This window comes from Mesoplodon bidens (genome assembly GCF_964165515.1).
Source record: "Mesoplodon bidens genome assembly, chromosome: 11".
NCBI lineage: Eukaryota > Metazoa > Chordata > Mammalia > Artiodactyla > Ziphiidae > Mesoplodon > Mesoplodon bidens.
The window spans coordinates 77,247,028-77,354,990 of NC_138167.1; the positions used below are offsets into that span (position 1 = coordinate 77,247,028).

Below are 107,963 nucleotides of genomic sequence, written 5' to 3' on the forward strand. Positions count from 1 at the left end.
CGACTCTCTCCAACCCCCACCCGCAGGCTCTGGAGCCAGGATTTTATTGTACTTCCTCGCATTACTTGATTCATTTGCCTCAGAACATTCGTTGGCTCTTGCATCTAGTTCAATTTTCATTCAATAAGTTTTATTCCCATTCTATTTGCACATTCTGCAAGGGCCAGTGGAGGACACAAAAGATTTGAAAAGTCTAGACCCTAGGCTTGTCTTGGAGATGCTCAAGGTCTTGTTGAGGAGATAAGACCTACATCCTTGAACCAACATAAGGACACAATAGAGAAATGCAAATAAGTGTATTGTGAAACAAACTTTGCAGTGAAGGATCATTTGGGACTTGATCCTTCTTGACTAGGGCTAATCAAGATTTCTTAGATATGAGACTCTGAGCCAGAAATGGAAGATTTAGGGTAAAGAAAACAGCACAAAGAGAAATGCATACCAGAGGCAAGAAAGAGTAAATTGTGTGCTGGCAATTGTCAAGAGCCCACCTGGCAGACTGAGGCTGAGGGCCCTGCTTGGGAATAATATGAGATAAGTTTGAAGCATTCCACCGTTTTGTACAAATCCCTGTCATCTTTCTAAAATCACGTCTTAGTCTGCTGAGGCTGCCATAACAAAATACCATAGACTGGGTGGCTTAAACAAAAAAATTTATTCTCACAGTTCTAGAAGCTGGGAAGCCCAAGATCAAGGTAGAAGCCAATTTGGATTCTGGTGAGGGCTGCTTCCTGACTTGTAGACAGCCACGTTTGGGCTGTGTCCTCACATGGGGGAGAGAGAGAGAGTAAGCTCTCTGGTGTCTCTTCTTATAAGGACACTAATCCCATCATGAAGTGCCCACCCTCATGACCTCATCTAACTCTAATTACCTCCCCAAAGCCCCATCTCCAAATACCATCACATTGGAGGTTAGACATATGAATTTGGCAAGGGTAGGGGGTTGTGGATGGGGACCCAACATTCGGTCCAAAACAGGTCATATGAATGTAAATCCCTGCATCTTTTTATTTTTTTATTTTTTTATTTTTTTTGGCTGCATTGGGTCTTCGTTGCTGCATGCGAGCTTTCTCTAGTTGTGGCGAGCAGGGGCTACTCTTCATTGCAGTGCGCGGGCTTCCATTGTGGTGGCTTCTCTTGTTGCAGAGCATGGGCTCTAGGCACGCAGGCTCAGTAGTTGTGGCCCATGGGGCTTAGTTGCTCCGCGGCACATGGGATCTTCCCAGACCAGGGATCGAACCCGTGTCCCCTGCATTGGCAGGCAGATTCTTAACCACTGCACCACCAGGGAAGTCCCCCTGCATCTTTTGAAAAGCTCAAAAAATGAAGTTTGATATACAGATTGGTATTTGTCTTCAATCATGTCATTTTACTTGAGAGTTTACATAACAGCTAGTTGCAAGCTACAAAACTGACTTGGTTTGCTTTCTCTACATTCATTTTCCAAAAAAAACAAAGAAGAAAGAAAACCGGAAATGTAAAGTTCTCCTTTGGTTAGAAGCTCTGGAAGTATTCTACTTTTAGAAGACATCATCCAGTGTATCTGAAGCTTTGGATGATGGTTAACAGATTCATGAGTAATTGCATATAAACACAAACAATGGGCTGAAACTTTCTACAGCTTGTTAACTGGTAAAGACTGGAGATTTATCAGCCTGTTAAAACGAGGTTCTGATAACTGTGCTTTTACCTTTCTCACTAGACTATAAACTCTGGGAGGATGGGGTACGTGTTTTCCCCAGCATCTAGACCATCACCTACCACAGAAATGGGACTTAGTGTTAAGTGAAAAACTAAATAAATGATTGGATGCAAGACAAATTAATTTGTTAACATTTGACTAAAGTAAACATATATTTCTCAGAATTAACTTAGCCTGAATTGGCTGAGATGCTTATGACTGGTGGATTATGCCTATTTAACAAATTAAAAGCAAACCACAAAATCAAGGATTTTAAACTAATTTTTTCCCAGACATGTTTGTTGTAAATCCAATACACGTACTCTGTTGAACTGGCTGCTTTGTGTAATTGAGAGCCAATTTCAACGTTCACATGACAATGAAAACCTCAAGCTTAAATTTATTAATACGTTGCCTTGGCAGAACACCAGGCCTCTTAATAGCAAACTATGGAGAGAAAGGATATTAGTCTCCAAAGACTTGAGTTTGATTTTGAAAATAAACTGATGTTGTTCTTTAAAGATCATTCATAAGGAGACATAACTGTGGACATGTGGACTATAAAGAAATTTAAATGAAAAATAATTCAAAGTATAGGGAATCAGAGTTTCAGCATGGTATTTGGTTGGAAGGCCCAGGGATCAAAATATTTAAGTGTTTTAGGTCCCACCTTAGCAATTCAAATTCTGAATAGTTGCTAATGCATCGATCTGATAACTCCTAATCTAGACATACTTAACAAATAATTTGCCAAACACACTAGGATATGGAACAGAAGAACTACATGTTCAACCAGATGGATCCCAGAAAAGGAGACTTCATCATTTCTAATAACCATGGTTGTCATTTATTTAACACATACCAGGTATCTGTCTAGCACTATGTCAAGTGACATACCGACTTATCTAATCCTTACAAAACCCCCATTGAGCAGATGAGGAAACTAAGGCTTAAAATATGTTAAATAAATTACCCCTTAATTGATTACCCCAAATCAACAAGCCTGTAAATGGCAAAGGCACGATTTTAGCCTTTGCTATTGACTACTCTGTTTTGTTCCACTACTCCTCAAAAGATGGTCCTTGAACTGGCAACATGAACATCACCTGGGAACTTGCTGGAAATCAGTCCCGAACTCCACACAGGCTTACTGAATCAGAATCACTGGCTGTGGGACCTAGGAATCTGTTTTAACCAGCTCTCCAGGAGATTCTAATGCACACTGAATTTTGAGAAGTACATCTCTATTCTACTCTATTTCTCCAAACTTTAGCAAATATTTATATTTCACTTTTCCAGTGCAGTTTCTTACAAAACCCAGAAAATTAATATCACATTCCTTTCTTTGTTTGAATTATGTGAACAATAGTCACTAGACTAGAAACCTTAATTCCTACAAATAGAATATATAAAATGAGCCCCAAGGAAAACAACCCAATGGCATTATTATCCATCTAAAATATGAACAAGGGCTACAGTGATTGGAATTCTTTCAAGACCTGACTACACATATTGGTTTAGGATTAAAACAGTAATCACTTAGCTCATTCTAAGCTTTAACAGATAAAATAGATTTTTAATATAAGCTCAGAAAGAGTATCTTGCCAAGAGGGCAAGAGTAACCATCCGGTGTGCTGTGACAAAAGTGAAATATAATATATGTAAAGGGCAATCAGAATTCCAATCTATTGCTATGAATGATTGTCTTGCCAGGTAATGAAATGTATTGACATTACTGCTGAGCTGTCATTGGCATGTTATACAGACATTGAGATTTTCTAAGCAAAGTTACTGGAAGTCATTCAAATATTTATAATGGTGTAATGGGTGAAATGGAGACTTTCTCTTTCAAAAAAAATTTTGTTCCAAATTCCTTGATGAGAAAATATTTGGAATAAAGCACAATAGATTTATATACAGACTTATATGGCTGAAATTGATTTTTGTTTCCCTGGGAATTTAAGAATCTTTTTAATAGTTGAGAGCTGGTGTACAGCTGCAAGAGGTTGGCTTAATACGGAGCCAATATTTATGCTTTCTTGATAGAACAAATGAGAGTTCTTGCTCTGTTTTCTATCTTACTTTTGTTGAAAGCCTGGCAACACTGGGATATAATACTTGCTTCTTCAAAATGTTTCTAAATTGTTCACTGTTTTGTATTTAATCTTGAAGCTGCTTTATTTATAATATTATTAAACCTCAAAGAAACACATATGGTGGAAGAGAATGGAGAAATTCTGTGATTTCACTGTTTTATTCTTCTTTAATAGAATTTATATGAAACCGAAAATCATTCAAGTTTGTGTTTTTATTTTCAAGGAGTGTGTCCATGCCTTGCAACAGGATGCCTTAAACAGATGAGTAAATCACAGCACACAATAAATTTTATGTGTGAAGAAATTATTTCTGCAGAAATCTCCCTGTAACAGGTGAGTGAAGATTTATGTAGATATTTGTTATCTCTATATTTAAATAAAGCGAGCACAGTCTTGAAAAAATACAAACATATTTTTGTCCAAATGCAGATCCAGCACAATTGCAGGCAGTACCCTCTACTTCTTAATAATTTCTAGGTTTTCTCTAGCCTTCATATTTATTCCTACTGCTTACTATTTGCCTACTATATTGAGGATCTACTAAAGGCCAGTATTATGCTTGCGTTTTACCTGGATATCATATGTACAGGTGTAGTACTCTGACATATGGTAAGCACTCAAGCAAATATTATTATCTACATACAACTGCTGAAAACAAAATTTGCCTGTAGACAAAGTAATTTATGCTTCTTGGATCCTAGGTCTCACTAGCAGAGTTTTGACATCAGATATACCATCTTTCAGCATGCATAGCAGGAATCCAACTGGTCAGTGTAATGTAGTGATTAAAATCATGGACACTGGCACCAGACAACCTTGGTTCCAGTCCGTGTTCTACTGCTTATTACCTATGTGACCTTGAACCAGACGTTCAGCTTCCTATGCCCCTGTTTCTTATCTCATAGAGCTGTTGTACAGATTAACTCAGAGAGTGCTTGGAAAAGTGTTTGGTGTGGGGTAGGTGGACAATATATGGTAGCCATCATTGTTATTCTCTGGGTCCATTTCATCACCTGTAAATGGATGCAATAAACAAGCAGACCTTATGGAATTTCTGTTATGCGGAAGTCTAGAGGTTCCATAAGGTCAAGAACCATGTATGTCTTTTCACTATTGGATCCTAGCACATAGCATAGATTCCTGGCATACAAATAAAAATTTAAGTGAATGAATAAATGAAATATATATATATATATATAAAGCAATTGGCACAGTGCCTGACACATAGCAAGTGTTCAATAAATGAGGGCTGTTTTAAGTATGCTTAACTATCTTGTGGACTCCCTTAATACAGTTTAGTTCAAGCCAGACCTCTGTCCATAATACTGGGAAGTTTTCAGTGGGAAGTCTTCACTCCCTGGAACTAAGACCTCCAGGAAGCTCTACCCAGTGGTGTTATGGAATAGCTCCTTATGCCTTGACTAGAAAGGAGTTAGTGGTAAGGGCATTGGGCCAGAAATCCAGGTCAAGCCCTGGCTTGACGATTTCATAGTTGTGTGGCCTTCACCAAGTCATTTCACCTATTTGAGTCTGTTTCCTCAATTGTAAGATAAATGGTTTGGATTGAAAGATCCTCTTCTAATTCTGGATCTCTGTAATTTCAGAAATTATATCATAACTCTTTGTTCCTGAATATGTGAACAGTTTTTATGACTTATCTCTCATGTATGTAGCATGCCTATTATACACACACATGCACACACACACAAATGTGTATATATGAGTCAGCAATGCCTGCTGTGAATTTTTCATCCAATACAGGAACTTCTTTTCTGGAACAATGAATTCCTCTCTCCATTTGTACCTTTCTTGGTGATGCCTGGTTGTGAATTATACATTTAGATTTGGCATCCATATTAGATTAGAACTGAGAAATGTTCTAAAAGGAAGCCTTGATTAAGAAAAATTAATGACTTATTTTGTCCATTCCAGCCCAATGTAATTTTCCTCCTCCATACTTATCCAGTTTTTCTTGTTTGTGCCAATTATATGCCAGATTTTGAACCTGAGTCTCTCTCATAAGAGTCAGTGAACTTTCTACTCTACACTGTCTTTCAAACAGCTGCTTGCCTTGTCAAATCCCATCAGTCTAAACATCTCCCTGGAAGCAGATCTGTTTATTATGTTTATTTGAATTCCACCCTTCCAAACACACACACACACAGTTGTGAACATAATAGGTGCCCAGTAAATGTATGTTGAGTAAATGCAAGATAAAAAGAACACACTGGGCCTTCTTCAGTTTTGTGGCCTCATTTCTCTCCTAGAATTCTTTTTTTGGATCAAAACAGGAAGTGGTAAGGTTGTCACATGAATACAAATCACTGAGTTGTGACAAGTGCCAAACTGGCTCTAAGGCATCAAGGAAGTCAAAGCTTAGTCCTCTCTGTTTCTTTCCCAGCATTCACAGGCCTGAACATCAATAACCCCATCCTATGCAGCCTCTGTAGACAGCAGCCTGGTTAGCCTGGCCCTAACCAGGCCCAGGGATCCCTGAACTTTTCGTGTTCTACACCAAAGAGTTTTTGCTGGGCTTATTAAAGTATATTTTGGGAGAGGTTGATCAGCTCTTTGGTTTTGTTACCACTTATATATATTTCGAAGACTGCAAAAATAAAAGATTGAACAAGCCATTATTTCTGATCATGGAGATGAGAGAGCTCATACTTAAACGAGAATAATAAATGCAATTTTGGAATCTACTGGATACTCTTTTGAAAAGTAGGTAGTCATGATCAATCTCGGAAGGTTGCATTAAACTTAGCACTTGAATTAGGCAAGTTCAAACTGACAACTATAATAAGCAGTCTTCAACTTCCAGGAGCTTTACATAATAAAAGTTTATTGCTGACTCATGCAATAGTGTAATGCAAGTATTCTTGGTTAGCCAGTGATGCCCCAAATAGTATCTCAGGGACCCACGTTCTTTCATTTTTGTAGTGCCACCTCTTCTAGATCTTCAGAGTCTTCTCCATTAAACTGCAGGAGGAAAAGGGAGAGATTGGAAGGGTGGAATATTAAGCAGAAAGTTTTTGTAGACCAGGCTTAGATACATATCACTTCCCGCCCAATTTTATTGGCCAGAATTCAGTCATATGGTCACACCTAACTGCAGGGAAGGCTAGGAAAAGCAGTCTAGCTGAGTGCCCAGTAAGAAAAGGAACTGGGGTAAAGTGAACTCACAGCAGTCTCTGCCACAGCTCTACATGTGTACTTCCCATCCAGCATCATCATGTTAGCAGTGTTCCATGTAAAGGGCCAATAAATGGTTGCTCTTTTTATAACTAGTACATCTGATAAAATCTAATAACAATTATCCGAGAATATATGGAGCAAAGCCAAGTGTTAATTGTGGGCTATGATAAATAAGACATGATCTTGGCCCCTAAGAATTTTGTACTAAAATAGAACTCTCAACCAACTCTTTTTTTGGCTCTGCTACGTGGCTTGTGGGATCTTAATCCCTGGACCAGGAATTGAACCGGGGGCCCCGACAGTGAGAATGCTGAGTCCTAACCACTGGACCACCAGGGAATTCCCTTTTTTTCTTTTTTTTCCTTTTTTTTTTCAACCAACTCTAAAATGGAGAAGAATAAGGTAAGGATAGAGGTGAAAGTCTTTTGTAGCATACATCTTATTATATGTCTGTCTACCATAACTTTAAGCCACTCAAGACAGACCTGATAACACACCTTTGTGTTTATGGTCTTTATTCATTGCCTGGCATACAGCAGGTATTATAGAAGTGATTTTTTTTTAACACAAATTATTTATTTATTTATTTTTGGCTCCATTGGGTCTTCGTTGCTGCGCACGGGCTTTCTCTAGTTGCAGCGAGCAGGGGCTACTCTTCATTGCGGTGCACGGGCTTCTCATTGTGGTGTCTTCCCTTGTTGCAGAGTACGGGCTCTAGGCACACAGGCTTCAGTAGTAGTGGCTCACGGGCTGAATAGTTGTGGCTCATGGCCTCTAGAGCACGGGCTCAGTAGTTGTGGCCCACGGGCTTAGTTGCTCCACAGCATGTGGGACCTTCCTGGACCAGGGCTCGAAGCCATGTCCCATGCATTGACAGGCGGATTCTTAACTACTACACCACCAGGGAAGTCCTAGGGCAATAGTTCTTAACAGGGTTGTGTGTATGCATGGGAAGAGGGGGCTCCGTCTGATTTACCTATTATTGAGTAACAACTACCCCCAAACTTAATGGTTTAACACAATCATTTATTTTGCTGATGATTTTGTAGGTCAGGAATCTGGGAAGGACTAGGCTAGATAGTTTTCTTCCACATGGTTTTATCTGTAGTGGCTCGGCCTAGAGGATCCACTTTCAAGATGGTTCCTTATATATGCATAGTGCCTCAGTGTCCTACACATGGGGTCTTATACTTTGAGCTGCTCCATATAGCTTGGGTTTCTCCTGTCATGGTGGTCTCAGGATATCTAATCACATTTCTTACAAGAGGCAGGAGTTAAAGCTACCAGGTCAGTAAAGGGCCATGCCCAGAACTGGCAGTGTCACTTCTATTATACTTTACAGGACCTAACCACATTCAAGAGATTGAGAATTAGATTCTACCTCTTGATGGGGAAAATGGCACAGTCACACTGTGGAAGGGCATGTCGGATGGGAAATATTGGGGATCATCTTTGGAAAATACTAACTGCTACAGGAATGTCCACCCAAGTCACCTGAGGAGCTTTTTCAAATTATGGCCATTATGCTTCCAAGTTTTAAATAGGTTCCACAGGGAATTCTGATACCTATCCCCAGCTCAGACCCAGTAGTGTAGAACAGAAAGAAAAAGTGGCTCAGGACTGAAATGTAAAAAGAACAACTCTGAATAGGGAGTTCCTGCTGATAGACCAGAGATGAAATAAATGAGCTAGAGGCATGATGGGAGCCAAAGGAGGAGATGATTTCAAGGAGAGTGTGGTCAGAAGCACCAAATGCTGTAGAGACGGTGAGAATGAGGAGAAATAGGCAGAGGCTGACAAATATGGCTTTGAAATCTCTCCAAGCGTCTCTGAACTCTGTTTCAGTTGGGGTTGGAATCCAGAATCAGAAGCTTACAAACTGAGTCTGTAACCAGAATAGGTTCCATTTTGTCCCCCAGTAGTTTGGCTATCCTCATGAAACCCTATTTGTAGGGACTGAAATAGCAGTTATCTGACAGCAATACACAATCTGCAAATGAGAAAAATTGTGACAGACTTTACAGGTAGTTAAAGTGTGAACTTCAAGAAAATGGAGACATTTCCCTTCTGCTCCACCCTTTTGTCTTTGCAAGTAAGTTCTTTGGCAGTTAGTTTGGTGCTTTTCTTTGTTTGGGATATCAAGTCAGAATCAGTGTATCAGCTAGCTCTTGCTATATAACAAATCACCCCAAAGTCAGTGGCTTATAATCAGGGGTCTGCAAACTACAATCTGTGGGCCACATGCCTGTCTTTGTAAATATAGTTTTATTTAGACATAGCTGTGTCTGTTCATTTACATATTATCTGCCTTATGTGTTTATCTGTTTTTTGTACTACAGTAAACAGAGGAGAGGTACCACAGAGCATATGCCTCATGAACTTATAATATTCACTATCTAGCCCTTTAAAAAAAAAGGTTTGCTCAATTCTGCTTAAAAAATAAGTATGTATTATTGCTAATGAGTCAGCTGGGTAGTTTTTCTGGTCTCAGCTAGGCTCATTCATGATCAGCTGTGAGCTCTGATGCTTAGACTAGGTTCTGGTTGACTGGTTGTTGGCTAGTCTGACTTTAGCTGGAGTAACTGGGATCTTCCCCTGTGACTTTCCATTCTCTAATAGGCTAGTCTAGGCTTGTCCTTACGGTGATAATAAGATTCCAATAGAATAAGTGGAAACATGTAAGAACTCTTGAGACCAAGGTTCCAAAGTGGCACACCATCACTTCCACCACATCCTACCATTCCACTACATGTGATATTGACCAAAGCAAGTAACAAGGGCAGCCCAGATTCCAGAGGCGATGAGAGAACCTGCTAAGTTATAATTGCAGAGATGTCGATACAGGGAGGCATGACGTATCTGGGCCATCTTTGCAACCAATCTACCACATAGAGTATAGAAGGCACACCGGGCTGGACTTGAGAGAACTGAGGTCAGATCCTGACTTGGCTGTAAACTCACTCTGTGACCTTACACAAGTCACTCAGTCTCTCTGGGCCTTAGACTCCTTAGCTCTGAATTCTACATTCATATTAAAAAGTGCCATATCCTCTTCTTGTTTGCATTCAACAAATGTTTATTTTCTTGAAATATTTTTTAACGAGACTCGAAAATACTCTCTGTTTTCTAATGTGGTATTACTTGGGGCCAGCATAAGCGAAAAACATCTGCTTTTATTTCATTTCTTTGACAGGGATTCTAAATATTTGTAATTTACATGAAAAAAATTACAAAGGTCATACTGGGTTTCTTTCAAATATGAAGAGAAAAGGTTTTGCAAATGCAAGTGATAGAAGCCACCTTAGCAGGAAAATAATCTGAAGATGGTGTTTGCTCAGAATGACTCAAAATCCCCAAGTCCTTGCCTTTACCAGGAAGTCCTGATAGATAGGTAATATAAGAGAGATTTAGGTTAATAAACTCTCTGGAAAGTGCTATAAGAAGGGTTATGATGACTGGGTTTGCTTTATGCCTGTCAATCCCTTTCCAAATGAAACTAGCAAGAGTGGTGTAAGCCCAGATATTCCTGGATCAGCCATTGGGAAGATCCTCAAGCAGTATCCTTCCTACCCAGCTCCCAACAGGGCTCTCCAGGCATCTGCCTTCAGCAAGGCCAAGGCTAAAACAGAGTTTACACAGCTGGACCTGGGTTTCATGTAGATCTTCATTCTTTGTAATCTGGTTCTCAATGCTACTTTGGGATACTTCTGAAGATGGGGAGCCAATTTAGCTCCAGTCATCAAGCAGATTACTAATCAGCCCTCCCATTTCCAAATCCAGACCCTTTTACTTCAGCCTGGTCCCTTCCTCCATCTCCCTAGCTACTACTCGCTATCCATTCCCAGCTTCATGTCTTGTTCATATTTTCCCTTCCTCCTCTTTCTCCTTCTGTTCCTCTTATTCAGATCCTAATCAGAGGATTTCCCTGGTGGCACAGTGGTTAAGAATCCACCTGCCAATGCAGGGCACTTGGGTTCGATCCCTGGTCTGGGAAGATCCCACATGCCGTGGAGCAACTAAGCCCGTGTGCCACAACTACTGAACCTGTGCTCTACAGCCCGCCTGCCACAACTACTGAAGCCCGTGTGCCACAACTACTGTGCGTGCGCTCTAGAGCCTGTGAGCTACAACTACTGAGCCTGTGCTCTAGAGCCCGTGCTCCACAACAAGAGAAGCCACCTCAATGAGAAGCCCGTGCACCACAACGAAGAGTAGCCCCTGCTCACCACAACTAGAAAAAGGCCGCGTGCAGCAACGAAGACCCAACGCAGCCAAAAAAAGTCCTAATCAGAGTTCAGAGCCAGGCCAAATTCTGCTTCTCCCTGGAGCTCCCCTGCCAACTTGAGGCCTCTGTGATCTCTCCCACAAAGGCATGAGTTACCCAACAGGCAGGCTGAGTATGTGCACAGAGCAGTTGTAAGTCAGGGTTCTCACCCTCCGCCTTAACACACACACACACACACACACGCAGAAAACCTCAGATTCAGTGGATGTATCCAGAATTTTGAAATGGAAAATCTAGAAAGAATTTATTTTAGCATATGCAACCTTTGTGACATTTCAAGAAATAACATTTATTCTGCATTACGTGGGGAAGAGGGGCACAAAAAGGGGTACTTTTTTCAGTTTAGGGTCTTTAGAGTTCTTAATTTTGTACTGATCTCTCCTCTGAGATTATATTGCGCTTACTGTGTTTTCCACAGACTTTGGTGTTTAATCATATGTGTATGACCTAGTGGTTGAGTACGTGGAATCTTAACTCTATCACCCACTAGCTCTGTGCCTTTGGGCAAACTGTTTATGGCAGATAGTCTCCAATCATGGCTGTCATCAACCTCTTCCCTCCCTGCCACTCCTCCATTGAGAGGTGAAACTTGTTTCCCCTTCTCTTAAATCTTGCTGGGCCTGTAACTGCTTTGACCAACAGATCATAGCAGAAGTAACATTCTGAGACTTCTGAGGCCAGGCCTTAAGCAAACTGGAAGGTTCATTTTTTTCCTCTTGCAGTGCTCCTTCTTGGAGTCCAGCTGCCATCCCGGGAGAAGCAATGGAGGAGCATGGATGTACTCTGGTGGGCAGTCCCAGCTCTGCTCCCAGCTGACATCCAGCACCAATTGCCAGCCCTGTGAGCAAACCATTTGGATGGTCTAGCCTAGTCGAGCCTCCAGATAAATGCATATGGAAATAGGCAGACAACATCACATGGAGCAGAAGAACTGCCCAGCTGAGCCCAATCAACTCAGAATCATGAGATATAATAAAATAGTTGTTGCCTCAAGCCACTAAGTTTTGGGGTGGTTTGTTATATAACAATAGATCATTGAAATAGTATCTAACCCAAACCTAGATTTGGTTTCTTCCCCTATAAAATGGAGTCAATAATAGTACCCATTTCATAGGATTGGTTTAAGGATCAAACAAGATGAAATGTATGGTAAAGTGCTTAGTGATGTTATGCTATCTATTTATGTATGTTCTAATTACTACATTATTTTATTTATTTACTTATTTATTTGCTGCACCACGTGGCTTGCAGGATCTTAGTTCCCTGACCAAGGATGAGTCCTAACCACTGGAATGCCAGGGAATTCCCTATTTTTAAACATGCAAGGAGAGGCTCTGTCACTGGTTAAAAGATTTCAAGAATCAGAGTGCAGGAAGTAGTGGGGCAGGAGAGAAAAAGAAGATATAGAAAATAAATGGTACTAATATTTATTGGTAACCTACTATGTGCCAGGCCCCACACTAGGTTTTTACATATATGATCGCACTGGCTCGTCACAGAAACCTTGTTAGGCACATGTTTTTACCCTTTATACCGTTCAGTGGAGGTTCAGAGAGGTTAAGTAATTTACCCAAGGTCCCACAGCTGGGAGTGACCAGAGAGGAGTACAAGTGGGCTTCAAAGTGTACTGTCTGACTGGAAAGCCCATTCTTTTTTTTTTTTAACCCTCCTACAGATCTTGGACAGAGGGGCTTCCTGAGATCTTTCAAAATATAATTATTATTTTCTTTTTTTTTTTGCGGTATGCAGGCTATAATTATTATTTTCAATGAGAAATTAAACATTCAGTTAGATTCTATTCAATCCAACCAATATTCTGCTTCTGGTAGGAATATTGATGAAAATTTAAAAACAACCCCCAAAGTCCTGTACTTCCGGTAATAAATTATTACAAACCTACCATCAAGAAATCTAGATAAATCTTTCATGATACTAGTTATTTTTGCCTTATGTCATATCTCTGAGAAACAACTTCCAGGCATGTAAAATTATACTTTCTTTTATTTTTCTTTCTTTAACCCTCTAGGAAGGGCTGCCCCATTATGCCTTTATACATTAATGCTTAATATTTTTTAACATCTTTATTGGAGTATAATTGCTTTACAATGTTGTGTTAGTTTCTGCTGTATAACAAAGTGAATCAGCTATATGTATACATATATCCCCATATCGCCTCCCTCTTGCGTCTCTCTCATACCCTCCCTATCCCACCCCTCTAGGTGGTCACAAAACAGACCTGATCTCCCTGAGCTATGCAGCTGCTTCCTACTACCTATCTGTTTTACATTTGGTAGTGTATATGTGTCAGTGCTACTCTCTCACTTTGTCCCAGCTTACCCTTCCCCCTCCCCATGTCCTCTAATCCAGTCTCTACATCTGCGTCTTTATTCCTGTCCTGCCCCTAAGTTCATTAGAACCATTTTTTTTTTAGATTCCATATATGTGTGTTAGCATACAGTATTTCTTTTCTCTTTCTGACTTACTTCACTCTGTATGACAGCCTCTATGTCCATCCACCTCACTACAAATAACTCAATTTGGTTTCTTTTTATGGCTGAGTAATATTCCATTATGTATATGTGCCACATCTTCTTTATCCATTCATCTGTCGATGGACACTTAGGTTGTTTCCATGTCCTGGCTATTGTAAATAGTGCTGCAATGAACATTGTGGTACATGACTCTTTTTGAATTATGGTTTCCTCAGGGTATATGCCCAGTAGTAGGATTGCTGGCTCATGTGGTAGTTCTATTTTTAGTTTGTTTGTTTGTTTGTTTTGTATTTTTTGCGGTACGCGGGCCTCTCACTGTTGTGGCCTCTCCCGTTGCGGAGCACAGGCTCCGGACACACAGGCTCAGCGACCATGGCTCACGGGCCTAGCTGCTCCGTGGCACAAACCCATGTCCCCTGCATCGGCAGGCGGACTCTCAACCACTGCGCCACCAAGGAAGCCCTATTTTTAGTTTTTTTTTAGTTTTTTTTTTTTTTTTACACAGAATATAAACGCTTTATTAACAGCAGGTCATCCTCGTGGGCCAGGTAGTCGACCCAGACACCCAGGACCCAGTCCCAAGTTCAGCGCAGCCTCCGAGCCTCTCGCTCTGACTCCAATAGGGTGAGCACGTCGCCCTCGCTCACGGGGCCTTTCACGTTTCGGATGATGGAGCGGCTCGTGTCGTCCATGAATTCTACGCGCACCTGCGTGCACTGTCCCTGCGAACCGGTCCTGCCCAGCACCTTGGTGACCCTGGCAAGCTTGATGGGCTGCACACGGCTCGTATCCATGATGGCGGCACGGCGGCTGTCGGGCGGAGACTATTTTTAGTTTTTTAAGGAACCTCCATACTGTTCTCCATAGTGGCTGTATCAATTTACATTCCCACCAACAGTGCAAGAGGGTTCGCTTTTCTCCACACCCTCTCCAGCATTTATTGTTTGTAGATTTTTTGATGATGGCCATTCTGACTGGTGTGAGGTGATACCTCATTGTAGTTTTGATTTGCATTTCTCTAATGATTAGTGATATTGAGCATTCTTTCATGTGTTTGTTGGCAATCTGTATATCTTCTTTGGAGAAATGTCTATTTAGGTCTTCTGCCCATTTTTAGATTGGGTTGTTTGTTTTTTTGATATTGAGCTTCATAAGCTGCTTGTATATTTTGGAGATTAATCCTTTGTCAGTTGCTTCGTTTACAAATATTTTCTCCCATTCTGAGGGTTGTCTTTTCGTCTTGTTTATGGTTTCCTTTGCTGTGCAAAAGCTTTTAAGTTTCATTAGGTCCCATTTGTTTATTTTTGTTTTTATTTCCATTTTTCTAGGAGGTGGGTCAAAAAGGATCTGGCTGTGATTTATGTCATAGAGTGTTCTGCCTATGTTTTCCTCTAAGAGTTTTGTAGTGTCTGGCCTTACGTTTAGGTCTTTAATCCATTTTGAGTTTATTTTTGTGTGTGGTGTTAGGGACTGTTCTAATTTCATTCTTTTACATGTAGCTGTCCAGTTTTCCCAGCACCACTTATTGAAGAGGCTGTCTTTTCTCCATTGTATATTCTTGCCTCCTTTATCAAAGATAAGGTGACCATATGTGTGTGTGTTTATCTATGGGATTTCTATCCTGTTCAATTGATATATATTTCTATTTTTTGCCAGTACCATACTATCTTGATTACTGTAGCTTTGTAGTATAATCTGAAGTCAGGGAGCCTGATTCCTCCAGCTCTGTTTTTCTTTCTCAAGATTGCTTTGGCTATTCGGGGTCTTTTGTATTTCCATACCAACTGTGAAATTTATTGTTCTAGTTCTGTGAAAAATGCCATTGGTAGTTTGATAGGGATTGCACTGAATCTGTAGCTTGCTTTGGGTAGTAAAGTCATTTTCACAGTGTTGATTCTTCCAGTCCAATAACATGGTATATCTCTCCATCTGTTGGTATCATCTTTAATTTCTTTCATCAGTGTCTTATACTTTTCTGTATACAGGTCTTTTCTCTCCTTAGGTAGGTTTATTCCTAGGTATTATATTCTTTTTGTTGCACTGGTAAATGGGAGTGTTTCCTTAATTTCTCTTTCAGATTTTTCATCATTAGTGTATAGGAATGCAGTAGATTTCTGTGCATTAATTTTGTATCCTGCTACTTTACTGAATTCATTGATTAGCTCTAGTAGTTTTCTGGTAGCATCTTTAGGATTCTCTATGTATAGTATCATGTCATCTGCAGACAGTGACAGTTTTACTTCTTCTTTTCCGATTTGGATTCCTTTTATTTTTTTTTGTTCTCTGGTTGCTGTGGCTAAAACTTCCAAAACTATGTTGAGTAATAGTGGTGAGAGTGGGCAAACTTATCTTGTTCCTGATCTTAGAGGAAATGGTTTCAGTTTTTCACCATTGAGAATGATGTTGGCTGTGGGTTTGTCATATATGGCCTTTATTATGTTGAGGTAGGTTCCCTCTATGCCTACTTTCTAGAGAGTTTTTATCATAAATGGGTGTTGAATTTTGTTGAAAGGTTTTTCTGCATCTACTGAGATGATCATATGGTTTTTATCCTTCAGTTTGTTAATATGGTGTATCACATTGATTGATTTACGTATATTGAAGAATCCTTGCATTCCTGTGATAAACCCTACTTGATCATGGTGTATGATCCTTTTAATGTGCTGCTGGATTCTGTTTTCTAGTATTTTGTTGAGGATTTTTGCATGTATGTTCATCAGTGATATTGGGCTGTAGTTTTCTTTTTTTTGTGACATCTTTGTCTGGTTTTGGTATCAGGGTGATGGTGGCTATTGCTCCCTCTGCTATATTTTGGAAGATTTTGAGAAGGATAAGTGTTAGCTCTTTTCTAAATGTTTGATAGAATTCGCCTGTGAATCCATCTAGTGCTGGACTTTTTTTGGTAGAAGATTTTTAATCACAGTTTCAATTTCAGTGCTTATGATTGGTCTGTTTATATTTTCTATTTCTTCCTGGTTCAGTCTCAGAACGTTGTGCTTTTCTAAGAATTTGTCCATTTCTTCCCGGTTGTCCATTTTATTGGCATATAGTTGCTTGTAGTAATCTCTCATGATCCTTTGTATTTCTGCAGTGTCACTTGTTACTTCTCCTTTATCATTTTTAATTCTATTGGTTTGAGTCTTCTTTTCTTCTTGATGAGTCTGGCTAATGGTTTGTCAATTTTGTTTATCTTCTCAAAGAACCAGCTTTTAGTTTTATTGATCTTTGCTATTATTTCCTTTATTTCTTTTTCATTTATTTCTGATCTGATCTTTATCATTTCTTTCCCTCTGCTAACTTTGGGGGGTTTTTTGTTCTTCTTTCTCTAATTGCTTTTGGTGTAAGTTTAGGTTGTTTATTTGAGATGTTTCTTGTTTCTTGAGGTGGGATTGTATTGCTATAAACTTCCCTCTTAAACTGCTTTTGCTGCATCCCATAGGTTTTGGGTCATCGTGTTTTCATTGTCATTTGTTTCTAGGTATTTTTTTGGTTTCCTCATTGATTTCTTCAGTAATCTCTTGGTTTATTGTTTAGCCTCCATGTGTTCGTATTTTTTACAGTTTTTTTTCCTGTAATTGATATCTAGTCTCATAGCATTGTAGTCAGAAAAGGTACTTGATATGATTTCATTTTTCTTAAATTTACCAAGGCTTGGTTTGTGACCCAAGATATGATCTATGCCGGAGAAAGTTCCATGAGCACTTGAGAAGAAAGTGTATTCTGTTGTTTTTGGATGGAATGTCCTATAAATATCAATTAAGTCCATCTTGCTTAATGTATCATTTAAAGCTTGTGTTTCCTTATTTATTTTCATTTTGGATGATCTGTCCATTGGTGAAAGTGGCATGTTAAAGTCCCCTACTATGATTGTGTTACTGTTGATTTCCCCTTTTATGACTGTTAGCATTCACCTTATGTATTGAGGTGCTCCTATGTTGGGTGCATAAATATTTACCATTGTTATATCTTCTTCTTTGATTGATCCCTTGATCATTATGTAGTGTCCTTCTTTGTGTCTTGTTATAGTCTTTATTTTAAAGTCTATTTTGTCTGATATGAGAATTGCTGCTCCAGCTTTCTTCTGACTTCCATTTGCATGGAATATCTTTCTCCATCCCCTCACTTTCAGTCTGTATGTGTCCCTAGGTCTGAAGTGGGTCTCTTGTGTACAACATATATACGGGTCTTGTTTTTGTATCTATTTAGCCAGTCTGTGTCTTTTGGTTGGAGCATTTAATCCATTTACATTTAAGGTAATTATCAATATGTATGTTCCTATTACCATTTTCTTGTTTTGGGTTTATTTTTGTAGGTCTTTTCCTTCTACTGTTTCCTGCCTAGAGAAGTTCCTTTAGTATTTATTGTAAAGCTGGTTTGGTGGGGCTGAATTCTCTTAACTTTTGGTTGTCTGTAAAGGTTTTAATTTCTCCATTGAATCTGAATGAGATCCTGCAGCTCAGAGTAATCTTTGTTGTAGGTTTTTCCCTTTCATCACTTTAAATATGTCATGCCACTCCCTTCTGGCTTGTAGAGTTTCTGCTGAAAGACCAGCTGTTAACCTTATAGGGTTTTCCTTGTATGTTATTTGTTGCTTTTCCCTGCTGCTTTTAATATTTTTTCTTTGTATTTGATTTTTGATAGTTTGATTAATATGTGTCTTGGTGTGTTTCTCCTTGGATTTATCCTGTATGGGACTCTCTGTGCTTCCTGGACTTGATTGACTATTTCCTTTCCCATGTTAGGGAAGTTTTCAACTATAATCTCTTCAAATGTTTCCTCAAACCCTTTCTTTTTCTCTTCTTCTCTGGGACCCGTATAATTCGAATGTTGCTGCATTTAATGTTGTCTCAGAAGCCTCTGAGACTGTCCTCAATTCTTTTCATTCTTTTCTCTTTATTCTCCTCTGTGGTAGTTATTTCCACTATTTTATCTTCCAGGTCACTTACCCATTCTTCTTCCTCAGTTATTCTGCTATTGATTCCTTCTAGAGAATTTTTAATTTCATTTATTGTGTTGTTCATCATTGTTTGTTTGCTCTTAATTCTTCTAAGTCCTTGTTAAACGTTTCTTGTATTTTCTCCATTCTATTTCCAAGATTTTGGATCATCTTTACTATCATCACTCTGAATTCTTTTTCAGGTAGGCTGCCTATTTCCTCTTCACTTGTTTGGTCTGGTGGGTTTTTACCTTGCTGCTTCATCTGCTGTGTTTTTCTCTGTCTTCTCATTTTTTTAACTTACTTCGTTTGGGGTCTCCTTTTTGCAGGCTGCAGGTTCGTAGTTCCCATTGTTTTTGGTGTCTTCCCCCAGTGGATGAGGTTGGTTCAGTGGCTTATGTAGGCTTCGTGGTGGAGGGGACTGGTGCCTGTATTCTGGTGGGTGGGGCTGGATCTTGTCTTTCTGGTGGGCAGGGCTACATCCGGTGGTGTGTTTGGGGGTGTCTGTGAACTTAGTATGATTTTAGGCAGCCTCTCTGCTAATGGGTGGGGTTGTGTTCCTGTCTTGTTAGTTGTTTGGCATGGGGCGTCCAGCACTGGAGCTTGCTGGCTGTTGGGTGGAGCTGGGTCTTTGCGTTGAGACGGGGATCTCTGGGAGAGCTCTTGCTGATTGATATTATGTGGGTCTGGGAGGTCTCTGGTGGTCCAATGTCATGAACTCGGCTCTCCCACCTCAGAGGCTCAGGCCTGACACCCGGCTGGAGCACCAAGACCTGTCAGCCACACGGATGTGTTACAGGGTCTTTCTCCTCCTAGGGACTCAGCCAGGATTTCAGGCAATGGGTTCTGAGTCCAAAAATTGCCTCTATTTGGGAACTTGCCAAACACGACACAGGAGAGGCTTCAGTATTTTCTTGGAGTTGGATTTGCTCTCTTGTACTTCTCCCATTGCCACAAAAAATCTTTCCCTGAGTAGCTGCTGCTCTTTTCGCTGCTTAATTTTTAAATGAGAAGTTAACTTGTCTTTTCTCACAGAGACAATTTACTTGGTGAGGTCAGTAAAATGCTGATAAGAAAACCTATATGAGGCCCCTCAGGCCAGGCCTCTGAGATCCTGGCTGAAAGCTCACCACAGATCTGTGTCCAATAATAAAATCCTCCTCGAATCTGGGAGCACTCAGCTCATTCCTGCCTTTTCAATCTTTTAAGTGCCTCCTTCCCATGCTCCTTCTTTTCCTTCCCCCAGTCTCTCACAAAATCTTGTTCCAAAATGTCAGTCAACCATCAGCTAATGGGATCAGAAGTTGCCTCACAGTCAGAAAATCTCCTGGTCCCCGGCCCAAGTGCCCCCCATTACATCCAGTGTCCCCAGATGACCTCCCAGTCCCCATGACGTAAGGAAACATTTCAGAGCAGCTTTACAAAATGAGAAACTCATTCGTTATTTTTTTCAAGGGACCAAGAAAAGAAACTGTTATGAACAAGGAAATTGCTGGTGGGTCACTGGCCAGGACACTGAAATGTGAACATCGAACAATTAATTTAAGGATAATATAAACAGGTTTCATTATACAGAGTTTAAGAATATGATTGGAATAGTCTGTTGTTTTGAATTCTAGAATGTTCCTCTCCCTACTGCACCCCTGCCCCCACCCCGGGCCTTCTTACTATGAGTTGGCATTCTCCCTCCCCCTGGTTGTTTTCTCCATCTCCATCCACTGTTATAGCACAGATGAACTCACTCTGTGTTTGGCTTCATGTGGTTGCCTTGCCTACATTTATTCTGGTTTCCTATTGTGTTGCCGACGCACATTTTTAAGAGTTCCATTATGTGGAATGGTTTTTTTTCCTACTCTCTTCAGAAAAATTGACTTTTCAAAGGAATATTAAAAAAAATTTTTTGTTTAAAGAAATAAGGTTATTTCTAGTTCTTTGTCCTCTTTCACAATTACAGCCATGTACTCCATAAGGAATCCATTAATGTGTAAGATGCTTTGAAGCGGCTGGCTGTGTGTATGTGTGTGTGTGTGTGTGTGTGTCCACGCGCGCACACACGCGTGCACTGTTTTTTTTTCTTTTTCTCTCAGAATCTTGCCACTGCCAACCACTGATTTAGGAATGTTTAGGGGTACATGCCAACTCAATAATCAAAATCATTTTGGTACTGGGAACCCAACCACAGTCTCTGTAGACCAGTGGAATTTATTGCTTGCTCCAGTTTATTAAGTAATAGTACCAACAACATTTTGAATAAAGAAGAGTCTGATAAGATATGATAGAATGTCAGCATAATTTATTTTGACCATAAAACAATGCTTGTTTTGAATCTGAAATGCTAAAAGCATGAATAGCCTGATGGTCCACGGCTTCCTTCCCTTGACCTGATACAAGAATATGATTCCTAGCTCACTTTAGGAAAGAGTCTCAGGACAGACTGCTGGTTTTCTGCTACATCCATATCCCTGTTTTCATTCCACTAATACATATCTAGTACTGACTGTGGGCCAAGCACTGGCCTAGGCATTGGGACCACAGTGATGAACAGGATAAACGCAACTCCTGCCACATGGCACTTTCTGAAGGAAGATATCTTGGCTGCATAGATTACTGTCTGTTGAGACATTTGAGGCACATGCAAAACAGACTAATGGTGAAGCTTATGGTGTGTGTTCGGATCCAGGCTATACCACCCCAAGCTGTTTTATTTTGAACAATTTATGTGGCCTTACTAAGCTTCAGAGTCCTAAATTGCAGTGGTACTTACCTCACAGAGTTATTTTGAGGGTTAAGTGAAAAAGTCCTTGTACAGCTTTTACCATAGTGCCTGGTTAAGAGCCAAGAGTAGTGGTGGTGGTAGTATAAGTTTATTTATTTTATGTTATTTTTCTATTTTTGGCTGTGTTGGGTCTTCGCTGCTCCACGCAGGCTTTCTCTACTTGCGGTGAGTGAGGGCTACTCTTCGTTGTGGTGCATGGGCTTCTCATTGCAGTGGCTTCTCTTGTCACGGCGCATGGGCTCTAGGCACGCAGGCTTCAGTAGTTGTGGCACACGGGCTCGGTAGCTGCGGCACGTGGGCTCTAGAGCGCAGGCTCAGTAGTTGTGGCGCATGGGCTTAGTTGCTCCACAGCATGTGGGATCTTCCCAGACCAGGGCTCCAACCTGTGTCCCCTGCATTGGCAGATGGATTCTTAACCACTGTGCCACCAGGGAAGTCCCAGTGGTGGTAGTAGTAGCCGTAAGTGGACCATATTGTCCCTCAGCAGAGAAGGTCGTGGCAAGTCCATGGGTCCAACCATCACGGGGTGGGGGGGTTTACAGATCCATCCCACCCTAGGAGTCTCTTAAGTTTAAGGGAGAAAAAAAGAGGCTTGCCCAATGCTCAGAACCACATCCTCTTCCATCTCAAGCTGCAGTGCCTCCTGCTGCTCATGGAAGAAAATGCAGCTCCTTCCTCCACAGGAGTGTGTTTGCCAGCCTACTGTGGCAAGAATCCCTCACACTGAACCCTGCCATCTGTGACCCCAAAAGATGCAACCCCTCCCGTCACCCCTGAGGCCTGCCAGCAGTCACTGCAGCTGTGGGAGCCTGCCATTCTGTGGTGTGGGCTCTTCCCACGCACTGTCCCCCCTCAGAGCCCCTTCCTGCTCCATGTTGAGCCCAGAGTAGCAGGTCCGGAACTTCTGGGGATGCTGGGGCCTCAGGGCTCATAAGAAACCCATCTTTCTGATGGATCCTGGTGGGTTTTCCCCCTTCATTTATCTCCAAAGGAGCACTGAACAGTTTCCATATGGCTGCCACGTGCCCCGATGTTTTGGTCGAGACAACGTTATTGCCATACCTCACTAGACCTCTCCCAGAATGGTCACAAGGTTCTCCTGGGCATAGCAGGGGCTGCTCTGCCCAAGCTATGCTGCAGAGCAGAAAACTGTGCCGCCTAGTTGCTCTGCACCTATGCCTCTCCAGAAGCTTTGTCTTCTACCCAGCAAGAAAAAGACGTTCATTTGTTTTTCATTCTAGGAATCTAGGTGCAAAAATAACCCACTGTAGCTAATTGGCCCACTCCCTTCCCTGTGAAGTGGGCAGGCACAGAAAATCCCCGACCCTGCCCAGCTCATCATCTACCCCTAAGGGGCCTTGCCATAGCTAGCGTGTGGGAGGAGAGCAAATTTAAATGAAATCAACATGAGTTTCCTCCTAACAATAATAGTTCTATTCATTCAACGCTTACTGAGTGCTCAGTTACCTACTTGGTGCCAGAGGAGAGACAACCCCAGGCTCCCTTGCGGTAGTTTGGCAAGAGGCTGGCTGAGAGGGTCTGTGTTCACTTGAGGGAAGAACAGCCTTATGCCAGGGGCTGAGCTCTGCCTTTGAACAAGACTGCTTCGTCAACCAGGAAATGCCCAATATTACATACTACACCAGATCTTCTCTGCCATGCTTTTCCTATAAATCCGTTGAGTGGTACAGAGTGGGCTCCTTCTCCTGAAGCCCTTTCCAGTGTGCACTCAGCTTTGGTCAATCAAGCACACTTCTCTCTGTCGGATGGTGGCAGCCCAGGGTACCAATGCATTCTCCTGCCTCTCTTCATGGAGGCTTTCTCAGGAAACCATGCTTTGCTTCTTGCTGTGTGTCACCAGTAAAATGTGTGTCTGTGCCACTTTGTCATGACAGCATGCAGGAGCTCACAGCATTGTGAAAAAGAAATCAAAGGCAATAACAGATGCAATTACACTTATAGACACATAAGGCAAGAGGGGACTCTGACAGGCCGTAATTGCACCCCCACTCCAGGCAGCAGGTTACAGTCTTAGTGAAAATGTATGCTTCTGCCAGATTAACAAAGTCCTGGAGGGCTGCGTGTAGAGGGGGACCCTTATTTTCACTCTCCAGGGAAAAAAGAGTGTATCTGACAAGAACTTCCCCTAGGAACAAACCCCAAAGGAGGAGGTTTGTGGAGAATGAACTAATTTTTGTGAAGAATGAACCACACACTCTTTACTTACATTGACTCATTTAAGAAAATTAACCCAAAAATTAAGTTTTTGCTACACACACAAGGAATGTTTCAACATAAGCAAGTGGGTAGAAACATAGCTGTCAGCCCTTTGAAGTGAGATGGCAAATACTCAGGCGGGGGCTGCTGAGTTCAGGTGAGGCCTTACACAAGAGTGCAGGGCTGAGCGGGAGGATGGTGGTGAAATCTGGCCTTTACTCCTCTTTCAGTCTGTGTGGGTGCAAGTACACGAGGACGGGGTGCCATACTTTTGTTCCTCAGACAGACACTATCTACCTACAAAGCCTAGAGGAAACCACTTTTCCTAATTCATCTACCTGAAAGGGCTCCTTTTTATAATAGGTATAATTTGTATGTGTTCAACTCAAAGCCCTTCAGGACTTGATAGGTCTGAGTTGCCAGCAAGTGGGAGTACAGGGCACCTGACTACTAAATAGTTTGTAGCATCCATCCCGCATTTGGAAATGGCAACTTCATAAAGCCCTTGGACTTCCTTCAGACTCTGATCTTCCCCCAGGGGTAACCAGGGAGCTTTAGAGAATAACTGGCCCTGTTCATTAAGGTCTGGGTTTTTTTGTTTTTTGTTTTTTTGGAGATAATTGTAGATTTACATGCAGTTGTAAGAAATACAGAGAGATACAGTGTCTTCTTTACTAAAGGTTTAATTTTTTTATTTTTAAAAATTTATTTATCTGTTTGTTTGTTTTGGCTGCATTGAGTCTTTGTTGCTGCACGCGGGCTTTCTCTAGTTGCTGTGAGCGGAGGCTACTTTTCGTTGCGGTGCGTGGGCTTCTCATTGCGGTGGCTTCTTTTGTTGAGGAGCACGGGCTCTAGGGCACGTGCTCTTCAGTAGTTGTGGCTCACGGGCTCTAGAGCACAGGCTCAGTAGTTGTGGTGCAGGGGCTTAGTTGCTCCATGGCATGTGGGATCTTCCCAGACCAGAGCTCGAACCCGTGTCCCTTGCATTGGCAGGTGGATTCTAAACCACTGTGCCACCAGAGAAGCCCAAAGGCTTAATTTCTTAAACCAACATTTACTGAACACTTTTTCTGTGCCTCAGGAAAATAAAGATGCCTCAGATGAGACGTTGTCCCCTCAGCACCTTAGATTCTTGTGATAAAGACACACACAACAGATCTCTTTGAAAAAGTTCATCGTGCAAATTGCCAAGAGGCAAGTGAGCATCTTGGAGGAAGAGTCCTGTGCAGTGTCTTGGGGACTGAGTAAAAGTGGGTGTTGGAAGGGCAGTCTGGGCAGAGAACACAGCACGGGCGAAGGCTCAGAAGTATGAAATAGCATGGTGTGTGCTGGGAGCCATTCAAGTAATTCGGCATGGATGGGAACAAAAAATTCAAGGAAGGGAGTTCAGTGGCATCCCGAGAATGAGAAGGGAATGTTGTGTGATCCTGGCCTCCCACATTCTATGCTGGGGGAATGAAAAACAGATGGGAAATATGCTCCCAAACATGGCCCAAGCATGGCTCTTGGAGAAGCAGAAGCGAATCTTGCTTCAGTTCGAGGAGCCCACTGAACCCTCACTTCCAATCCTTGGGCTGTGGCCCACTTCCTTCCATGACCTTCACCCAGGGCCAAGGGCAGGAAGTCTAGCTCACATCCTTCTTTTCTGCATAAGGCCAGCAATTGGAATGAAACAGAGTCCCCCCTCTACCAATCTGGGCTGCCACATGGGACATGGCTAAGCCCAGCTGTCCCTAGCTCCCATCTGGCATGGAGATTATCAAGAAGTACCCCCCAGGGTCCAGTGAAAGACACAGAAGGTAGTCGATGGTGCTGCTGGCAAGCTCAGCGGAGGGTGACCAAAGTGGGGACTGCAGGGCAGACCACCTGAGCTGGGAATCAAATGGAAATCCCAGCCATTCTTCAAAGAGATACACAACCCCAGAGAGCTGAGATGAGGCAAATTAACTACGAGGACTCGAGGCCCTGACAAATGGAGAAACAGCAGACCTGGAGTATTCTATCACCAGCTGTCTGCAGAAGGTGCTAGAAGAGCGAGGAGTGACTAGGTACACAGGGAAATCATTCTTCAAAGACAGTGAAGATGCAAGGAGCAGCGTGGGATCCGAGTTTTCACCTGCCCACCTCCACAGCGACATAATAAGCAAACCCTTGTTACTTCCAGGCATTCTGGAGAAGACAGGGAGGGGATACTGAGATACTTAAACATGAGTTTCCTTGTGACTCAGCAGGCTGGGCTCATAAGGAAGATTATATCATTTATAGAAAACGGAGAAGGCCACACTTTCTTTGAATAAATGAGTATATTGTGTGTAAATGATCAACCCCTCTCTATGTGGCTTATGGACATCCCCGGCCAGGTTTTGGATGAAACAATTCTATTTTAATTTGGAATGATGAGGATTCAGTGCTGGCTGGTGATTTCTGAATCATGCCATACTCTCTACCAGGGCTAAAGTATTTCTTACTGAGGAAGAGATGAGCTCCCTTTTTACCTGTCCTCAGGTCCAAAGACATGACAAGCCTGGTACATCCCCAGAAAATGGGGATATAGCCGTCATAAGAGGACTGGGGTAGCCTTTGAGTCTGTGAACTAGTTTACTTCGGGACAACCTGCTTTTGTAATATTCCACCTTGTAATTGAAAGGGAGGGAGGAAGAAAGTCTGGTGTGAGAGTAAGAAGACAGCAGTATCCTTTATGGGCAGGACTTAGAATTGGGTGACTTAGGAGTCACAGGTGGCCATATTTTTAGTTATGTCTTTTAAAGTAAAACAAGGAATTTTCTTGTAAGGTTTGCTCTGTTAACAAACCCTGCACCCCAATCTCAGCGACTTATTACAACAGTGGTTTATTTCTTCCTCATGCTATCTGGAGGCTGAGGTGGGCTGTGGCTTTCACCAGGCCCTGTAGGAAAAGCTCACTCTTCCTCTTGTGTGTCTCCCCTTTACTATCATACCACAGCCACACTCAAAACACTTTTTTTTTTTTTTTTTTTTTTGCTGTACGTGGGCCTCTCACTGTTGTGGCCTCTCCCGTTGTGGAGCACAGGCTCCGGACTCGCAGGCTCAGCAGCCATGGCTCACGGGCCCAGCTGCTCCGCGGCATGTGGGATCTTCCCGGACCAGGACACGAACTCGTGTCCCCTGCATCGGCAGGCGGACTCTCAACCACTGCGCCACCAGGGAAGCCCTCAAAACACTTTTGACACCAGATGTGAGGGTCGGGGTGTTCCCACACCACTGGTTCTACAACACCAGCTGGATGTCCCACAGTTCAACTCAATTCTGACACTGTCTTCCTGGAAATAGTGTCGGATCCTATAGGTTAAGGGCTCAGTCCCGCAAAACAACCCCTTCCCCCCACCACTTTGGATGCCAGTCGAAAGTCTGGGTTGTCACCCATACTGCTGACCAATCATCCATAGATCAGGTATTCCCTCCACCCCCTCCTCGGGCTCAATTAATGTGCTAGAGCAACTCACAGAACTCAGGAAAGCAGTTCCCTTACTGTTTACCAGTTTATTATAAAAGGATATGATAAAGGATACATATGAACATCCAGATGGAAGAGATGCATAGGGCAAGGTACGGGGAAGGGGCTTGGAGCTTCAGTGCCCTCTCTGGCCACTCTCCCAGCACCTCCACGTGTTCACCAACCCAGAAGCTCTCCAAACCCTGTACTTTTAGGATTTTTATGGAGGCTTCATCACATAGGCATAATCAATGATTAACTCCATTTCCAGCTCCTCTCGCTTCTCTGGAGAGTGGAGGGGAGGGTTGAAAATCCCAAGCTTCTAATCATGACTTGGTCTTTCTAGTGATCAGACCCCCCACCAAGAGTCACCTCATTAGAGCAAAATACATTGCTATTACCCAGGAAATTCCAAGGAATTTAGGAGCTCAGTGTCAGGAACCTGGGTCAAAGACCAAATATTAGAACAAAAGATACTCCTAGTGCTTTCATCACTAAGGGAATTACAAGGGTTTTAGGAGCTCTGGGATAGGAGCTGGGAGCAGAGAAGATATATATTTTCTATTACCTTATACCCTGGGCTTGTTCTGTCTTCTGATTTCAGGACCCAGCCTCTGCATAAGACATGTCTGGGAAAGAGCAAGAGAACTGGCCAAAACTCAAGATGAGTCATAGACCTTCTGCTGCAACATGGTAAATGCCATATTTACTCACATTTCATTGGCCAAAGCATGTCACATGACCAAAACCAAATCAGACGAGGTGAGGACATAAAATCCTCCCATAGGAGGCACAGTGGATCACCTGACAATGGACAGGGAGGGGTGGGTAGTGATTGGAAAGGATAATATATTCCACCATGATAATACAAACCCATTACAGATAATTTAGAAAATGTAGAGAGGAAAGAAGAAAATCAAAATTACCCATAATCCCACTGTTAACATTCTGATATATTTCCTTCCAGGATATATGTCTGTGTGCTTGCTTGTTTTGACAAATTTAGGATTACATAACATATACAAATATACACCAGCTTTATAGGCTGCTGGTTTATATAGAATTATAATATATAATGAACTCCTTCCCATATAAATAATCATTCTTTTGAAATGTCACTTTAATGCCTGCCCAATTTTCATATTAGTTTGGATAGACCAGATTTTGTAGCAATAAAAATACCCTCAACTTTGTTGCCTGGCTTTGAATCACAAAAGTTTATTTCTTATTCAAGCCACATGTCCAATGCAGGTTGACATGGAGACTCTGTTCATCTTGATCACTCTGGAACAGAGGCAGACCGAGCAGCTACCATCTCAAATGTATCTGGCTATTGTATAGGAAGGAAAGGAGAATATAAGGTAGCATGCAATGGCTCTTAAAGCTTCTGCTCCCAAGGCTTTCACATTTTGTTAGCCAAAGCAAGTCTCATGGTGTGATATATTTTTTTTAAATGGCCACAATATTTTGCAGATCCTCCAATCAAGAATTGGGTCTGTTTCTCCACCCCTTGACTCTGGGCTTATCCATGTGACTTACTTTAGCAAATAGCACATTAGCAAATGTAACATAAGCAGAGGCTTAAAATATGCTTGTGCATTAGGGCTTGATCTCTCCTAGTGCTTTTAGTACAGCCCAAGATTGACCTAGAGGATGACAGACCATGTGGAGAGAGAGACCATGCTGTCCCAGCTATTACAGCCATCCCAGATATGTAAGCGAGGCCATTCTCAACCATCCAGCTCCAGCCAGCCCAGACCAGAACTGTTTAGCCAATCCACAGATTTCGAGTGTTGTCTTAAGCCACTAAATTTGGGGGCAGTTTGATATGCAGCAAGAGCTGGCTTATATACACATCTACATCTAATTTCATCTGGGAGGGAGCCATGATATTTTTTTTAAGTCTAAATGACTACCTCAATATTAAATCGTAAGGATGTGCCATCATTTATTTAACCATTTTCTTATTGTTAGAATCGCATTGCTACGTAATGTGTTACATCACATTTACTATAACTATAAATAACACTACCATGAATATCTTTGTGTATAAATATTTATCCAGGTTTCTGATTATTTAATTATAATCAATTGGTGGAAGAAGAATTACTGGGTCAAAATCTAAGCCTCTTAATAATTACCAAATTATGAGACAAAAGGATTGCACCAATTTATATATCTAATGAAAGTATGTAAGTGTTCCCATTTCACTGCACCCTTACTCACCATCGAGTGTGAGCTTTTAAAAGCATCTTTACTAATCTAACAGGGGAAAAAAATCTCATTTAAATTTTAATTTCTTTGCAAATTGTGGTTGACTTTTTCTTTCAAATATTGTTAACAGATAAAAATTCTTACATAACACTCAGAGTGTATATGATAGTATTTCCTTATTTTTCTATATGGAATTAAATCCAGCCTGAGTGCCCCACAGGACTAAATTGGCCGGAAGCTCGATACCAGATATCTTTCCCAGTTTCCTTTCCCTCTCTTAGATAAGTCCATCTGGGTTCCCACGGCCTTGAAGTAGTGTCCAGTTCTCACACTTAGACATGTCTTATTCAGGTCCATCTACCTCGAGGGCATTAGAGTCAGTGCAGGTCCCCTCCTGCTCAAATTTTTAACCACCTGTTGTTTGCCCAATATCATGTTCTGTCAGCACCACAGGAAGGCAAGATGCAGACCTCTAGTTCCCTTGATTTGGCAAAGTTATCATTTGAAAAAGCTTAAATGTGGCATGTGGGGGATGGGAGGGGAAGGGAGGTGGCTGGGATGACCAGAGGTTACATGTACTGCAAAATGCTTTTCCCAGTGGAATGAGCAGATGTCTCAGAAGATAAGCAGTGTAACTATTCGGAGCGTGATATAAATGTCAAGAGTCTAAGAAATCACACATGGAATTATTGAACCATAAGTCATCATACTTCTCTGTAACCAAGAAAAAAATCACATTTTTATTGAGTTAGAAAAGAAATACAAAATCAACTATGAATACTGCTTCATGAACAGACTTACTACCAAGACCCTCTGTATTCACACCTCCCAGCTCCACTGTTTTTTCATACGCTGTTCTTTGAAAAAGCTGCACTTTCTACCAAATGTCAGGGGATACAGCTTCAGTCAGTCAACTGTTCTCATCACTTGGGGTGGTGGGGTGGATCCCAAACCCAGTCACATTGCTTGCCTCTAAGGAGCGTATAGTCCTGTCTTCCAGTCTTCTTTTAGGTAAGGCAGCTGAGTGAAAAAGCCAAGTCCCTATGAAACCCACTAACGGGCTACCCACCAGCCTATGTGCCAGTGTTATAGGGGTCAGTATAAGGGCCAGCTGCCCTGCATCTAAGACAAATGGAGAACTTGCAAGAAAACACACGAAGGCTGCTAATGCCAAACACGTTACAAGGCAACATTTGCCTGTGCAATCTGTGTGTTATGTCTTCTCTAAAGGAATGCCAGTGAAGGAAGGAAATGAAAACCATTCCCAATATGGGCAACCTCCCCTCCCCCACACATGCTAGAGCTGAGGCAGTGGATACAAAAGTTGGCAAAGGAGCAGTGAGGGGGAAGGGACCCTGAGAAGGCAGATCAGAAAGGTCAGCTCCTGTGCTTTGAATTCCTGCTGGAAAAGAGAGGAGTTTTTAGATGGGACCCCCACAGAGCCGTTTTACTGTTCCAAGTCTGCTTGGGGTCCTTTTGATGTAGTTACTCTACAAAATCTCACATCTCCTTTAAGATTCAACTTCAGCTAAGGGCCCTGAAGAAACAAGGCCTCTTTTGAAAGAACAGAAGAGTCCAGAAGCTTCTGGGTTCAACAGGCCACTGTCTAAACTGACAACCTGCTCTCTAGCCTGAGGGATGATAAAACTTCACAGACTGGGAGAGAATTCCACGTCAAGAATGTCTGCTTCTGAGAGCTCACTCTGATTGCCCTCATCCCCATTAACAAAAACAGATGTGTGTTCATGAGTAAAGTAAACATTCAAGGTCAATATACGTTCCTCTCCAGCAATCTAGTTTGGCACTTCACTATGAGCAAATAGGCTATGAAGCAGAGTGGAACTTTTCTATAACATTGGTGTCGAGTGACAGGACTCACATCTGTGTATTAGGTTAACTGTTACATTAAATATCTACAGAATAGACTTTCTCTGTTTCGTGGGAAATGGTCTGAGCTACGGTAAATCTACTGACATGGAATAGTTATTCTCTATGAGAGAAACAAGAGAGTATGATATTTATGAGCCTGAGTCTGAATGCTGGTTCTGGTGCTTACTACCTGTGTAACCTTGGGCAAGTCATTTAACTTTGGTTACTGTCTCTAAATGGAGGTTTCAATAGTATGTATTTCCTACCTTGTCAGCACTGAGCATGTAAAAATGTGAGCTTATTCTAGGATTACTCCAGGACACTGGGGGGAAGTAGTATCCAAGAAGTCTCGATGCCTAAACTTGTCTTCATTCATCCTTTCATCAAATATTTATTGAGTACCTACAATGTGCCAGCTAAAGATGCAGCAGTAATGATGAAAGACACACCTGAAAGTAATCATGGAGTTTATGGTCTCCTGATTCATCTGCCACCCTCCCGAGACGTGACCCTCCGGTATCACTCAGCACCCTGAGTGTGATGTTTCTCAGAGTTACTTGAACCTAAGAATCACCTGGCACTCTTGTGAAAAAAACAGATTCTAAGATCTCATCTCATCCTACTGAATATCGCAGGGAGACTCTGACTTCCTTTCCTCATTTGCAAAATAGGGAGCCGAGCAACCCTACCACCGTCTCATTATGTGTTCCCAGAGAAACAGCATGTGGTTTCTTCAGAAACCGTGAAGTCACTTTCCAGCATGTGGCATCTAGGTTCTCTCTGGAGGATCAGAGAAGCCAGCCAAAGGCCACTCAGTGCCTATAGTCTGTCCTGGTGTCCTCCCACCCCACCTCGTCCTTCTGGACTCTGGAGACATGAATCAGAAGCCACCTATCCCCGTTTTAACCTAATGAGTTAATGGGTCTCATACAGGAACCAGCCTCAAGTCCACCACCAAGGTGAACACTTGCATTGTATTCTGGGAATGCCTATTACAAGGCTTCAGAGGTCCAGTCAATGGCCATAACTGGTGGTTTTCAAGGGACATCCCTGCCTTCCCTTGTCACCTGCTAAAATGGGAGATGAACCCAGACATTAGAGGGGTGAATTGTAGGGTCTTGGTAAGTTCTCATCACCCAGCCCCTGCCCACCTCTCCAGCTTCATCTCCCACCCCTCTTCCATACATCCACTATCCCTTGACTGCCTCTCCCCTTCTTCCCATAATCAAATCCTCCAGTTTCAACAGGTCACAAAGCCGTCCAGAATAATGATGATATTTCCTAGCCCTCTTGCTATTATGATCAATGGGTTGTAAGCAGAAATGTCATATGGCCACACCCAGGAACAGTCCACAATCAACAACTGGCATGTGTTTTATCCCTGTTCTATCCTATGCCTCCCTCCATCCTGCTGCTTGGAAAGCAGAGGTAACAACTGAAGCTCTAGCATCTGTTTTAGATGTTGGGAATGAGACAACATGTTAGGAGTTCTGGGACCCTGAGCACTGTATGGCACAGAGCCTCTGCTTTAGTCCTGAACTGCCAACCTCTATGCTTTTACATAAAAGAGAAGTACACTTCTATCTAATTTAAATCAGTGTTATTTTGAGTTTCTATTACATACTCCAAAGTGAGTCTTTACTGGTAACAGTGCTCAGGAGGATGGATTCTGGAAATACACTGCCTAAGTTCAGTCACTGATAGCTGATAGCCAGAGGTATATTGCTTCACTTCTTGGCCTCAACTATAAAAGGCAGATGCTAAAGACAGCATCTACCTTCTTGGATTGTTGTTAGGAATGAGCTAATGATATACGTGAAGCTTAAAACATGTAAGGCCTGACATAGGGTAAACACCCAGAATAAAAGTGTGTCCTAAGGGAGTAAGATTGAAGGAGGTTCTCTCAAATCAGAGGTAGGCTTTTTAGTGCAGCAGCAATACCAATAGTGCTAATACTAATATCTTTTTAAATTTTATGGATTACTTTGCAGGAATCTTTTCAACAGTTATGTATGAACTGTGCATTATGTACGTATGAGTTATGTATTATTACTTTCATTCCACAGAGAAGAGAACGCAAGGTTAGAGAGGTTAGGTTAACATGCCCCAAATCACATAGCTAGTAAGGGGCTGTGATAGGATTCACATGCAGGTTTTTCACTTCCAAATTCCATACATTTTCTGAAAACCTTCACTTGCTCCTAAATGCAAGTTGTTGTACTGCTATACATTCTCTTTTTCTAGATGCCTGACGCACATACATTTTTTGCAAAGGGACTCCCAGACTAGATTTTTCTGTTTATAAAGAATCAAAAAGGGTGCCTAAATTCCCCATGTAAGGAATTTTGTTTCCTGGTCACCGACAGCTCAAATGTGAATAGGCCATGTATTTGATCCCATAAAATGTTAGCCCTAGACTATACTTTGAAAAAAGGGATCCGATCAGGGCTCGCCTCAGGAATGGGGGTGGAAGAAAAGCCTTGATCCATCCCCATCCTGGCTGTAGTCTGGATAAAAAGCCCTGATTCTGAGTGATATTTCAGGCTTACCCTAAAAGGGGCCCAGAGTTGAGCGTCTGGGATGGGAGTAAGGCTCATGACAGTGCATGTGTTTTGAATTGACAATTCTTTTAACAGAAGCAACTTGGAACCAGGACTGGGGGACCTGCTGCTCAATGGAATGTTGTAGCCATTTTCCATGTTCCCTGAGGGCAGGGCAGGTGGCTCCCATTGCATCTGGGGGCGGTGGGGGGCACGTGGCGGGGTTAAGTTAGACACTAGGAAGAGCTTGCTTGCTATAATGATTGTGAAAGGCAGGCACAAATGTGGTTGTGGAATATAGTTATCTGTGCAAATTTGAAGCAAGTATAGGAAAAAATCTTTCACACGTAGAGGATATGGATTGAATGTCATTGTAGCAGAAAACAGGAATTGAGAACAGAAAGTAATGGTATAGGGCTTCCCTGGTGGCTCAGTGGTTAAGAATCCGCCTGCCAATGCAGGGGACATGGGTTCGAGCCCTGGTCCGGGAAGATCCCACATGCCGCGAAGCAACTAAGCCCATGCGCCACAACTACTGAGCCTGTGCTGTAGAGCCCACGTGCCACAACTACTGAAGCCCGTGCGCCTAGAGCCCGTGCTTTGCAACAAGAGAAGACACCACAATGAGAAGACTGCACGCCGCAACAAAACAGTAGCCCCTGCTCGCCGCAACTAGAGAAAGCCGGCGCACAGCAACGAAGACCCAATGCAGCCAAAAATAAAAAATAAATAAATAAATTTATATTAAAAAAAAGAACGGGATGGTCAAAAATAAGATGCTCCATGCAGTGTGTAGAATCAGGGAGGGATGTGGCTTTTGCTTGTGCACCTTGCTATCTGCAGAGATGAGTGCCTGGAACCTAAGGGCTTGGGGTCCAGCACAAGGGAATGGGAGGAAGCTCAGGCAGCGGCCAGGCTGGCACACCTCCCTGCATGGCCTGGGCATTCCGGTCCCCTCGTACACACAACCAAAGGATGAAATCAGGTGAAAGCTGAAGAGAAGACTCTCCAAGCTCCGAGTTCCTCTGAGCCAGAATGTAGAGAATTTCTATCGGTGGAAAGTGATTTCTCTGTCCTCTGTTAGTTTCTGTGGGCTACACTCCTGAATCTTATTTACACTTTCTCTTGAAGAAAAAATTGTGTAAGCCTATGGAAAGTTTCTTTCCTAAGCGGCGGGTTCTGTGTAGGGGCAGTGTGGGTGTGGGGGTGTAGTTAACAAGGAGGGAAGATGTAGGGAAACGTGACAATATCAACTTAGAAACGGTCACTCCAACCCCTTGTGTTTGACTTGGACAGGGAGGCCTGCCTGCTTTGTCCTACTTCACAGGAAAATGACAAAGAGGGGATAAGTGAGAAAAAGTTAAAAGTTATGTACATCCCTTTTGCCTCCAAGCCTCTTACAGCCTGCCATATCGTTAAAAAGGCTTATTACTGTGTAAGTCTTACACCCAAAGTTTAGAGAAAAAGAAATATTAATCGAAAAATACTTGTTATATCCTAATGAAGTTTGTTCTTTTCTTCACCTGTACAATTTTTTTTTAACTTATATAAAATGAGAGAATTGGTGAAGGAAAGAAGAATTACTTTTTCAACTCACAGACTCTACGTTTACTCCAATAAGAAATTCCACTGTCAAATGTAGTTGCCCCAAAGTGACACAACCAACCACAAGCAGTTGAAAAGAGTTGATTTATATGATTTTCTATGTATAAAGGTAAAGGGCAAATGTACAGTGTTAGCTATCCTGATTCAATCCCAATTTTTTCTCCAAAGGAGAGAGACCCAAAAGGGAGAAGAGTTGGCTCTCAGTAGCTTTCCATTCGGCTGGAAAAGGAACAGCTCTGGTTGCTACAACTATGGTTGCTGCTTCTTGCTGTTTATGGATGGGGTGGCTGTTACTGCAGTCCACTAGTGCCCCCTATTGCCCCCTTCAGGAAACTCACCGGGCAGCATGAACGGCTAAACCTGGGTAAGTCATCTTAACACCCTCGAAACTTTTCTGACAAAGAAATCTCAAAATTTTGAAACTATGCTTTCACATTTAATTCACTGAAAGACAGTTTATAGTCAAGTTACATTATTATCTCCAAGACTTAGAGAATGTTAGGAAGGATCTTTAGAAAGTATGTAGCCAATTGTTTTTTTACCTAAGTGTGGGTATTAGCTCTGAGAGATATTAGCAGTTATTATGTGAAACCAAAATGGGTTAGGAGACACTGGGTTAAATAAACATTAATTAAATATTAGATAAGCAGGTTCTTTCCTGCTGGTCTTCTCAGATCCTTTAATATGGATTGTGTGTCTCCCAAGGGGAAATGCAATTTCCCGATAACATTTGACAACAAGAACCACGTTATATATGAATTTCTTGTAGGGCTAATATTTCAGGGAACACTTTGGGAAAGTGCTAATTGAGTTCAAATGAATCATTCTACAGATTTGGAAATAGTCCCAGGGAGGTGCCAGTGGCTGGGTGGTAGTTAGTAGGGCCGCCGTGAGGATCCATCAGGAGGCTCCCAGCTCCCAGAGCTGCTTCTTCACCAGAGAGCCTACCTCCTCCCCAGAGTCAATTCTTAGTATTCCTATTTCCACAAAGCGTGTTTACCTGTGGAATGGGAAATGGCATTGCCTTCAGCCAAGGATATTGGGAAAGTGAAGTAGACCCCTTTCAAGTATGCTCCAACTCTTTGGGGAGGAGAAATTGCTTCTGGTATTTTCAATTCAATTTTGCTGTCTCTTGTGAAGAACCTCATTTTTTAATAAAAAATGTCTATTCAGCAAATACGATGTACATGGTTTTCTGGTACTTGGAAGATTCAAGATGATATAGCACATTGGGTAAGAGCAAAGGTTTGGAGGTCAGGTTCTGGTTCTGCCATGTTCTGGCTGTGTACATTTGGACAAGTTACTTATCATCTTTAAACTCAAGATATGGAAACAAGTGTCCATTGACAGATGAGCAGATTAAAAAATTGTGGTGTGTATGTATGTATAATATATATATGTATATATATATATATATATATATATATATATATATATACACACAATGAAATTTTATTCAGCTTTAAAAAAAAGAAGGAGATCTTGCCATTTGAAACAACATAGATGAGCCTGGAAGACATTATGCTAACTGAAATAAGCCAGGCACAGAAAAGAAACTGCATGATCTCACTTATGTATGGAATCTAAAAAAGTTGAATATATAGAAGTAAAGAATAGAATGATGGTTACCAGGGGTGGGAAGGTGGGGGAAATGGGGTGATGTTGGTCAAAGGATACAAAGTTGCGGTTATGGAGGATGAATAAGTCTAGAGATCTAATGTACAGCATGATGTGGTAAGAATACCATAATGATTACTGGAAATCTGCTAAGAGAGTAATTTCAGTGCTCTCACCAAAACAATAACTAAAAAAGTTAACTGTGGGAGAAGATACGTTAATTCACTTAACTGCAGTGTATGATTACTGCATACACTATGTATATGTGTATCAAATCATCTTGTTGTGGGACTTCCCCTAGCGACCAGTGGTTAAGACTCCGCACTTCTACTGCAGGGGGCACGGGTTCGATCCCTGGTCAGGGAACTAAGATCCCACATGCCTCATGGCGCGGCCAAAACAAAAAAAATCATCATGTCATACACCTAAAATATATACAATTTTTATTTTAAAAACTCAATTTGTAAAATAAGTAAAAGACTCAGAATCCCTATCTATAAAACCTGACTAATCCCTTCTCCACAGGATTGTGTTGAGGATTAAATTAGAAAACACAGTTGTCCCTTGGTATCCACGTGGGATTGGTTCCACCACCCACCCATCCCCAACAGATACCAAAATCTGCAGATGCTCAAGTTCCTTATATAAAATAAATACTCCATACCCAGGGTTCCACATCCATGCAGATTTCAGCCAACCAGGTTGAAATCCATGGTTGGTTGAATCTGCGAATGCGGAACCAGGATACAGAGGGCCGACTGTACATGGAAAATGGTTAGTACAGTGCCAGCACATATATTTAATAAATATTTGCTGCTGCTGCTGCTATTATTACTGTTTTCCTTATTATGATTATTGATATTATGATGATGATATTGTTGTTAGTTTTATTGTCCCTGCCCTCAAGGACTTAATAGTCCAGTTGGTGATAGAAGACAAGTACACTCAGAAACTTCAAATAACAATATAAGGGAATGGAACAGAGATAGCAACTAGGTCTCATGTCACTTGCCATGAGCCTTCAGTGGCTGCCTCAAGTGCTATGTGGAGAAGAATTCTGAAGTTCTTGCCAGCCTTGGAGAGAAAGCGCACCGATATCAATTGGTGATGTTTTTCATGGGAATGAGGAGCATGAATGAAGTTATACCACACATACTTAACATTCTTAAAATGAATGATGAAATGCCAGATGTGACAGAGTAGATAGAATAGTCATTTCTGGAGAAGAGAAGAGAGCTGGACCTTGGAGGGTGAGTTTGATGTGAATAGAAGGAGATGAAGTAAGGGAGGGAGAGGTATCTGGCACCAGGGATTTTGTGAACAAGTGTGCCAAATATAAAATCCATATGGCCTGTTGGTGTGGCAATAAGTAGACCAGTCTGTCCAAAGAAGGGTTTGATGCTAAAGATTAGCTCTACAAATATGGTAACCAGAGATGCGGAGCTGGTGACGCAACATCCAATAAGTTCTCCCACTGTTCCCACAAACTCCCTCTTATGCTTTGGGCCATGTACCTGGATTTGAAGTTCAGACAATGTGGATACCACTAAGTCTCTAGCACCATCCTGTCTATCATGGAGCTGTTCAAAGGCTCTTTTCCGGGACCTCCCTGGTAGTGCAGTGGTTAAGAATCCGCCTGCCAATGCAGGGGACACGGGTTTGATCCCTGGTCTGGGAAGATGCCACATGCCACGGAGCAACTAAGCCCGTGTGTCACAACTACTGAGCCTGCGCTCTAGAGCCTGCGAGCCACAACTACTGAAGCCCTCACACTGAGAGGCCGTGCTCCACAACAAGAGAAGCCACTGCAATGAGAAGCCCAGGTACTGCAAGGAAGAGTAGCCCCCGCTTGCCACAACTAGAGAAAGCTGCACACAGGAACGAAGACCCAACACAGCCAAAAAAAAAAGCTCTTTTACATCATCCTTGCTCATGAAGACCGTATCCTTTCATGTTTTCATATTTAGTCCCTAACTGCTGTTCAGAGCCCATTACTCTATGTGCACTTTAAAAAGTCCTTACAAATGTCTTCCATCACGTACAGATGGCATTGCAGCCCCAAGCATCTGATTCTCGGCAAATGCACACACAGATAAAAAGTCATTGAAAATGAAAAATGAGGAATCAACCTACCAGAAATTGCAGCTTGCATGTATACCATGTGCCTTCCCTCTAGTCAGAACTGTGCTAGCTCTGGGAGGGATATCAAAGATGGGTTTATTAAAACCACAGATAAGGATGGGAAGTTTTGAAATACCCCATTTGCAAAACTTCATAACGTGGCATAATGAGATTTTATTCATCCATTCTTTTTTATGGAGTATCTACCAAGAAGCAGGCACTTCTGTATTAGTTGGGACTTGTATGGTTACAAGTGACAGAGACCTAACTCAAGCTCGTTTAAGCAAAAGAAGGGGCTATAGTAAGGGATAATGTGACATCTGTGAAACCAAAAGACAGGAATGTGCCTGGGGCACAGGAACCACTGAAACACAGAACTCCAAGACCATCAGTTTTGTCTTTTATTCTTCTTGTCTCTGTGCCTTCATTCACTCGCTTCCTTAGTTTCATTCTTCCTTCTAGCTAGCCATCACCTTTCTCCACGTGGTGAAAAACGGGGGCCAACAGCTCTCAGATGTACCAGTATATCTACATAGCTTTGGGCACTAGAAAGAAATTATCTTAACATTTTCTCTGGTTCCAAGTTGAAAAATCCCCAGGAAGGACTCATTGAAGTAGTTCAAGTCAGATAACTCCAAAGAGTCATGAAACAACATGGCAGCTTCTTTGGGAACCGTAAAGATGGAGCAAAGAAAGAGGAAACTTACGGAAGAGGGGTGAAGTTCTGGGCCAACAAAACAAGAGGTGCCTGTTACACCTTCCCTTATGTGTTTTTTTCATGCCAGTTCAGCTACGCTATCAACAAACAATTCCATTCATTTAATAAGCACCTATTCATTTACTGAGTGTCTGCGATGTGGCAGGTACTATGCTGGATTCTAAGCATGAAACGGTGACCACGATGCCTCTTAGAGTGCTAGGCATTCAGAGATACAAAGAAATATAAACTAGACTTGGTTTAGGACCTCTGGGAACTTACCACACAACTGAAGGCAGAAGACTGTATTTGGAGAATCATCAAGGGGCAAGCTGTGTGCTATGGATAATGAAGGTAAAGGAAGGTGAGTGGGGTCAGTGAGGCCTGGAACCTTCCAGGGAAGCATCTTGGAGAGGGTGGTACTTCTGCAGGGTCTTTAAAGGGTGAGGAAGTTTTTGTTTATGACTACATGTGTTTTGGGGGGTTTTTTAAAAAGAGTATATGATTTCATTTATAAATTTATTTATTTATTTATTTTTGGCTGTGCTGGGTCTTTGTTGCTGTGCACGGGCTTTCTCTAGTTGTGGCGAGCAGGGGCTACTCTTCGTTGCAGTGCATGGGCTTCTCATTGCAGTGGCTTCTCTTGTTGCAGAGCACAGGCTCTAGGTGCACAGGCTTCAGTAGTTGTGGCCCGTGGGCTCAGTAGTTGTGGCTCACGGGCTCTAGAGCACAGGCTCAGCAGTTGTGGCACATGGGCTTAGTTGCTCCACGGCATGTAGTATCTTCCTGGACCAGGGATCAAACCCATGTCCCCTGAATTGGCAGGCAGATTCTTAACCACTGCGTCACTAGGGAAGTCCCACTACATGTGTTTAAAGTGCAGGATTTTCACAACATCACACTAAGTGAGGCCTCTGCTCCTGGCTGTCTGCATCTGGAATGCAGCCGGGGGCCAGTGGCCCTGTTCCCTTCTCAGAGACAGGACTACCACCCACAGCTCTTCTGATAGCCTTGCGTTTTATTGCCATGGCCTGTTGGATCAAAGCCTCTGAGTTTGATGCAAGTTCAGAATAATTTCCTTCAAAGATTAACTCATCTTTCTGGGCTTGGGGAGCTACACAAGCAACATCTGGGACAGCCTGCAGAGGCATTCTTCACCCAAGGAGTTTCAGATTTCAACATGTGAGCCGTCCTGCTGAGTAACATCATCAACGGGAAACAGCACTCAGAGACCTCATCTGGTGGTAACAAGAGCTCTGTGTAATGCCCCGAATTATGTTTTGCACACGACAGTAATAAATGGTGCAAACTGTAACAGGTCCTTTATCACTTTGTTTCTTGCCAAAGGGACTGAATTCCACACTGATGGGGTTCAAATCCCCTTGTGGGCATCCTCTGGGGCCATTTCATAGCCCGTGATAGCACTATTAACAGCCCCCATCCTGTGCATGGACCAGCCCATAGGCTTACATTTTAATGTAGTCACAGGGAATCTCATGGTCAGTTCCTTTTCTAAGATCCCATCTCTCACCTCCCTGTCTGCCCAGGCATCCCTGGAAAATCCTTGGTTGGGCCCATTTCCTTGCCCCTTGGTAAATCCTGGCTTTATTCTTCCATACTGTGTTTTTGATGTCCCTGGCTCTGCCCTCTGCATCCTATGGGTTAGTCCCACCACTCCTGGAGTTCTCTTCAAGGTCAAGATTTTACCATGTTCTTAAAGGTGAAACCCTATAATAGTTGGGTGTTATGTGCCAGGGATGTATTATTTATAGGGGCACTATTATCATCACCAGTAAGGAAAATGAGGCTCAGAGTTTGAGTGAATTGCCCAGGTACAAGATATGAACCCATGTCTGTCTCACTTCTAAGACTGTGATCTTTTTAAGGGATAAATAAAGGAATTCCAGAATATGGTCATGGGAGTCCCACATGGGAATCCGTACTTCCAAGTGGGGGAGGGAGAAGGAAAGAGAAATAAGGAAAACACAACCCAGAGTAGTGGCCCTGAATTCAAAGGAGGAGAATTTTGAGACACGGTGAATTGTGTCTAAGGCCACAGTTGGAGAATATGGAGACCATTGGCATGAAGAAGACTATTGGCAAGTGTTTTCAAGAAAAAGTTCAGCTGAGTAATGGGTCTGGAAGAGGTTAAGTAGTGGGTAGACTGCAAACAAGAAGAAAGGGCCACCACATAGATGATGGAATAAAGTGAAAGGCTGTTCTGTATCTACTAAACTTGAAACTTGAGGTAGAGGGGGACAGGGCGGGGACCCAAGAATTGTTTTGACAAGCCCTCCAGGTGATTCTGATACACACTAACGTTTGTGGACCACTGCTATAGTACAGTTCTCAGCCTTGGCTACACATTGGAATCACCTAGAATAATGATGCTTCTGCTCTATTCCTGAAATTCATTTAGTTGCTCCAGGCAATAGGGGTGTTTACAAAACTCTACAGGTGATTCTAATGTGCAGTTAAGAGTTGAAAACCACTGCTACCTCAAAGAGGAAGTGGAAGGGGTAAAAATAACTGTGATGCCAAGGGCTAGCTGTGCCAGGCATTGTGCCAAGGATAAGAACATGCTTTTAAAGCTTTAATGGGCATAAGGAAAACCCAGCGAGTTCCCAGGTGCTTTACGGGCATTGCTCCAGTGAATCTTCATGACAAGACTATGAGGCAGGTATGATGGTTATTCCCATTTTACAGATGAAGACACTGAGGTTCCATGAAGTTACCTGACTTGCTGGGGCATCAAAGCTGGAACTTGAAAACCAAGTCTTTGACTCCAAAGTACTGATTCCTTTTTTTAGAATTGTGATAAAATATATCACATATAAAATATATAAAAATATAAATATATATAAATATATAATATATAAATATTTATATAAATATAAAAATATATAAAATATATCACATATAAAATATATATAACATAAGAATTTGCCACTTTCACCATTTTGAAGCATACGGTTTTAGTGGCATTAAGCACATTCACAATGTTGTGTAACCACCACCACTATCTATTTCCAGAACTTTTTCATCATCTCAAAACAGATACTCTGTACCCATTAAACAGTAACTCCCCATTCTCCCCTCCCTCCAGCTCCTGGTCACTCCTATTCTACTGTCTGTCTCTATGAATTAAAGTATTCGTTCTAAATCATCATTTCCAGATGGGCTCAAAGAAGAAATGAAGGTGCTGAGGTTGATTAATTTTTTTCCTTGAATAAGGTATCTCTGACTTAGGTGAGGCTCTCACCTGAAACCCGTGTCCCCAGATACTGAAAAACTTGTAATTCCCACCAAACAGCATAAGCTCTCTTGCCTCTGTGCCACAGCACAGGTGAATCCCTTTTCCCACCTTGCCTTCATTTAGCAAACTCTTATCTTCTCCTCCAAGTCTCCCTCCAGGCATGACCATCCCTAGGGATCTGAACCAAGCTCTTCAACTAGCATGGTCCCACAGACCAGGCTTTGCAAACTAATGTTAACTCCAACCACCTAAGCGTCTTATTAAAATGCAGATTTGGATTTAGTGAGTCTGGGTTGGGGCCAAGATTCTGAGTTTCTATCAAGCTTCCAGGTCCCTGGAACACACTTTGAGCTGTGAGGTCAGAGAGGGCAGTGCTTCACCATAGCATGTTATTTGTTTTATTTTTTTTAACTCTAGTGTTTCCTTGGCTGTTTCTCCACTCCACTGTAAATACCTTGAGGGCAGAAACCCATCTTATTTATGGTTATATTCCAGAGACTAGCATGGTGCCAACCCAGAGTAACTCTCAATAAATGTTGAATGAATGAATAAATAAATGAGCTCACAGGCTGGAAGGATAAAAAGGAACCAGATCTGTGAAGAGCCTGGTAAGCCATACTAAGGAATTTGAAATTTATTCTGAAGTTATGGGGAGCCACTGAAGGATTTTAAGAGGCTGTTATATCAAATGTGTATGTGCAGTGTGTAAGATGTGTTGGAAAGGACCAAGAATGAAATTAAGGATAGTGAGCTACTGCACTAGTCCAAGCAAATAATTATAAAGGCAAATAATTATGAATAAATAAGGTAGTGATGGTGGGAATGGGGAGGAGGAAGAGGTTTCAAGGCCATGTAGATGGTTAACCACATATCCCCGTTTGCTTCAGACAGACCCAGTTTCCTTCTGGTTCACTTATTAATAATGTCCCTTTCATTCCCCAGAATGCCCTGGTTTGGATGATAATTATCTTTTAACCCAGTACATAGGAGATAAAGTTAATAGAACATGAGGTGGGGGTGGGGAGCAGAGTGTTTCTGCCCTGGGTGACCCAGGGACTGGTAACACCATTCACCAAACCAGGCAGTCCAGGAGGAGAAGCAACAGGAGAAGTTTCTTTTTAAAATAAAAATAGTTTTAAAATGAGTCATTGAAAAATATTCAGTAAATTGAAGTAAGAGGATGACAAAAATTGCAAAGGAGACACACAAATGGTTGAAATCTGGGGAGTATTGAAGGAAGTTATCATCCTCCCTCCCTGAACCTCTGAACCGAGTTAGTCTCAGAGCCATTTATTAGGAAACCTGCCCTCATCTGCCATTCACACCGCTGCAGATGGGAAGTCGAAATGGCCAATTAATTCCGGGTTTTTTCCCCTCACTTCTCACTTTCTTTTCTTGGCTGCATTGGGTCTTGGTTGCTGCGCGTGGGCTTGCTCTAGTTGTGGCAAGTGGGGGCTACTCCTTGTTGCGGTGCACGGGCTTCTCACTGCGGTGGCTTCTCTTGTTGCGGATCGCAGGCTCTAGGCACGTGAGCTTCAGTAGTTGCAGCATGCAGACTCAGTAGTTGTGGCACATGGGCCCTAGAACACATGGTGTGGACTCAGTAGTTGCGGTGCGAGAGCTGTAGGTCACACGGGCTTCAGTAGTTGTGGCTCGCGGTTTCTAGAGTGCAGGCTCAGTAATTGTGGCGCAAGGGCTTAGTTGCTGCGCAGCATGTGGGATCTTCCCGGACCAGGGCTCGAATCCGTGTCCCCTGCATTGGCAGGTGGATCCTTAACCACTGCGCCACCAGGGAAGCCCCACTTCTCATTTTCTTCTCTTCAAGTCACTGCTGCATCTGCTCCCAACAGCCAGCGACTTTTGAGTATCTTCGGCATTAATTGGATCACAGCTGACTGTGGTCTGTCAGACAGTCAAAACAACTACAGAGCACACCAAGGCCTAGTTAACTGAGTCTTCTCAAAAGAACACATCCCCCGGTTTGAGCTAAAGGTCAGGGAACACCAAAATGTTCTACCTCATTTATCAGCCCCGTGACCCAAGGTCCTCACTAATCTCTATTCATACTTGCCAGCACCTTGGCTCTTCCCTCCCCTACAGCATGTCAGCAACTGGGTAATTATTTAATAAACCTCAGAGCATACCTTTGCTTCTCTCGCCCAGAGAGACCAGGGATTTTCCTGGTTTCAGTTTCAAGGTGGTTCTGACTTCAGAGTTCCAAGTGTGGTCAAGCGGAAGAATAAATTCACCCACTTAGAGCCTTTTGAGGGAACTTTCAAACAAAACTCTGGCTTTTCAAGTATTAAGAGGAAATGACAGACTGAACTAAGCTCAGTATTCATTTTAATACGCGTGTTAAAGGTTATGTTAGCAGCTGTCAAATTGCTGGCCAGCTCTAACTACATCACTCTTCGCCCTAAATCAGATATCTTGGGTGGCACCCGGAACTTGCTTCTCTGGGCTGACCCTAAGCAACAGGATTGCTCAAGAAGGCGAATTTTGTCTTCCAGGCATTCCTATCACTTGTGCTAACATTAGCCTGATGAGCAAGAGAGCTGGAACCTGGGACCCCGAGCCCGGAGACCCTTCTGCTTCCACTGGAGGCTCAGAGAACTCTACATCCTCCAACCACATCACCTGCTGGAGGTTAGATGCCAAGCCCATCCGTCTGACAAGTGTGACCACTGAGGACTTCTGTTACTCAGCCTGGGGGAAGCCTAAGTGGTCCCTCCTCTGCACCCCACCATGACTGCCTCCTTGGCAAGTAGAGAGCAGATGTTTCCAACCCCAAGTCCATCTTGCTGCACCAATCAGAAGCAAAAGATACTAAGAGTCCAGAGTCCTAAGAAACCACACCTCACAGCCACCAGGGCCTTAATCATACTGAAAGCCCCCCAGCCCCCAGCCTCACTGCCCCATGGAATCCTTAGCCATTTCGGGGCTCCCCCTCAAGGGTCATGCATGGCTGTGGGAGAGCTGATCTCAAACTCCCACCAATGATTGGTGTGGCACAGGAGCCCTCTCTCTATCATGTTCCCACTACCTACTCCCTGCCCCCTTCTCAGAGCATCTTCGTTGTGGTTGGATGCTCAGTCAATATTAACAGGACCTGAGTAATAATGCAAGCAAGTAAAGAAATGTTCTTGGTGGTTAAACAAAAGTCCCTGAATAGCTGGTGCTGAGAAAACTTTATGCTGTCTCTCCACAGGTAGTCCCAACTTTGTCTTTTTCAAAATGACAAAAGGATTTTGTGAACAGTGAAACTATTCTGTATGATACTACAATAGCAGCTACGTGCCATTATACATTTGTCAAAACTCATGGAATGTGCACCACACCAAGAGTGAACCCTAATGGATACTACGGACTATGGTGTAATGATGTATCAAGGTAGGTGCATCAATTAAAGCCTATTATTTCTAAGTAATTTAAGTTTCTCAAAGCTGGAGAATCAATCCCTCTCCCTCCCTCTCTCTCTCTCTCTCTCTCTCTGTCTCTCGCCCCTGCATCGCTGGTGTTCCCCACTCATTGGGTCATTCCACACTGACCACCAAGCTACAAGGTCAGGGAGGACCAAAAGGCTTGTGGATTCTCCCTGGTTCTGTAATGGTTCAGTTTGCCAGAAAGAGGAAAGGGAATATTGTGGTTGATGATTGATGTCTATAAAAGCAAAATGTTCTCAGAAGATAAGGAAGTATAAGTGAAGTGGCAGCCCTTCAAAGAGATCCCAAAAGAGAAAGTGGATAGAAAAGGGATGAGATTACAAGAGGCAGAGACAAAAGTGCAAGATCACAATGAAAAACCCAAGTGAGGTGGAGACACTCTTGACCATGAAAAGGAGAGTGGGCATCAGTTGGGAGGAGGTAAAAGACAGCGGCGTGCTGCTGTCCGCAGAGAGGGGAGCAAACAGCCTCAGCCTCCCTGCCCTGGGGGCTTAAATAACAGGGAGAGTGAAGAGGGCTTTGTAGAACAGTGACACCATCAGCTGGCTTCTGTCCCACACCATGTACTGCAGAATCCACATGATGAATGAATGAGTTGCCAAGAAGAGGTGAACTTACAATCAGCATCCCCAGTTTAGATGGAAGGGTGAACTAGCTGGAAAGATTTTCCAACAAAAAACGCTCATGTGAAAAGGTTCCAAAGGCAAGAAGACAGTATTTGTCACATCACAGATGCAGTTCCCGTTGGTCCCAGCATTCCCACTTACAGGAATTTCTCCCACAGATTTCCTTGCACCCGTGTGAAATGCTGTATGTACTAGGTCACTCACTTATAATTGCAAAGCTTGGAAACCACATGATTGGTCATCAAACAGGGGACTTGTTAAATAAAGGATGGCACATAGAATACTGTACAGGTGTAAAACAGAACAAAAAAACCCAAAGAAGCTCTCTATGTGTTGATAAGGAAACATCTCTGAGATACATTGCTTAGTCAAAAAAGGCAGGCTCAAAACTGTTGGGAAGGTATGCTACATTTGGGATAGAAATTAAAAGGGAAACGTTCTTAAATGTGTGTTTCTGCTTGTATTTTTATTAAAAGGGGCTACCTGCCAGAAGAGGGGTGAGTTAAGTGTGGGTAGAGGGAAGTACAAAGGCTTTTCACAGAGTACCTTTTTATATCGTTTTGATTTTTGAATCACATCAATATATTACTGATTCGAGATTTAAAAAAAAGAAAACATGGTTCAGAGAGTAAGGGCTGTGAGTGGGAACAGTTGAATCACCTGTTATCTAGAAATTATCTTTCCACCCCAGCACAGTGAGTCCAGATAACAGTCATTTGCTATATTTGCATATTAGGAGAACTCTTGGGTATTTGTATTAAGTCAGGGCTCTTATAGGAATAAGCATGGGAAACCCAGCTCAAGTTTACCGAAGTTAAAAAGAGATTCACGTAACTCAAGAGTCCAGAGGTAGAGCCGGCTCTGGGGATGGAGGGCTTTGCTCATCACTGAGGGGCTACCTAGGCCGCAGGCTCACTAGGCATCATCTATCTCATGGCACCCTGACCCAAACCACAGTGCAGATGGCTGGGAGCCCCTTCAGCATTTTCCAAGCATCGATTTTGGAGGTCACCCCCCCCCCCCAATGTGAGTTTGGCATCCCACTGCCCTTCTTTTTAGAAGATGAATCTGCTGGGGGTGACCCAGGAGCGTCAGAAGCTTCTCCTCCAGGGCTTGAGGCTGTGGTTGCTCGCTTGTGCAACAGACAAGATGCAGATGCATGACATTCTGGCCTTGAGAATGCAGGGCATTCAGAGCCAGACCAAGAGTATGTGTGTGGGGAGACGGCTGGGCCTCCGGGCTTGCCAGAATCAAGGAATGGGAGAGAATGGAGACCACTTATCTTCCTCCCACTCCCCCTTCCTCATTCCAGGCCCAAATACCAGACCAGTGTGTCTCCAAATGAGTAAAAAATGGGAACATGGGACCATGCCACATGTAAGGGATGTTAGGAAACCCAAACACAGCACAACACTGATGTACTTAATTTGGTTTATGAAATACAATTTCTGTGGAATCCTCTGTTAATGTTTGGGGAGGGAAAAAAAAAAAAAAGATTCACTGGATTAGAAATCAAGAAAACAAGAGTCCCAGACTGGAATCTGTTGCCATCCAGTGGTAGAACCACTTACAGGTCACTGAACCTCTTTTTCTTTGCCTTAGTTTCCTCATTTGAAGCATGTGACAATTAACTGCCTGACCAATCTCACAGAGGTTAAATAAGAACACGAGAAGCTTGGAAAAGTATAAACATAACTTTGAAGTTAACTGAAGGTACATTATTACCTACCTGGCTTACATTTACTTTTTTTTTTTTTTTTTTACCTGAAAAGATTGGCAGCAGGTAAAATTTGGTTTACTCTGAATCAAGTTGGGTTGGCTTTTCTGACCTGTGGGGTCAGGGAAAACTTTAATTTCATAGTAGAATCTGCAGCTTTGTGTCTGTGCAAGATCCATTTCTCATCCCTTTCTTCTGAGAAACAACTTTCCCGCACCATCAGCCCAGTAGTTTGGGCGCTGTGGACCCCTCAATGCTCCAGAGGTGGACACGTGATGCTGGTCTGACCAATCAGAGCATCATCATGCCTCCCTGGGCTACAGGATGGGCATGTGATCCAAGGCAGCCAATCAGAGACAGTGAGTTTCAATTGGAGAGCTTTGGTTGGAACTTTTAGGAAGCCCTCTCATTCCACTGGACAGTTTGTAGCCTGGGTCTTCTAGAAGCCATCTCACTCCCACCAGGGGAAAGCCTGCCTGAGAATGATGCCAACAGAGAGAAAAGCAGAGCTGAGAAAAGGAGAGAACAGATGGAGTCCTGGTGGCACTTGTGGATCCAGCCATCCTTATAGCCAGCTCTACCCCCGGACTTCTCATTACTTGAAACAATAGATGCCCCTTTTTCCTTCAACAAATTTGAGTTGGATTTCTGGTGCAAACTTCTGATACTAGTATTCAAGAATCTCTACAAAGATGAGCCATCTTGCCCACATGCAAATCTACATGAATTAAGAACACGTAAGGTTTAAACTCTGCCTTTATAGAGTCCAAGTGGAGCTAGAATCCTTTCCCGGATAAATGTACTTCATAGTAGCACAAAGTCGACATATTGTAATTTAACAGAGACATAAATTACTAAAATAAAGAAATATTTCATTTTATTTTACTCCTTTAGCCATGAGGTCCAAGGAAATGCAAGTTCATGGAAATTAGAAGTAATACCAGAATATGGATAAGATCAGCTTTAGAGATTCCATGGAATCAGCAGAGCGTGATTGTCTGGAGTGATTTTTGGCCTTCTCAGTTTGCCAAGCCAGGTGTACCATTTTGTCTAGCCCATTTAACAATTTCTGTGGTAACTGTCCAGGATGAAGAGCGTCATCATAGAATGGAGAAGCCCAAGCAACTGAAACGTTTGCAGCACACAGAGCAAAACAGTCAATATTACAAGGTGACACAGACTATTTAGCACTTAATTAGTAAACCAGAGTAAATCTCATTATGCAGCACTACAAATATCCCTAGCCATGCCTTCATTTGCTCATTCCTTCATTCATGCATTCAGTGAGTATTTATTAAGCACCTACTGTGTACCAGGAGGCAGCCTGATAAATGCTGGAGTTACAAAGACAAAGATTAAGGCGCAGACTCTGCCCTCAAGGAGCTCCCAATCTAAATCTTGCAGAGAGATATAGAAATGAATGACAATGCATCCAGAAGGGCTGATAACAAAAGTCTGTTCCAAGGGAGACCCAGCTCTGGATTCATTCTACTGCAGGTTCCACGGTAAAGGTAAGTGGCATTCCTCCCCCTCTGCAGAACATAGCTTTAACCAGTATTTCAGTTCCAGCGTTACACAGAGAGCCACAGCATTATAACAAGTTACCACTAACCCAGCAGCGGGTCTGAGGCTCTCACCACTGAACCTTTAGGGGAAATAGAGTGTGATCTTGCAGAAGTGGCTGACTACCACTGAGTCTCACTCCCTCCTCCACAGCTATCCAGGCGGGCTGCTCTGCCCTTGGCATATGCCCTCAAGGTCTGGACCCACTTGGCCAGACATGGGTTTATGGTCTGGAGGGTCCCTGAAGAAGAGTTCCTTCTCTTCAACTTCTAAACCTAAGCCTTCATATTTCAAGGCCCACTTCTTCCTCTGGAATGACCTGCTTTTCATTTGTCATTTTTGAGTTGGGTGAAAAGTGGCGCCATGTGCAGGTCTTGCTGAGCAAAGGACCTGCTTCACATTTTGTAAAGTGTGCGAACATCCAGCCATAGGCATTAAGAGGAGCAAACAAACTCCATCACACACCCTGCTCCCCTTTCTCCTCTCTCAGACCTGCGCTCCCGTCAGCACGTTGACCGGTGTAAAATGAATGCGAGGTGTGAGTTGCAGCTTCTGAGTCAGACTGTATGTCAAGTTATGCCAGTAACAATAAAGGGTAGTTTTATAAGTGGAATCTGCAATGCTGTTTGCAGATTGGCTTTTGCAGAGGTTTAGTATTAAGCGAAAGTCTCCTTCCCATAATCCTGCCTTACTTGGATATTCCCTGAGACACACTCTCCTCTCCCCGCTCATCTGGCAAAGGCAACAGTCCGGAACCCAGTGAGTTTTTCCTGTTAGTTGTTCACCTGCATTTCACTCTGTTGTTAGAAGGCTTTTGATTTCTAAGCTGCCTTGCTAAATCAATCCCACCTGGAGTTACATCACTACGGACTGCCGGTTAGCAGCAAGGGTAGAAGCTTGGTCTCTGTGAGCAGGGAGGCCTGTGGGGGGACAGAATTTCAAAACGGTGGTCTTCCATGGTCACTGAGTTAATGTGCATAGTGGTATTAAGGCCTTTCAATAGAAGCATTTTGCTTGGTTCATCTAAAAATCATAGTCTCTTAGTGTTAGTTTATTAACGAAATCTTAATGATCATTATAAATTGAATTTTATAGATGCCCTTGAGATATAAAATTATACAGTGCATTCTCTAAAAATGAAATTTTAAAATGAATATCCCCTGATTTTACTTTTTAATGAATTCCTCCTTTAGTGTATTTCCATAAATCTCTTACATACAAAGAAACAAAACAGAATCTGTACAAAAAATAAGAGGTCTCCATTTTCTGGAACACCTTATCTTTTCTGTAATGAATTTGTTAATATAAAAAAGTGTCTACTTAGAAAATTATAAAAACATTGCTACAATGTCATAAATGCTCTACACTCCCTAGGAAAACATACCTTTGGAAATAGTACAACTATTGGGAATTCTTAAAGAAATTCAAGTCCTGGATGGGCTGCAGGTGAATTCCACGCAGGGCGGTGTTAAAACCCTGTCTGTCCTCTGCACCACTTCCATAAATTGTCTGCCACTTTCATTGAGTGAGACTGAATTCTCCTTCCTTCAAACATCACCACTGATTTCTGTGGATATCCTTAGGGTGACACTCTATTTTTAAAAAAATAAAAAAAAGGTTTAAAAGAAGGTAAACAATTCCAGTGCCAGCTCTGAAACTCCCAACAGCTTTGCACCCCCTCAGAGATGATCTCACTACGGTTTGTACTGAGCTCGAGTTGGGTCCTCCAGAGTTTTCTTGGCCTTCTCTAACCTTTTAGCTAGTAATTCACTTGTTTCAAAATGTAAGATTTTCCCTGTTGCCAAATCTGACAAGGTCCCATCTTCTCTCTGCCTTGAGAACATTTTTCAACAACACACTTTTATTTTTAAGAAAAGACATATTTCCTGTTATTTGGAACTTGTGAGACCTCTTCGAAAAAAAAATAACCAGGATCTATGACTATAAGCGTCAAATGGCAGAGGACAGATGAACGTTTTCCTTGTTTAGGAGAGCTATTCAAGATGCTTTCCTTTGGGAATACACTAAATTGCACAATACTTACATATTTTTTCAAACACATAAGGGTAAAAAGATAGTGCTCTTATGTTTCTTAAATGTAAGAAATGTTCTATGTATTTCTACTAATCCGCATCATAACTTATAACATTTGTACTGATAAATACCTACCTGGAAATCGTAGATGAATGTTAGAAAGTAGAAAATAAAACCAAAGGCCACTGTCCATTCACAGATCGCACTCACTACGTGATATACATAATCCTAAGAGCAACAACAAAAAGAGAAACAGAATTTAGCCTAAATGCATTCACTTCAGTGGACATACTGAAATAATAATGAGCAGGTCAGGCCAAAGGAAAAAGCTGTCCAGTGAGCATAAATCAACCCCCGGAGGAAACACGGTAAGCAAGGCCATGTGGATGCACATCAGGGCAACTGCCCGATAAGAATGTGAATACAATGACCCCAAAAGTTCTCTCTGGTTCTCACACACTCTGGCTTTAAGACTTGTCTGTGGAACCTCAACAGGCAGAAGGATCACAAAACGGCTGAGAATAGAAAGCAAATTTGGACTCAGCAGAAGAAAGAACTTTCCATACAAGGCATGACTTGCTTTCCCACAGCTGGGAATCCCAAAGTTGAAAGGCAGGCTTGAAAAGCACCTACCCAGTGTCCATGTGGTTATTCTAGACTTCAAGTATGCATCTAAAGGAAACTGGCTATCACCCCTGGGTTTTGTGTTTCTCTGTTACTATAGATAATGTCAGTTCAGAAAATAGGTCTGCTTGATGTTATAAGGTAAGCACAGCTACAAAGCAAATGCTAATTATGAGACTATCTTCTTGGGGGCAGGAATGAGAGAATGGAGGACAAGAAAGAGAATGGCTTTAATTCGGGGTTCCAAAGTCAGCTGCCTCTGGAGGCCAGGAAACTAATAAAAAGAAACTCACGGTTGCAAAAAGAGGGACAATGGGGAGCCCACGCCTCATCAGCTCAATTCCATTCTCACCAAGTAGGAAAGTATGACCCCAGTGTTGCTTTGAGATTAAAAAAAGAGAGAGAGAGAGACTTCCCTGGTGGTCCGGTGGTTAACACTCTGTGTTTCCAATGCAGAGGGCTCGGGTTTGATCCCTGGTCAGGGAACTAAGATCCCACGTGCCATGCGGCGCGGCCAAAAAAAAGCCCATGGATTGTGTGTATGTGTGTGTGTGTGTGTGTGTGTGTGTGATAGCTCCCCTGATTTTTAAATACTGGAAACCATTTTTAAAAAGCATTTTTAAGCACCATCTAAGTAAAAAATGCTTGTCTAAATTCTGACTTTAGCCCACATGCCAAATTAGCCTGTGGACTGTCATCAGTTCGAGCCCTCTGATTTCAAATCATAACCTATATTTTCTTCCTACTTCACTGTCTGCTCTGCCATAGGTTACAAGTGTGAACAAACAAATGTGCTAGATTACAGGTCAGTTCTTTTCTTTGATCCACCACAAAGATCTAATTGAAGCACATCAAACTCTCAGACACCACTGCTCACCCTCCCCACGGAGGGTCACATCCACCCACTGTTCTCATCCAGGCCACTCTGGGGAGAATCTGACCAGCCTACGTTACAGGGTCGAGAATGGAGGCCACTTCCTTTTCAAAGGTGACAGCACTAGGGGATCCACCCCATCTCCTATCATCTCTGGACAATGAAGATGGCTTAATCAAATAGAAGCAGAATTTGGGGGTGGGAGAGGATTTCTGTAGCATGATATTAATAACAGTGCACTGAAGGAGGGGTCCAGACTCTTCCACTACACATATATGAACGCAGGCAAAGCTCTCATCTCCTTGCTACGTAAAATGGGACAATGACATCATAATTCTTATCCTCCCTACCACATTAAGTCAATGCACAGGAATGTGCTGTGAAACCTCTGAAGCACTCCACAGTTTGGTGCAGGACCTAAATGATTATTCTGTTCCGTGAACTGATGTAAAGAGTTTCCTTTGAATTCGTGGATATTGGGGAACAGAAGGGGAGTGAATAGAAAACCAGGTACTTTTCACATTTTTAAGATAGAAAATGAAATGAAAAAAGGTTTTTCAACTGGGGAATACGCTTTGATGAATCCTTCCCAGCTGCTTTGTTTTGATTTGTGGTGGAAGGCCTCCCCCCAGTGGTTAAGAAGTAAAATACACCTAGGGCTACTCTTCTGTGGGCTCTCCTTATCAGGAAGCACTTTTTTTCTAACTTCTGCCTGGCTCGTCCTCACCGTCTTCAGTCTCTCACTTGCTTCTTGCAGGCTTCCATCACCTGCCAGAATCCCCTCTGGTGGAAAATTCTTCCTCTGACCCTGCCATTACCCCAACCAGGGATCGAACCCATGCCCCCTGCAGTGGAAGCACGGAGTCAACCAATGGACCACCAGGGAAGCCCCTGAAACTGCTTTTTTTTTTTAAACAAAGGGATTGGGATTTTTTTTTTTTTTTTTTTGGCTGCATTGGGTCTTCGTTGCTACATGTGGGCTTTCTCTAGTTGCAGTGAGCGGGGGCTACTCTTCATTGTGGGGCGCGGGCTTCTCACTGTGGTGGCTTCTCTTGTTGCAGAGCACGAGCTCTAGCCGCGCGGGCTTCAGTAGTTGTAGCATAGCGGGCTCAGTAGTTGTGGCTCACGGGCTTAGTTGCTCCGCAGCATGTGGGATCTTCCTGGACTAGGGCTCGAACCCGTGTCCCCTGGCAGGCGGATCCTTAACCACTGCACCACCAGGGAAGCCCCTGAAACTGCTCTTTGAAAAACATCAGTAACTCCACCTGCCCCTTGGGAAAAACTGCTGCTCCTCACTAACTCCCTCCTCTCTGTAGGTAACTAACGAGTTAACTAATGAGTTGATCTTAATTTGAAGCATCTGATTCCTTGTGTTCTGATGTTTGGTCTGGAAACTACCCGTCACTCTACCCTATGCTCTGATGGCTCTTGATCCTACCCCAGGTCTAGTCCCCCATGTCTAACTGGACATTTCTCCTCGGCGTTTCACTATAGCTTCAGATTGAACGATTCTGAAACCAAACCCATCCATTTCTCCCCATGAAATCATTTATTCCTGTTAAGGACCCAATCTTTTCTTCTTCTTTTTAAAAAATATTTATTTATTTGGCTGCGCCGGGTCTTAGTTGCAGCACGCAGGATCTTTTAGTTGTGGCACGTGGACCTTTAGTTGTGGCATGCAAACTCTTAGTTGCAGCATGTGGGATCTAGTTCCGTGCCAGGGATCAAATCTGGGCCCCCTGCATTGGGAGCGCTGAGTCTTAGCCACTGGACCACCAGGGAAGTCCCAAGGGACCCAATCTTATCGGTTCATGAGAACAGGTTCTTTGGTTCACCCAAGACAAAAACTTGGAAGTCATCTTCACTTCTTCACGTCCTTTCATTCTTATGCTATTTCTTCCAGTCTAGGGGAATCTTGATTTAAAATCTAAACTAGTGGAACTGCCTTCTCCCTGCCATCCTAACTCCGGTCTCTCTCCTCTTCAATACATCCCAGGTGTCTCTTCTAATTTTCTTCCAATAATATTCTTTTAATTTACTTTCCTGTTCAAAAGCCTTCAAAGGCTTATTCCGTTCACCTACATCAAGCATGAGCCTCTCTGCCCACCTCTTAAAGCCTTGCACAAACTATTCCCCCACAAACTTATCCCCGACCACATTTATTTCTCACCCTATGCTGATACAAACTATCTTCTACTCTGTTTTCATCACCTCTGCTTAACATGTGGTGCTTCCTCTGACCTCCATACACCTTCATTCACATTGTTTCCCTACCCTTAAATCTCACCTCTTTTACTAAGCCTCGATGGTTGAAGGGTTTAAGAGAGAATTAAAAATTCAAATTTTTAAAAATAATTTTGAAAATAATTCAAGGAACCAGGTTTGACAATCATATTGAAAACAGCTTATAGTTTACCTTTTCTTTTGGATTCCACTCCAGCTTGGTTATAGAAATTAATGAAGCACAGGCAATCACTAAAAAACAAAATTGTTAAGGAAACTACAGAAGAAAATAGGTCCTTTATTGTAAGACTAGGTTATTCTTCTAATAATATAACCATTACACAATGTTCACATGTTAGTACCAACATTTCTGCTATCAAACAAGTTATATCAGCTTCTTATCATCTCAAACCTTAAGTTCGATCATGGCAGGAGTTAAAATACAACACGGAAGTAGTCATTCTTTAGCAATACTTTGTCAGTTATGTATAGAAGACTTTTAATCTGTGGCTACATTTTGCTTGACCCTGTTGTCTAAATTTGGTCAAAATGACACAGCAGTCTAATATGGGTACTTTTGCAGTAGTTTCCCCTAAAATACTATTGTCCCTAAATAATAATATTGATTAAAATTCTTTTTCCTGGGCTTTCCTGGTGGCGCAGTGGTTGAGAGTCCGCCTGCCGATGCAGGGGACGCGGGTTCGTGCCCCGGTCTGGGAAGATCCCACATGTCGCGGAGCGGCTGGGCCCGTGAGCCATGGCCGCTGAGCCTGCACGTCCAGAGCCTGTGCTCTGCAACGGGAGAGACCACAACAGTGAGAGGCCCGCATACCGCAAAAAAAAAAAAAAAAAATTTTTTCCTAAAATACTATGTTCAAGGCAACAGCTTCAAGGAAAAAATTAACATTTCAAAGTATCAAAGCATCACAAAGTACCAAGGCTCATATACAAAAACAAGCTATAGAAATTTAATGTATTTTCTTTATAAAAATTAAAAAAAAAACAGATTTTTCCATTGAGTAACTGGGTGTAAGCGGCGTCCTTCCTCCCTGGCCCTAAGGGTTTACAAATCAGAGAGATACATCCTACATCTGACCTTGGGGACGAAGGACAAATCCTGAGAGGCCAGCCTAATAAGGCCAGGGACTGAGGCTACTGCCCAACGTGGACAAGACTGTCTGCACAAAGGTGGTGACAACCATTCTGATTGAACTTAGAAGGCCAAAGAGAAAGCTAGAGAGAAATGGGATGCTCTTTAAAAGCTTTTGCAAAATGTTAAGAATTCCAAGTGTTGCATCAATCAATGCCAATTTTAGCACCTCCTCTGAATTTGGAGTCAGCACCCTCTCTCCCTGCCCTCCGCCACCTCCCATATTTTGCAATGCTTAACACTTCGCAGTTTCTCAAAATAAAAGAAGTAGAGAATGGGACTTCCCTGGCAGTCCAGTGGTTAAGACTCCACGCTTCCAGTGCAGGGGGCGCGGGTTCGATCCCTGGTCGGGGAACTAAGATCCTGCATGCTGCTGGCCAAAAAATAAAAAGAAGTAGAGAACATTAAAGGTTCTCTAATCATGTCATGACCGTATGTCTGTTTCTAACAGTTTTAAAAGCCTCTTAATTCTTTCATTTAATTCTTTATCTCATCTTTAGTCCCATCAGGTCCCTTCCATGCTGGGGAGGAGGGCGGGGGGGTGGGGGAGAGGTGGACAAAACTCCGGCAAAACAGACCTGGTCTCAGCTCCCAGAAACATTACAGCCTTGTCGGACCCAGGGAATGTGCCACGTTAGAAAAGAACAGGGTGCAGTCATGACTCGGAGGGAAGATTATTAATTCGGAGTGAAATGGGGTTTGAGGTGTCAGGGAAGCTTCACTGAGTTGAGTTTAATCTAAGCTGTGAGGTTTGAGGAGCTCTCTAGGACAGCATCATCCCACAGAAATTCAGGCATATGTGTAACAATATTTTCTACTATAGTCGCCACATTGACAGAAACGAAAAAGAGCCTAATGAAATTAACCTTAACATATCTTATTTAACCCAATATATCAAACATGTTGTCATTTCAACATGTAATAATATAAAGAATTATTAATGGGATATTTTACATTTTTTTTCTCATTAAGTCTTTGAAATCCAGTGTTTTACACTTACGGCCCTTCTCTATACAGACTACCCACGTTTAAATCCTCAACAGCCTCGTGTGGCCAGTGGCTACTGTGTTGTACAGACAGTTCAGTTCTAGAAAGACAAAGTGGAGAAGGTTATCCAGGCAAGAAGAAGAGCATGGGCAAAAGCAGAGAACAGGAAACAGCCACAGTCAGGGGAGAAAGTGTAAAACGGAGGTCAGAGAAATAGGCAGCCTCAGACTGCGTCTCACACAAAGGAACGGCCTTTGCATTGTTAATGATTTTGTGAAGCCTTTTGAAAGCTGCAGAAGCTGAATGCAAAATGGATAGTTTAGTAGGAAGGGCTCAGAAGCATGATTCCAGGCCTCAGTTTCTTCAGGAGTCAAATGAGGTTTCACGGAACTAATACAGGAAAGAGAAACAAGGACATTTTAAAGATACTTTAAAATCTTTCTAAGGAAATATAAATCCATGGTAATGTTTAAGACAAAAGACTTTTTCCTATGGATGAATTTGTTCAAATTAATTGGATAAAAACATATAACCTGTTTCTGTTCAGGGATCCTACCCGTCAGCATGGCTCATACGAACTTCCTAGAAATGGGAACTATTAGTATGTGAAACTCTGGCTTGAAAAAGTAATTCTGCTAAACCTCTCTCATTTTAGTACCTAGAGATCTGTCTCCAAAGTTGGGAGCAAGGAAAGTTTTCCTATACCAAAAAACTTTGTTTTTAACTTTACAAGTGGTTCTATAAATCTTACAGTTAAAACAAGCTAAAAGGTTTGAGGAGATCCATCTCAAGAGAAAGCATGAATGTCTTCAATCCATAAATAGAACAAGGAAACAGAGAAGGAACTATCTTAGGAACCAGGGTGTGTAGTTTGTTGTTAAATTTCTCAATACTAGAATTTGGTTCCTCTGTGCTTAGAAATTTTGTAATTAAAATTTTTCTTCCCTAAATGACAAAAACAAAACCCAAAACCATCCTTAGACTTCACATTTTGTATAGCTCCAATTTTTTTTAAAAGAAATTTTATTTATTTATTTATTTTTGGTTGCGTTGGGTCTTCTTTGCTGCGCGCAGGCTTTGTCTAGTTGCAGCGAGCGGGAGCTACTCTTTATTGCAGCGCGCGGGCTTCTCATTGCGGTGGCTTCTCTTGTGGTGGAGCATGGGCTCTAGGCACATGGGCTTCAGTAGTTGTGGCACACAGGCTCAGTAGTTGTGGCACACGGGCTTAGTTGCTCCGCAGCATGTGGGATCTTCCCGGACCAGGGCTCGAACCCATGTCCCCTGCATTGGCAGGCGGATCCTTCACCACTGCGCCACCAGGGAAGTCCCTATAGCTCCAATTTTAAAAGAAAAATGCAAGGCTTAATACTTAGAAGCACATGATGACAAAATATCTTTTTACTCAAGCTTGCCCACTTTGTACCACAACCCAACTTGGATGAACAAGACCACCGCTAATAAAATAGTTCAATTTTCCTACAGTCTGACAATAATCACCAATTTTTAATGACTCTTTAGCATTTGCTATGACTGCAGATGGTATTTTGAAAGATGGGGAATTTTCCACCCTTGAAAGACCACAGCTTTTTTTTTCTTTCTTTGTTAAATACCTCTTGGGGAAAAAAAAAGGAAAAGAAAGAATGAAAAAGAAAAAAAAGGAAGGAAGCATTGTTTTTCATTTCTTCTAAATCAGAATATACAAGTATGATAAATTTATATTTTCTTTTCACATTGTTGAATTAGAAACAATAAAATTTCATTTTGAAAATGAAATCAGTGATAAAAAGAAAAGGCTAAATGTATTTAAATGACTTAGAAATAAATAGGACAGAGCTTTTTAAAACCTCTTAATATGGACCAATAGATCAAACCATCTAACCACCTATGTGTGGGGAGAAGGAAAAGTCGGGCCTCTTGGGAATTCACAGGGCTATTTAAGTACAATATCAATATTTGATGTCTTTAGCCAAGCACTACAAAGAAAAATAAATATTTTCACATGGCTCATGAAACCGACCAGGTGGAAAGAAAGTAAATAGAGACTGACGTGTTCTGACACTTTTTTTCATTTTCCTTTCTCACCATTCTTTTCCCCAAAGATTCTTTTGATTTAACCAGACAACGTTGAGATATTTTCCTTATGATTTACCCTTTTCTCCCAATCATTCTTCTGAAGCCTGTTGACACTTGGCTGTTAACCTTTGCTTTCTCCATTTTTTTTGGAGGGGAGTGGGGCGGCGAGGATGTCAAGCTTGCAAGGACACTAAAGGACAAATGTAAAAAAGGATACAGGGGATGACGGCTGCAGAGGAAACGGCAGAGATGGCCATCCGTATGCGGCATGTGGAAAGGCTGTTCCACTGGGGACACGATTTGTAAGAGATGATGGATTGCAGGAGCGTGTACACAACACCGCAGACAAACGCCAAAAGGGCACCACCATCGTGTACCACGGGGACAGCTAACTCCTAGAGAGAAAGTCACACATATGCTGTTACTCAGCGTGAGTCTGTGCACATCAAGAGCCGAACACTCACTCACTTGCTTTGGGCTCCTCAAAGCCACCAGGCATCACAGAGGCACACACCCCATCTTTGGAAAATACAGCTGCTTGCAGAAGATGACCAAGAGAAAAAAGCCTTCCCGGCACTGGAGTAAATGCCAGGAACTTGCTTGTTCCATAGCAAACGTTTGGCTTGCTGCGAGTTGGGCAAACGGGCCTGGTTCAGTAATAATCTCTCAATAAAACTGGGGGAAAAATCCCATATTAAACCAAAAAAACTATAAAACAATTAAGAAAAACAAATCCTTTTCACCCCTTGAATGTTAGGCACAGCACACTTGAGCAAGGGAAAATAAACAAAAGGCAAGGCATCTAATGCTAATGAGCTGGGGTTGTTTTAGGAATAACCTGATAGTCCTGGTACTTTCCACTCTCCATTTTCTCTCTATGCTAATAAGTAAATCAAATCCTGAATTTACATACTTTGTTTCCACCCCCCACGAGCACTGTCAGGAAACTTGCTTCCTCAACCCTGGCCAATTCAATACATCAGATCTTAATCTGCAAGCTTCAGGACACCCACATGAGCCCTGATGAAATCAGATCAAAAGGCCCTTGAATTAGCAGGAGGTGTATGTCCAGTGTGCCCTTTTCACTGTGGAACACATATTCTCTCATCAAAGATGTCTTTTAGAAGGGAAACGGCTCAGATCAGACATGAATTTTGGATAGAGCTTAAGATGAAAACCTGGTAGCTTTTTTTGAAACTCTTGTTAATTTAAAAGAGAATCAAAGTAGAGAAAACTAGACTATTGAGAGGATTCAACCTCAGGAAACTTGACTTTTCCAAAAAGGAGACTTCTTGAGGCACAGGAAAGCATTGACGGAGATTGCTCGGTGAGGAGACAACAAAAAGTAGACTTCTTGAGGCACAGGAAAGCATTGACGGAGATTGCTCGGTGAGGAGACACCAAAAAGTAGCCATCTTATCCACCAGTGCGGGAAAGAGGGCTAGCTATGAACGTCTGGTAGGTGCAGTTTCCTCCCGCTCAAGAAGAACCACCAGTCAGTGCTCTCTCCTGCCCTCACATCTCTAATTCTTCTTGAGGCAACGGCTCACGTTGGTTTGCTTATGGCACGCCGAAAATGAATTACAGGATATCAAAAAAGGAAGTTGTAAAGATATATTTATGGGAACAATGACAAGGCAAATCCTTTGCCCTCAGGAAAGTTAGAAGTTTTATTTCTGGTCTTTGTGAAGATGTAATCACTTCACAGAAACCTTAAAAGGAACCAAAAGTGTAATTATCTAACCACCTAAGCCTTCTTCCTGAAGTCTGCCCTTTATGGTTTAAACACGGATGGCAGTATCACTTGTGATGTTGAGTCATTCCGAGAATAATGTGATGGGATATCATACACTGCATACTATCCCCCCCACAGGACAATTCATACCCACACTCCACTAGACAACTTATATCCTTCCAGGTTGCCACCTTCCCTTTGAAAATAATTTTTCCAGCGTGCTTTCTGATGTTAGAACTGTGAACTGTGAATTTTTTTCCCTAATTTTATGAAAAATAATTTTTAGCATTCTTTTTTTTTAAGTTTATTTATTTTATTTTTGGCTGCACTGGGTCTTCATTGCTGAGCGCAGGTTTTTCTCTAGTTGCAGCGAGCGGGAGCTACTCTTCGTTATGGTGCGCGGGCTTCTCATTGCGGTGGCTTCCCTTTGTTGCAGAGCGTGGGCTCTAGGCACGTGGGCTTCAGTAGTGGCGGCACGCGGGCTTAGTTGCTCCGCGACATGTGGGATCTTCCCAGACCAGGGCTAGAACCCGTGTCCCCTGCATTGGCAGGCGGATTCTTAACCACTGCGCCACCTGGGAAGCCCTAGAACTGTGAATTGTGTACATGCTTTTTTCTCACGGAGATTTTCTCATTCTGGCCTTGAGGTTAACTCTTCCCCACAGGTTCTGGGCAGACTGCTTCAATCAAAGGTGACTTCTGCCTCTCATGACTCATGGGATTTGGGGAGAGTATTAACCTCTCTGGGTCTCCATTTCTCCATTGATAAATGAGGAAAATAATACTACCTATCTTCTAAGGTCATTATTAGAATTATACGAGTTAAAGCATGAAATGTTTTCATAAATGTCTGTCACCTAGAAAACTTCAGTAAGAATTCCCAGGCAGTCCAGTGGTTAGGACTCCGTGCTCTCTCTGCCAGGGCCCGGGTTCAATCCCTGGTCAGGGAACTAAGATCCCACAAGCCGTGCAGCCCGGCCAAATAAGAAAAAGAAAAAAGAAAAAAAGAAAACTTCAATAAATGTTGTTATGGAACCCAAAATGCACACAATCATAAAACGTAAGGAAATGTCATCAAGAGTCTCTACCATGTGACAAATATCATAGGCAACTAGTGGTGTTTATTTACTAATACAGAGACAATAAGAGTAGGAAAGTCAAATGAAGCCAGAAGCAAACTGAGTTCACAAGATACCCTCCTGGAAGCCCTATAGGCTTGCTTCAGGGAGTCTACAAATTTGGCTCTCACCTTTCACCAGTGTTAACAAGGAAACACTGTTAGTTGTGGATTTGTAACATCCCAGAACGAAAACTTGTTGACCACCAGACCTGGGAGAATATCCCTGCCCTAGGTTGTCCTGAAGGTTCTGTGTCATACAAGGAAGGGTGCCTCACCCCTCACAACACAGCACTGAGTTTCCCAGAGCACTTTATTATACTGTCCCCCACCAACAACAGATGGCTTCCTGCATGTGCAGGGCAGAAAAGGTGATTCTCTGAGGCCCACGTGGTGCAGGTGAGGGAGAGGGCCCTCTGACAATGGTCTGACTCATGCAGGAGCAGACACTAGAGAACAGGTGGACAGCAGACGGTACAAGTGGAGGCCTGAGGTTATCAGCCTCCCAGGTACACACCAGGAGGCAGTTCCCCTCTGGTGCGGCTTCAGTGTGCAGATGTGGACTTGAACAGCCAGCTAGCATTGAAGGCTGACACCTTTTTATAAAGTAAGCACCACAGAAGATCAACCCACTTCCGGTGGGAAAAAAGTTAAAGGAGTACCCCCAGGCAGAGCCAAAAGTCCTCCAGGAGTAACTTCCTTTCTGCGGTCACAAAGGGACAATGGTGATGACAGAGCAGGCCCTCCAGGGTGTTGGCCTATAGTGATGAACCGATGACCATGAAGACGGCTAAGTACAGACTGCTGGGCACTGTACATTATCTCATTGAATCCCAGCAATAACCCTGTGAGGCGAGTGCTCATAATTAGTACTCATTTGAAATACAACACATACTTGTAAAATATTGCCTCCATAGACAAATACCATGCCTTCCTGAAAGAGACCTCGGAATGAAAGGAATCCAAAAATTAGAATAAAACATGTAGGATTTTTACCAACACTTGACACAGTAAGAATATGTCAAGTGGACTCTGCAGTAGTTGTTATATAAGTTAATTTGCTCCAGTAAGGCCATATTTTGGCCCTGCAACTGATTAGCTGAGTAACCCTGACCAAATTATTTCACCTCCATGTCCCTAGATCCTCATCTGTGAAAGGAAGAGACCAGATGCCTCTCTTTGAATTGAACACCAGAGGCCCAAACAGTAGAATCAGTAAACATACACACACTCATACACAGAAACGTTTTCACGATGTTAATGAAATCATTACAATGACTGAAGTAGCTCTCCCAGCACATTAAACCACATCAACAAGAACACAGAACAATCCGGAGCCCACAGCATGGTCTGAAGCATGCTCTCTCAAACATGCACCCCATCTCTCCCAAGTACTAGGCTGGGCTGACTTTCAAATGACAAAGGTTTGTTGCTAAGAAGCAAACTATCCCAATATTCATACACTCATCAACTATTTGAGAGCTAAGCTAGCACAAGCGTGCCTCTGGAGCTCTTGCTTCTCTCCTCCAGATACATATACTCCATCACCCCCAATAACCAAAAAAATTTCAGTTCATACCTGGAAACTGGCTACAATGCCCATTCCGATGCATCCCACCAATCCTAGAACTAACGACACCAAGTTAAAAACAGGAGTGCTGGAATAGCTGGTTTGGTTTTGCTTCTCTACGAGTTTATATCTTGTGTACATCGTGGCTGCACCTGAAAAAGAAAGGGACTCTGATGAATTTTTATTGTTTGACTTTTTAGAAGGAAAAACACATGAACAGTTTTTATGGCTTTTAAAATAATTTGTATTTTCAGTCTCCTGATTGCAATAGTCTCCCCACTCGCTCACACCTGCCCTTCCTCACCCCATCTTACTCTCCCCTGCCATGTGATGCATACACACACACACACACTGTCTTGGCTGTTATCCTTTTCATATAAATGCTATTGTGCACGTATTGTTCTGGGACTTGCTTTTTTATTTATGTAAAAATGTTCCATGGTTGGGACTTCCCTGGTGGCACAGTGGTTAAGAATCCGCCTACCAATGCAGGGGACATGGGTTCGAGCCCTGGTCTGGGAAGATCCCACATGCCGCGGAGCAACTAAGCCCGTGCACCACAATTACTGAGCCTGCGCTCTAGAGCACACGAGCCACAACTACTGAGCCCAAGTGCTGCAACTACTGAAGCCCGTGTGCCTAGAGCCTGTGCTCCACAACAAAAGAAGCCACAGCAATGAGAAGCCCACGCACCGCAACAAAGAGTAGCCCCCGCTCGCCACAACTAGAGAAAGCCTGCGCACAGCAACAAAGACCCAATGCAGCCATAAATAAATAAATAAATAGATTTAAAATAAATAACTAAATAAATTTTAAGACTAAAGATGTTCCGTGAAGATCTTGCCGATGTCAGTACACATAGGTCTACCTCATCATGGTATACAGTGAGATGCCATATTTATTTCATCTTTCTCCTAATGATAGATTTCTACATTATATGTTTTCCCTATTACAAACAATGCTCAGTGAACATCCTTATATAGAAGGCTTTGGCGCACTTTCCGTGTTTCTGAAAGATGAATTCCTAGAAGTAGTATTACTGGGTCAAAAAACTATGCTCAATTAAAATGCCAAAAAGTAGCTCCAAACTGCTCCAAGACTGAGGCAATTTATACTCCCACAGCAGAGTTTGAAAGCAATTCTGTATGCCCTGTCCTTTTAATTATTGCCAATCTAACAAATGAAAAATGGCAACCTGTTTGTTTAATTTGCATTTCTCTGATAGTCAGTGAGATTGAGCAACTTTCAGTGTCACTGCTCATTTGCATTTCTTCTGAAAATTGCATGTTTATCATTTTTTTTATTTTTGAGTTTGTTCATTTTTAATTTGTAGTTGCTCTTTATACATCATGTACATTAGTCTATTGTCTGCTATAAATATTACAAATTTTCTTCTGGTCTGTTGTTTGTCTTTAACTTCATGAATCTTTCATCACTTAGAAGTTTCAATTTTTATCTACCCAAATCTGTCAGTTCTTCTATTTAGCTTCGGGGTTTTGTGTGTGTAAGTTTAGATAAGCTTTTCCATCCTAAGGTTTTAAAAATATTTTCCTATACTTAAATCCAAATCCTCTTTTTTTTAAGATTTAATTTTATTTATTTTTGGCTATGTTGGGTCTTCATTGCTGTGCGTGGGCTTTCTCTAGTTGCAGCGAGTGGGGCTACTCTTCTTTGCAGTTGGGCTTCTCTTTGCGGTGGCTTCTCTTGTTGCAGAGCACGGGCTGTAGGCGTGTGCGCTTCAGTCGGTGTGGAGCGTGGGCTCAGTAGTTGTGGCACACGGGCTTAGTTGCTCCATGGCATGTGGGATCTTCCTGGACCAGGGCTCGAACCCATGTCCCCTGCACTGGCAGGAGGATTCTTGTCCACTGCACCACCATAAGAGGAAGTCCCTCCTCTTATGGTTTTGTTCTTCATGTTTACTTCTTTAATTGCCATTGGCTTTTGTGAATGGTGTGAGAGCAAATTTAACTCAGCAAATTTAGCTTACAGAAAAAGTCACATAGATATGCAGAGATATGTTTAAAAGATATTCACTTTACCATTGTATATTATAAAATGAAAAATACCCTAAATGTTTAACAATAGGGGACTGAATTATAAATTATTATACGTCCATGAGATGGATATCATGCATGTGTTAGGATAAAGTAGATTTCTGTGTGTTCAATGGTGTTATGGTGGCCATAATATTTTTTGCTGAATTTTTAAAACCAGTCTAAAAGCTAATCATTTATCATAGAGCATTTTAACATTTTAAACAGAGATATTCATGTCAGATTCTCCCTTGCCTAGAAGCAAAAAGCTACATTTATCACTTGCTAGTGATAAAATAATCTTCTAAATCTGGACTCTGGGCAAGGATGGTGTAAGAGGGCACTGGGATTGACTGACTCCTATTTCTACTTCCCCTTGCTCACCTCCAAAACCTTGGGAGGAGAAGACCACAAATGAGTGATGGGGTGAAACTCCCTCTACCAAGGAGGATGAACCAATTCTGAAGATGCTAAGTCACTAGGTAGGCTTTCCAGCACCTCTGCCCCTTCCCGCCCTGCATCAGTAGAGAGGGCCAGAAAGTGCTGGTTATGTGATGGGTCCCTGGCAAACAGCTGATTGTTCTGCAGGGTTAAGGGTTTATGGAAAGAGCCCTACCTCTTCCATCCATATACCCTCATCACCCATAGAAGACTGAGTTTTTTAGTCATTACATTAATGGGCTCATGAGAGAGGGTTGTAGCCTCTCAGCTGCATCTCAGGTGCATTTGAGGAACTGAAAAATCATAGCTGAGTGAGAGACAAACTGTTCCATGCTTCACCTTTCCCTTCCTTTGTCAGTGGTTCAAAAGCTTTTGTGAGTATCCAAGTCCCTTAGAGCGCTGGTTCACAGCACATATGCTTGGGCCCCACTTCCAGAAGTTCTGATCCAGTAGATCTGCAGTGTGGCCCTGGAACAGGCCTTGGAACCAGCACCCAATAGGATTTTCTTGTAAGTTACCTTCAGAACACACTCTGAGAAACATTAGCTTCTAAACTTTAGGTGTCTTTGGCTTAACGCAAATGCATTGGATATAAATCACAATTTTAGAAATTACATTTAAAATCCATTTCAAATTCCTGTGGCAAATTACCAGATAAAGTGAATAGTTCTATAATGAGGCCATAAATAACTTTGGATTTCTAGTCACTTGAGTTTCTCAAAGTAGAGCAAAACTGTAGTTGCAAAGGTTATACTTTTTAAAAAATCACATATACCAAGCATAAACCCTAATGTAAACTATTGACTTTGGGTGATAATGATGTGGCAATGTAGGTTCATCAGCTGTAACTAATATATTACTCTGGTGGGGGGATGTTGATAATGGAGAAGGCTGTGGGGGGTGTGAGGGAGCAGGGTATATATGGGAAATCTCTACCTTTTCCTCAAGTTTTCTGTGAATCAGAAAATGTCCTAAAAAATAATGTTTGTTAAAAAATAACAATAAAAGAGGGCAGACAGCAGAAGCAAGAAGAACTACAATCATGCAGCCTGTGGAACCAAAATCACATTCACAGAAAGATAGACAAGATGAAAAGGCAGAGGGCTATGTACCAGATGAAGGAACAAGACAAAACCCCATAAAAACAACTGAATGAAGTGGAGATAGGAAACCTTCCAGAAAAAGAATTCAGAAAAATGATAGTGAAGATGATCCAGGACCTCGGAAAAAGAATGGAGGCAAGGATCGAGAAGATGCCAGAAATGTTTAGCAAAGACCTAGAAAAATTAAAGAACAAACAAACAGAGATGAACAATACAATAACTGAAATGAAAAATACACTAGAAGGAATCAAGCAGAATAACTGAGGCAGAAGAACAGATAAGTGACCTGGAAGGCAGAAGGGTGGAATTCACTGCTGCTGAACAGAATAAAGAAAAAAGATTGAAAAGAAATGAAGACAGCCTAAGGGACCTCTGGGAAAACATTAAACGCAAACAACATTCGCACTATAGGGGTCCCAGAAGGAGAATAGAGAGAGAGAAAGGACCTGAGAAAATATTTGAAGAGATTATAGTTGAAAACTTCCCTAACATGGGAAAGGAAATAGCCACCCAAGTCCAGGAAGCACAGAGAGTCCCAGGCAGGATAAACCCAAGGAGAAACACATCGAGTAATCAAATTGAATAATTAAATTAAATTTAATTAATTAATTTAATCAAATTAAAGACAAAGAAAAATTATTGAAAGCAACAAGGGAAAAACGGCAAATAACATATAAGGGGACTCCCATAAGGTTAACAGCTGATTTCTCAGCAGAAACTCTACAAGCCAGAAGGGAGTGGCATGATATACTTAAAGTGATGAAAGGGAAGAATCTACAGCCAAGATTGCTCTACCCAGCAAGGATCTCATTCAGATTCGATGGAGAAGTCAAAAGCTTTACAGACAAGCAAAAGCTAAGAGAATTCAGCACCAACCAAACCAGCTCTACAACAAATGCTAAAGGAACTTCTCTAAGTGGGAAACACAAGAGAAGAAAAGGACCTACAAAAACAAACCCATAACAGTTAAGAAAATGGTAATAGGAACATACATATCAATAATTACCTTAAACATGAATGGATTAAATGCTCCAACCAAAAGACACAGGCTTGCTGAATGGATACGAAAACAAGACCGATATGTATGCTGTCTACAAGAGACCCACTTCAGACCTAGGGACACATACAGACTGAAAGTGAGGGGATGGAAAAAGATATTCCATGCAAATGGAAATCAAAAGGAAGCTGGAGTAGCAATACTCATATCAGATAAAACAGACTTCAAAATAAAGAATGTTACAAGAGACAAGGAAGGACACTACCTTGGATGATCAAGGGATCCAAGAAGAAGACATAACAATTATAAATATATATGCACCCAACACATAGGAGCACCTCAATACATAAGGCAACTGCTAACAGCTCTAAAAGAGGAAATCGACAGTAACAAAATAATAGTGGGGGACTTTAACACCTCACTTACACCAATGGACAGATCATCCAGACAGAAAATTAATAAGGAAACACAAGCTTTAAATGACAAAATAGACCAGATAGATTTAATTGATATTTATAGGACATTCCATCCAAAAACAGTAGATTACACTTTCTTCTCAAGTGCACAAGGAACATTCTCCAGGACAGATCATATCTTGGGTCACAAATCAAGCCTGCGTAAATTTAAGAAAATTGAAATCATATCAAGCATCTTTTCCGACCACACCACTATGAGATTAGAAATCAGCTACAGGGGAAAAAATGTAAAAAAAACCAAACACATGGAGGCTAAACAATACATTACTAAATAACCAAGAGGTCACTGAAGAAATCAAAGAGGAAATCAAAAAATACCTAGAGACAAATTACAATGAAAACACAATGATCCAAAACGTATGGGATGCAGCAAAAGCAGTCCTAAGAGGGAAGTTTATAGAAATACAAGCTTACCTCAAGAAACAAGAAAAATCTCAAATAAACAATCTAAACTTACACCTAAAGGAGCTAGAGAAAGAAGAACAAACAAAACCCAAAGTTAGTAGAAGGAAAGAAATCATAAAGATCAGAGCAAAAATAAATGAAATAGAAACAAAGAAAACAATAACAAAGATCAAAGATCAATAAAAATCAATAAATAAAAATACATAAACTGTAACATTTTACTTCACGTGAGATTGGTAATTTTTAATTTATTTATAATAATTATTGTGTACTTACCAAGAAATGCAGAGAAGTTTATCATAAATCCAAAAATACCACTCTCTGGAGGTGTTGTTCCTGTATCACTGAGAAAGAGAAGACACGTCCAAATTAATAAAAAGGAATTCAGTTCAGCCCTCTGGGCAGGCATTTAATTGGCAGGTATTATATTGTGTCCCTTCTGGGTGTTCAGCCACTTTGAATTCCAAAGATTTGACCTGATTTTGTTCTAAAGTATTTTCAATTTGGGCTCTGAAAAATTAAAAACTATTTTTTCTTTTTTCCCCAGTTTTACTGATATATAATTAACAAACAGCACTGTATAAGTTTAAGGTGTACAGCATAATGATTTGACTTACAGACATCATGAAATGATCACCACAGTAAGTTTCATGAACATCCATCATCTCATATAGATACAAATTTTTTTGAGAACTTTTTTTGTTATAATGAGAACTCTTAGGATTTACTTTCTTAACAACTTTCATATATAACATACAGCAGTGTTAATTATATTACCCATGTTGTACATTACCTCCCTAGTACTTATTTATATTCTAACTGGAAGTCTGTGCTATTTGACCACCATCATCCAATCCCCCTCTTCCTCACCCCTGGCCTCTGAGAACCACAAGTCTGGTCTCTTTTCCTATGAGTTTGTTTGTATGTTTGTTTGTTTTGAAGTATAATTGACAACACTATGTGAGGAAATATTTAAAGTGAATGGTGGTGGTGTTTTTCAGATGATCCCACCTGAAAAATCTGATGTGTGTGTTCATTCTTGATGAGGAATTGAGTGAGACTATTTTGGGGGGGGGGTCTAAAATCACTTTTGAAAAGTCTACTATTTGAATATTAAATATACATAAACACATCACTTTAATTTTTAACAATATGATTTATGCATAAGAATTTACACTGCTGAAAATATGATAGAAGGCTGAGCAATAAATATTATTGATGCCTGTCAGTACTTTATGGAAATAGGGTATCATGGGTATTACTCATGGTGATAAATTATTTTAACAAAAAAATAGCTTCTATGAGACATATTTCAGATGCAGTCTATCAATTAATTAATTCAATGAGCTGGAATGTAGCATTTGACATGTGCTGGCTTCTATTCATTAATGCCAAGGTTTACGTTTTTATACTCTCAAGCTGCTTGCATAAAGCACAGTTTCAAACTGATGGCAAAGGCGCTCCCGACATGAAACAACTCGTACTTGTCTTGAGTGTTTCCACGTTTTAAAACAGCTCTGAAATTTAAGTACTGAAAAATGGATCAAGTTGAAAAGATGCACTTCAAAGTGTTTGAAAAATTCCACAGGAAGCCTGTGTGTGCAGGAAGCAGGAGTCTTTAAGCTTTGTGAACACTTAATATTTGAAGAGTATGAAGAGGTTAATGTTCCCCCTTCCCACAAATTCCTCTAGTCCCAATTACTTCAATCTCAGTGTCACTTGTACCTGTAAGAATCTGAAGGGTTTAGAATTTAACATTACCATTTTTCCTACAAATAATCTTTTTTCTCACTAAAGGGATGTTGAGGTGAAGGCTGCCCAACGCTTGGGGTGCCCTTCTGAGCACATCGTCCTGAATGGGCGAGGAGGGGACGGGAACCAGTGATGGAAACAGCTGGTGGAAACAGCTCATGTGTGCCCTTGGGCAGCACTTTTGCCAGAAAATTCTCACAGGGAAAGGAAGCCTTCTATTCTTGACCTCAGGGTATAAAAAAGCAGCTACCGATGACTCATGCAAGAGTACTTGTTGGCACAGGTCTGAGAGGAATCTGCCATGTGCCAGGAAGATTGTTGGTTGTGGAGAAGTGAGGAGGATATTCAGCAGGGTAGGTAGGTGGGGGGACAAAGGTGCTCTAACAGGAGATGAGAAGATGACCATACTTGGGAATGATCTGTCCAGGGAGAGCAAACCAGGACATATTTCAAGGGCCCAGGTATGCAGTCCACATGGCATCGAACATGTGATTCGAAAGCTCAGAATTTCAGAGTGATATTTTATTCTTGCTTATCTGTACATTTAAAACCATACAGGCAGGGCTTCCCTGGTTGAGAGTGGTTGAGAGTCTGCCTGCTGATGCAGGGGACACGGGTTCGTGCCCCGGTCCGGGAAGATCCCACATGCCGCGGGGCGGCTGGGCCCGTGAGCCATGGCCGCTGAGCCTGCATGTCCAGAGCCTGTGCTCCACAATGGGAGAGGCCACAACAGTGAGAGGCCCGCGTACCGCAAAAACAAACAAACAAACAACAACAACAACAACAACAAAAAACATACAGGCAGAATCTGGGAATTCCCTCGCAGTCCAGTGGTTAGGACTCCATGCTTTCACTGCCATGAGCCTGGATTAGATCCCTGGTCAGGGAACAAAACAAAGAACCCACAAGCCACACAGCGAGGTCAAAAACAAAAACAAACACACAAAAAAACCCATACAGGCAGAATCAAAAGTGCTTTGCAAACAGCCTTTCCATATGCATTTGTTGAATGAATGACTATCAGTACTGGCAGTAGACACTACTTTTTGAACACTTACCATGTACCAGGCACTGCTGGGTGTTCACCCTACGTCATTTCATTTCACCCTCTCAACCCTGAGGTGGGCCTATTACCAACCCCACTTTATTAAGGAGGAAACTGGGTATTGGAGAGGTTATATAACTTGTTCCAGGTCCCAGTGCTATCAAATGGAGGGAATCTACATTCCATCCATGTGTCTGACTCTGCTTTCCTGCCTCCTCTGTGCTTTAACAGCAGGCAAGGAACGAAGCAATTAGAAGAATGACTGGGGGAGGAGAGCGAGCACAGATGTGCTGGTAAATGCTTAACAAACAGCTCTAGAGGGAACCTGATTTGTAACACAGGCCAATTTCCATGCTATAAATATTCCCAATATGTCAAAATTCAAGCTACCAAAATGCTGGTCACTGAACAAGGAGTTGGGAAAAAATGCACACAGTTGGCTCATCATGCCTTAGTTGTATACCAGGAAGGTGTAAAGTAGGTTAAGACCTCATAGCTTCTCAGATGCCATCATTTAATAATAAAACACCTTTGAAAAATGGTTCTGAAGAACCTAGGGGCAGGACAGGAATAAAGACGTAGACATAGAGAATGGACTTGAGGACACGGGGAGGTGGAAGGGTAAGCTGGGACAAAGTGAGAGTGGCATGGACATATATACACTACCAAATGTAAAATAGATAGCTAGTGGGAAGCAGCCGCATAGCACAGGGAGATCAGCTCGGTGCTTTGCGACCACCTAGAGGGGTGGGGTAGGGAGGGTGGGAGGGAGACGCAAGAGGGAGGAGATATGGGGATGTACGTATATGTACATCTGATTCACTTTGTTATAAAGCAGAAACTAACACACCATTGTAAAGCAATTATACTCCAATGAAGATGCTAAAAGAAAAAAAAGAATAAACTGGAAACTAATACTACATTGTAAATCAACTATATTTCAATAAAAAAATTTTTTTAATTAAAAAAATAAGAAGAAGAAAACACTTTTGGGCTTCCCTGGTGGCACAGTGGTTAAGAATCCGCCTTAGGGGACATGGGTTTGAGCCCTGGTCCAGAAAGATCCCACATGCCGCGGAGCAACTGGGCCTGTGCGCCACAACTACTGAGCCTGCGCTCTAGAGCCCGCGAGCCACAGCTACTGAAGCCCACATGCCTAGAGCCTGTGCTCTGCAACAAGAGAGGCCACCGCAATGAGAAGCCCACCCACCACAAGGAAGAGTAGCCCCCACTCACCGCAATTAGGGAAAGCCTGCGCGCAACAACAAAGAACCAACGCAGCCAAAAATAAATAAATTAATTAAATAAATTTAAAAAAAAACCCACCTTTGACAATTATTCACCACCATGGTCTGATTTTCTTTCAGGATTACTCAGTCCATAACACCCACCATCAATGCATGAGTACCAATGGGCCTACATTCCTACACTTGGCACTACAACATAGGAAACAATACTACAAACATAGGGGAAAATATGAATGCACCGCATTCATAACCAGTTATTTGATTAAATGAAATCATCTTTTAAAAAATTTTTATTTGGCTGCAAAAATAACCATAAACTTTATCCACTCATCAACAAAATATTTATGGGACACCTACCATGTGTTAGTACAATCTGAGTCACAAATTTCCCTATTTATCAGGTAAGAGTGGTCAGTGTGTGATTTATTTCCATTAAGTGACAAAGTGGTACCTAAACTACACTTGGTGATTTTTATTTATTTATTTATTTATTCATTTATTTATTTATTTGGCTGCATTGGGTCTCAGTTGCAGCATGCAGGATCCAATTCCCTCACCGGTGATTGAACCCAGGCCCCCTGCATTGGGAGCATGGAGTCTTTACCACTGGACACCAGGGAAGTCCCCCATTTGGTGAAATTTTGCTTAAGAATATTTCAAGAGGGGGGCTTCCCTGGTGGCACAGTGGTTAAGAATCCGCCTGCAGATGCAGGGGACACGGGTTCGAGACCTGGTCCAGGAAGATCCCACATGCCACGGAGCAACGAAGCCCATGCGCCACAACTACTGAGCCTGCGCTCTAAGAGCCCCGTGAGCCACAACTACGGAAGCCCGCGTGCCTAGAGCCCATGCTCTGCAACAAGAGAAGCCACCGCAATGAGAAGCCCGCGCACTGCAATGAAGAGTAGCCCCCACTCACCACAACTAGAGAAAGCCCGCGCGCAGCAAAGAAGACCCAACACAGCCAAAAATAAATAAATAAAATTAATTAATTAATTTTTAAAAATTCAAGAGATAAACAACGAAGTCCTACCATATAGCACAGGGAACTATATTCAGTATCCTGTGATAAACCATACTGAAAAAGAATATGAAAGAGAATATATATATATATATATATGTATATAACTGAATCACTTTGCTGTACAGCTGAAATTAACACTTTGTAAATCAACTATACATCAATAAAATTTTGTATAAAATTTAAAAAGAAAAAGAGTATTTCAAGAAAACTTTCCAGGGAATTCCTGGTCTGGTGGTTAGGACTCTGTGCTTTCACTGCTGAGGGCATGGGTTCAGTCCCTGGTCAGGGAACTAAGATCCTGCAAGCCATGCAGCTTGCTGCGGCCAAAAAAAAAAAAGAAAAGAAAAGAAAAAACTTTCCAAGCAGAAAATAAAACTGTGGCCACTTCTAAGAACTTTTAAGGATAGTAGTGGTTACCTACTATCGTTAATACAAACGGAAGGCTCCCTCTTTCATCTCAGCCACTGACATGCCATGCTGACTAAAGAAGACCCAGAAACTCAGGGGCCATGTGCCATGCAGTCATGCCATGGCTGCATCATCAAACGTCGGAAGCACCCAGAGGCCTGGGTAACGCGGATGGCATCCATCACCACAGGATCAGCTTTGACAAATATCACCAAGGTTACTTTGTGAAAGTTGGAATGAGGCATCACCACTTAAAAGAGGAATCGGAGCTTCTGCCCCACTGTCAACCATGATAAACTGTGGACCTTGATCAGTAAGCAGACATGGGGGAAATGCTACCAAAAACAAGACTGGAGGTGCTCCGATCATTGATGTGGTGTGATCAGGCAGTTCTGGGGAAGAGAAAGTTCCCAAAGCAGCCTGTCATTGTAAGCAGATAGGGTAGGGGGGCCCTGGAGGAAAAGAACCAGATATAGCTTTTTGACATTAGAGAAGCCATTTAGCCCTAAACCATTTTATGATCTAAGCCTGGCTGCAATGCTTGCCCTTGAACAGGTCTCAGCAGTAATGAACTTAAGGGAACAAAGGAACAAACAACTGTTACCAGGCAAAGTGAGTAACAATAGCAAAGATAATAAGTCAGTTGTAAAGACTCCCAGTTCTGTTTCAATGGTAAAGATTAGCCTGAAGCACTTTCTGGAACTGTTTCACAGAATTTAAACCCCTCTGGAGGGCTCATTCACCAGATGGACTGGAACCTAAGGGATGAGAATGTTGACCTTTTCTGATCCTCGTGACATCAAATGACTAAAGCTAGGACATTGTCGACCTTTGCCCCGATTCTATGCTGAATTCTCCTCTGTTCAAGCCCCTTCATGAGTATGCAGGTAACCTAGCTTAAAGCTTCCCCAATGTTGCTGTTTGGGGAGACTCTGCTTTGGGAAAGGTCCCTGGTGTTCTCCTTACTTGCTGCAGTAATAAATCCTTCCTTCTTCCATTGTTTGGCTTGGCTGTGTCTTCTGGCTTGACACCTACCAAGAGGTGAACCCACTTTTTGGGGTAAAATTGTCATGAAGGTTAAATTCTTCAGCAGAAGAGCTGAGGAGAATATTAAGGGTGTGTGTGCATGTGTGTGTGTGTGTGTGTGTGTGTGTGTTGGGAGGCAGGGTGGGGGAGTGCCTTGTCCTGGTAGCTTGAAGTCACATGGAGGGAGATTCTTAAATGTTAACAAGTGCATTTCTTTAAAAATAATATATTATACATTTTTTCATATATATATATATATATATATATATATATATATATATATATATATATATATATATGAAAGCCTCTCTTACCTTAAAATGTTCTTTTCAGTCTTTCTTTTGGTCTCCAAGCTATTACTTTACATCATAAGTAAATACTGTATCACACCTTCCACCTGACACTGGAATCTAGATGAACATAACACCAAGGGGGTACCAAGGGAACCTGTTGGTAGCCTCTTTTTCTTTTACGTTTTTTAAGCTCACAGTAAATGATCATATTGTGCAAAGGCAGAGGTAGTAGGATTTGGTTGGCACAGCTGTACTTGGGCACCTGATTCAGGAAAATGGAGAATGAGTGCCATGCCAAAGCAGTTGCCTCCCAATTTGGCAGAAGTAGTCCCCTTACCCAACTCCCACAACATCATTCTGTATCACATGGCTTAAAGACCTGGCCCAGATCCATCCACCTCCTCACTTGCCTCCTAGTAAATGAGGCACTTCCTGGAAACTGTACAGGGGGATAAGAACTCATTGTTCATTTGCATGTGGCTTAGAACCTGTTGAGGCTGTTATGTGTACACACTTGTGCCTAGGAAATCAGTTTACTGTGGAAATATTTACTGTGTTTCGATTTCTACAAGTTTTGTTCATCACGGAAAATTCCAAACTGTTTATCTAACACCTTTCTCCAAACTAATTTATGATGTTAAGCCACTTCATAATCACTTGGTGCTCAAAGGGATAAAAACAATACAAATAAGACGTGCATTGGTTCAAGATGGTGGAGTAGAAGGACGTGTGCTCACTCCCTCTTGCGAGAGTACCGGAATCACAACTAACTGCTGAGCAATCATCAACAGGAAGACACTGGAACTCACCAGAAAAGATACCCCACATCCAAAGACAAAGGAGAAGCCACAATGAGATGGTAGGAGGGGCACAATCACAGTAAAATCAAATGCCATAACTGGTGGGTGGGTGACTCACAGACTGGAGAACACTTACACCACAGAAGTCCACCCACTAGGAGTGAAGGTTCTGAGCCCCACGTCAGGCTTCCCAGCCTGGGGGTCTGGCAACGGGAGGAGGAATTCCCAGAGAATCAGACTTTGAAGGCCAGTGGGATTTGATTGCAGGACTTCAACAGGACTGGGGGAAACAGAGACTACACTCTTCGAGGGCACACACAAAGTAGTGTGCGCATCGGGATCCAGGGGAAGGAGCAGTGACCCCATAGGAGACTGAACCAGACCTACCTGCTAGTGTTGGAGGGTATCCTGCAGAGGCGGGGGGTGGCTGTGTCTCACCATGAGGACAAGGACACTGGCAGCAGAAGTTCTGGGAAGTACTCCTAGGCGTGAGCCCTCCCAGAGTCCACCATTAGCTCCACCAACAGCCTGGTAGGCTCCAGTGCTGGGTTGCCTCAGGCCAAACAACCAACAGGGAGGGAACCCAGCCCCACCCATCAGCAGACAAGCAGATTAAAGTTTTACTGAGCTCTGGCCACCAGAGCAACACCCAGCTCTGCCCACCACCAGTCCCTCCCATCAGGAAGCTTGCACAAGCCACTTAGGTGGCCTCATCCACCAGAGGGCAGACAGCAGAAGCAAGAAGAACTACAATCCTGCAGCCTGTGGAAGGAAAACCACATTCACAGAAAGAATAAAAAGTCAGAGGGCTATGTACCAGATGAAGGAACAAGATAAAATCCCAGAAAAACAACTGAATGAAGTGGAGATAGGAAACCTTCCAGAAATAGAATTCAGAAAAATGATAGTGAAGATGATAAGGACCTCAGAAAAAGAATGGAGGCAAGATCGAGAAGAAGCAAGAAATGTTTAACAAAGACCTAGAAGAATTAAAGAACAAACAGATGAACAATACAATAACTGAAATGAAAAATACACTAGAAGGAGTCAATAGCAGAATAACTGAGGCAAAAGAACGGATAAGTGACCTGGAAAACAGAATGGTGGAATTCACTGCTGCAGAACAGAATAAAGAAAAAAGAATGAAAAGGAATGAGACAGCCTAAGAGACCTCTGGGACAACATTAAACACAACAACATTCGAATTATAGGGGTCCCAGGAGAAGAGAGAGAGAAAGGACCCGAGAAAATATTTGAAGAGATTATAGTCGAAAACTTCCCTAACATGGGAAAGGAAATAGCCACCCAAGTCCAGGAAGCACAGAGAGTCCCATACAGGATAAACCCAAGGAGAAACACGCTGAGACACATAGTAATCAAATTGGCAACAATTAAAGACAAAGAAAAATTATTGGAAGCAACGAGGGAAAAACGGCAAATAACATATAAGGGAATTCCCATAAGGATAACAGCTGATTTCTCAGCAGAAACTCTACAGGCCAGAAGGGAGTGGCATGATATATTTAAAGTGATGAAAGGGAAGAACCTACAACCAAGATTACTCTACCCAGCAAGGATCTCATTCAGATTTGATGGAGAAATCAAAAGCTTTACAGACAAGCAAAAGCTAAGAGAATTCAGCAGCACCAAACCAGCTCTACAACAATGCTAAAGGAACTTCTCTAAGTGGGAAACACAAGAGAAGAAAAGGACCTACAAAAACAAACCCATAACAGTTAAGAAAATGGTAATAGGAACATACATATCAATAATTACCTTAAATGTGACTGGAATAAATGCTCCAACAAAAAGACACAGGCTTGCCGAATGGATATGAAAACAAGACCCATATATATGCTGTCTACAAGAGACCCACTTCAGACCTCGGGACACATACAGTCTGAAAGTGAGGGGATGGAAAAAGATATTCCATGCAAGTGAAAATCAAAAGGAAGCTGGAGTAGCAATACTCATATCAGATAAAACAGACTTCAAAATAAAGAATGTTACAAGAGACAAGGAAGGACACTACCTTGGATGATCAAGGGATCAATCCAAGAAGAAGACATAACAATTATAAATATATATGCACCCAACACATAGGAGCACCTCAATACATAAGGCAACTGCTAACAGCTCTAAAAGAGCAAATCAACAGTAACACAATAATAGTGGGGGACTTTAACACCTCACTTACACCAATGGACAGATCATCCAGACAGAAAATTAATAAGGAAACACAAGCTTTAAATGACAAAATAGACCAGATAGATTTAATTGATATTTATAGGACATTCCATCCAAAAACAGCAGATTACACTTTCTTCTCAAGTGCACAGGGAACATTCTCCAGGATAGATCACATCTTGGGTCACAAATCAAGCCTCAGTAAATTTAAGAATATTGAAATCAAGCATCTTTTCCGACCACGACGCTATGAGATTAGAAATCAACTACATGGGAAAAAATGTAAAAAAAACCAAACACATGGAGGCTAAACAATATGTTACTAAATAACCAAGAGGTCACTGAAGAAATCAAAGAGGAAATCAAAAAATACCTAGAGACAAATGACAACGAAAACATGGCAATCCAAAACCTACAGGATGCAGCAAAAGCAGTTCTAAGAGGGAAGTTTATAGCAATACAAGCCTACCTCAAGAAACAAGAAAAATCTCAAATTTTGAAACCTCAAAATCAAAATATCTCAAAACTTACACCTAAAGGAACTAGAGAAAGAAGAACAAACAAAACCCAAAGTTAGCAGAAGGAAAGAAATCATAAAGATCAGAACAGAAATAAATGAAATAGAAACAAAGAAAGCAATAGCAAACATCAATAAAACTAAAAGCTGGTTCTTTGAGAAGTTAAACAAAACTGATAAACTATTAGCCAGTCTCATCAGAAAAAGAGGGAGAGGACTCAAATCAATAAAACTAGAAATGAAAAAGAAGAAGTTACAATGGACATTGCAAAAATACAAAGCATCCTAGGAGACTGCTACAAGCAACTCTATGCCAATAAAATGGACAACCCGGAAGAAATGACAAATTCTTAGAAAGGTATAAACTTCCAAGACTGAACCAGGAAGAATTAGAAAATATGAAAAGATGAAGCACAAGTAATGAAGTTGAAACTGTGATTAAAAATCTTCCAACAAACAAAAGTCCAGGACAAGATGTCTTCACAGGTGAATTCTATGAAACATTTAGGGAAGAGCTAACACCCAACCTTCTCAAACTCTTCCAAAAAATTGCAGAGGAAGGAATACTCCCAAACTCATTCTGTGAGGCCACCATCACCCTGATACCAAAACCAGACAAAGATACTACAAAAAAAGAAAATTACAGACTAATATCACTGATGAATATAGATGCAGAAATCCTCAACAAAATACTAGCAAACAGAATCCAACAACACATTAAAAGGGTCATGCACCATGATCAAGTGGGATTTATCCAAGGGATGCAAGGATTCTTCAATATATGCAAATCAATCAATATGATACACCATATTAACAATTTGAATAATAAAAACCATATCATCATCTCAATAGATGCAGAAAAAGCTTCTGACAAAATTCAACATCCATTTATAATAAAAACTCTCCAGAAAGTGGGCATAGAGGGAACCTACCTCAACATAATAAAGGCCATATACGACAAACCCACAGCAAACATCATTCTCAATGGTGAAAAACTAAAAGCATTTCCTCTAAGAGCAGGAAGGAGACAAGGATGTCCACTCTCACCACTGTTATTCAACATAGTTTTGGAAGTCCTAGTCCATGGCAATCAGAGAAGAAAAAGAAATAAAAGGAATACAAATTGGAAAAAAAAAGTAAAACTGTCACTGTTTGCAGATGACATGATACTATAATACATAGAGAATCCTAAAAATGCCACCAGAAAACAACTAGAGCTAATCAATGAATTTGGCAAAGTTGCAGGATACAAAATTAATGCACAGAAATCTCTGGCATTCCTATATATTAACAACGAAAGATCAGAAAGAAAAATTAAGGAAACAATCCCATTCACCATTGCAACAAAAAGAATAAAATACCTAGGAATAAACCTACCTAAGGAGGTAAAAGACCTGTACTCAGAAAACTATGAGACACTGATGAAAGAAATTAAAGATGACACGAACAGATGGAGAGATATACCATGTTCTTCAATTGGAAGAATCAATATTGTGAAAATGACTATACTACCCAAAGCAATCTACAGATTCAATGCAATCCCTGTCAAATTACCAATGGCATTTTTTACAGAACTAGAACAAAAAATCTTAAAATTTGTATGGAGACACAAAAGACCCTGAATAGCCAAAGCACTTTTTTTTTTTTTTTGGCGGTATGTGGGCCTCTCACTGTTGTGGCCTTTCCCGTTGCAGAGCACAGGGTCCGGACGCGCAGGCTCAGCGGCCACGGCTCACAGGCCCAGCCGCTCCGCGGCATGTGGGATCTTCCTGGACCGGGGCACGAACCCGCGTCCCCTGCATCAGCAGGCGGACTCTCAACCACTGCGCCACCAGGGAAGCCCCCCAAAGCACTTTTTTTAAAAAAAATTATTTATTTATTTATTTGTTTATTTATTTATTTATTGGCTGCATTGGGTCTTCGTTGCTGTGCACAGGCTTTCTCTAGTTCCGGTGAGTGGAGACTACTCTTTGTTGCAGTGTGCGGGCTTCTCATTGCAGTGGCTTCTCTTGTTCCGGAGCACGGGCTCTAGGCCCGTGGGCTGCAATAGTTGTGGCACGCAGGCTCAATAGTTGTGGCTCGTGGGCTCTAGAGCATAGGCTCAATAGTTGTGGCACACAGGCTTAGTTGCTCTGTGGCCTGTGGGATCTTCCCGGACCAGGGCTTGAACCCGTGTCCCCTACATTGGCAGGTGGATTCTTAACCACTGCATCACCAGGGAAGTCCCACCAAAGCAGTCTTGAAGGAAAAAAATGGAGCTGGAGGAATCAGACTCCCTGACTTCAGACTATACTACAAAGCTACAGTAATCAAGACAATATGGTACTGGTACAAAAACAGAAATATAGATCAACGGAACAGGATAGAAAGCCCAGAGATAAACCCACGCACCTATGATCAACTAATCTATGACAAAGGAGGCAAGAATATACAATGGAGAAAAGACAGCCTCTTCAATAAGTGGTGCCTGGAAAACTGGACAGCTACATGTAAAAGAGTGAAATTAGAACACTCCCTAACACCATACACAAATATAAACTGAAAATGGATTAGAGACCTAAATGTAAGACCGGACACTATAAAACTCTTAGAGGAAAGCATAGGAAGAACACTCTTTGACATAAATTGCAGCAAGATCTTTTTTGATCCACCTCCTAGAGTAATGGAAATAAAAGCAAAAATAAATAAATGGGACCTAATGAAACTTAAATGCTTTTGCAAAGCAAAGGAAGCTACAAACAAGATGAAAAGACAACCCTCAGAATGGGAGAAAGTATTTGCAAACGAATCAACTGACAAAGAATTAATCTCCAAAACATATAAACAGCTCATGCAGCTCAGTATTAAAGAAAGAAACAACCCAATGCAAAAATGGGCAGAAGGCCTAAATAGACACCTCTCCAAAGAAGACATATAAATGGCCAAGAAGCACATGAAAAGCTGCTCAACATCACTAAGTATTAGAGAAATGCAAATCAAAACTACAATGAGGTTATCACCTCACACCAGTTAGAATGGGCATCATCAGAAAATCTACAAACAACAAATACTGGAGAGAGTGTGGATAAAAGGGAACCCTCTTGCATTGTTGGTGGGAATGTATATTGATATGGCCACTATGGAGAAGAGTATGGAGGTTCCTTAAAAAACGAAAAATAGAATTACCATATGACCCAGCAATCCCACTACTGGGCATATACCCAGAGAAAACCATAATTGAAAAAGACACATCCACCCCAATGTTCATTGCAGCACTATTTACAATAGCCAGGTCATGGAAGCAACCTAAATGCCCATCGACAGACGAATGGATAAAGAAGATGTGGCACATATATACAATGGAATATTACTCAGCCATAAAAGGAACGAAATTGGGTCATTTGTAGAGATGTGGATGGACCTAGAGACTGTCATACTATGAGTGAAGTAAGTCAGAAAGAGAAAAACAAAAATCATATATTAACGCATATATGAGGAACCTAGAAAAATGGTACAGATGTACCGGTTTGCAGGGCAGAAATAGAGACACAGATGCAGAGAACAAACGTATGGACACCAAGGGGGGAAAGCGGTGGGTGTGGTGGTGATGAATTGGGAGATTGGGATTGACATGTACACACTGATGTGTATAAAATGGATAACTAATAAGAACCTGCTGTATAAAAAATAAATTTAATTTAAAAAAACATGCATGATAATATAAGCTTGGTCAAATACCGTTCTTTAAATCATTGGATACATGGGATTCCATTACTCTAAAGCCTGGGGTCATGGTTTACTGGGGGGACTGAGATGCTGGCAGTATGCAAAATTATCTGCATGCCCAAACAGGTTTATTAGACTGTCCTAAAATCCTAGGCCCATTGCTTGGAAGATTAGTCAGGACCTAGAACCAAAAAACACTTAAGGCACCCGTATAAGGAGACCATTACTTCCTTTGTCTTCATATTTAAATATATTATTTAAAATAAATAACTATGATAATAAAAAGTCATTCCAGGGCATTCCCTGGTTGTCCAGTGGTTAAGACTAGGTGCTTTCACTGCTGTGGCCAAGGTTCAATCCCTGGCTGGGGAACCAAGATCCCACAAGCCATGTGGCCAAAAAAAAAAAAAGTCATTCCATTTTATTACTTATATTATTAGGGCTAACTTTTTGGCAGCTTCACTCAGTGATTATTCTAGAGTGGGAGGTACCCTATAGCTATATCAACTATTTTTTTTTGAGGTGTGGTTGATCTACAATACTATATTCAACTAGTTTTCAATTTAAAAAGAATATCCTAGTCATAAATGCAAACAACTTGCTCTTTTCTCACTCTATTCACATGCAATTGCCCTCTTTCAACCCAAGTTCCCTCTTTGTTCACTCATACAACATTTTTAAAATACTGTTAAACAACATTGTAAAACAGCTATACTCCAATAAAAATTAATTTTTTTTTTTTTTGCGGTACACGGGCCTCTCACTGTTGTGGCCTCTCCCATTGCGGAGCACGGGCTCCGGACGCACAAGCTCAGCTGTCATGGCTCACGGGCCCAGCCGCTCCGCAGCACGCAGGATCTTCCCGGACCGGGGCACAAACCCGTGTCCCCTGCATCGGCAGGCGGACTCTCAACCACTGCGCCACCAGGGAAGCCCTAAAAATTAATTTAAAAAATTTAAAAAAGGAAGTTTAGTGAGAAACAAGCTGGTCTGCCATCACTAGGTCAAACTACTTCCCTGTAGTTTTAACATTTTAAGATAATTTAACTAAAGATTTTTGTAATCAAAGTTGATTGTTTAGAGGAAATTAATTTCTTAAATACCTATATTAATTTATTAATCAGAAAATCAAATTATTGTTATCTTATAACAGCTATTAGTTTCATGAATAGAATAACAAGATTAAGTTGTCCTTAAAGACTTGTGAAAAAAAAGTTTCAATGTTTGTATCCATAATGAAATAAATTTTAAATTCAGTGTAAAAAAATTTTTTTTTAAATACTGTTAAGCATCTCCTATGTGTTGGGAACTGTGTCGGGTGATGAGGATACAAAGATGAAAAGGTAATTCACTACCTTCGAGAAGCTTAGTATCTAACAAAAAAATTCAAAGATTCATTGATTCAACGTATAGTTACTGATTGCCTTCTATGTAACAGGCAATTTTGTAGCAGGGTGAATGCAGTGGTAAGTAAAACAGAAAAAGCCCCTTCTTTGTGGAATTACATTCTGTGGGGGGCAATAAAAATCGTCTAGGAGTGGGACTTCCCTGGTGGCACAGTGGTTAAGAATCCGCCTGCCGGGCCTCCCTGGTGGCGCAGTGGTTGAGAGTCCGCCTGCCGATGCAGGGGATACGGGTTCGTGCCCCGGTCTGGGAGGATCCCATATGCCGCGGAGCGGCTGGGCCCGTGAGCCATGGCCGCTGGGCCTGCGCGTCCGGAGCCTGTGCTCCGCAACGGGAGAGGCCACAACAGTGAGAGGCCCGCATACCGCAAAAAAAGAAAAAAAAAAAAAAAAAAAAAAAAAAAAAAGAATCCGCCTGCCAATGCAGGGGACACGGGTTCTGAACCCTGGTCTAGGATGATCCCACCTGCCGCGGAGTAACTAAGCCCGCGTGCCACAACTACTGAAGCCCGCGCGCCTAGAGCCCGTGCTCTGCAACAAGAGAAGCCACTACAATGAGAAGCCCTCATACAGCAACAAAGACCCAATGCAGCCAAAAACAAATAAATTAAAAAAAAATTTTTTTTAATCATCTAGGAATGATGAATGCTGTGAAGAAGAGGCAAGCTGGATAAGAGGACAGAGAGAGACAGATGAGCCACCCACTCGAGACAGGGTAATCTGGGGAGGGTCCTTGAACAGAGATCTGAATGAATATTTGGGCCAGGAAAATTACAAGCAGAGGGAAGAGCCAAGTCAAAGGCCAGAAGGTGGCAATATATTAGAGCAACTGCAAGGAAGGAGGCGTGGCTGGAGGGGGAGTAAGCAAGGACCTGTGTGCACATGGGCGAGGGGGTCATGGAGAGCCCCGTAGGTCATGGTAAGGACTCTGAATGTTACTCTAAACGTGATGGGAAGCCACTGAGGGCTGAGAGCAGGGAAGTGATATGAAGTTGATTGATGTTTTTAAAGGATGTTGCAAAAAGACTATGGAGGCGCAGGCATGGACCAGGGAGCCTTAGGAAGTGATTTCAGTAGTTTATCAAGAGAGGACAGTGGCTTGGACCAGAATGGTAATGAAGAGGGAGGCAAAAGAGGTCAGATTCCGAAATTTTTTCTGAGGGGAGTCTCTAAAAACACAATCCCTGCTTGGACTATCGCTGCTAATATTACAAAAGGAAAAAAACATTTCCTCAGCACTTACACTTGCCTTCATCTTATTTGGTCTTCAGAATATTATAAGGAAAGTACTTATCATCATCTTAAAGATGAAGAAACTGAGTCTTAGAAAAGAAACTTGCCCAAGGTCACAGAGACAGTAAATGGGGAAGCCAAGCCATGTATCTAGAGCTGTCTAATTTCAATGGACACAGTTCAGAACTCTCTGCTGTGCGATATTGTTTCTTTTTATGATAACATATCATTTCCACATGAGTTTACAGAACTGTTTATCTTACAAGCGGGTTCACACCAGTGATCCCTCCTGCAGCCATTACCTTAGTAAGTTGTCCTTGGCATGCTATGACTCTATGATGCATGTTCTTGATGGACTGAAATGCAATTACTGCCAGGGAAAGAGGACTGTTCAGTGGACCACTCTTTTTTAAGTTGAAATTGAGCACTTAGGTTTAAAAATTGTCAGCCCTGCATCAAGACTTCTGAGCGATACTCTACTGCCTTTTAAAAAGTAGGACTAGCAGAAGAAAAACATTCACAAGTTTAAGTCAATGAGAAAAATAAGTATTTTATGTAATTAAATGACAATGAAAACTTTAAATGGAGGAGAACTTATATATATATTTACAGTTGACTCAGAAGCCAAACAATGCTACAAGGTGCAAAAGTTTAGGATCTTCAATGTTCTTACTGTTTTTCATAGAATTAACTAATTTGGGCAATGCTTTTTGACAAAAATATTAAGCTATAAATTATCATTTCAAGGATGACACTTTTCTAGCTCGAAGTTTTAAATGGCATGCCTACCTTTTCGTCTTATGATACTGTGGCTTAGAGATACTGTGAGGTAATAATCACTGCACTGTAAAGACTGAAATGTCATTAACATCATGTCAGAATATGTGACTCTGTACACAGAGACCTCATTATCCTATTATTTATTAGCCTGAATCCCATTGTTGCAGCTGAACAGGGAAGCAAAAGTCACCATTGCCTGAAATTCAGTGTAGTTGGTAATCAAAAGAGTTGGTTTAAGCAGAAGCCATCAAAATTATATGGATTCTGGGGGCGAGGGATAAATTAGGAGTTTGGGATGAACAGATACACACTAATATATATAAAATAGATAAATAACAAGGACCTACTGTATAGCACAAGGAACTATATTTAATATCTTATAATAATAACCTATAATGGAAAAGAATCTGAAAAATAGAGATATAGGCATATGTATAACTGAATCACTTTCCTATACACCTGAAACTAACACAACATTGTAAATCAACTACACTTCAACTAAAAAAATAATAATAACAAAAATTATATGGATATGTACACACCACAAATATACAAATGTACATACATTCATTTGCCTACATGTTGATGTGGCCAAGGCTGTTACATGAGTACGAGTCCACTGTATGTCCTCCTGGCATAAAAACCACATCTACTCTGAATCATCTCATTTCCAGTTTGGGTGTCTTTAAAGTGGATAGAGGGCTTCCCTGGTGGCGCAGTGGTTAAGAATCTGCCTGACAATGCAGGGGACACAGGTTCGAGCCCTGGTCTGGGAAGATCCCACATGCAGCGGAACAACTAAGCCCATGGGCCACAACTGCTGAGCCTGACGCTCTAGAGCCCACGAGCCACAACTACTGAAGCCTGCACGCCTAGAGCCCGTGCTCCACAACAAGAGAAGCCACCGCAATGAGAAGCCTGCACACCACAACAAAGAGTAGTCTCTGCTCGCCACAACTAGAGAAAGTCTGTGCGCAGCAACGAAGACCCAACGCAGCCAAAAATAAATAAATAATTTAAATTTTTTTAAAAAGGCAACCATTAAATCAAGAACTTTGCATCCTGTAATCGTAAAACCGTATTGGAAAAAGTATGTATCCCTCCCTTAAAAAATCAGCACCTGGATCATTTTAAGATTTTTGTTCATTATAGGAATTTTGTCTTTTCATTTTATTTTGTTCATTTTAATGAATTTTGTTCATTATAGCACATAGTTGTGATTATAACCTAAATTTTGTAATTGTTAACTAGACGAAAGATAAAATAATTTTTAGATTCATTTTTGGAGTTAAAGACCCAACCTCTTTTTTTTTTATTAATTAATTAATTTTATTTTTGGCTGTGTTGAGTCTTTGTTGCTGCACGCGGGCTTTCTCTAGTTGTGGCAAGCGGGGGCTACTCTTCATTGCAGTGCGCGGGCTTCTCATTGTGGTGGCTTCTCTTGTTGTGGAGCACGGGCTTTAGGCACACGGGCTTTAGTAGTTGCAGCATGCGGGCTCAGTAGTTGTGGCTTGCGGGCTCTAGAGCTCAGTAGTTGTGGCTTGCGGGCTCTAGAGCACAGGCTCAGTAGTTGTGGTGCACGGGCTTAGTTGCTCTGCAGCATGTGGGATCTTCCTGAACCAGGGCTCAAACCCATGTCCCCTGCACTGGCAGGCGGACTTTCAACCACTGCACTACCAGGGAAGCCCCCAACCTCTTTTAACTTTGTTCACTATGCCATTTTGGCCCCCCTTTTAAGGGGCTTAATTCTTGGTGATCCAGTTTTCTGCCATCAGTCACTGAGCTGGATGTGTGGTCATGAGGAGGAACAGTGGGGATGGCCGGAGATCACAAGCCATCAAGCAAACAGTACTTCACAAAAAAGTGAGTCTAGGCTAATGAAAAGCAACCAGGATGCAGAATTGGCAAAACTTTAGAAATAAAGGGCCAAAGAATATTCTGGAAGCAGGAGACACAAGCCAAAGAAGAAGATATAAAAAAAGAAAGGCTATCAGCTGGGAGCATTTGATAAGTAAAGGTGATTTAACATAGCCTGAGGGATTTGGTCAGAGAAGAAATCTAAGGAAGTATAACAAATTAAGCATGATTGTACTTAAGAATATGAGCGTGGGGCTTCCCTGGTGGCACAGTGGTTGGGAGTCCGCCTGCCAATGCAGGGGACGCAGGTTCAAGCCCTGGTCCGGGAGGATCCCACATGCCGCGGAGTGGCTGGGCCTGTGTGCCACAGCTGCTGGGCCTGCGCGCCACAACAGCTGGGCCTGTGCTCTAGAGCCCGCGAGCTGCAGCTACTGAGCCCACATGCCTAGAGCCCGTGCTCCACAAGAGAAGCCACCACAATGAGAAGCTCACACACCGTGGCAAGGGTTGTCCCCCGCTCGCTGTAACTAAAGAAAAGCCGACGCACAGCAACGAAGACCCAATGCAGCCAAAAACATATAAATAACTAAAATTAAAAAAAAAAAAGAATATGAGCATGGCCCTGTAAAAATCTAAACTAATGCTTTGAGGTTGATTTTTATTTGTCCTTGGTTTTCACATCCTTGCATTAATGGTTTCATAATACAGAAACATCACACTATGTTATTCCAACTTACTAAATTGGGTGGCTGTTTGAATCCCCATGCTTCTAATTTAATTTTCTGATAGGAAACATCCATTTGCCTAAAAAATAAATTCATATAAAAAGTTAATGCCAAGTTTAGAGATGTTACCTTTGGGAGAAACTGGGTAAAAAAATACATGGGATCTTTCTGTATTATTTTTTTATAACTGCATGTAAATCTATAATTATCTTAAAATTAAAAGATTAATTTTTTTAAAGTGTGGCAGGGAAAGTCTTATTTCCACCCTTTTTTTCCATCTGCTAGGGTTTTGCTGACCATGGCCACCTCCCTCCCTCATACAGAGATAAACCATTTTTATTAGTTTCTTCATGCAAGCAAATACAGATAGATATACATTATTCCCCTCCCCAGTGGTTATACTTTGTTTGCATCTTGCTTTTTTCCATGTAACAATGTAATGAAATTCTAAAGAGAGTATTCTACGTAAAAAGAGCTTTCCTTTGAGATATTCTTGGGTAAATCATTTATTAAGCCAGTCCTCTACTGATGGACATTTGTATTGTTTCCAACCTTTTGTTATTAAGAGCCATGCTATGAATATACTTCAGATATTGTATTTGTGTCATTTTGATAAATAATGCCCAAGTCCCTCCATAGAGATTGAATCACTTTACGTTCCCACCAGCAGTGTATGGGAGCCTGTTGCCCCGAAGTCTCACCAATAGAATGTGTTATCAAACATTTGGGTTTCTGCCAATCCAGTAGATGAAAAGTGAGTTTTTTTGTTTTGTTTTGTTTTCAGCCGGGCTGCGCAGCTTATGGGATTTTGGTCCCCCAACCAGGGATCGAACCCAGGCCCTTGGCAGTGAGCGCCTGGAGTCCTAACCACTGGACCACCAGGGAATTCCCAAAAGTGAGTTTTAATTTGAATTTTTATTCCATTCATGAGATTGAGCATATTTTCATGTGTCTAAGAGCTATAGGCCCACTTGTCCAAAATACTGAGGAATAACAATGTTATCAGAAAATATCTGATAAGAAAGCTGAATTTGATTGTCCTACTGGAAAGAGGTTCTTCCACAGTTCTGAATCTTATTTAAAATGCAATGGCTAGTGGTGATCATTTCTTAGTGTACAAAGAATACCGAATCACTATGTTGTATACCAGGAACTAACAAAGTGTTGTACGTCAATTATACTTCCAAAACAAACAGAAAAAGATCAGATTTGTGGTTACCAGAGGTGGGGGTGGGGAGAGGGGACGTTACATGAAGGTATCCAAAAGGTACCAACTTCCGGCTGCAAGACAAGGAAGTGCTAGGGATGCCACATACAACATGAGTAACGTAATGAACACTGCCGTATGTTAAGAGAGTGATTCTTAAGAGTTCTCATCACAAGGAAAAACTATTTTCTTTTGCATTTATTTTGTATCTGTGTGAGATGATGGGTAGTCACTAAACTTATTGTGATGATCATTTCATGACATGTAAGTCAATTCGTGATGCTGTACACCTTTAACTTATACAGTGCTGTATGTCAATTATACCTCAATAAAACTGGAAGATAAATAAATAAACAAAATTGTAAAATGCAATGGCTCTTATTTAAAGTGTTCAGCCTTGTTAAAAAACATCAGAACATCAGATTGGCTGAACAATGCCTTCGCGTAAAAGGGTGCTCACCCTAAATATGTCCAGATCACTGACCAACCACCAGTGACTTTACTGAGCCTTCCCTAAAGGGCTCTGCCCTGCCCTGGAGGGAAGAATAACAATACTCACAGTTGAGCACCCAAGACATATTAATTCAACAAATATCGGGAGCCTTCATGGATGTTACATTCCAGCAAAGGAAGACAGATGATCAGCATAATAAATAAGTAAATCATATAGTTTGTTAGAAGGTAATAGGTGCTATGGAGAACAAGACTGGATGGGGGGGTCAGGAGCACTAGGGTGCAGTGTTAAATAGGGCCATCAGAGCAGGCCTCACAGAGATAACTGAACAAAGAAGGAGGTAAGGAAGAAAGCCTGGTGATATCTGGAGGAAGAACCTTCTGGCAGAGTAATAGCCAGTGCAGAGGCCAGGAGAAAGAGGTGTGCCTGACATGCTCAAGACCCAGGAAGGAGGCCAAGGAGTCTGGAGGGAAGTGGAGGGAGGCGGGGGGTGGGGGGTAAGGAAGAAGAGGAGGCATCAGAGCAGAGATAAGTTAGAGAAGTACGGTCTGGGCCAAATGGATAAATCTGGAGTTAATCCCATCACGTCCAGAGACTTGCCCTTCTAATCTTGCCCTTGCCCTGGCCTCAATCACTTAGTTTTCTAGGAGGCGGCAGAGGCAATCCAGTGCTCCAGCCACTCATGTAGGCAGACAGAGCAGACAACCTACAGGCCCCAGGCACACTTAGGCAAGCAATCACGTGTTTGTAAGCTGAAGGCTCCCGGCAACAAGGGAACAATCTCATGCCTTTTTCTTCTCTTATTCCACTTTTTCCTGAAAGTTTCCTTTCCTTGCTAAATTTAAAACCTCTTCCTTGGAATGTCTGTGATTTGAGCATCTTACAAGTGGTTGGTCCTGTCAGCTCATTTCCCCATTTCTGAATGTCTAGTAGCTCACCTGGAGGTGCTATTAATCACAGTTACATCAGACACCTCTACAAAGACTCAAACCCTGCCTCTGATCGCCTGGCCAATGTGTACCAAATACTACCTGCCCCTGACCTTCAAACTGGCAACAAACACAGCTGCTATTTTCTCAATAAAAAGCATTACCGGGAGTGAACTCTTGCTTTTTACATCAGTCTAAGAGGATCTATCCCACTTCAAATACAAGAGAAGCAAGACAATGGCACTTGGGACAGAGACGAGCCATGAGAAACCAAGCCGAGGTTTCTTCAGGGGCAGCACGCCTGATGTTTCCTCGATGCATGGGACGCCTCATCTTGCGTGGGCAAAACCACCACCATTACTACAGATTTGGTTCTGTGGACTATTCTGCATATCACTTGCTTCCTTGCATCTTTAAACTGTAGTCCCCTCTTGCTTCACTTCGTTTCCCCTTCCTCGCCTACAAAAAAGATTACAGAGCATTGCTCACCAGGCAGAATGGCTGCAGGAAGAAGAGGCCCTACAACCTCTATAATCTCTACAATCCCTACAATAATTAAGCAGTAACCTTGGGTGTCACCAACTTTATAATGCCCTCACCAATCAATACAGACCCAGAGCAGTCACACCACTTGGATAAGGATGGATTCTTCAAATGTTTAAGGAACGCCATTACCACAGTCAAGGCGCAGAGCTGGGAGCCACACAAAGAGGATCCAGACGCATGTCCTGGGCACTGATAAAGTGACTCTCAAGAAAGATAGAGACCAGACGTCCCTGGTGGCGCAGTGGTTAAGAATCCCTCTGCCAATGCAGGGGACACGGGTTCAAGCCCTGGTCCGGGAAGATCCCACATGCCACGGAGCACCTAAGACTGTGCACCACAACTACGGAGCCTGGGCTCTAGAGCTCGCGAGCCCCAACTACTGAGCCCATGCACCACAACAAAGAGGAGCCTCTGCTCGCCATGACTAGAGAAAGCCCACGAGCAGCCCCGAAGACCCAACGCAGGCATAAATAAATAAATTTATTTTAAAAAAATTAAAGAAAGGTAGAGGCCAAAACTCATGAAAGACGAAATGGTATAATGACAACACAAGAGATGTCACCAACTGTTGACAATTTGAAGGCCCAGTACCCAGAGGGATCTTGGGCAGCTCCATCCAAGAGAGCTTAAAGCGTCTTCCAAACACCGCTACAAAAGGTAGCATGGTGTTGCTTCTGGCATGGGAATGAATCCGGGTGTGAGTTCTGCTTCCACCATTTCTTAGCTGTGACATCAGTGTCACACTGATGAATTTCAACATCAGCTTAAACTTAGTTTCCTTGCAAGAAAAATGAGCCAGACAGCCACTTCACGAGGACGTTGGGAAGCAGGAGTGAAATACGTGAGCTGTTCTAGCGTACACCTGGAGCTGCCTCTTACACACTCAATGAGTGGCATCCAACAGGATCCATCCTTGTTTCAATACCGCCAAAGAAGCGTCTTCCAGAGATTCTGTCCCATACCCAGTCTCAAAGTTCTACTGTGCATCCTCGATGGCTCCTGACGCCCCTCTGCTCAGTGTTCCGGGTAGAATCAGAACTGCTCGGCTCCTACCCCCTGCCTCCCCGTACCTCCCAGGAGCACCCCCTCCTGTCGTCAGTGCCCCATCTTTCCACAAGACGCCCCAGCTGGGTCTGGACCCCTTCCCTCCGCATCAGCAGTGCTCCCCCGCGATGCCTCGGCCCCGTCCCGCGTCCTGCCTCCCACCCGGCTCCTCACCTGATGTAGGGGAGGAAGGGGTTGACGTGCCCGGAGAGCACGGCGACCACGTAGGAGATGATGAAGGCGGCGGACGACCAGGTCACCAGGAGGAAGGGGATGAAGGCCATTCCCCTCAGGAAGCACGGCATCGCGCCGCCGCCAGGAGGGCGCTGCGCTCTGCGGGGCCGGAACTGGGGGCTGCTCCGCGCTGCTGGGAGGCGGGGGCCGCGCACGTGCCGACCCGCGGCGCGGCGGCCACGGCGCGAACAGCCACGGGCGGCCGGGCTGGAGGCTCCGCGACGGCGGGGCAGGCCCGGCCCCGGAGAGAGGGGAGGCACGGAGAGTGGAGCGAGGCGGCGGGCGGCGAGGCGGCGGCGCGGGGGTGTGTGGGGCGCGGGCGGCCCGGGCCTGTTGGGAAACGAGCGAAGTCACAAAGCGGCGGCCCCGCCGACTTGCAGGCGCGCGGCGACCTCCCCGCTAACGCGACGCCGGGGCTGCGGGACCGCGGGGCGGGGGGCGGCCGGCTCCTTTCGCTTTTGGTTCGGCCTCGGGGCGGGGGCCGCGGCGAGAATGCCCGCCCAGACGGTCCCAGCGCGCCAGGCCTCCCTTGCTCTTGCGCAACTCCGGGGAAACGGATCAACGCCTCCCGGCCCCTCTTTCCCTCGGGGTTTCCGGGGTGCCGGGCCTCGAACCCCGACGGCTTCCTCTCCGTGGTCCCGCCGCCCGCGCGTGGTGACATCCACCCCATCCCAACGCGCTGCGACGGCTGCTGCTGCCCCGGCTGCCGGGGTCCGGGCAGAAGTGTTCGGTGACATTCGCCAGGACACGGGGCACGGATGCGGCACCCACGTGGATGGTGTCCACCTGAAAACCGAGGGAGTGTAGAGGCGGGTGTTTGCGAGGGCCGGGGGTGAGCTCTGGCCGAGCCTGGACAGCCCCGGTGCTGCCCACAGTGCTGCTTCCTCCCTACCCCGCCCCAATCCCCCCTCCACCCCGCACAGCGGACTCTTCTTTCCTAGAAGTTAGGTTCCTCTTTCTCTCACGGATCAGGGTTAGCCCAGGCTTGGAGCCATGACCTAAGGTGAGTAATGGGGACTTGATACATTTCAAACCCTGCGAAAGGGATTCGTGTTCTGAAGGCGCTGGCCGGCACAGTGATTTTGAGATTAGTTTAGGGATTCTGAGCCCAATGTATGTGAGGTCACTGGTCATTGGTAACCAAACGTGGGTTCGTTTTAGCCACATTAACATTTCTTGAGTGTCCTGTCCTCCTGCTAAGATTAAATAGTTTCATGGGTTCTAGGAGACTGACATGTCAAAATAAAATACATTGTATGGAGTATTAAATAAATATGAGATTTAAAAAAATAGAGCTGAGAAGCTGGGGCCAGTGCTCGCATGAAGAGCCAGGTACGTGTTCCTGACAGATAATAGAGGTTTTTAAAGTAAATCATTGCTCTTCAGGCAAAGAAAGGTGAGACTAGCATTCCAGCCCAAGGGAACAGGAGGAGAAAATGCACAGACGGTGAATTGCCTGTTTTTCTGGACCTAGAGAAGTACCCTAGGGGACTTCCATGGTGGTCCAGTGGTTAGGACTCCAGGCTTCCACTGCACGGGGCACAGGTTCCATCCCTGGCCTGGGAGGATCCCACATGGCCGGTGGCTGAAATGAATAAATAAACCACTAAAAAAAAAAAAAAAAACACGCTAGTGTAAGGCAGGGAATGGAGAGGTGGGCAAAGAGGCCACATCACCTGAGCCCTGCTAAGAATCTTATTTGTTTGAACGTATGGACACCAAGGGGGGAAAGTGGCGGGTGGGTGGTGGTGGTAGTTGGATAAACTGGGAGACTAGGATTGACATATATACACTAATATGTATAAAATGGATAACGAATAAGAACCTGCTGTATAAAAAGATAAATAAAATAAAAAAAAAATTTTTAAAGACTAAAAATGTACCAAAAAAATGAACCTTATTTATTTGGTTTTGGTTTTGGTAGTGAGGAGAGTAAGAACATGGACAGACTTGTATTTCAGGAAATCACTGAGCCTGTGGGGGAAGTGACAACCATATCCAATAACGCAGAAGCTTTTAATTAAGCTTTTTAAAAAAATCACAAAAGTTGCCATCCTTAGTTATCCATTGTAGGTCTCTACTTAGGTTTCTGCATTCTGAAAACCCACCAACTTCCCTGGTCTTGCTTGCTTTTCCCTATCCCCTCCTGCTTCCCCTTTTCTACTCTACAACTCATCTGATTTAAAAAACCCTCCCTGAGGCAGAGGAATTATGATATCAAATGGAATTCACCTGATCATTTTATCTTTCTATTGCTTATGTAAGTCCCTTAATCCAACTGGCTAATCACTTTTAACACAAACATACAGGAGTTGTCTGACTATAAGGCAGAAAGAATAAAATAAGTATGGATATATATATATATTTAATATAGGTATATAAGTGTAACTAACTGCATACACATACATATGCTGTCAAGCAGCCCTAAGGAGCACAGCGCTGCTTTCCTTTCAAAAAGCTTCTGATACCGTAGATCTTTTTTTTTTTTTTAAGCAAGGGATACTTTATTTTATTTATTTTATTTTTGTCTGCGTTGGGTCTTTGTTACTGCAGGCAGGTTTTTCTCTAGTTGTGGCCAGCGAGGGCTACTCTTTGTTGCTGTGCGCAGGCTTCTCGTTGTGGTGGCTTCTCTTGTTGTGGAGCACAGGCTCTAGGCACGCGGGCTTCAGTACTTATGGCACACGGGCTCAGCAGGTGTGGCTCGTGGGCTCTAGAGAGCAGGCTCAGTAGTTGTGGCGCACGGGCTTATTTGCTTCACAGCATGTGGGATCTTCCCGGACCAGGGCTCAAACCCGTGTCCCCTGCATTGGCAGGCAGATTCTTAACCACTGTGCCACAAGGGAATCCCTTTTCTTTTTCTTTTAAATATTTATTTGGCTGCGCCGGGTCTTAGTCTTTAGTGACGACATGCAAACTCTTAGTTGTGGCACGTGGGATCTAGTTCCCTGACCAGGGATTGAGCCCAGGCTCATTGGGAGCCCAGAGCCTTAGCCACTGAACCACCAGGGAAGTCCCAATACTGTAGATCTTATGACACCCACTGCTTGGAACAGTAAAGTTTATATGGTAAGAAATGCAAAAATCCTGAAAAACAACCTTACTGGTGAAGGAAACCAGATTATGTCACCCCAGATATGCCTCTTTGACGTACTGTTTTGAGCTGAAGGCAATTAGGAGCCGCAAAAACAGGAAAAGTTCTCTCTACCCTCCTCCTTTCTGCCTAAAGACAAAATATAAATTGCCTTTGCTGGAGAAGGTTCTAGACTGTTAGCCCGGAGATGACACCAAACAAACTTCACTGTGAGTTTCCCCCAATATATTACATTCCCATAGTTTCCCGCCCTTGGAAGCCTTAAAACGCTTTCCTTTGTCCTGTCATTTCTATACAAATTTATTTTTTCTTTGTTAAAATGCTATATACACCCAAGTTCTAGCCACCCCTTTGAGTTACTCATCCCTGAGTTTCTCCCGTGCATTTGAGATATACATATTAATAAACTTCTGTTCATTTTTCTGTTTTTTGTTGATGGAGACCCAAGCTGAGGACCCAGAAGAGTAGAAGAAAAAAAAATTTTTTTCTTTCTCTACACTGGGTAACTTTAAGATAATATAATAAATATTGTGCATCTCCCTTTGAAATGATTCTGACTTTCTGTCAAAAGAAGTCACACTGTCTCAAAGTAAGGGTCTCAGTGGACTGTCCTTTTGAGGATGAAGTCCTTGATGATCATCATTTATTGAAAGGTAGTGTTGTTCTGATCTAAATAATCCTCACACCAAAGCTCAGGTATCATCCCCTTTTCATGGATGAGGAGACTGAAGCTCAAGGTCATGCAGCTAATGAACAGAGGTGCAGAATTTGAATCCAGGTCTATCTGACCCAAAAGCCTGTAACCCTACCATTGTGAGGACTGTCTCACTCTTCTAATTCCTCAAACTCCAGAATTACAGAAGGAAACCCCTTAAAATATATAGTTATCTAGGGCTTCCCTGGTGGCACAGTGGTTAAGAATCTGCCTGTCGGGGGCTTCCCTGGTGGCGCAGTGCTTGAGAGTCCGCCTGCCGAGGCAGGGGACACGGGTTCGTGCCCCAGTCCGGGAGGATCCCACATGCCGCGGAGCGGCTGGGCCCGTGAGCCATGGCCGCTGAGCCTGCGTGTCCGGAGCCTGTGCTCCACGACGGGAGAGGCCACAACAGTGAGAGGCCCGCGTACCGCAAAAAAAAAAAAAAAAAAAAAAAAAAAGAATCTGCCTGTCAATGCCGGGGACTATGGGTTCAAGCCCTGGTCCAGGAAGATCCCACATGCTGTGGAGCAACTAAGCCCATGCGCGACAACTATTGAGCCCACGTGCCACAACTACTGAAGCCCACACACCTAGAGCCTGCACTCCGCAACAAAAGAAGCCACCGCAATGAGAAGCCCACGCACCGCAACAAAGAGTAGCCCCTGCTCACCGCAACTAGACTGTGCACAGCAATGAAGACCCAACACAGCCAAAAATAAAATAAATAAAAACAAATAAAATTTTTAAAAAATATATAGTTATTATTAAATTTTTGTATATGTGTATTTATGCATGGATATATTATGCATTTTGAAAAACTTACACAATATATAATAACAACTGAGAAGCATCCATAATTCCCTGGCAATAAGTCAACATTCTCAATTTTCTAATTTCTGTTTGGCTTTTTCTCATAGGAATATTCAAAATCAAATTGTAGTTGCAAATTTGTAGCTTGATTATTTTTATGTATCAAATATCTATTCCATGTTGTTACAATCTTCGAGTTACCACTTTTACTCTGTATTCATCCATTGAATTAATGAACCATAATTTGTGTCACTGCCCCCAATGTTAAACACTTATGCTCATCCAGGTAATTCTCTATTTTAAATAACATTCTACAAACACTTCAATTTTTTCTGCTTTTCTTTTTCCTGTCCTTTTCGCGCATAGGATTGCCCTGCCAAAGGACAATATGAATATTTTAAAATCCCTGTTAACGTTCTAAATTATATGAAAGTACTGTACCAATTTCATTGCTTCGATAACCTCACTGTTGCAGTTTCATCATATATCACCTCCATTTCTGTATTCTTAGTGTTATCTACTACAGTAGCTATAAAACACTGCTTGTGGTATTAACTTATATTTTTTTTCAGAGCTTTAGCTCCTTTATTTCATTGTTGTGATAGATCACAAGTTACCCAGTGCAGCGCCCATTTTCCCTTCTTCCTTAGTAATAGATTCCCAATTTAGAGTGGACACATTCTGCCGCATACAAAAGGATCAGATTTCTCACCTTCCCTTGCAGCTAGGGGCAGCCATGTGATGGTTCAGACCTACAGCATGTAATAAGAATCCCTATGTGATATAAGAAGGCTACTTAAGGGAAAATGACGTGCAACATAATGGGATGGCAGGACTCCAGCAGCCATATTGGAGTATGAAGTCACCAAATTTGAGGAGAGAGGCTATAAGTGAGGATGGTGGAACAAAAAGGTGGTGGCCTAGTCCCTACTGGCATCATGGAGCTGCTGTGGGAGCCCTGGATCACCTAGCTCTGGGCTTCCTTTATGTGAAAGAGAAATAAATTTCCATCTTACTTAAACACTATTATTTGGGTAGTTTTCAATACAGTTGACCCTTACGCCATCCCCCACCCCCAGTGGAAAATCTTATAACTATTAGTTGGTCCTCTGTATTCGTGGTTCTTCATCAGCAGATTCAACCAATCTTGGATCATGTAGTACTGCATCACATATATATTGAAAAAAAAATCCGTGTATATGTGGACTGGTACAGTTCAAACTCATGTTTGTTCAAGGGTCAACTGTACTTCCTAAATTAGTTGTTTTATTGCATCCCTTTCATGATGTCTCTAAATCCCAGGTACCCAGTTGTTCAATGGGCCATATTCCTAGAAAATGGAGTATAAAGTCATTTTCCTAAATACCATCTTTAAAATACGATGATGAATGCTCTTGTAAATTATGCCATCATGCATCCCATCTGTAAATCTGGATGTGCATATGCTGAACTTGCTTAAGAGCCTTGCTTATTTCTTCTGCCGGGTCATGATAATTTTACAAACTCAACCTGCCATCTTTTTGTTCCCCTCTTAAAGTGTGTTTTTACATCCCTGGAATTCCCACTTTAATACACCACATTGTTATCCTGTATTGATTATTAGACATTGTACTTGAAGAATCATTTTTAGAAATAATTTTAGGTGTTGATGATATTTCTCCAGAGAGTATTTTGTTTACTTCATGTTGGCACTGGGGACATTTGCTATTCACCATCATGCAGACCTTATTTCATGGCTCGAGGTTTTCTATGCCACGTCCCCCCTGCCCTGCACGCGCCCCCCTCCAGATACCTTGAAGCCAGACCTGCGGTGTGTATGAGGGCTGGTTATTTCTTGCTCACCCTTACTTTGGACCCACAGCCCTGGTCTCCAAGGCTTAAATCCCTTACTTAGAAGGTGATTGAAAGGCCTTTTCAGTGGCCTTTCCTCACGGGCAGATGCCCCTGACCAAATACAGTCTCAGAGCTGGGCTCACTCCTCTGGATTCGATTCTTTTTGGAGATCTTGGCCCAGTAACTCCTCATCCTTTGGTTAAATCTCATGCTTTTAAGATGTTTTTATATTTCCCCAGATTTTTCAGTTGCCTGAATTTCCTAGTCCAACGTTAGAAGCAGAAGCTGGGGCACTACATTAGGTCCATTTCTTTTATGAGGATAAGTTGTCATGTTTTTGCAAAAGCAACTTTTTAAAATTCACAGTTCAGGAGCTTGGTCACTTGTCATTACTCAGCTCTTTAATTACCAGATAAGAGCACAAAAATTAGCGCTGCTAATTCCATTTCCTTTACCATTCTTTACTTATTCTATGTATTTTGATTCACAGGCAATAAAAACCTCAATTATTTCTCTCTTCTAAAAGCTGCAGTATCCCCTCTCCGTGAATGTGGACTGAACTTAGTGACTTCTGAGGACTAGAGTATGGAAAGAGAAAAAAACGTATCTTTACAGAGGAGAAATCTGGCAGACAACACCTTAACCAGATCATCAAAGTTAACGTTGCCCGTAATAAACTGATACTGTATATATTGATATAATAGGATATCATGATGTGATGAGAAAGTACTTCACCTCTGTGGTATTTTCTCCAGAGCCATACCCCCCAGTCTAATTGTGAGAAAACAAGACAAACCCAAATTGAAGGTCATTCTATAAAATACCTGATTGGTACTTTCAAAAGTTTCAAGGTCATGAAAAACAAAGAAAGACTGAGAAACTCTCACAGACTAGAGGGACAAAGGTAACATGATATCTAAATGCAGTAGGGTGTCCCAGATTGGATCCTGGAACAGAAAAGGGACCTTAATGGAAAAACTAGTGAAACCTGAATTAAGCCTATAGCTTAGTTAGTGGTAATGTGCCAATGTTAATTTCCTAGTTTTGACAAATGTACCATGGTTACATGGTACATGTTAATATTAGGGGAAACTGGGTCAAGGTTATATGGGAATTCTCTGCTCTATCTTTGCAACTTTTCTATAAATCTAAAATTAATCCAAAATATTTATTAAAGTTGCAGTAATATATTTACCAAAACTCAATAAGATCTCATATTTAAAATCACATACGTCATTAGTCACCTTTTGACAACCATATTACTTTTCTCAGTTATATTGTAGAAGCAGAGAACATACAGTATGCCTAGATGTTCCCCTAGAATGAAAGATTCCTGCTTCTTTTCCATTGTCTAGTTCTCGCTGGGAAGTGGCTCCTCAGGCAAGGACTTCCCTTCCTCCTGGCCGGATCAGGACTAGTTCTTGCCAATGGAAGTGGCGAGCCATTTCCCAGTATGGGCAGTAGGTATGCCTTCTTTACTTTCTTTTCCCATCAGCTGGCAGTATGCCAGTGCCCACGATGACCTTGGAAGCCACTTGTTATGGATAGAGACTATCAACCTGGGTCCCTGAACAACTTTGTGAAGCAAAGAACTGCACCCAACCCCAGTCCCCAGCCATTGAGAAACACTGGTTTGGGTCTTTACAGAAATGAGATACTAAAGCCTTTGAGATTTCTGGATTTATCTGCTACAGCAGCTCACGTTTCTCAACATATACATACACTTAACTTGACTCTCCCACCTTGTTTAACTCATCTGAACTGGGTTGACTTCACATGGTATCTCTAGATTCCCAGAGAAGGTCAGGCAGAGGTTAATAAACATTGCTATGAACAGCAAACACAGGAGAGCTAAAGTGAATAAAAGATGATTGTAATTCAGTACATTTATTTATTTATTTATTTTAATGTGTGGGGTTTTTTTTCGTTTTTATAAATTTATTTATTTTATTTTATTTTTGGCTGCGTTGGGTCTTCGTTGCTGCACATGGGCTTTCTCTAGTAGCGGCAAGCAGGTGCTACTCTTCGTTGCGGTGCATGGGCTTCTCATTGCGGTGGCTTCTCTTGTTGCGGAGCACGGGCTCTAGGCACGTGGACTTCAGTCGTTGTGGCACGTGGGCTCAGTAGTTGTGGCTCGCGGGCTCTAGAGTACAGGCTCAGTAGCTGTGGCGCACAGGCTTAGTTGCTCTGCGGCATGTGGGATCTTCCTGGACCAGGGCTCGAACCCGTGTCCCCTGCGTTGGCAGGCGGATTCTTAACCACTGCGCCACCAGGGAAGTCCCATAATTCAGTACATTTAAAATCAAATCAAAATAGTATATTTTTCAATGAATGGCAGGGCCTCAAGAATCATCCCACCGAAGAGGATGTCACCATGCTTCTCCTTCCAAGAGTCTCTGAAGCAGTCAAGGAAATTTATCTGAACGAATGTGTGTAACCATTGCTCTGAAGAAAAAAAAAGGGCTCACGTACTAAAGTGTTCCATCTCTTTAAAAAGCACCATCTGGGACTTCCCTGGTGGTCCAGTGGGTAAGACTCTGCGCTCCCAGTGCAGGGGCCAGGGTTTGATCCCTGGTCAGGGAACTAGATCCCACATGCATGCCATAACTCAGACCAACCCGTGTGTGTGTGTGTGTGTGTGTGTGTGTGTGTGTGTTACAGGGCAGGGATCCCTGAACTGTGACTGGATTCTGGGCCCTTTTCCCAGGTATGGAGAGAAGTCACCTCTGTACACAAAGGCAGGAAACTTTACACAGTGAGCCAGATTTTTCTGGTGCCTAAGCTATACTCACTTGTACATAATTAACCTTTAAAGATATACTGTTTGTTTTCTTTAAATTGTTCATCTGGCAACCTTTCTTCAGGGTATTCTCCTAGAATACCTAGAAAAGATATTCTTTCTGCTTCATTCACTGATCTATTCCCAGAGCTTGGAGCAGTGCTTTGACATAGGTGCTTAATAAATACTTGGTGAATGTATTCACCTCAGCAAGGACCTTCTTCAGGAAGCCTTCCCTCTATGCCACTCCCCTGCATCAGGAGGCATCCTGGGCTACTTCCATTACATACTTCACAATGTAACTTCTCAGTCTACCCACTAGACTCAAAACTTCGTGAGCAGGAACTAAACCTCCTACATTTGTATCTCCAGTGCCAAGCACTATGTTTTGTGCTGGTCTCAGCCTATCAATAACCAATGTGGTTGGACCGGCCCTTGTGGTTATTATGATTGCAAGATGCCCTTCAGCAATAACCATCAGGAAACTTTGAAAAGATAAAGGGTTATTACTTATAAGACCTGGAAATCATATAGCACACCTGAGAGGTCGAAGGGAAGAGAGAGAGAGAGAGAGAGAGAGAGAAAGAGCATGCATGGGACTGGGTTCTCCTTTTATTGGGGTGGAATAGATTACTGCAATTTAATAAATATTTTGGAGTAATTTTAGATTTATAGAAAAGTTGCAAAGATAGTACAGAGCAGGAATATAAATTGAAGGAAGAGAAAAAGATGAATAGTCCAAACGGTCAGTTATTAAAATCAATCAAGATCTCAAAAACAAAGGAGCTTGGCTCTTTATTTAGTCTGTGGCTGGTAATATGTTTATTTGAGATGGCCATCCTTGGTGATCAAAGCTTAAGTCAGGGGAGTTCCCTGGAAGTCCAGTGGTTAAGACTGTGCTTCCACTGCAGGGAGCAAGGGTTCAATCCCTGGTTGGGGAACTAAGATCCCGCATGCCTCATGGCATGGCAAAAAAAAAAAAGCCTGAGTCAGGTTGTTGCATTACAAAAAAGAAAAAAAAATGGTCGGGGCTTACACTACACACTAGCACAAAATAAGTGTTTATTGAAAAAATATGTACCAATGAATGCTTAATACTGATTTAATACTATTGCCTAGAGAATCTGGTCTTTATACAATCGTACATACCATCAGCACATTAGCATCTCCTAAGAGGCACTGTTAACCCCATATCACTGAGTACTGAAATTAGAAAGGCTCAGCAAAGTTTTAGAAATTCTGGTTACTCAAAGGGAGAGAAACCAGAGCACTTTGTGGGAGTGATACCTGTTCATTACAAGTTACTACAGGTTTGGGCAATGGTACCAGAAACTTCTTCAGTTTCGTCATATTTTCTGGCAGACGTTTTTAGGCTCCCAGGGTTAAGGAAGAAAGAACATATTTGAGAAACTTGGGGATTTCCATGATGACAATGAGAGTGAGAATTTCTTGAAAATTTTAAGAGGTCAGGTTTTTTTTCCTTCCCCTTATGAATAGTTTCTAAATTAACTTGCAAATATAGGAACTCATGTGATCTGACTTTCTCAGTTTAGCTAATCTTAAATCTCTACATATATAGGGTTTTCTTAGGAGGTGCAGTTCATGCTTTAGTTGTCGTTATCTATGGAAAACTGAGGTATATGCTCATGTCTACCATGATCTCGTGAATTTATTTCTGTAGATAAAGATATTACAGTGAAGGGGGAAAAGGTTTCGTCAGCTGTTCTGATGTGAATTGAGCAAGATTTGAAATTGGCTAGGAAAATGAGAGAAATACCAGGTCAGCAGACAATTGTTTGCCTACCACCCATCTGAAAAAAAAAGTAATTTTTTTTTAGCCACACCACATGGCTTGCGGGATCTTAGCTCTCTGACCTGGGATTGAACCCTGGACCCACCACAGTGAAAAGCACCGAGTCCTAACAACTGGATGGCCAGGGAATTCCCAAGAAGTAATTTTTTTGAAGGAGGCATTCCTTTCATAATTCTTTTACTTACTTACTAAATTAATTAATAATTAATGTTTTATTGAAGAACCAATCACCCAGGATTTGTGGTTAATTCATTCAACACACATTGAAGATGTACAATGTTGTCAGACGTTCTGCTTTGTGTTTAAGGATACGTAAAGCAAACAGTCAGTGCCTGAAATTAATGACTCAGTGTTCAAATGAACTTGGTTTGCTTGGGGGACGAAAAGTGGTCCTGGGTGACTGGAACACATGAAGATAAGGCTGGGAGATCCTGGGATGACATTGTGAAGGGATTTACATCCATATGGTAAAGAGATTGGGTATAACCTGGAAGAAACCTTCAAGAAAAAGGCGAAAGTTCTGTGAGTAGGGTGGTGTCATTATCAGATTTATTCTCTGCAGGTGAAAGCTCCTGCAGGCGTTGGGTGGATGGACTAGAGATAGCAGTGGACAGGTGGGTCCTTTTAAGAAATGCTAATGACCTCATCTAAGGCATTAGATTGTGGATGGAGGAAAACATTTGGTGGCCAATTGAATGAGTGGAATAAGAGAGAAGAGTTGAAGATGAAATGCAGTTGGTTTCCTGCTTGAGAGGCTCACTGCCTATTAATCATGAACTGAGCCCGGGAACAGAGGTATGATTATGAGTTTGGTTTTACATATAACAACAGTTTATTGACTAGTTTAAGATGCTTCTAGGAAACCTAGGTGAAGACAACTGACAGGTAGTTGGAAACTGACTTAGGTGGCATCAGTGGACTGGGGCAGGGGGGTACACTATTAAAATAGGTGAGACCACCAAGGGAGTAAGTGCTGCCATGACATCAAGCACAAGAAGGAAAAAGATTGGTTTGGGCAGATAAGCAGTCAGTGAACATCGCTACAAGAAAAATGTCAGTAGCATGGTACAAACAGAAGTTAGGTTGCACTGGACTGAGGACTGAAGGCACTAGGTTTAGACTTCCGATTCTAAGATGACAGGTAGAGAAGTACATGAATACAAAATGGGAAGATGCTCACACTAATGGGTTTGTTGAGGGAAGGAGGACCCCTTCCAGGGCCCGAGAGCGGGCTCTTGTCTAATGCTCGGAAATGAATTGTCTGGGGAGACACATGTGCTGACAAAGCAAGAGACTTTACTGGAAAGGGACTCCCAGGCGGAGAACCGCAGGGTAAGGGAACCCAGGAGGAGACTGCTCTGCCACGTGGCTCTAAGTCTTGGGTTTTATGGTGATGGGGTTAGTTTCTGGGTTGTCTCTGGCCAATCATTCTGACTCAGGGTCCTTCCTTGTGGTGCTCGCATTGCTCAGCCAAGATGGATTCCAGCGAGAAGGATTCTGAGAGGTTGGTGGGACATATGGACTGTTTCTCCTTTTGACCTTTACCGAATTCTTCCAGCTGGTAGCGGCTTGTTAGTTCTGTGTTCCTTACCAGGACCTCCTGTGGTAAAACAACTCATGCAAATGGTCGCCTGGCCAGGGTGGGCAGTTTCGGCCAGTGGTTGCTCTAACAGGTTAGGACAGAGTCCAATCTGAGGGAGAATCTGAAGACTGATTAGCAGAGGAAGTAAGTGATGAAACAAGGTCATGGAGGAGGAGGAGGAGGAGGGAATGAACAGGAGCAAAAGTGTGTTTCATTTCCAGGAACTTTTTGAGTTTCTCAATCTCAGTCATGTAATTTCAGTGCCTGTGCTTAGATTGGGCATATTGACACCACACACCTCATCTCAGATGGGATTGGATCTCATCCAAAACTCAGACTGGGACTTGAACCCAAGGGCTGGGACTCCAACCTGCTGTGTTTTTTTTTTTAATTTTTAAAAAATATTTATTTATTTGGTTGCGCCAGGTCTTAGTTGCGGCAGGCAGGCTCCTTAGTTGTGGCATGAGAACTCTTAGTTGTGAACTCTAGTTCCCTGATCAGGGATCAAACCCAGGTCCCCTGCGTTGGGAGCAAGGACTCCTAACCACTGGGCCACCAGGGAAGTCCCTTGAACCCATTGTCTTTTAATTGAAATCCTCACACATGGTCTCGGGACTTAATGAAGCTCAGGTTCTTTATGTTTCCTCACAGAAGGAACTCAGGGAGAGGCAAAGTGATAGGAAAG

The 107,963-nt window shown here is 42.4% G+C and overlaps 2 protein-coding genes and 1 long non-coding RNA gene across 8 annotated transcripts; 1 reads left to right on the plus strand and 2 right to left on the minus strand.

Moving 5' to 3' along the window:
• Window positions 1–6,690: 6,690 nt before the first annotated feature.
• Window positions 6,691–94,866, minus strand: DRAM1 (DNA damage regulated autophagy modulator 1). 5 transcript variants are annotated; one of them, XR_014017108.1, is made up of 8 exons: window positions 94,617–94,866; window positions 70,537–70,604; window positions 64,815–64,957; window positions 60,601–60,778; window positions 56,367–56,425; window positions 52,588–52,680; window positions 51,803–52,010; window positions 51,268–51,338 (listed from the first exon to the last, which is right to left on the minus strand). XR_014017108.1 is itself a non-coding variant. In XM_081249742.1 (7 exons), the coding sequence occupies exons 1-7, from the start codon at window positions 94,745–94,747 to the stop codon at window positions 6,706–6,708; spliced, it is 723 nt and encodes a 240-aa protein (XP_081105868.1). In that variant the 5' UTR covers window positions 94,748–94,866; the 3' UTR covers window positions 6,691–6,705. The 5 variants fall into 5 exon arrangements, 4 of the variants coding, with proteins under 4 accessions (XP_081105868.1, XP_081105866.1, XP_081105867.1 ...); XM_081249742.1 differs by lacking the exons at window positions 51,268–51,338; window positions 51,803–52,010 and adding an exon at window positions 6,691–6,756; XM_081249740.1 differs by lacking the exons at window positions 51,268–51,338; window positions 51,803–52,010 and adding an exon at window positions 49,707–49,980.
• Window positions 14,222–14,585, minus strand: LOC308625377 (small ribosomal subunit protein eS28-like). Its single transcript, XM_081249492.1, has one exon. It carries the CDS (start codon window positions 14,541–14,543, stop codon window positions 14,334–14,336), a length of 210 nt encoding a protein of 69 aa, XP_081105618.1. The 5' UTR covers window positions 14,544–14,585; the 3' UTR covers window positions 14,222–14,333.
• LOC308625304 lies at window positions 35,507–46,560 on the plus strand. Of its 2 annotated transcripts, none has more exons than XR_014017078.1 (3): window positions 35,507–35,742; window positions 45,580–45,833; window positions 46,282–46,560. It is a non-coding gene; the product is annotated as an uncharacterized lncRNA (long non-coding RNA). The 2 variants fall into 2 exon arrangements; XR_014017079.1 differs by having other exon boundaries at window positions 45,580–45,715; window positions 46,278–46,560.
• Window positions 94,867–107,963: the final 13,097 nt, after the last annotated feature.

Excerpts from the sequence above, each read along its gene's own strand:
- LOC308625377 (XM_081249492.1), bottom strand. The coding sequence starts at position 14,543 with ATGGATACGAGCCGTGTGCAGCCCATCAAGCTTGCCAGGGTCACCAAG.
- DRAM1 (XM_081249740.1), bottom strand. The coding sequence starts at position 94,747 with ATGCCGTGCTTCCTGAGGGGAATGGCCTTCATCCCCTTCCTCCTGGTG. Across the intron at positions 64,958-70,536 it reads AAACTTCTCTGCATTTCTTG|GTGCAGCCACGATGTACACA; the intron begins GTAAGTACACAA and ends TTTCTTTTTCAG. Across the intron at positions 49,981-52,587 it reads CATTCATCTACGATTTCCAG|TTGCTTGGGCTTCTCCATTC; the intron begins GTAGGTATTTAT and ends CAAACGTTTCAG.